This window comes from Physella acuta, unplaced genomic scaffold, assembly GCF_028476545.2.
Source record: "Physella acuta isolate Inbredline_101_S28 unplaced genomic scaffold, ASM2847654v3 ptg000773l, whole genome shotgun sequence".
NCBI classification, from domain to species: Eukaryota; Metazoa; Mollusca; class Gastropoda; family Physidae; genus Physella; species Physella acuta.
Genome location: NW_026732291.1, coordinates 219,153 through 363,331, shown reverse-complemented (window position 1 = coordinate 363,331; position 144,179 = coordinate 219,153). Strand labels below are relative to the sequence as shown.

General features: G+C 36.2%; 6 protein-coding genes, 2 long non-coding RNA genes and 1 pseudogene across 8 annotated transcripts; 6 read left to right on the top strand and 3 right to left on the bottom strand.

The window, feature by feature from the left end:
* Window positions 1-25,545: 25,545 nt before the first annotated feature.
* On the top strand, window positions 25,546-27,113 carry LOC131950575 (uncharacterized). The gene is made up of 3 exons (XM_059312795.1): window positions 25,546-25,602; window positions 25,980-26,045; window positions 26,206-27,113. The coding sequence occupies exons 1-3, from the start codon at window positions 25,551-25,553 to the stop codon at window positions 27,111-27,113; spliced, it is 1,026 nt and encodes a 341-aa protein (XP_059168778.1). The 5' UTR covers window positions 25,546-25,550.
* Window positions 27,114-49,470: 22,357 nt separating this feature from the next.
* On the top strand, window positions 49,471-50,285 carry LOC131950580 (uncharacterized; annotated as a pseudogene).
* A 1,632-nt stretch (window positions 50,286-51,917) lies between these two features.
* Window positions 51,918-53,575, bottom strand: LOC131950581 (uncharacterized). Its single transcript, XR_009388322.1, has 3 exons — window positions 53,494-53,575; window positions 53,093-53,207; window positions 51,918-52,071 (listed from the first exon to the last, which is right to left on the bottom strand). It is a non-coding gene; the product is annotated as an uncharacterized LOC131950581 (long non-coding RNA).
* Window positions 53,576-60,032: 6,457 nt separating this feature from the next.
* Window positions 60,033-63,190, bottom strand: LOC131950574 (ficolin-2-like). Its single transcript, XM_059312794.1, has 3 exons — window positions 63,178-63,190; window positions 61,430-61,555; window positions 60,033-60,691 (listed from the first exon to the last, which is right to left on the bottom strand). Exons 1-3 carry the CDS (start codon window positions 63,188-63,190, stop codon window positions 60,033-60,035), a joined length of 798 nt encoding a protein of 265 aa, XP_059168777.1.
* A 1,310-nt stretch (window positions 63,191-64,500) lies between these two features.
* LOC131950592 (uncharacterized) lies at window positions 64,501-65,746 on the bottom strand. Its single transcript, XM_059312811.1, has 3 exons — window positions 65,688-65,746; window positions 65,308-65,379; window positions 64,501-64,991 (listed from the first exon to the last, which is right to left on the bottom strand). Exons 1-3 carry the CDS (start codon window positions 65,722-65,724, stop codon window positions 64,687-64,689), a joined length of 414 nt encoding a protein of 137 aa, XP_059168794.1. The 5' UTR covers window positions 65,725-65,746; the 3' UTR covers window positions 64,501-64,686.
* Window positions 65,747-69,265: 3,519 nt separating this feature from the next.
* Window positions 69,266-73,387, top strand: LOC131950573 (techylectin-like protein). The gene is made up of 4 exons (XM_059312793.1): window positions 69,266-69,341; window positions 71,427-71,612; window positions 71,902-72,027; window positions 72,711-73,387. Exons 1-4 carry the CDS (start codon window positions 69,266-69,268, stop codon window positions 73,385-73,387), a joined length of 1,065 nt encoding a protein of 354 aa, XP_059168776.1.
* Window positions 73,388-84,148: 10,761 nt separating this feature from the next.
* Window positions 84,149-109,597, top strand: LOC131950572 (uncharacterized). The gene is made up of 3 exons (XM_059312792.1): window positions 84,149-84,197; window positions 108,702-109,133; window positions 109,494-109,597. Exons 1-3 carry the CDS (start codon window positions 84,167-84,169, stop codon window positions 109,595-109,597), a joined length of 567 nt encoding a protein of 188 aa, XP_059168775.1. The 5' UTR covers window positions 84,149-84,166.
* A 21,415-nt stretch (window positions 109,598-131,012) lies between these two features.
* LOC131950589 (uncharacterized) lies at window positions 131,013-134,028 on the top strand. The gene is made up of 6 exons (XR_009388323.1): window positions 131,013-131,072; window positions 131,547-131,625; window positions 131,882-132,001; window positions 132,239-132,312; window positions 132,597-132,717; window positions 133,479-134,028. It is a non-coding gene; the product is annotated as an uncharacterized LOC131950589 (long non-coding RNA).
* A 2,353-nt stretch (window positions 134,029-136,381) lies between these two features.
* LOC131950587 (uncharacterized) lies at window positions 136,382-140,420 on the top strand. Its single transcript, XM_059312808.1, has 4 exons — window positions 136,382-136,464; window positions 137,183-137,230; window positions 138,703-138,768; window positions 139,096-140,420. Exons 2-4 carry the CDS (start codon window positions 137,200-137,202, stop codon window positions 140,004-140,006), a joined length of 1,008 nt encoding a protein of 335 aa, XP_059168791.1. The 5' UTR covers window positions 136,382-136,464; window positions 137,183-137,199; the 3' UTR covers window positions 140,007-140,420.
* Window positions 140,421-144,179: the final 3,759 nt, after the last annotated feature.

Genomic DNA, 144,179 nt, shown 5'->3' with positions numbered 1-144,179 from the left:
ATGGAATAACTACTCATATACGTAAGGGTGTTGTATTTCTTAATAAATCTTATCTTAATTACATGACTTTATTTACTCTATAATACTTTTAAAGTTTAAAGGGTTCCTGTGTTTATCTAACCCTAATTGAATGCTTTCAGGTGTTGAAGTTTTGACAGCTGCTGTGTGTTTAAATGCCATTCTGCCTTAGCAAGAAAAGAGGTTGTATTTAAGGACAAGATAAAAGTGGTTGATCTGTGTAAATATTGTAAGCTATATTTAATTCTTTGAATTTTGATAAAAATGTTGATAAATGTTACATAATTCAATTTATTTTAACTTAAGTTAATTTTTGGTGTTATATTTTAAATTTTAAAAATATGCAAGTAGGCCTACACAGCTTATTTGATAACATAAATTGTATAACAAAATTCAGCAACTCTAATGATTTTTTTATCACCACACTATTATTAATAATAATGTAAAAAAATTATTGTATTATCAGTATGTAATATATATGTATTATAAAAATATGATGTTGAACTTTGGTGTATTTTTCAGAGTATGATTACAAGGTTTGATAGCTATCAGTTTGTTCTAACAACATTTGTTTGAGAACAGAAAGGTGTGTGTATTCAAAGTTCAAGCTGAATCATTTAAGAGTCTCCAGATTGTAAGTGTTGAAAAATTTAGAAACTTACTTTTTTTTAATTTCCTATAAATATAACTTTTTTTATAATTAATACAAATCTAAAAAAAGTTTATATAATTTTTAAGATTATCACTGGTATATAATGTTACTTATTTTATACTACAGCAGCATTGGACATGGGCAATTCCTACAGAAAGTCAAAAAGAAAACAGGAGACACGCAGTTCAGGTAAGAAAAAAGGTAATTTAAATTCACTTTAAAATTGTCAGGTGATTTATTTTACAATTTTGAAGACATCTATGTTATTGCTGTCAAGCTGTAAGTTAAAACTTTTGTCTACTGTTAAAAATATGTAATAATATTAATTAATCATAGCTTTATTTAAAAACATTAACATTAGGTACAGAGGCCTTTTTTGCATTGGCTGTTAAAAAGAAAAATTAACAACATATTAACCAAAAGGCAATTAAATATTAAAGACATAGTGAAAAATCAAAATGTGGAAATATGTCTGTAAAATTTACATGATTTTCTATTATTTAATTGGCATTTGCGTCATTATGTGTTACTGCAAGATAGAAATTTAATGTCTACATTATTTCAGTTGTGGCAAGCTGTGAAATTCAGAATAAGCAAATAACGACTGAAAAATCAGGTGTATTCCTTCCAGGTAAGATTTACTAAAGTATAAGGCAAATATAATGTAAACAATTAAATACATGTAGTGGTATAACATCTAGATCACTTTAGTGAAGTTTATTTAAATAAAAAAATGTAATATTATATATAGCATTTATTTTTCTAGAGACAAATTATTTATTCCTGCAGGAAATCATGAAGCTGAGATGTGCTATGGAGGAGAAGCTGATCTACACAAACGTGTTACTGGCTGTAAGAAGAATCCAGGTCACAAAGGTTTTATTCCTCTTAAAGATTTCAAAGCAAATTGTCTCCCCTCACGTTACCATGACGACCTCATGTCTGAGACAATCAAAACATTGGCAGCCCTAACTGTCCAGGTAAAGTCTGAATTCACCAGTCGAAAGAGACCAGAATTTTACCCAGGCACACGAGTTCCATATCCATGTTATAAGGACAGAGGAAGTCACGTGATGAGGTTAGGGACGGGGAGGGTGTGGCGTGTGGTCAAGTACACAGAGAGTGACATATGGGGAACTTGTCGTTGTGCCAAGTGTCAAGTCTCTGCCACACCCAGCAAAGTGTGGGGGGAGGTTTATGTGTTGACAGCCACACACGTGGTGTTTGATGACAGTGAGGCGAGACAGACCAGGTGTGTTGTAGGTTTTGATGACAATAAAAGTCCAGTGGTCAGTCTTGATGGCTGGGAGATGTGGTGGGGTGGGGCAAACATTGAGACAGACTGGTGTTGGTTGAAATATGTGACATGTGACTTAGAGTTGGTTGATGAACTGTACAAGATGTGGCGGCACTTTGATGGTCTATGTAGGAAAGTAGAGGACAAATACGGGAGATTTGTTGATGTGGACAAGTTGGTCGTTATAGTGTCACATCCTCATGGCTGTCCTAAACAGGTCTCTGTAGGAAAAAGAACACACAAACATGAGAGGGATGGCATGACCAGGTACTGGTACACAACATGTACATGTCCTGGCTCCAGTGGAGCGCCTGTCTACAGGCCGGGATATGACAGGTGGTCGTATCACCATCCGCACAGTGGATCAAACTCTGAAGGAAATTATAGTGGGGAGTTTGTGGGCTGATGTAATTGTTAGTTCTCTCCCCTTGTCTACACAATGTAAACAAACAAAATGGCGGAACCGTTCCCGTCATTAAACTGTTTGTGTTAAGACCTGCATGTCTTATCAATATTTTATTACGTTTAAATGATTAAAACAAATGTTTTGATCGATCTAAACCGTTCAACCGAAATAATTTGCATGTACATTGATGGGTTTTAGAGTTTTTTTGTTTCAAATGTTTTAAATAATTTCCTTGTAACTTTTGTCGGCAATTGTTGTCATATTTTAGCTGGCTATTACCTGTAAATAAAATGTAACCTAACTTTGTAAATGTCATATTCAGACTACTTGTATTTGTTTACAAAGTGTTTACACTAAAAGTCATTAAATGGAAAAACAAAATGCCTTTCTACTGTTGTTATTTAAATCTGTGTTGTCTGTTGATGTTTAAGTTGTTGTCAAACATCGCATGTTGTGATGTCGATGTTCACGCCAGTTTGTCATGGGTTGTAAGTTTAAACTTTACCACAAAGTCCATTTATGTATGCCTATACACCTGTAAGACTAATTTGAATGAGATAATTTTAAAAATGTGGAATTATAATCACTTAAAAATATTCGACACATTGCATGCTATATTTAGATACTTCGTCGCTTCTAGACCTGCTCTAATAGAAATGAAAAAGTAGTTTGATGCTGTCATTGACTGACATTTATGTAAACACTGCTGTCATTGACTGACATTTGTGTAAACAATGTTTTTCATTCTATTTGAGTTGAGATCCTTTAACAATTTATGACTGTGATATTATAAAACATCTTTTATAAAAGGTGATAGATCGGCAGTGATAGAACAACTTGTGTGACTTTATAACCCTGAACCAAAGTTTTCAAACATGAAAACTGTAAAGCAGGGCGTTAATAAGCAACTGGAGAAATGGGACGGCATGGTCGTGTAAAAGAGTTCGGGCATTTTGGCCCCAAGGACACGAGTTTGATTCCCATGTTCGATTACCTTTCTTGATGCACTGATCTGATGTGTACCTGGACATGTTTGGAGAAAAATAATTAGGCTGGGTGTTCCGTGTGGATTCAACGACGTAAACGTTCGCGGGTATAACACCAACACATGAACTCTACTTTCTCTGCTGAATTGACTTTATATGATATGCAAGTTAGCTTTACTTTAAACTTGCTGGTCAATTTAAATATAATATGTAACACAATGTTTAACACAACTGTTACACCAATTCTACTTATGTTCGAATATCGATCAGTGGCGTCGCTAGGTCCGGTGCAGCACTTTGTGGTTACACCCCCCCCCCCAAGTCGAAAAGTGTATATATAGATATATATATATAAATATATATGTATAGGCTATTAAGGATGTTTATCTTTAGTCTGTTTATAATACAGTTGGGTATCATCGTCCCTACCCCCTTGTAATAATAGTCGATTCGTACTTAAAAGAATATTTAACTTTAATTAATTATTAATGGAAATGGCAAAAAAGCATTTTTCTTAAGTACGTTTTGCCTTTTTTTTGCCTTGCTGACACCCCCCAAATGGTGTCATCCGGTGCGGTCCGCACCCCCGCCCCGCCCTCACTACGCCTCTGATATCGATAAATTGTCAGTTAAAGCAAGAGGATGAATTAGGGACAATATTTGTTGCATAACTTTACTCTCTGTATGAAATAATCATCTTTGGACTAAGCTAAGCTATAAATAATGCGAGCTTTAAATTACAATAAACCCATGTGTGGTCAAAGGGAAGTAACAATGAAAAAAAGATTGAATGACAAGTATTTACATAGTTGTTTCCCTGTTTCATTAAATTAATTTTTTTTTTATTTTTATTTTCTCGTATACGATAACCTATAGAGAAAGTACTGTAATCGTGCAAAAAAAATCCCACAGATTTTTACAACTTTCGACGATTTACACGTCCCTGAGTCGGAAAAACATAGTTTTGCAATCTTATCCGTATGTCTGTGTGTGTATATATATATATGTATTATATCAAATGTTTATTTCTGTATCAACTTTTTAGCGATTTCCGATAAAACGGAAGTGGAACTTATTCAACTTTCAATTTTTAAAAGCCTAAAAAAAATTATTTTCTGCCTTGTCACAAATTTTGAGTAATTTCTGTTGTCCGGAAGTAGTAATTTACGCTATTTCCGATTTCTCAAAAAACGCATGTGAATTTATAAAGTACTAATAATATTCCGCACTATTAAACAAATATTTGTTTTGGCGTTCACTTGGTGTGCAATGCTTTTTTCTACGAGATTCTATTCTATTTTTAAAAGTTTAAGTTATTAAAAATGGATAAAAAATCATGTCTATTTATCCCGAGTTGCCAGCCACCCCCAAAGTGTTATATTTAGGATAGTTTCAAACTTAAAGTTTTGGGTAGATCACTCAATAAAAAATTCTTGTCCACGAACCAGCTTGCAAATACAAGTTTAAAATATTTGAATGATAGTTCACATTCTATGGTAAGATTAAGTTAATTTTAGCATCAAAATCGGTTAGCTGCAGTCATTTCTTTAAAATCACTTTCCTAAGTTTTAGCTTACATTAGTTCCTAAAATGTAAGCAATACCTTTGTTGTTAGGAGAAAAAGGTTTGTAACAGAGCGAATTAAATATACAACAAAATAAGTACAACACATTGTTACCGCCGCAAAGTATACTGTACACGAAACAGATGAAATAGAGTTCCTCAACAACGACAGTTGTAGATTTGTTTTATTGAACATTTACTGCTAAAACTGTCAAATATTAAAATTTTTTAGATGAAATATTTTTGTGAGAATCAAAATGTGCCTGTCTAACTCAGATACAAGTTGGCATCATCTGTTCAGCAGAATCCGTCACAAGTCAGCATCTCCAGCAGTAGATAGAGCGCTCAACTGTTAGCCGTGTCATCCTCTACCTAGGTGGTGACTGTGAGCCCAAACATTAACCTTGCGGTGTGTCACCAGCAGTAGATTGGGCCATCCTTGTGTCACCAGCAGTAGATTGGGCCATCCTTGTGTCACCAGCAGTAGGTTGGGCCATCCTAGCAGTGTGTCACCAGCAGTAGATTGGGCCACCCTTGTGGTGTGTCACCAGCAGTAGATTGGGCCATCCTTGTGTCACCAGCAGTAGATTGGGCCATCCTTGTGTTGTGTCACCAGCAGTAGATTGGGCCATCCTTGTGTTGTGTCACCAGCAGTAGATTGGGCCATGCTTGTGTCACCAGCAGTAGATTGGGCCATCCTTGTGTCACCAGCAGTAGATTGGGCCATCCTTGTGTCACCAGCAGTAGATTGGGCCACCCTTGTGGTGTGTCACCAGCAGTAGATTGGGCCATCCTTGTGTCACCAGCAGTAGATTGGGCCATCCTTGTGTCACCAGCAGTAGATTGGGCCATCCTTGTGGTGTGTCACCAGCAGTAGATTGGGCCATCCTTGTGTTGTGTCACCAGCAGTAGATTGGGCCATTCTTGTGTCACCAGCAGTAGATTGTGCCATCCTTGTGTCACCAGCAGTAGATTGGGCCATCCTTGTGTCACCAGCAGTAGATTGGGCCATCCTAGCAGTGTGTCACCAGCAGTAGATTGGGCCATCCTTGTGGTGTGTCACCAGCAGTAGATTGGGTCATCCTTGTGTCACCAGCAGTAGATTGGGCCATCCTCGTGTCACCAGCAGTAGATTGGGCCATCCTTGTGTCACCAGCAGTAGATTGGGCCATCCTAGCAGTGTGCCACCAGCAGTAGATTGGGCCACCCTTGTGGTGTGTCACCAGCAGTAGATTGGGCCATCCTTGTGTCACAAGCAGTAGATTGGGCCATCTTCGCGGAGTGTCACCAGCAGTAGATTGGGCCACCCTTGTGGTGTGTCACCAGCGATAGATTGGGCCATGCTTGTGTCACCAGCAGTAGATTGGGCCATCCTTGTGTCACCAGCAGTAGATTGGGCCATCCTTGTGTCACCAGCAGTAGATTGGGCCACCCTTGTGGTGTGTCACCAGCAGTAGATTGGGCCATCCTTGTGTCACCAGCAGTAGATTGGGCCATCCTTGTGTCACCAGCAGTAGATTGGGCCATCCTTGTGGTGTGTCACCAGCAGTAGATTGGGCCATCCTTGTGTTGTGTCACCAGCAGTAGATTGGGCCATTCTTGTGTCACCAGCAGTAGATTGTGCCATCCTTGTGTCACCAGCAGTAGATTGGGCCATCCTTGTGTCACCAGCAGTAGATTGGGCCATCCTAGCAGTGTGTCACCAGCAGTAGATTGGGCCATCCTTGTGGTGTGTCACCAGCAGTAGATTGGGTCATCCTTGTGTCACCAGCAGTAGATTGGGCCATCCTCGTGTCACCAGCAGTAGATTGGGCCATCCTTGTGTCACCAGCAGTAGATTGGGCCATCCTAGCAGTGTGCCACCAGCAGTAGATTGGGCCACCCTTGTGGTGTGTCACCAGCAGTAGATTGGGCCATCCTTGTGTCACAAGGAGTAGATTGGGCCATCTTCGCGGAGTGTCACCAGCAGTAGATTGGGCCACCCTTGTGGTGTGTCACCAGCGATAGATTGGGCCATCCTTGTGTCACCAGCAGTAAATTAGGCCATCCTTGTGTCACCAGCAGTATATTGGGCCATCCTTGTGGTGTGTCACCAGCAGTAGATTGGGCCATCCTTGTGGTGTGTCACCAGCAGTAGATTGGGTCATCCTAGCAGTGTGTCGCCAGCAGGAGATTGGGCCATCCTTGTGGTGTGTCACCAGCAGTAGATTGGGTCATCCTAGCAGTGTGTCACCAGCAGTAGATTGGGCCACCCTTGTGGTGTGTCACCAGCAGTAGATTGGGCCATCCTTTTGTCACCAGTAGTAGATTGGGCCATCCTTGTGTCACCAGCAGTAGATTGGGCCATCCTTGTGTCACCAGCAGTAGATTGGGCCATCCTTGTGTCACCAGCAGTAGATTGGGCCATCCTTGTGGTGTGTCACCAGCAGTAGATTGGGCCATCCTTGTGTCACCAGCAGTAGATTGGGCCATCCTTGTGTCACCAGCAGTAGATTGGGCCATCCTTGTGTCACCAGCAGTAGATTGGGCCACCCTATTAGTCTGTCACCAGCAGTAGATTGGGCCATCCTTGTGGTGTGTCACCAGCAGTAGATTGGGCCATCCTTGTGTCACAAGCAGTAGATTGGGCCATCTTCGCGGAGTGTCACCAGCAGTAGATTGGGCCACCCTTGTGGTGTGTCACCAGCAGTAGATTCGGCCATCCTTGTGTCACCAGCAGTAAATTAGGCCATCCTTGTGTCACCAGCAGTATATCGGGCTATCCTTTTGTCACCAGTAGTAGATTGGGCCATCCTTGTGTCACCAGCAGTAGATTGGGCCATCCTTGTGTCACCAGCAGTAGATTGGGCCATCCTTGTGTCACTAGCAGTATATTGGGCCATCCTTGTGGTGTGTCACCAGCAGTAGATTGGGCCATCCTTGTGTCACCAGCAGTAGATTGGGCCATCCTTGTGTCACCAGCAGTAGGTTGGGCCATCCTAGCAGTGTGTCACCAGCAGTAGATTGGGCCACCCTTGTGGTGTGTCACCAGCAGTAGATTGGGCCATCCTTGTGTCACCAGCAGTAGATTGGGCCATCCTTGTGTTGTGTCACCAGCAGTAGATTGGGCCATCCTTGTGTTGTGTCACCAGCAGTAGATTGGGCCATGCTTGTGTCACCAGCAGTAGATTGGGCCATCCTTGTGTCACCAGCAGTAGATTGGGCCATCCTTGTGTCACCAGCAGTAGATTGGGCCACCCTTGTGGTGTGTCACCAGCAGTAGATTGGGCCATCCTTGTGTCACCAGCAGTAGATTGGGCCATCCTTGTGTCACCAGCAGTAGATTGGGCCATCCTTGTGGTGTGTCACCAGCAGTAGATTGGGCCATCCTTGTGTTGTGTCACCAGCAGTAGATTGGGCCATTCTTGTGTCACCAGCAGTAGATTGTGCCATCCTTGTGTCACCAGCAGTAGATTGGGCCATCCTTGTGTCACCAGCAGTAGATTGGGCCATCCTAGCAGTGTGTCACCAGCAGTAGATTGGGCCATCCTTGTGGTGTGTCACCAGCAGTAGATTGGGTCATCCTTGTGTCACCAGCAGTAGATTGGGCCATCCTCGTGTCACCAGCAGTAGATTGGGCCATCCTTGTGTCACCAGCAGTAGATTGGGCCATCCTAGCAGTGTGCCACCAGCAGTAGATTGGGCCACCCTTGTGGTGTGTCACCAGCAGTAGATTGGGCCATCCTTGTGTCACAAGCAGTAGATTGGGCCATCTTCGCGGAGTGTCACCAGCAGTAGATTGGGCCACTGCTGGTGTTGTCACCAGCGATAGATTGGGCCATGCTTGTGTCACCAGCAGTAGATTGGGCCATCCTTGTGTCACCAGCAGTAGATTGGGCCATCCTTGTGTCACCAGCAGTAGATTGGGCCACCCTTGTGGTGTGTCACCAGCAGTAGATTGGGCCATCCTTGTGTCACCAGCAGTAGATTGGGCCATCCTTGTGTCACCAGCAGTAGATTGGGCCATCCTTGTGGTGTGTCACCAGCAGTAGATTGGGCCATCCTTTTGTTGTGTCACCAGCAGTAGATTGGGCCATTCTTGTGTCACCAGCAGTAGATTGTGCCATCCTTGTGTCACCAGCAGTAGATTGGGCCATCCTTGTGTCACCAGCAGTAGATTGGGCCATCCTAGCAGTGTGTCACCAGCAGTAGATTGGGCCATCCTTGTGGTGTGTCACCAGCAGTAGATTGGGTCATCCTTGTGTCACCAGCAGTAGATTGGGCCATCCTCGTGTCACCAGCAGTAGATTGGGCCATCCTTGTGTCACCAGCAGTAGATTGGGCCATCCTAGCAGTGTGCCACCAGCAGTAGATTGGGCCACCCTTGTGGTGTGTCACCAGCAGTAGATTGGGCCATCCTTGTGTCACAAGGAGTAGATTGGGCCATCTTCGCGGAGTGTCACCAGCAGTAGATTGGGCCACCCTTGTGGTGTGTCACCAGCGATAGATTGGGCCATCCTTGTGTCACCAGCAGTAAATTAGGCCATCCTTGTGTCACCAGCAGTATATTGGGCCATCCTTGTGGTGTGTCACCAGCAGTAGATTGGGCCATCCTTGTGGTGTGTCACCAGCAGTAGATTGGGTCATCCTAGCAGTGTGTCGCCAGCAGGAGATTGGGCCATCCTTGTGGTGTGTCACCAGCAGTAGATTGGGTCATCCTAGCAGTGTGTCACCAGCAGTAGATTGGGCCACCCTTGTGGTGTGTCACCAGCAGTAGATTGGGCCATCCTTTTGTCACCAGTAGTAGATTGGGCCATCCTTGTGTCACCAGCAGTAGATTGGGCCATCCTTGTGTCACCAGCAGTAGATTGGGCCATCCTTGTGTCACCAGCAGTAGATTGGGCCATCCTTGTGGTGTGTCACCAGCAGTAGATTGGGCCATCCTTGTGTCACCAGCAGTAGATTGGGCCATCCTTGTGTCACCAGCAGTAGATTGGGCCATCCTTGTGTCACCAGCAGTAGATTGGGCCACCCTATTAGTCTGTCACCAGCAGTAGATTGGGCCATCCTTGTGGTGTGTCACCAGCAGTAGATTGGGCCATCCTTGTGTCACAAGCAGTAGATTGGGCCATCTTCGCGGAGTGTCACCAGCAGTAGATTGGGCCACCCTTGTGGTGTGTCACCAGCAGTAGATTCGGCCATCCTTGTGTCACCAGCAGTAAATTAGGCCATCCTTGTGTCACCAGCAGTATATCGGGCTATCCTTTTGTCACCAGTAGTAGATTGGGCCATCCTTGTGTCACCAGCAGTAGATTGGGCCATCCTTGTGTCACCAGCAGTAGATTGGGCCATCCTTGTGTCACTAGCAGTATATTGGGCCATCCTTGTGGTGTGTCACCAGCAGTAGATTGGGCCATCCTTTTGTCACCAGTAGTAGATTGGGCCATCCTTGTGTCACCAGCAGTAGATTGTGCCATCCTTGTGTCACCAGCAGTAGATCGGGCCATCCTTGTGTCACCAGCAGTATATTGGGCCATCCTTGTGGTGTGTCACCAGCAGTAGATTGGGCCATCCTTGTGGTGTGTCACCAGCAGTAGATTGGGTCATCCTTGTGTCACCAGCAGTAGATTGGGTCATCCTTGTGTCACCAGCAGTAGATTGGGCCATCCTTGTGTCACCGGCAGTAGATTGGGCCATCCTTGTGTCACCAGCAGTAGATTGGGCCATCCTTGTGGTGTGTCGCCAGCAGTAGATTGGGCCATGCTTGTGTCACCAGCAGTAGATTGGGCCATCCTTGTATCACCAGCAGTAGATTGGGCCATCCTTGTGGTGTGTCACCAGCAGTAGTTTTGGCCATCCTTGTGATGTGTCCCAATCAGTAGATGGGGGGCGGGCGTGTAGCGATGATGGAGGAACAGGTATATTTAATTAAATAGGATATCATCGTATAAGGCGGATTGTCTTTAATTACATTAGTACAGTTAGCGATGTATTGGTTAAAAAAGTAATATTTTGGTTAAAATCCAGGCGGTGTAAGACAATGCATATAATAGAGATAAAATCGCACTGTAGTTGTCAGAAGTTGTAAGTGGTACTAAGTTTACACTGATTAACTATAACATGCAAATCCTACTTGACTGATAAATATAAATAGTGGCCTATTTGTCCCTAAAATGAGGTAGCTATAAGATGCGTTAAAACAAATTTTCTTCAATGCAACACCCATAGCCTTTATCTACCCCCCCCCTCCCGCGGGGCGAAGGAGTGGTAATTTTTTAACGTACTGTTAAAAATCTTGATGGTAGGGTTTCGACCCCTGCTCTCCCTTCTCTCCCCTTCTCTCCCCTTCTCTCCCCTTCCCGATACACCCACCACTACTCCCATACCAATTGATGGTGAACATTGACTTTTCACTGAACTAAAACCAAAACACTTCATGCTTAACATAAACAAGTGTGTTAAAGCTATGGAAATATATTTTGCAGAAGAATACATACGTTCTTAAAAGCACGGTTAATGTGTTATAAGGGTAGCGATTACTAATGAGCAGGTATATTCAATTTTGAGTTTTTACTGTGACTTTATTTCTAACAAAACCTGACTATTTTCTGTGGGGTTTTTTCTTTGAATTTTTTCCCCGTTCAACTCGTTTACCCCGACCCCCCCCCCATCCCACAATCCACACGCGTCAACAAAAGTCGAATTTTTTTCGGACCTTCCCCCTTCCCCCGTGTTGTCTTTATAAATAAAAGAACACTTAGGGCTAGCGTGAATTTTTTTTCCATACGCCTGATCTCTTCCCCCCCCCCCCCCCTTGTACCTGCTGAATTTTTTTTCTAATACCATGTGTCAATTTTTCTCCAAAGCATAGCCTACAAGCCATCTATCCCTTATCAGGGCATACGGAAAATGTATGTAGAAATGGGAAGAACAAATAGTTATTATGAATTGTTGTCATCAACTCTTCGCAACAATAATTCAGTCACCTTTGCAACCTGCGGCTGTCTTTTAATTTGAATGTAAGTACATAATTTTTATTTCTGTAAAGATAAAAGTATACAGACTAAGCTGTTACAAATCCGTTTTGTTACCCAAATATAATAAATCATGGTAAATTATTTTATACTGTTTAGAGCTTTTGGCAAGACGTGACTTTAATGTGTGAAAATACTTTACGTTTTCAATGTGATGTTAGGGAAAGTGCTGATTGCCTATAGCACTAGACACATTATACTAATATTTTGCGGAATATTTATTAAACGGTTGTAAGAACTAATTTTAAATGTAACTAGTATACAATAATCCAACATATAAAACAAAATAATTGGTATTAGCAACGATTAGTGTTCGGTTAATGGCTATTTATATCTGTAAACGATTTTAAAATGGTAATGTGTATAACATTGTACACGTTATTAAACATTAAAATTTTCAGAAAGGTACATTAAGTCCAGTAACAGCCCACCTAAGTCTGTTTCCATCTGCAAGATTTCCTGGCACAGATAACATACCAGGTACGACACATTACTTGGTTGTTGAGTACAAAATAACTTTCTGTAACTTTGTTTGTTTTTGTTTTTGTTGTTGTTGTTGTTGTTTTTTTCTACATTTCAAATAATTGAATTGTGTTGTGGACCAGGAGGAACTGTTAACTTTCTGGCAAACGAATTTTTATTACTTAGAGATCAGAATTTCCAATCAGTCTTCATCTTTATTGTCGCGTTGGATAGAGGGTCGAGGGCTAAATGAACTACGTACAAGTTTAATTTTTTTGCTTTCTTTTCTGTAGATCCTGTGTTCAGTTCAACAAGTCATTTGATACTAAATTTAGATCACCGACCACAGACAAACCTTCATCACGCGAAAGGTGTGAATCTTACACGGGAGGGGATACAAGTTCTGTACTCTGGTTGGTTGAAGTGTACACACAGATATAGATTTAATCTTTGGTTGATTCATTTCTTTAAATATCAGACATGATAACACGTTGTTTTCTTTTGTTTGATCGTGCTACTGTGCTCACAAAACTCTATTTAAAAACTGATGTTTTCTCCCCTAGGTCTCTACTACATCCACAGCAACGTTAACTTTAATCCAAACACAACTCGTTACTCGGCAGACTTCACATATCAGGTACAACAGTTTAAAGCATCCGTATGATTTTTTTTAACAATTTAATATTAATTACTTTATTTCGTGGTCAAAGAAAAATGTTAAACGTAATTTGAAATTAGTAGCATGGATAGAATGTTCAGAAAAAACCTCTTTAATATTGGTTTATCATACAACCATAGACGCATTACAGAGCTGGGTAACCATTTCCGCAATGTATTGAAATTTTTAAATTATTTAATCATCGTAGCAATAGTTCACAATTCCTTGTTTATCGTTAATTAAATGTGTCCCATCTCCAGACGTGGTTCCAGTACGTCCACCGTCACTCAGCCCACAGCCCCGTGTTATCTGGTGTCTTGTTGGGAACTGTTCACACAACTTGTGCCAACTGCACACACAGCCAGGAAACTTCCTTCACAAGTGACTGTTTTATTTTATGGTTAAAGCATATTCTAAAACATCGATACTAAAACTTCAAAATACGGAGAGAAAATTTCCAATTAAAGGCAATGTTGGGCTATATAGTAAAGAGTAAGGATTCCTCTTTAGACCCAACGATCCATTGGGCAGATGAAGTGGAGTTCATATCTTTCTTGACCTCGGCATATAAAGGTGTTACGGGTCAGTTGTAGGTTAGATTAGAATAGGTTAGAATAGTCTAGAACTAGGGGAGAGCGCGTGTGAGTGGAGTTCACCCTACTGTGTAGTTACCCTTGTGTGTTTATGTCTTGTAATCCCAAGGTCGAATGAGGGTATAATAGGGCGAGTGAACGATTGTGGGGGGGGGGGCAGTCAGCGGGTTAGTAGCGGTTAGGACGAGGGCTGTTCTGGTATGCTTGAATGCATTGAGACGAATAAAAGTAGTGAAGTTATACACGGAGTGGTGTTGTTGATTTGAAATGAAACCAGAACGCAACAACTGGTGGCCAGTATGAATCAAGTAGAAGCATAAACTCGATGCTGTCCGTTTGCCTAATGCTGTCCTGACATTTGACTAATGCCGTCCTGAAGTTTGCTTGATGCTGTCCTGTCGTTTGCCTGGTGCTGTCCTGACGTTTGCCTGATGCTGTCCTGACGTTTGCCTGGTGCTGTCCTGACGTTTGCCTGATGCTGTCCTGACGTTTGCCTGATGCTGTCCTGACGTTTGCCTGATGCTGTCCTGACGTTTGCCTGATGCTGTCCTGACGTTTGCCTGATGCTGTCCTGTCGTTTGCCTGGTGCTGCCCTGACGTTTGTCTGATGCTATCCTGACGTTTGCCTGGTGCTGTCCTGACGTTTGCTTGATGCTGTCCTGACGTTTGCCTGATGCTGTCCTGACATTTGCCTGATGCTGTCCTGACGTTTGCCTGATGCTGTCCTGACATTTGCCTGATGCTGTCCTGACGTTTGCCTGATGCTGTCCTGACGTTTACCTGGTGCTGTCCTGACGTTTGCCTGGCGCTGTCCTGACGTTTGCCTTGTACTGTCCTGACGTTTACCTGGTGCTGCCCTGACGTTTGCCTGATGCTGTCCTGGCGTTTGCTGGATCCGGTGGGGATGCCGTTAGCCCGACGCAATAGCTGCTTGACGGAGTATGTAATAACATCGACTGTGAGTTGCAAAATTTTGTGATGTAGAATGTTTGAGATATGAGCAGGAGTCGTAAACCATTGTAGCCATAGAGCGCAGGTTGACTCACATTTTTGTGATGTAGAATGGTTGAGATATGGGTAGGAGTCATAAACCAGTGTAGCCATAGAGCGCAGGTTGACTCAAATTTTTGTGATGTAGAATGGTTGAGATATGGGTAGGAGTCATAAACCAGTGTAGCCATAGAGCGCAGGTTGACTCAAATTTTTGTGATGTTGAATGGTTGAGATATGGGTAGGAGTCATAAACCAGTGTAACCAGAGAGCGCACAGGGTAGACTCAAATGTTTTGTGATGTAGAGTGGTTGAGATATTAGTAGGAGTCATAAACCAGTGTAGCCATAGAGCGCAGGTTGACTCAAATTTTTTGTGATGTAGAATGGTTGAGATATTGCTAGGAGTCATAATCCAGTGTAGCCAGAGAGCGCACAGGGTAGACTCAAATTTGGTGTGGAAAGTTCTTAGATTCGGTACGATGCAACTGGGTGTGTATGATTTTTTTTTAATGTTAGTTACACGAATGATTTGTGCTAGCTCGAAATTGTAGCAGTCTGTATATTGTCATATATTTCATTGTATATACAATCTGTCATATACATTCTTCGGAATGTATATTTTTAGCTTGTGTACTAGTGTATGTGTATGAAAGGCTTGGTTTTTTTTTAGCTAGGATTTGTTAGTCAGTATTTGTAGTTATTACTACAAATACTTAGGTGGGGGGTAGTGTTACGGGTCAGTTGTAGGTTAGATTAGAATAGGTTAGAATAGTCTAGAACTAGGGGAGAGCGCGTGTGAGTGGAGTTCACCCTACTGTGTAGTTACCCTTGTGTGTTTATGCCTTGTAATCCCAAAGTCGAATGCGGGTATAATAGGGCGAGTGAACGATTGTGGGGGGCAGTCAGCGGGTTAGTAGCGGTTAGGACGAGGGCTGTTCTGGTACGCTTGAATGCATTGAGACGAATAAAAGTAGTGAAGTTATACACGGAGTGGTGTTGTTGATTTGAAATGAAACCAGAACGCAACAAAAGGGATAATGTGGTCAGCATTATGCCCAGCCTCCTTTATTTTCCCTAATGTGAGTTAGGTACCCATCAGAGTTGGGTGAACTCAAAAACGTTCCACTAACTTGAACCCGGATTCGAACTCGAAACTATCGGGTTAACAGTTTAGCGCTCCGCCGCTAGACCACGTCTTCCCATTGTTATACATCTACGTCCATTTCTGTGGTTAGTTGTTGACCATCTTTTCCCTTGTCTGCAGGCAGAGTTTAAAAAAACAAATTCATGTCAGTAAGATGATGTCCGTGTACCTGAAATTGAGTGTTAATATTTAATGGTTAAATAAACATCTATAATCTAACTTTTTGTACAATTTGCATAACTGAATAATGTATTCCTTTTTTTTAAATTTATACATCACGAAGAAAACAAATGATATGAAATAATATTAGAACATTTCTTATTCTTAATTCTACATTTTTCGCTTACGAAAGCAAAACAGATACATTATGAAAATATTAGCAAAAAAAAAACTCTAATACCATTTCTATAAACACATTGTTCGTTTGTTTAACACATATATACTGGATATCTGATCTGTTGTTGACCCGGATTTGAACATAATGACTATCAAGGTATAGGTGTAAAAATTGAGATAATTTAAAAAGTCATTCACTCCAGTCACGTGGCGTCCGTGTATCTGAATTTGGGTGTTAATGTGTGACTGTCGGTGTATACTTTGAGTGACTTTTAACTTTTTCTGGTATTAGGATGTTGATGTTATTTTTATGCTCTTCTGTGAGCAATGTTTCCCCGTGTGTCCAATGCCATGTGACCTCTGGGACTCTGGTAGTCGCGACTGTGACGACGGCATTCAAACCCCATGTTGCGGACTAGATATGTGAAGTTAATTGTATTTATATTACTTGTGTTTATATTATTCTACTAGTGCCGCATGTTGCGGAATATATATGGTCAAATGAATTATATTTATAACGAGCCGACCCGTGGCGTAGCAAATGCCGCTATTTAGTTGTTTCATTATTTACTTTTCAGTAATTCATAATTTGTGAATTCGACATTACCAATGCTGCGACTGAAAATATTTGTTTTAAACCACTATCAGTAGCTCGTCAAAGACGATAACTTTCCCCCCACCCCCTTTTCCCCCGTGAAAGCAGCCTCCTCTTAGTTACCTTTCATTAAGTTTCAAATCATTTAAATACTAAATTATCTGCCTTCACTTATTCGATCTGGCTCTACGCTTGTAAATATTTGGCGTGAACCACAGCTCAACAGACTGATAGGGGTGGGGGTGGTAGCGATACGCCTAGAGAAGAATGGGGTAGGCTGGGCGCGCTCATGTCGTTCTGGTGGTGTCCCGCATGGTCCCCACGTTGAGAATTATAGATATAGGCCTAGATACTTATTAGCAGTATTGTTATACGTGCAGTAACTTTCCACTGTAGTAGTTTAATAAGCCTCAGCACTCTTGTATACGATAAAGCATTCACGTGGTTGTGTATTCTAAGTGTAATCTGTTGTCTGTTTACATTTGTTTTAGGGCTATATGGACTTGTACTTGCACTTGACCTAACCACAAATGTAATTGTCGATTTGGACGCCCAATACAGTTATAGAATGTTCGTGTATAAGGTTATTTCTATGTGGATATATTAGCGACTTAAAGATTTTGTAACAGTGGTGTAAATGAAATTATTCAGTAAAACACAAGTTTCAAGTGGCATAGGATCAACATAAGCAAAGACCAACGTCTTAGTTTAAACTTATATTCAAAGTTCTTGAACAGGTTTTCAGCAGACGGTTTTAGTGGAGAGAGCTGTCGACTTAATAAAGTACTATTAGATAGTTAAAATATTTAATAGGTAGGGCCTAATTGTATGTGTTTTATACAAATTATTCTTGTTAAATGACAATATATATATATATATATATATATATATATATATATATATATATATATATATATATATATATATATATGTGTGTGTGTGTGTGTGTGTGTGTGTATTTATTTATTTATTTTGTATATATATAGGTAATATATAATAGTTAATTTGTTGAAGCTTGACGGTAAACACTAGTATTTATATAACGATACATGGTTGAGTGCAGCGATGAATTAGAATGCCTTATATAGCAGACTGAGGTGCCGGTTTAATAAACATGCATGTAGTCTATACCGAGATAGTTAGTAATATATACATAGATAGGTGTCTATACAGAGATAGTAGCTTATACTCAGATAGTTTGCCCTTGAGAGAAAATTATTTTTTCAGTCCAGTGGATGTACTAAAAGCTGCATGTAACGCTTCATTTGTTGTACACTCTAGCTTTATCATAGCGTTAACCCGTACTTTTTTCACTTATTCAATAGTCACACAGAGCAGTGTATGTGTTACTGATAAATCACCACCTTAACTTTTGTGATCACGTCCATCGGGTTTGTTGGCAAGCGTTCAGTCCCTGACGATGTGCTTGACCGACTCAACATCACGGTGGCCGCACCCGTTGACCCGCGGCCTGTCCATCGTGAGGAGCAACAGGAGAAGATTAGTGGACGTGGCTAGAATAGTAGACAGAATCATCGACAGAATCATTGATAGAATCGCAGACAGAATCGTCATCACTGACCTATTAATACGGGCGACGCACTATGTATGGGTCATCGGAGTCTTTTATTTTATTTTTTGTGCAATAAATATTAATTTTTAAAAGTTACAAAAATACATTTCTTTAAGCAATTATTTTATTTTGACATTCAATTTACTACATAAAACATTTCTTCTAAACCTATGTATGCTCACGAGCATTAGCTCAAAAAATTATCTAGAGACTTGAAATTTCAAGTCCAAATTGAAATAAAAAGACAGTATAGTGTGTAATCAGTTGAAAATTTCCGATTTAGATGATGTTGTAACTTCCGACAATTAGAGTAAAACTTAGATCAAGAAAAAAAATCATAATAATAATTTTTTTCTTCTTCTGTGCTTAATTAACTTAATTAAGTATAGGCTACGTGTCAACTTGTAATGCGCCATATTGGCCGATGACTTCGATATCGACCTTCTTTTCTCTTTGGATTTACTTCCATAGCAACCATTAGCTTTACCGACTCGACCAAGCCGACCTCTATAATAATATAATAGCTTTTATATAGTAATGGAAAGGAGAATAATGTTATATTTTAGAATGAACTTTTTGTTATTATACTTTACTAATTATTTCTCTATGTGACAGGCTGTCCATACAAAATTTAAATAAGCTAAAAAGCCAAACATGCTGTAGGTTTGTGTTTCTCTGACAACTCATTCAGAAAATATATGGTCGTATTAAGATGTATTTTCTTCAAACATAGCTTTATGAATCTACTTGAGGAATAATACTCTCAGTTACCCCAAGGTTAATGATTTTATATAGAATCAAGATAACCACGAGAAAGCTATTGCTAGTGTCCTGCATAGTGAGGAAATAAATCTGGTGTAAAAGCGGACTTGACGAAGTTAGAATAGCGTACGTCGTCAATCTTATGTGAGATACAAGCAACAAATTTCACAGCTAGTTTAAACGTAAAGGGGAAAGAGAATTTAACGTAGAAAAAAACACATGCCTTTTTCTTAAATACGGCAGGGCTGGGACCAGAGTTTCTTCCAGGCATCTCACATAAAGTATGTAAACATTTAGAGTAAACCATCGCTCACCAGACCATGTGGGGGGTGGGGGTGGTAGTGATAGAGAGGAAGAGAGGGGGCTGTAAGGGGCGCGCTTGCAGCTTGTTTTCTAACGGCTCCCAGAAGAGAATTATATATATATAGATAAGACACAAAACAAACACTCCGTCAAACGATACCTTTACTATTATTTGGGAAGAGACCCACGCTTTTCTTTATAGTTATTTAAATAGTAGTCTATAATTTATTTTCTACTTTTTACTGCATTATTATATAAAAGGTTGTTATTAAAACGTTTTTTATGAAATTTGTTTTAGTACTTTACATGTTTTATTTTTCAATAGAGTTTCATGACTAAAAACCATTGCGCGCCTTTTGAATGTGATGACGCGTGTCTAAAACCGCGGAGTAGTTGGATAAGACTGCCTACTAATATGGTCAACATTTTAATTAAATCATAAATAATTAATTAGGCAACCAATTAAGTCAAATTGAATGTCATGATGCATTGTCTTTGTGTCTTGACTCACGTACCATCTACGAACCGTATCTGTCAGAAGTGCCAACAATTTCGCTCGGCCGTTTCAATCTAGACTGACGACAAACTGATGAGGAAGTGAGTTAACTAAAAGCTTGTAATAAAAAGTTGCATTGTAAAGAAAACTCAATAGTGTTTTCCAACCATAGATTGTTATATATTCAATTTAAAAAAAAAGAATGGAGTTTTAAACTAAAACATAAATATAATATTTTAAAAAATAAGGATAGAGATTTAAACTAAAACATAAATATAATATTTTTAAAAAAATATTTTAAAACTGTTTATTTATTTTAGTAACTTATTTTAGTTATAATGTTTACTGTTTCTGCACCTTTTATGAATTGTAATCAGGTACCTGCTAAACGGTAATGTCCTAGACATATTAAATAAGATCGTGAAAACCCCAAAAACCCGGACTTTACGTGGTGCTAAATATAACACTTTATGAGGAATCGCCATTTCAGTTCAACATAGCCCTATACGAACTGTTGCTGGTGGTATGTACTTATTATTTCTCCACCTAGTTTTATTAATGTAGTGGATTTGATTGTAAATTATTGCTGACTTAACAAAAAAAGGCCCTATTCAATTAGATAAACTGAAATTTATTTGTTTTTAATTGCTTAAATCATACATAAATTGTCCATTACTAAATAAATATGAAGTAAATAGAATTGAGATTTATTAACTAAGCAGTTGACATAGTGGATAGTGTTTTATTACTGATTTTTGCGACGCTTGTTATGATTTTCTTTCGTGGATACAAATGTAGTTTCTATAAGGTGGATTATAAGTTTATGTAGTTATTGAAAGGGAAAGGAAAGTTCTAAATCCAATTTATTAATGACATTTTATAACTACTAAAACACTAACATCGAGGTATGTTACCTCATAGTACAGGTTTATGTGTTATAAGAATATAAGTATGCATATTATTAAAATGACGAAACATATATAAAAATAAATGTATGTATAATTTTTTCCTATAGGAATAATATCAGTCAAACTTATATATTTTATATTGACAAAGTAAAGAAAAATTGAACACATATCATGAAACTTTGACCTATCTGCACACACTAAAAATATCACATGTGTTTATGTTTCTTCCTGGACACATACATTTTCACACTGACGAAAAAAAAATTAATACGCAAAGAAAAAAATAAATACATTGGAACGTATTCGGGCGTGGACAATATAAGAAGTTATTAATCATACGATTAGACATAATATATAAGTTCGGGAAAACCACAGATTAACGAACTTACGTGGTACTAATAATAGCACTCTGTGACCGATCGCCATTTTAATTCAACATAGGCCTAAGCACACTGTAGCTGACTGTATGATTGTAATTATTATATCTCTTTCTATTTCTATTAATTTAATTAGTTGTATTTAAAATATTTCCTAACTTTACAATAAATAGACCACATTAAATACGTTAAACTAAATATTATTCTTTGATTGATTCTTAATAAATTAAGTCAAACAAAAATTATCCATCTATTATATACATTGGTCGTACGTAGTTAACAGTTTAACATATCGTCTTAATATTTAGCTAGACTCTAGCACTTGCCCGTAGTCAACTAAACTGCAGTTTCAATTGGGTGGGTGTCGTGTGGGTAGCTACTGATTTTTGCGACGCTTAAAAAATGTAACTCGTTCATGAATTTTTTATTTCCTTTTTTTTTTAGATAAGAAATCTAATTTACATGGTGTGGATTAAAAGTGTTTGCAGTTAGCCTATTAGAGGAGATAAGGACGTTCTGACGCAAATTTATTTTAGACAGTTTTTTTTAATTATGCCGTTATGTTGCAAACTGATCTGCAACGAGTGACCCCTACATAAACTCATTCAGTGGCGTAGCCAGGATCGTCTCAAGTGGGGGGGGGGTCCAATATTTACCCGGGGACAAACTTTCGATTTGCACCCCCCCCCTTAGACTTTTGATTTGCACCCCACCCCTCATACTTTGTATATATACCGAGGGGTCTATGGGGGGTTATGACCCCCCTAACCCCCATGCCTACGCCACTGAACTCATTGATTCTATTGATCAAGTTTGCTGCTGTATGTAAAATATAATTAGGGCCTAGATCTAGATCTAGTTAGAAAATCGCAGAAAATGGGACTCTTTAGATCTAGTATTTATGTATGTCAATGTGAACCATGTCCAAATTCAAAATAATTAATAATTAAACGATCTACTATTATAGATGTTATAGATTGACGAGGAGCCACATTGGTGTTAACAGCCTTTATTCACAGACAGCCATGATGCCAAGAGAGAGCGAGGAAGTGGCCAGAGACAACTATATATAGATAACAACATGTAAGGGACATCACTCAAGATAACAATATAAATATAATACCAATACAATTATCTCAATCTATTACATCCCTTTACCCTTAGAACACAATAACACATCTCTCAATAGAACAATTGATAGTATCCTAAAATCACCAATTATATTGTAACATGAACACTATGGTAGATTACATCCTTACAAACAATGCACAATATGCCACAACATAATCAAGATACAAAACAATAATGTCAAAGTCCTCTTGACCTTTAAAATCATAGGTCTAACTTATTTGGGACTTTGATTGTCCTGCTTGACCTTCTCAGTGGCTTTTGATTTGGTGACTCAAGATTCTGACCATCTGGATTCTCTATCTCAGGAGGTCTAGGATTTAAATCATTAACTCCAGAATTTACATTTTCTGACTCCAGACAACTTGGTTCACTCATATCAACAGAACTTGGTTGTGGAACAAACTGAGTTGGTGTGAACTGATCAGACTTGGTGGGATTGACAGATTCACACTTATTATCTGCACAAGTTATTTTCAACTGGTCTGCATGTCTACGGACAATAAGTCCATCATTTGTTTTTACTTTATAAGACACAGGTCCTGTACATTGAACAATTTGACCTGGTATCCATTTTTCCTTTCTCCCATAATTTCTCAGATACACATTATCATTAACTGCAAATTCTCTTTCAATGGATGATTTGTCATGATTTACTTTTTGTGTATGTTGATGTTGGGAAACAGACCTTTGAACAGTTGGATGTAGTAGGTCAAGATGAGTTTTAATTTTCCTACCACATAGCAATTCACATGGTGCAACATCTGTTGTTATATGAGGAGTTGTGCGGTATTTGGCTAATAACCTGTTTACTCTTTCATTGTCACATTTAGCTTCTTCTGTTTGATGTTACCCTTTTAGTTTCTGTAAGTGCTAATGATGTTAGCAAAGTTGTTTGATGATCACATTCCTTCTTACTAATGTATTCTCTTTAAAACATTTGAAATTGCCATATCACCATAATCATTTATTAAGTTACAAGTACTTTGTTTAGGCAACTCTGACTGATAATGGACTGCATCTTCTCCATCTTTTATATTATCTTCACAAAGGGTTTTAATTTCTTATTCTATATGGCCTTAAGTCATCCTTCACAGACTCTTCAGGCCAACCATTCATACAGTGCTCATATACTTTTATTAAGCACTCATCTTTTTGTGTTTCTCTTTTAATATCATTCACATTTATATTGGAGTTATCCATGATAGTGAATAGAACAATACATCTTCTGGTACATAGCTCAGGCTTTGGTTTTTTAAAGGTAATCTACTAAGACTATCTGCACTATTCTCAGATCCAGGTTTGTATTTCAATTCATAATTGTATGCAGTTAGTGTGATAGCCCATCTTTGAATTCCTGGTGAGGCATGCTCAGGTAGGGTTTTGTTTTCTCCAAATAAACCTAGCAATGGTTTATGATCTGTAAAGATGGTGAACTTCCTACCAAACAGAAACTTATGAAATTTCTTAACACCAAAAATGATGCCTAAGCCTTCCCTATCTAACTGAGAATAATTTTTCTCAGCCTGGTTCAAAGATCTACTGGCAAAAGCAATGGGTCTGTCACCCTTCTCATCCATGTGGGACAAGACTGCTCCTACACCATCTGGTGAAGCATCACATGTTAATATAAGTCTTTTCCCTGGGTCATAGTGAGTTAGTAAGGTGTCAGAAGACAAAGCCTCTTTTGCTGTATTAAAAGCAGCTTCTTGTTGTTTACCCCAGTGCCAAGTTGCATTTTTCTGTAGCAGCTTGTACAGTGGTGATAGTTTACCAGACAGATTTCCTATGAACTTTGCATAGTAATTTATTAAGCCCAAAAAAGCTCTTAGTTGTTGGGTATTTTCAGGTTTGGGTGCTTCTTTAATGGCTTTTGTTTTCTCAGGTTGAGGTCTGATGCCTTGTTTGCTCAATATATAACCAAGAAAACTAATTTCTGTCAACATGAATTGACATTTATCTTTGTTTATCTTTAAACCTTTTTCACCAACAATTTTCAATACTTTATCAAGTGTTTTAAGATGTTCAGTGTCATTCTTACCAGTTATGTACACATTGTCAAAGTACACACAAACATTTGGAATATCCTTAAAAATACTGTCCATGACAGCTTGGAAAATTCCAGGGCTAGATGATATGCCAAAACATAGTCTTTCATATTGGTAGAGTCCTTTATGTGTGTTTATTGTCGTATAGACTTTTGAATCTGGATGCAGTTCTAGTTGAGTGTAAGCATGACTAAAGTCTAATTCAGTGAATTTGTCTCCTCCTGCCAAATTCAAAGAGATTTCCTCAATGTTAGGTATAGGGTACCTATTTAGCTCTATTTGCTTATTCAGTGTAGTTTTATAATCTCCACAAATTCTTATAGAACCATCCTTCTTTAACACTGGCACAATGGGCGACGCCCAATCAGAATAGTCTACCTTCTTTATGATGCCATTAGATTCCAATCTACTTAGCTCATTTTCAATTTTATTCCTCATTGCATAAGGTGGAACTCTAGCTTTGCAGTATCTTGGATTTGTGTCTTTAATGCTTATCTTCACTGTTCTATCATTTAGTAATCCAGAGTTACCAAAAACACATTTATTTTCAGATATAACTCTATCTAGTGAAGTAAGACTAGATTCTTTTACATTCTTCAATGAACAAATACTCTCCCAATTTAACTTAAGATCACTTAACCAGTTCCTACCTAGTAATGGCGGTCCATTTCCTTCAACCACAAGAAGAGGAAGTTTAACACTTTGACCATTATAACTTACATGAACCATACACTCTCCTATTACCGGAACGTTGTCACCAGTGTATGTTGTTAGACACTTGTGACACGGCTGTAGAGACACTGATCCTCCTGTGACAGCGTCAAAATCTTTCTTTGTTATGACTGTTAGAGATGCTCCAGTGTCAAGTTGGAAGCTGATGCTCTTACCGTTGATATAAACTTGTACATTGATGGGAGCATGACTTATTGATTTCACAGAGAATAGGTTGAACTTTGGTGTATTTTTCAGAGCATGATTACAAGGTTTGATAGCTTTCAGTTTATTCTAACAACATTTGTTTGAGAACAGAAAGGTGTGTAGTGTAGTCAAGGCTCAAGCTGAACCATTTCAGAGTCTCCAGATTGTAAGTGTTGAAAAATTTAGAAACTTACTTTTTTTTTGATTTTCTATAAATATAACTTTTTTTTATAATTAATACAAATCTATAAAAGTTTTTATAATTTTTAAGATTAATACTGGTATATAATGATGATTATTTTATATTACAACAGCATTGGCCATGGACAATTCCTACAGAAAGGCAAATAGAAAACAGGAGTCGCCAAGTTCAGGTAAGAAAAAAGTCGATTTAAATTCACTTTAAAATGGTCAGGTGATTTATTCTACAATTCTGAAATCATCTATGTTATTGCTTATCGAGTTGTAAGTTAAAACTTTTGTCTACTGTTAAAAATATGTAATAATATTAATTAATCATAGCTTTATTTAAAAACATTAACATTAGGTACAGAGGCCTTTTTTGCATTGGCTGTTAAAAAGAAAAATTAACAACATATTAACCAAAGGGCAATTAAATATTAAAGACGTAGTGAAAAATCAAAATGTGGAAATATGTCTGTAAAATTTACATGATTTTCTATTATTTAATTGGCATGTGTGTCATTATGTGTTACTGCAAGATAGAAATTTAATGTCTACATTATTTCAGTTGTGGCAAGCTGTGAAATTCAGAATAAGCAAATAATGACTGAAGAATCAGGTGTATTCCTTCCAGGTAAGATTTACTAAAGTATAAGGCAAACATAATGTAAACAATTAAATATATGTAGTGGTATAACATCTAGATGACTTTAGTCAAGTTTATTTAAATTTAAAAATTTAATATTATATATAGCATTTATTTTTCTAGAGACATAAATTATTTGTTCCTTCAGGAAATCATGAAGCTGAGATGTGCTATGGAGGAGAAGCTGATCTACACAAACATGTTGCTGGCTGTATGAAGAATCCAGGTCACAAAGGTTTTATACCTCTTAAAGATTTCAACGCAAATTATCTCCCCTCACGTTACCATGACGACCTCATGTCTGTGACAATCAAAACATTGGCAGCCCTAACTGTCCAGGTAAAGACTAAATTCACCAGTCTAAAGAGACCAGAGTTTTACCCAGGCACTCAAGTTCCATATCCATGTTATAAGGACAGAGGAAGTCACGTGATGAGGTTAGGGACGGGGAGGGTGTATCGTGTGTACAAGTACACAGAGAGTGACAACAAGGGCACTTGTAAATGTGGCAAGTGTCAACACTCGGACACACCCAGCAAAGTGTGGGGTGAGGTTGTTGTGTTGACAGCCGCACACGTGGTGTTTGATGAGAGTGAGGCGAGACAGACCAGGTGTGTTGTAGGTTTTGATGACAATAAAAGTCCTGGGGTCAGTCTTGATGGCTGGGGGGTGATAGAGGCATACATTAAGGGAGACTGGTGTAAGTTTACATGTGTGTCATGTGACTTAAAGTTGGTTGATGAACTGGACAAGATGTGTGGGCGCTTTAATGGTCTAAGTAGGAAAGCAAGGGACAAATACAGGAGATTTGATGTTGTGGACAAGTTGACCGTTATAGTGTCACATCCTCATGGCTGTCCTAAACAGGTCTCTGTAGGACAATGGACACACGAACATGAGAGGAGGGGAGGTTGGTACAAGTACACGTACACAACATGTACATGTCCTGGCTCCAGTGGGGCGTCTGTGTACATGCCGGGATACGGCGGGTGGTTGTTGTATCTCCATCCCCACAGTGGATCAAACTCTGAAGGAAATTATAGTGGGGAGTATTGAGACTGATGTAACTGTTGGGTCTCTCCCCTTGTCTTCACAATATAAACAAACAAAATGGCGGAACTTTTCCCGTCATTAAACTGTGTTAAGACCTGCATGTCTTATCAACATTTTATTACATTTAAATGATTAAAACAAATGTTTTGATTGATGTAAACCGTTTAACTGTATTAATTTGCATGTACATTGATCGATTTTAGAGTTTATTTGTTTCAAATGGTTTAATTAATTTCCTTATAACTTTTGTCGGCAATTGTTGTCATATTTAGGCTGGCTATTACCTGTAAATAAAATGTTACCTATCTTTGTAAATGTCATATTCAGACTATTTGTATTTGTTTACAACGTGTTTACACTAAAAGTCATTAAATGGAAAAACAATATGTCTTTCTACTTTTATTTTAATCTTTGTTGTCTGTTGATGTTAAAGTTGTTGTCAAACAGTGCATGTTGTGATATCGATGTTCGCGCCAGGCCGTCATGAGTTGTAAGTTTAAACTTTACCACAAAGTCCATTTGTTTATGCCTATACACCTGTAAGACTAATTTGAATGAGATAATTAGACAAATTTGGAATTCTAATCATTTAAAAATATTTGACACATCGCATTCTATATTTAGATACTTCGTCGCTTCTAGACCTGCTCCAATAGAAATGTAAAGTAAAATCGTAGTTTGATGCTGTCATTGACTGACATGTGTGTAAACATTGTTGTCATTCTAATTGACTAGAAATCCTTGAATAAACTGATATTGTAAAACATCTTTTATAAAAGTTGATAGATCGGCAGTGATAGAACAACTAGTGTGACTTTAAAACATTGAAACAAAGTTATCAAACATGAAAACTGTAAAGCAGGGCGTTAATAAGCAACTGGAGAAATGGGACGACATGGTCGAGTAAAAGAGTTCGCACTTTTTGTCTCCAAGGACACGAGTTTGATTCCCAGGTTCGATTACCTTTCTTGATGCACAGATCTGATGAGTACCTGGACATGTTTGGAGAAACATAATTCGGCTGGGTGTGTGGACTCAACGACCTACTTAGTCATTGGTATAACACCAACACATGAACTCTACTTTCTCTGCTGAATTGACTAAATGCAAGTTAGCTTTACTTTAAAGTTGCTGGTCAATTTAAATATAATATGTAATACAATGTTTAACACAACTGCTACACCAATTCTACTTATGTTCGAATATCGATCAGTGGCGTCGCAAGGTCCGGTGCAGCACTTTGTGGTTACCCCCCCCCCCCCAAGTCGAAAAGTATATATATATATATATATATATATATATATATATATATATATATATATATATATATTATATACATATATATGTATAGGCTATTAACTATGTTTATCTTTAGTCTGTTTATAATACAATACAGTTAGGTATCATCATCCCTACCCCCTTGAAATAATAGTCGATTCGTACATAAAAGACTATTTAACTTTGATTAATTATTAATGGAACTGGCAAAAAAGCATTTTTCTTAAGTACGTTTTGCCTTTTCTTTTTTGCCTCGGTGACACCCCCTAAATGGTGTCATCCGGTGCGGTCCGCACCCCCGCCCCGCCCTCACTACGCCTCTGATATCGATACCTTGTCAGTTAAAGCAAGAGGATGAATTAGGGACAACATCGGTCTCATCACTTTACTCTCGGTATGAAATATTCATCTTTGGACTAAGCTAAGCTATAAATAATGCGAGCTCTAAATTACAATAAACCCATTTGTGGTCAAAGGGAAGTAACAATGAAAAAAAGATTGAATGACTAGTATTTACATAGTTGTTTCCCTGTTTCATTAAATTAGATTTTTTAAAATTTTTATTTTCTCGTATACGCTAACCTATAGAGAAAGAACTGTAATCGTGCAAAAAAAAAACCCACAGATATTTACAAATTTTGACGATTTACCCGTCCCTGAGTCGGAAAATCATAGTTTTGCAATCTTATCCGTATGTGTGTGTATATATATGTATTATATCAAATGTTTAGTTCTGTATCCACTTTTTAGCGATTTCCGATAAAACGGAAGTGGAACTTATTCAACTTTCAATTTTTAAAAGCCTAAAAAAAATATTTTCTGCCTTGTCACAAATTTTGAGTAATTTCCGTTGTCCGGAAGTAGTAATTTACGCTATTTCCGATTTCTCAAAAAACGCATGTGAATTTATAAAGTACTTATAATATTCCGCACTATTATACACATATTTGTTTTGGCGTTCACTTGGCGCGCAATGCTTTTTTTCTACGAGGTTCTATTCTATTTTTAAAAGTTTAAGTAATTAAAAATGGATTAAAAATCATGTCTATATCCCGACTTGCCATACCCACAGTGTTATAGTTAGGGTAGTTTTAAAGTTAAAGTTTTGGGGAGATTACTCAATAAAACAAATTGGTCCAAGAACCAGCTTGCAAAATACAAGTTTAGAATATTTGAATGATAGTCCACATTCTATGGTAAGATTAAGTCAAATTTAGCATCAAGATCGGTTGGTTGCAGTCATTTCTTTAAAATCATTTTCCTATGTTTTAGTCTACATCAGTTCCTGAAATGTTAGCAGTTTCTTTGTTGTTAGGAGAAAAAGGTTTATAGTAGAGCAAATTAAATTGACAACAAGATAAGTACCGTCACAGAGTATTCTGTACATGAAACAGATGAAGTAGAGTTCCTCAACAACGACAGTTGTAGATTTCTTTTATCGAACGTTTACTGCTATAACTGTCAAATATTGTGAGAATCAAAATATGCCTGTCTAACTCATATACAAGTTGGCGTCATCTGTTCAGCAGAATCCGTCACAAGTCAGGATCTCCAGCAGTAGATAGAGCGCTCAACTGTTAGCTGTGTCATCCTCTACCTAGGTGGTGACTGTGAGCCCCAAACATTACCCTTGCGGTGTGTCACCAGCAGTAGATTGGGCAATTCTTGTGGTGTGTCACCAGCAGTAGATTGGGCCATCCTTGTGGTGTGTCACCAGCAGTAGATTGGGCCATCCTTGCGGTGTATCACATATGTGTAAAATATCCAAACTATATATATATATATATATATATATATATATATATATATATATATATATATAAATATATATATATATATATATATATATATGTATTCGTTTTTCCGTCTATGTGTCTGTCTATTATCTTTTTATACACAACTACACTTTTCATCCGATCGCAATGAAACTTTGAAAAGTTTATGAGAATACTCCTGGGAAGGTTTCTGCGATAAAATAAAACGTTTGGATGGCCACGCCCATGTAGCAGTGTCCCAGTAGTTGCCAGAGTTACCCAGTGGCTATCTCAGTACTTGGGATCTGTTCAGTAGGCCTCTTGCACGGGGGGCAGTGGTACTACTTGACTCAAGGGTCTAATAGCACCAGGCGCATTCGCTGTCATCACAGTGGTCGGGTTACCATGAGCTTCCTCACACGTGACCACTATGTCACCCTCACACATGAGCACTATGTCACCCTCACACGTGAGCAATATGGCACCCTCACACGTGAGCACTATGTCACCCTCACACATGAGCACTATGTCACCCTCACACGTGAGCACTATGGCACCCCCACACGTGAGCACTATGTCACCCTCACACATGAGCACTATGTCACCCTCACACGTGAGCACTATGTCACCCTCACACGTGAGCACTATGGCACCCCCACACGTGAGCACTATGTCACCCTCACACATGAGCACTATGTCACCCTCACACATGAGTACTATGTCACCCCCACACGTGAGCACTATGTCACCCTCACACGTGAGCACTATGGCACCCTCACACGTGAGCACTATGTCACCCTCACACGTGAGCACTATGAAACCCTGACACTTGAGCACTATGGCACCCTCACACGTGAGCACTATCGCACCCTCACACGTGAGCACTATGGAACCCTGACACTTGAGCACTATGGCACCCTCACACGTGAGCACTATGGCACCCCCACACGTGAGCACTATGGCACCCTCACACGTGAGCACTATGGCACCCCCACACGTGAGCACTATGGCACCCTCACACGTGAGCACTATGGCACCCCCACACGTGACCACTATGGCACCCCCACACGTGACCACTATGTCACCCTCACACTTGACCACTATGTCACCCTCACACGTGAGCACTATGGCACCCTCACACGTGAGCACTATGGCACCCTCACGCGTGAGCATTATGGCACCCTCACACGTGAGCACTATGGCACCCCCACACTTGAGCACTATGGCACCCTCACACGTGAGCACTATGGCACCCCCACACGTGACCACTATGGCACCCCCACACGTGACCACTATGTCACCCTCACACGTGAGCACTATGGCACTCTCACACGTGAGCACTATGGCATTCTCACACGTGAGCACTATGGCACCCTCACACGTGACCAATATGGCACCCTCAGCTCAAAAGCCAATACGGTATAAGGACAGCCGCTGGAGTGTGACGTCAACAATACGCAATGTGAACGGTTGCCAACCAATCAAAGCTTCTTCTTAAAATTTTAAAACCTTGTCGTACCACTTTATGTAGATACAGTATTAGTGGGTCGTCCATAAATTACTCACACTCGTAGGGGGGAAGGGGGTCCGTAATTTTGTGACGGTGTGTGATGAGGGTGAAGATGGGGGGGAGGGTTCAGATGGTGAGACATAACACTTTTGCATTATAAAAAAGCCATGTTAAAAACTAATTTTAGACGTTATTTCGTGTTTTAGGAAACTGTTTCAATAAATTGTAATAGGAATAGATTAAAATACTCTATATAGACAGAGTTCAGACAAGATTTTGGTAAAATATCGATGTTTTAAGAAAAATTCAACTGCAATTATGAGGGGGGGAGGGGTTGTAGGCTGAGGTGTGACGTCATTTAAGTGGTGCAGTTTGGCTTTTTGTGACGATGTGTGACGGAGGGGAGGGGGAGGGAGGTAAAAATAGTCCAAAAAAGAGCGACGTCATTTATAGATGACCCCTTATTCGATCGAGGGCCACCTTTTACTTTTTTTTTCTATCAATACATAATAGACACAAGTGAACTCCTTAAACGTTCCAGCTCTGCACCCTCTTTCCTTTGACGATTTCCACCACCCATCCCCCCCACCCCACCCCCCCTAACAATCTGCCGATTTTGTAAAACGTTTCAAATGTAATTTTCTATTAGATGTCTGGAATGTTTCTAATGGTAACACTGATAAAAATACGTAAGGGTATTAAAGACGTGCTACATCATCGTCATGTTTCGTGTGCTTGTTGTTTATTGAGGCTTATATAATACCAGATGTGATATGTCATGGTTTGTTGATCATGTGTTTAATACACTGATGTTAGGTGAACATGGTTTCCGCACATAGAGAAACTTGACTGTGATGGATAGCTGACGTTACGCGGGGATAGGTTTTAGGGGGCATGGCATGGTGCTGACTCTACAACAATTCCACGGACAAAACATCAACATTGTGTAAGAACTGATGACAAACAGCAAATAACCAAATAAACTATTCTTACAATTTGAATCCTATCGTGATTTCTAGACCTTGGTGTAAAAATCCTACAAACACATGTATAGACGATTATGAAAGTAGGTACTATTTAACATTAAATTGTGTGCTTTATGTGGCAATCAATGAGCGTGGTATCTACATTTTTTTAAAAATGTGTAAGCTAATTATGTAATATCTACACATACAGCTATTTACAGAAGTGCAGAAAAACGCACACTTGCTAGCCCTAATAATCACAAGATTGCGTTACGGGTACCCTACCCTACAATGAACTTGCCCCTAATCATCCCCCTCTCTCCAAAATCTAACACCAAGTGGTCTGATGACAATGGGGGAGAGGCACAACCTGACGATAACTCACTGTTGCTTGACTCTACATCCGGCTGCTCTCTGCCAGAACAACAAGCATTGTGCCAGGCAGCATTGGCCGTGTATTACACGCACAAAGAGAGATGGATTTAAAGGGAAAAGTAAAAAATATTCGGAATAAAGTAAACAAATTGTCTTATTCTTTTATTATACGTTACTAAACATCTGCTATTGCCTCTTTTTTTTTCTTGCTATGCAGTTTGGAGTGACAGAGAACACCACTGAAAGCTAGTAAATCAGAAGTGAATGTATCATGCTGGTTTAAAATGGTATCATGGATTAGGTAATTTGTTTAGAGTTAAGATTATTTTTGCGAACTGCAAATCAGTCTCTTTCAGGCATCTCTTCCGGGGGTTATTGCTCTCTCCCCCCCCCCCCCCCCGAACGAAAAAGAAAATATATACTTTAACCAGTGCCCCACCCTCATGAAAATAAATGTCGGAAAGAAACCTTTTATAATTTGAAGAATTTTATTAGTTATGATCCTTTATTAGTTGCCATTTGGTATTAATACTATATCATTTTATTCAATCATTTATCCATTTAATATGTGTGAGTTGGTTTCGTGTACAGTAGTGTTGCCATAACACGATATTTATTTATAGGTCTGAGAGCTATGAAGAAGAGATAGAATTGATCTAGCTTTATAATTCCAAACATGATATCGGTATTTTAACTCTGAGCTGGTGACTGATCGTGAAATATTTCCATGTGTTTTAAACAGTTTGACATATTTGCTGTCTATAGTTTCGATTACTGTTTGTACAATTGTACTGATCATTACTGTGGTGAAAATCAACAGTCAAACGAAAGCAGTTGTAAGTTATGCTTGTTTCAGTTTCAAAATAGTGTCCATAAAATAAAGCACTTGAAAACCATTGGATTTGAAAAACAAACGGTTAAATTATATTTAAGAAGCAAAATAATCAGTTGGAGTATAAAACAATTAAAAATAATCAAAATTATATGAAATTAAAACCAACGTAAAGTTGTTTTCCGGGGTCAAACCTTTTATGAAATCATGTCTACAATCATTTATATTCAAATTATCAAATACACTTTTTAATTATTTGATTTATACAGACAACTAACGAATTTCAGTTAAATTTTACTTTGGTTAATTAACCTGCGGATCTTTCATTGAAACGGAGGTCTATTAATTTGAATGTAAGTACATAATTTTTATTTCTGTAAAGATAAAAGCTGTTACTAATCCGTTTTGTTATTCGAATTCATAAATCATTGTAAATTATTTTACAGTGTGTAAAAGCTAGATCTTTTGGCCAGACGTGACTTTAATTTGTGAAAATACTTTACATTTTCAATGTGATTTTAGGGAAAGTACTGACTGCCTATAGCACTAGACACATCATTCAAATATATTGCGAAAGGTATAGAAATGACAGGAAATATTTACTAAGCGATTTTTAAGAATTAATTTCAAATGTAAATATGATACAATAATCCAACATATAATCATCGTAGCAATAGTTCACAATTCCTTGTTTATCGTTAATTAAATGTGTCCCATCCCCAGACGTGGTTCCAGTACGTCCACCGTCAGTCAGCCCACAGCCCCGTGTTATCTGGTGTCTTGTTGAGAACTGTTCACACAACTTGTGCCAACTGTACACACAGCCAGGAAACTTCCTATACAGGTGACTGTTTTATTTTATGGTTAAAGCATAATCTAAAACATCAATACTAAAACTTCAAAATACGGAGAGAAAATTGCCATCTAAAGGCATTGTTGGGCTATACAGTAAAGAGCAAAGATTTCTCTTTAGACCAAACGATCCATTGGGCAGATGAAGTGGAGTTCATATGTTTCTTTACCTCGGCATATAAAGGGATAATGTGGTCAGCATTATGCCCAGCTGCCTTTACTTTCCCATCAGAGTTGGGTGAACTCAAGAACGTTCCACTAACTTGAACCCGGATTCGAACTCGAAACTATCGGGTTAACAGTTTAGCGCTCCACCGCTAGGCCACGCCGTCCCACTATTATACATCTACTTCCATTTCTGTGGTTAGTTGTTGACCATCTTTTCCTTTGTCTGCAGGCAGAGTTTAAATAAAAACAAATTCATGTCAGTCACGTGATGTCCGTGTACCTGAAATTCAGTGTTAATGTTTAATGGTTAAATAAACAATTATAATCTAACTTTTTTTACAATTTGCATAACTGAATAATGTATTACTTTTTTTTATTTATACATCACAAACAAAACAATTGGAATGAAATAATATTAGAACATTTTTTATTCTAAATCCAACTTTTTTCGCTTACGAAAGCAAAATAGATACATTAAGAAAGTATTAGAAAAAAACTCTATTACCATTTCCTTAAACATATTGCTCGTTTGTTTAACACAGATATATTGGATATCTGATCTGTTGTTGACCCGGATTTGAACACCGAACGCCAGCTTGTGTTGAGTACATCATTCAACTTAGCCACCGGGCCAACAAGACTTCAACGACTATCAAGGTATAGGTGTGTAAACTGAGAAAATTTAAAAAGTCATTCACGTCAGTCACGTGACGTCCGCCTATCTGAATGTGTGACTGTCTGTCTGAATTCGGGTGTTAATGTGTGACTGTTGGTCTAAATTCGGGTGTTAATGTGTGACTGTTGGTCTAAATTCGGGTGTTAATGTGTGACTGTCTGTCTGAATTCGGGTGTTAATGTGTGACTGTTGGTCTAAATTCGGGTGTTAATGTGTGACTGTCTGTCTGAATTCGGGTGTTAATGTGTGACTGTCGGTCTAAATTCGGGTGTTAATGTGTGACTGTCGGTCTAAATTCGGGTGTTAATGTGTGACTGTCGGTCTAAATTCGGGTGTTAATGTGTGACTGTTAGTCTAAATTCGGGTGTTAATGTGTGAATGTCTGTCTAAATTCGGGTGTTAATGTGTGACTGTCGGTCTAAATTCGGGTGTTAATGTGTGAATGTCTGTCTAAATTCGGGTGTTAATGTGTGACTGTCGGTCTAAATTCGGGTGTTAATGTGTGAATGTCTGTCTAAATTCGGGTGTTAATGTGTGAATGTCTGTCTAAATTCGGGTGTTAATGTGTGACTGTCGGTCTAAATTCGGGTGTTAATGTGTGAATGTCTGTCTAAATTCGGGTGTTAATGTGTGACTGTCGGTCTAAATTCGGGTGTTAATGTGTGAATGTCTGTCTAAATTCGGGTGTTAATGTGTGACTGTCGGTCTAAATTCGGGTGTTAATGTGTGACTGTCGGTCTAAATTCGGGTGTTAATGTGTGACTGTTGGTCTAAATTCGGGTGTTAATGTGTGAATGTCTGTCTAAATTCGGGTGTTTATGTGTGACTGTTGGTCTAAATTCGGGTGTTAATGTGTGACTGTTGGTCTAAATTCGGGTGTTAATGTGTGACTGTCTGTCTGAATTCGGGTGTTAATGTGTGACTGTCTGTCTGAATTCGGGTGTTAATGTGTGACTGTTGGTCTAAATTCGGGTGTTAATGTGTGACTGTTGGTCTAAATTCGGGTGTTAATGTGTGACTGTCTGTCTGAATTCGGGTGTTAATGTGTGACTGTTGGTCTAAATTCGGGTGTTAATGTGTGACTGTCTGTCTGAATTCGGGTGTTAATGTGTGACTGTTGGTCTAAATTCGGGTGTTAATGTGTGACTGTCTGTCTGAATTCGGGTGTTAATGTGTGACTGTTGGTCTGAATCATCAAAATTATGACATTAGTCCCAATAACAGCCTGTTGCCTGGATTAAATCAATGAGTCTGTTCAGATGTTTTTGTATTAGAGCTTACTTTTTTGTCATGATAATGTTTCCTGTTTAAAATACGTACCACAGTACATTCACTTTACAGAAATATCTCTGTAAAAACAAACTACGTATTATTACACTATTCTGTCGAAATAGACTAACTTAAGAAGACGAAAAAAATATTTTATATTGTGCTATGTTTTCCCCAAACTAATGTAGTAATTTTGTTATGATGAAGTAGAGTAGGGCACAAGGTCACACGCATGCAATATTTGAGTTGATAAATCTTTGACTACAACAGCACTCCTGTAGTATTGTAACCGGTGGTTCCAATAGCGCCCATGGGTCGTCGAAGGGTTTTCTACCTTATCATTGCTGAGGTCAATAAAAGTACACTTAAATTTTTACTACAGCACGCCCTGAGGAGTCGGGGGAGGGGGGGTAGCACAGACTTACTCGCGTCCAACAATTAAGATCCAACAGAAATATATAGCCAACCTTGACTAGTATATATATATATATATATATATATATATATATATATATATATATATATATATATATATATATATAATTCTCTTCATGGTGACCTTGCGAGACACCACTAAGACGTAAGCTCAACAGATCATATCACTACCACCCCACCCCTACCAGTCTGGTGTGCTGTTTACCATCGTGTCCAATTAGTGACGACTATTAGGTGCAGATAATTGAGTTTTAAGCACTATGAAACTATGGGGAGGTAATAACACGTTCTGCTTGGTTTTTTTTGTTTTTTACTTTCTCGTATATACGAAGTATAGAGAAAGTATTGTAATCGTGAATTATCGTGCAAAGAAAAAACGAGATTTTTGCAAATCTCGACGTTTTAGTGCTCCCAGAGTCGGAAAAACATAATTTTGCAATCTTCTCCGTATGTCTGTGTGTATGTGTGTGTGTGTGTGTCTCTGTGTGTGTCTATGTGTCTGTAAACAAGATAACTTGAGCAGAGGCGTATCCAGGTTTTCGTTGTAGGGGGAGCGAAAAGAGCAAAAAAAGGCGCCAAATTTTTAACACGTTCTATATATATGTATTATATATATATATATATATATATATATATATATATATATATATATATATATATATATATATATATATATATATATATATATATATATATATATATATATATTTATATATATTTATATATATATATATATATATATATATATGTAAGCAAAATTTCTTACATAATAGTTCCTGGGAAATTATTTAAGACAAGTGAAATAGGGGAAATAATCACTGTCTTAATATAAATATGTAGGCCTATATATCTACACATTTAATTATAAATGTCAAAACAAATAAATAATTACTTTAGAATATAATGAAATTATTTAAGACTATTCGTGATTACAAAATGTTTTTGTCTATAATCAGAATTTAATATATCTTTTTCATAAATGCTAAAGTATTACAGCATAATAAAAGTTTGTAAAATCAGAGATGGTATAAAAGCACGCTTTTCGATACAATAGAAAAACATTCGGAATAACAGCCTACATATAGCTAAATATCGGTCATTCAGTTTAGATCAAATATTTTAATTAACTACTGCTTCTTGGTGTTCTTTAAAGATAATTTTTTTTAACATAGTGATAGGTATGGGGTTAGATCACTGTATTGATCACACACCTTTTTACTGGTAATTGCAAAAACAATATTCACAGAGTTTTCTGGCGGCATGGTACTTTGGTACATCATTACGCGTTCTCTACATGTACTTAACAGATCAGTTCGGGGTGGGTTGGGGGGGGGGGGGTTCAACTTCACTCACCACTGTCCGTTCCCTTTAGGTCAATTATCCAACCCAGTGTATACCTAGGTGTGACATTAATGTCGCTCTACACAATTGTGGTGGTGAGGTGTGTGTGTGGAGGGGGGAGGGGGGAGATAACCAACTCAGAGTGAACATAGCGTCAGTTTTTAGATGACTGTTCTAAACATACATATATATTACACAATTATATATTACACAAATATATTTTACAGAAATATGATGACTTTTTTTTTACAGAGGGGTCCATGGGGAACGGGGGTTTGTAACTGTTTCATATAATTTGTAATCGTAATCACTATCGCCCAAACTGTTTCTGTAATTTTTTTTAATTAATCACACGATTCAAACTGTATATATAAAGTAATTATGTGTGAAGTTTTATGTATGACATTTTCTAATTCAATTATTCGTAAGCAAATACATTATACAGTTGCCTTAAACTTAACACCCCTCTTGCCAAGTGGTACTACCGTAGAGGTTTTTTAAACATTGCAATGCATCGTAATGGTTATTTTTAGAATGGCAAACTGATGCAGCTGTTAATACGTGAAGTAAAAGTAGACACTACTAGACTAGTACAATAATGCTTAATTGCTGCATGAAAAGAAATCTTGTGATTTAAATAGATGTGCCGACCAAAAATATTTTTTTTAACAAATATCATTGTTTAAAACTTTGAATTTAAAAAGTTTCCAAAAAGGCGCCACTTTGCTAAAAAAGGCCAGAGGGGGAGCGGCCGCTCCCCCTGCTCCCCCCCTGCGTACGCTACTGAACTTGAGTACCGTTTTAGCTAGGTTAATGAAATTTTATATATAAGTATTGTATCAAAATCGTAGATCCGTATCAACTTTTGAGCGATTTCCGATAACCGGAAATGGTACTTTTTCTACTTTGAATTTTCAAAAGCCTATACCTTGAGTACTATTTTAGATAGATAAATGAAATTTCAGATGTAAGTAAAAAATCTAATTTTCTGCCTTCTGTCAAATTTTGAGTACTTCCCGTTGATCGGAAGTAGTAATTTCCGATTTCCTCAAAAAAACGCATGTGAATGTATTAAGTACTAATAATATCCCGCGCTTTTATGCACATTTTATTTGGCGTTCAGTTGGTGTGCAATTCTTTTTTCTACGAGATTCACTTCTATTATAAAAAGTTTGAGTAATTAAAAATGGATTAAAAATATTGTCTATGTCACGAGTTATCATTCCCCGTAGTGTTATATTAGATTATTCGAGAAAGTTTAGGGGAGATCACTCCCGATTTATTTCATTGTACTGTGTTAACTGTCGTCACGGATGGTTGCTTTCACGGGGAGGGGTGAGGGCGAGAGGAGTTGAAAATGAGAGTAAGGATAATAGTCCTTGACGAGCTACTGATAGTGTTTTAAAGAAAAATATTTTCAGTCGCAGCATTGGTAGTGTCGAATTTACAAAATATGAAAATAGGAAATAAAACAACTAAATAGCGGCGTATGCTACGTAGCGGGTCAGCTGGTTGTAAATAAAAAGTGTAAAGTACTAAAAAAAATTGTATAAAAAAGTTTTAATAACAAGCTTTTATGTAATAATTCACTAAAAAGTAGAAAATAAATTATACACTACTATTTTAAATAACCATAAAGAAAAGCGTGGGTCTCTTCCAAAACATTAGTAAAGGTATCCAATAGATACTAAAGTGACCCATACATTTTTTGTTATTTAAATAGAAGTGTAGAATTAATTTTCTCATTTTTAGTACACTATTACATAAAAACTTGTTATTTAAAGTTTTTAAAAATTTACAAGCTTTTATTCAACTCACTGTCTCTGTCTGTCCGTCGTCAGTCTAGATCGAAACGCCCGAGCAAAATTACCGGCGCTTCTAACTGAGATACGTTTCGTAGTTGTTACATGGGTCAAGACATAAACAATGCAACATGACATTAAATTTGACTTAACTTGTTGCCTAATTTTTTAATGAATTAATTAAAATGTCCAAATCAGTAGGCGGTCTCATCAAACTATTTCGCACTATTATACACGCGTCATCACGTTCATTACTTGCGCAATGGTTTTTAGTTAAGCTACTCTATTGTAAATTTTAAAAATTTAGTACTGAAAAAAAATTTCATAAAAAAAACGTTTTAATAACAAGCTTTTGTTAAATAATACACTAAAAAGTAGAAAAAATCCAATTATTATATTATAGTAATTAAATTAAATCCCTTGTTTGGGGCGGAAAAGGGCGGAATGCTCTCTGTCTGGGCGCGGGCTCCCGGGAAAACATGTTGTTAAAACGTTTTTATGCAAGTGTTATATCAAATGTGTAGTTCTGTTTAAACTTTTCAGAAATTTCCAATAACCGGAAGTGGAACTTATTCTACTTTTAATTTTACGATTTAGACAGACAGGCAGAGACAGTGAGTTAAAAAAAAAAAAAGCTTGTAGGAATTTTTTTTCATAAAAAACGTTTTAATAGCAAGCATTTATGTGACAATGCACTAAAAAGGAGAAGAAAAAAAACATGCACTACTATTTAAATAAATATAAAGAAAAGCGTGGGTCATTTAAATAGCTATTGGATACCTTACTAATATTTAGGAAGAGACCCACGCTTTTCTTTATAGTTTTGAATAGTGCATACTTTTTAGCGCAATTTCCATTCTGGAGAATTGCGTTTATTAACTCGTCTTTTCTGGGAATGTATGAATGGATGGATGGATGGATGGATGGATGGATGGATGGATGTGTGTCCGCAGCTTTAAGTCGTATCTCCTCCTCAACGGAGCAATATCGATGACTAGTTCCAAAAGTAATTATGTTAAGCAAGTTACGAGGATGAACATAGGCCATAAAAATTCCGGGTTTCTTTCATGGATTTCCCGGAAAAGCCAAAAAACCTCGAAAAAAAGCAGTTTTTGGCCCATATCTCGGCAACCAGACCACTTAGCGACTTGAAACATTTACCAATCGATTCCTGCCATAACTTAGAACAATATTGCCGAAGAAAGTTTTTAAAAATATCCTTTCGTTCGGTCACAAAAATTTTTTTTAATTAATTAAAATTTGGACCGAATTAGTAGGCATTTTTTCCAACCACACCACACGCGTCATCACGTTCATTAGCTGCGCCATCACGCTCAATGGTGCGTCATCACGTTCAGTAGCTAGGCGCGCAATGGTTTTTAGTCATGTAACTCTATTGTAAATAAAACATGTATTTTAACCAATGGTTTTACTAACCCTGCTCTTGATTTACGTTACGACAGAGCTATTTTTAGATAACATAAGGAAATTGCGCTAAAATTGTCACTAGACTTTTTAATTACCTTGTTTTCTCCTTTTTAGTGCATTATTACATAAAAGCTTGTTATTAAAGCGTTTTTATGAAAAAAAAAACTAATTTTCACTTTTTATTTACAATAGAGTTGCATGACTAAAAATCATTGCGCACCTATTGAACGTGTCGACGCATGTATAATAGTGCAGAATATTTGGGTACGGCTGCTACTAATTTGGTCAAAATGTTATTTAATTCATTAAAAAAATCAATTAGGCAACCAATCAAGTCAAATTTAATGCCGTGTTGCATTGTCTTTATGTCTTGTTAACGTACCAACTACAAACTGTATCCGTCAGTTCGAAGTGCCCGTAATTGCGCTCGAGCGTTTCGATCTAGACTGATAACAGACTGACGACAGACTGTTGATAGACAGAGGAAGCAAGTTAAATAAAAGCTTGTAAAAAGTAGCATTGCGTCTCGTAGGTTCGCTTTCAGATGTCTTGTTTTTAATCAACTGTATTTTGCCATTACAAGAACAATCAAACCGCAAGGGCGATGAACACAATGTCAAGGTCGGCGAGTAGGCACTTCCGTGTGCTAGAGTATCTACTATTTTTTAGAATTAGTTTGTGGAACAATGGTAGAGGAGCCTCTTAAGTCGCTTTGTTTGGCCAGATCATGTGCTACACATGCGAAAGGTCAGGCAGTGGCTTCTTACTAGAGTGAGTTCCCATTGCCCACATACTACTTCTAAAGTTTTTAGATATATCACGGACAGAAGAACTCAACCTTGCATGTGTTTAGGACAAAAGCACATGCGTATTGTCTTGTTTGCGATATATATATAATATATATATATCCTTTTTACTAGAGATTTTGAGACACAGAAATTTTTTGATCAGGACGGAGAATATAATAAGGATTTCAACATTGAATATTATTTGTCTTACGGTAAGACAAGGTGTTCCCCAGTATAGGAAGTTTCCTGGCTGTGTGTACAGATGGCACACGTTGTGTGTACATCTCTTACCAAGACACCAGATAACACCGGCTGATTTCTAAGTGACGGGCGACGTACTGGAACAGGTCTGAAATGGAATAAATCTCACTTTACGATAAACACATTTTTTTACGACTCAGCTCGTACACAATGCCTCTTTACTTAGCCTTGTCTGAAGTAAACATGGCGCTTTTAAAATTCTACCCACCAGGATAAATCACATCCCTTGTTGTGTCACGGTCACACCTCTCTCGTGTTGGTGGGCGGTCTCGGGTCGTTGATCTAAAGTTAGGATTAAACTACTAGTCACACTGAATATTGAATCTGAAAAGACAAACTTTTAATTGCGAATTGTGTAAGTGTATAAAGGCATAAAATATAATATTAACAGAATTTATAATTTTCATGCCGATGTTTAAGAATAATTTATGTAGAATTATTAGTTAGGTTATTTAGAGCGGTATCTTCTACCGCTCCCTCAAAACGAAATGGAATTTTTATAGAAAATATATACTTTTAACAGTGTCCACCACCACCCACCCGCATAAATTGTGTTGCATGCTATCACAATAAATCTGACAACACATTTTTTTTTATTTAAAGTTAACCAAATATTTCTCTGACAATAAGCTGTCTAGATTTTTTAGTCTATGCTATATCCAAATCATGTACTGGTATGTTATCTGTGGCAGGAATTTTTGCAGATATTAACAAAGATGTGCTGTTACTGGACTTAATTGGTGATCGTTCTGTAAATTTGCAACGTTTAATAATTCGTACAATATTATCTTAAGGAGTATTAAAACACACATCACTTAAAAATAAACCTTATAAAATACCAGATAGATTAAAATTTGAAATAAACCGGTAGTGATCTCCCCTAAACTTTCTCGAATATTCTTATATAAAACAACAGGGGATGGTAACTGGGGATATAGTTATGATTTTTAATCCATTTTAAATATTTAAACTTTTAAAAATAGAATAGAATCTCATAAAAAAAACCATTGCGCACCAAGCGAACGCCGAATAAAAACGCGTATAATAGTGCGCAATATTATTAGTACTTTAAAAATTTACATTAGTTTTTAGAGAAATCGGAAGTAGCGTAAATTACTACTTCCAGTCAACGGAAATTACTCAAAATTTAACAGAAGGTAGAGAATTAGATCTTTTACTTACATGTGAAATTTCATTTATCTATCTGAAATAGTACTCAAGTTATAGGCTTTTAAAAAATTCAAAGTAGGAAAAGTACCACTTCCGGTTATCGGAAATCGCTCAAAAGTTGATACGGATCTACGATTTTGATAAAATACTTATATATGAAATTTCATCAACCTAGCTGTAACGGTACTCAAGTTATCGTGTTTACACACGGACAGACACACACACAGACACACACACAGACACACACACACACAGACATACGGACAAGATTGCAAAATTATGTTTTTCCGTATCAGTGAGGTGTAAAACGTCGAGATTTGTAAAAATCTCGATTTTTTTTTTTTGCACGATTACAATACTTTCTCTATACTACGTATATACGAGAAAGTAAAAAGATCGCATTTTTAAAACAACAGTGACATTTATCGAAATACTTTTGGATGTATAGGTAAGCTAAACAGGTTTTCTATAAACAATCAACCCCAGGCCATACACAAATAAGTTGTTTCAGTGTGAGCACTGTAGCACCAGCAGGAGACTACCGCCAAAACGTGGTTGTTGTTAAGGTTGAAATCAACCTTCATCAATTACTACTGAAACTCTATTGACGCGTGGAATATTATTCTTAAAATATTTAAACTTTTAATTCTACAGCCAAGCGAATGAATACATAGCCTTTTTACGTTCTGGTATTCGAAGTATAGAGGAAGTATTGTAATCGTGCAAAAAATTGAAATCGATATTTTCACAAGTCTCGACGTTTTACACAAATCACGTAATCTGGTAACATGAAATGAACACATTTTTTATTTGGTTCTGAAACTTTAATTTCAAAATGTGTTCATAACTGTCATAACAGTAAAGTTCAGATAAACATGGAAGCTGCTTTTGATCGTACACAAATATTTTGAAGCATCGTGGAAGGAAATGAGAAAATTGATTACCTTCTTCACTGAAAAAGATTCGATTGTTTTGGCGGTTATATTATGAGTCTTGTGTTATTCGACGAGAACTTAAATTAAATGTCATAATAATGATATAACAAAATGCACGAAATGTTATTCGTTAGGGGATAGTAATAGTGAGAAGGAATTAAAGAGGCAGTAATTATAAAAGAAAAAATAACTTTATGTCCACTAGACGAACTGTCACTGACCCAGGTCAATCGTGAACTGGATATGGTGCAGCGAATTCCCTTAATGGACACAAGCGAGAAAAGTCTCAAAGGTATTTGAGAGGTGCATAAATTAATTTAAAAATCTTGCACGGCGTAGTTACAATTAATATGGTTATAAAATCCTGTCTGTCTGGTTTTTTTCGGACTTTACTAAAAATTGGACGTATTTGATGTTTTTAATATTTTCGGTAACTAAATAAAAATTTAAAAAAAAGCAAAAACAATTTGGTTTTCACTGTAATGGCGACATAAACAATGGCATCCTGCTATTGGATAGGCCGGCATAAATTTTATTGTACACATTGTAAGCTAAAGATAGAAAACTAGGTCATGGGGTTTTTAATTTGCATTGTTATTTAAAAACTTGATCTGCAAAGTTTTGTAAACAAATAGTTATCGATCACTAAGTTACTGTACAGCCAATCAATATTTGTCTTACGAAAGTGAAACATCCGGTTATAACTTAGGCTTGATGAAAATAAATAGAAATGTAGCCTTAAACTCAACAAATTATTTTCAAGTTCTCTGGATTTGCAACTTTTATAGCATTTATTCTAAAAATATAAAATTTCTAAATTAATTTTAGGCTTAAGTTTTTATTTTTTATTTTTTTTTACGGTCTAGATCTAAAAAGCACGTTTTTTATTCCATGTCAACAACACTATGGAAGGAATCTCGTCAACTCGCTTGTGTCCATTTAGGATAGGTTTTTCATGTACAATACTCTATTAGTATTTATTAGGATTTTAGTGTTTTGGTATAATGCTGCTGTTGTCGCCCATTAACTCTTTTGGAATGTGTGTGTGGGGGGGGGGGGGAGGGGTGTGGATGCAATTCCTAAAGAAAATGACTGGCATACAACGTGTGCTACTAGTTATAACAATCTAAGCAGACAATTTTCTAAAAGCCTTGTTTGTTTTATGTTTATGTTTGCCATGGCCTATAGGAATCTATGGGCGCTAACGTGTAATGACACAGAGGTTAGCCCAACTGTGAAGAGTTGTTTAACAGGCGTGTAACAAATGTTGTTTTCTGTTGTTGTTTTTTTTAATTTTCGCAACGGTTTATTAATCAAGTTGGTATTTTTGTTCTTTGTTTTAACATTTTATTCTTCAAAGTTTGTAATAAAATTATATTTTATAAAATTATTTTCATTAAAAAAGTGTATAGATCTAGTTTTAAAAAGTATGTTTTGTTGTGTAACAACTAAATTAAAACTTTAACGACCTTCATGTGTCATAGATCCCATAGTTTAGTATAAAAACATGTTTCTGCACACTGCAAAAGTGAAAAATAAGCATGAAACCGTTCCTCTCCGTTTTTAATTATACTGTTGGATGGGATTTCCTTCAACTCAATTAAGTATTACTTGTCAACCTGTTTAGCGCCATATATGCCGTTGACTCCGAATTCAGTTTCCTTTTGTTTGTCCATCCAAGAACGAAACTACAAAGTAGTAGTTGTTAGATTTGGAGTTTTCTCTCCTAGATGGGTGGCTACCCCCAGCTGCCGAGCCTTGTCTGCCCATGGTGAAATTGTTGAACGCGAACCAAAATATTCTAGTGTTCTACACATAGTCATATTAGATGGTATGGTCGAATGGCAGAGAATCCGATATCTAACCCAAAGCCTCGAGTTCATATTCGGCTTCAAGTCCGTGAAACATTCTTGATTTTATGCTTGATACAGTATTTACAATGTTTAATGTTGGTTGCAGCATGTTTCATATAGAAATTGAGAATATTTAGAGCTGGTTCTACAAGTTTCGTACACAATGTTGTCATATTATCACCAAGTCTTGACTAAATAGCATGTTTTAACCAAACATGACGAAGAAAGACAAAATAAATTTTGAGCACGAGGTAACAAGTTAAAGTTTGTAATATCGATTATAATGTAAATATGAAGCCAGCTGAAAATTTACGCACCGCAAGACAATTACTTTCCTTAACAAAGCTGCACCTTTAATAACCTCGAGTGTATGCAGTTTGTTGCCGTTTGAAAAGTCGCCATATAAACATTCTAGAATTCTACTATTTTTAATAATGCCTCAAATAATACTACTTTTAGTAGTATTCCTTTCGACAGTCCGTAAGATCAATGCTTTTAATATTCGAAGTCACTTGAAATTTTCAGTTTTCCGTGAAATTCGATTTGTAACTATAGCTATAGATCTAGATCTATATTGTATTTTTTATAAAACAGTTTATATTGATATTTATATATAGATTCTCTCTCTATATATATATCAATATAAACTATGTTTTATAAAATAAAGACAATATAGATCTATAGACATAGTTATTATCTATATATATAGATCTATAGATATAGTTATTATCTCTCTCTCTATATATATATAGGAGATGCTTCGGCCGGATGTGAAGGCTTGGCCAAATGGGTTGGCTGGTGTGAAGACCTGAAAAAATAATCATTAAAAAAGTTTAAAAAAACCCACGTTTTCTGATTGAACTAAAAAGTAGAAAATAAATGCTATACATCACAATAATGCAAACGATCACTCTACTATAAGCTATGAAAAACGTGGGGCGCCGAAGTAAAAGTTATATTACTATTGATTAGATAATACTATTGACTTTTATTAGGGAGCTTGTAGAGAGTCAACAGTATTAGAAACTGTAAGAAAATCACGGCGCCCCACGTTTTTGATCGCTTATAGTAGAGTGATAGCATTTATTTTCTACTTTTTAGTTCAATCAGAAAACGTGGGTTTTTAAAACGTTTTTAATGATTATTATTTTCTACTTTTAGTCATTGTCTGTTTGTTTGCATTGAAATCTTGCTATCGATTTTATCTTTTCACTTTTTTTTTGGGTAAACGAAGACAACTCGTAAAAAGACAACTCGTAAAAAACACGTTGTGTGAATACGTTACTGACTAGAACACATAGATTTGAACCCGTGTCGAGCGGGTTAGCAATCGTGTGCCCAACCACTCGACCATATCGTCTCCCCCATACTGGCCACCAGTTGTGACAACTACTCAGTAAGCAAAAAGAGGGAGAGTACCGAACCTTCTTTTCATCAAATTACAGTTACTGGGTTATGTCCCTTTTTTCCCCACGTTTTTGTACAATTATATAGGGGTATAAAATGATCAATAAAATGTTTCCATGGATCAATTTAGTAATAATAACAGTTGAATATTCTATTGTCATCCGAAACAAAGCTTCCCTAAAAATTTCAGCGCGCTAGCTAACTGGGAAGTGCACGAAATTTCGATCGCAAGATTTGATTGGAAAAACAAACAAACAAACAAACAAACAGAGGCGAAAGCAAGTTAAAGAAAACGTGGGAATATGCCACAATGGCGACTGTGAAGCAGTGTAAATATCATATTTTTTATTATATATATCCACTCGCACACCCAACCTATCATCCAATGAACAGCCCATCCAACCACCCAGTCATATACATTTTTATTGTTAACTCGCAACGACTATAAATTATGTTTTTTTATCTGCAGTGACGAAGCAACAGTCACAAAGAGGTACACTGCAGGACCCAATTATCCTCGACTTCTTTTAACATTGCTGGCATGTGCGTGCTGTACTTTCTTAGTGACTTGGTGTAAGCTATTAGCTCCTATTATTTAAATAATTTTAAATTTTACTAGACTACCCGTCATCTGTTGGATAACTGTGGGTTTCAGGGGCCATCCATAAAAAAACATCACGTCTGTCACTTATCGTCACAAAAAACCAGCGCAAACTCCGCTACACAGACACACACATGCCTACGCACACCGTAGAATTTCTAGTGAACGTTTTGCGTTTCGGTTTTACATTTAGTTACGATTAACATGATAATGTTTTTAAATTTTCACAGCAGTTAAAAAATCATGGCGCAAAGTGGCAGAAATCGGGCAACGGTCTTTTAAATTTGTTATAACATCCATCAAGCTAAGAATGCTGAGACGAGATCAAGTCCCTGATGGCACACAAGCCGATGGAGATGGACAAGCAAATAACAATAATCAACAAGGTGAACCAGCGGCCACTCAACCTGATAACATTGCCAGAGTACAGCCCCAAGTACGTGTGGCTACCGCAGAAACAATGGCACGCCCCCAACGTCAAGCCGCTACACGTGCGCGTGAAAACATAAGCCAGATGTTCACGAGACGGAGGCACCATGATGTTGTCAACCCTTAACCGTTTCCTTTCAACCACTCAGCTTTCACTGTTCTAATTCTTTGTCCACTCTTCAACCATCCAGCCTTAATGTTTTATCTACACCATCAGTTTTATTAGTTGTAGCGTTCTCAACACATCTAGACAAAATGTCATTTAGCGGATCTTTTGGCGGAGGCCGTGCTGGCGGCGTAAGTTCAACAACAATGATGGCTGAGTCTTCAAATGTGGGAAAGATTTATAGGTCGTGGTGGATGTAAAATCAGATATCTAGAACAAGACACTAATGCCAGAATCAAAATATCCATAGATGAGGATGAGGATGGAATGAAATCTGTTGAAATCAGTGGAACAACGGAAGAGATTGAAAATGCCAAGAGATTAATTGAAGAATGCCTTAGCTGTGGTTATAATAATGGTGGTGGAGGTAGACTTGGTGGATATCGCGGGGGGCGTGGCCGTGGTGGAGGAGGATAGGGCAGAAGAGAACGTGATAGCGGCGATGGAAGGTGGAAGCCGTGGTGGTGGTGGTGGCGGCGGTGGTGGTAGAGGCTTTGGAGGTGATGGTGGTGGCGAATCTGAAACAATTTATGTGGAGTCATCTGAAGTAGGCAGAATCATCGGTCGTGGTGGAAGCAGAATACGAGACATAGAATCAGACGACGAGACATAGAATCAGACGACGAGACATAGAATCAGACGACGAAACATAGAATCAGGCGACGAGACATAGAATCAGACGACGAGACATAGAATCAGACGGCGAGACATGGAAGCTGACAGTGGTTGTCGGAAAAAGGTGTCACGTGATGGCGACTCATCTGGTAGAAGTTCTGTTGAGTTATCTGGGAGCAAAACCGCTATTTCTGAAGCAAAAAGGCTTATTCAAGATGCTGGAGTAGAAATTGTTAATGGAAACGATCGTGGCCGTGGTTGGTGATTTATGCAACTATTTTCAGCAGATAAAAGCATCATGGACTCACAAGATTTTCATCAAACGTGCAATGTCAATATTTTTATTTTTTACTTTTTTTTTTAAGTATATTTACCAAGTCATGCATCACTTATCATCCAGACCAGCTTAAATTATTTTTAAATTCTCGGAATATGCTCACTTCCACACAAAAATAAACAGCAAATAAGTAAAATTATTGTTATTAAATAATTTTGGATTGTGTTGTGTTTTGTTTTCTTCCTTTTTTTTACTTTCTCGTATATACGTAGTATAGAGAAAGTATTGTAATCGTGCAAAAAAAAAAAAAATCGAGATTTTTACAAATCTCGACGTTTTACACCTCACTGATACGGAAAAACATAATTTTGCAATCTTGTCCGTATGTCTGTGTGTATGTGTGTGTCTGTGTGTGTGTCTGTGTGTGTGTCTGTCCGTGTGTAAACACGATAACTTGAGTACCGTTACAGCTAGGTTGATGAAATTTCATATATAAGTATTTTATCAAAATCGTAGATCCGTATCAACTTTTGAGCGATTTCCGATAACCGGAAGTGGTACTTTTCCTACTTTGAATTTTTTAAAAGCCTATAACTTGAGTACTATTTCAGATAGATAAATGAAATTTCACATGTAAGTAAAAGATCTAATTCTCTACCTTCTGTTAAATTTTGAGTAATTTCCGTTGACTGGAAGTAGTAATTTACGCTACTTCCGATTTCTCTAAAAACTAATGTAAATTTTTAAAGTACTAATAATATTGCGCACTATTATACGCGTTTTTATTCGGCGTTCGCTTGGTGCGCAATGGTTTTTTTTATGAGATTCTATTCTATTTTTAAAAGTTTAAATATTTAAAATGGATTAAAAATCATAACTATATCCCCAGTTACCATCCCCTGTTGTTTTATATAAGAATATTCGAGAAAGTTTAGGGGAGATCACTACCGGTTTATTTATGTAAATTTTAACACTTCTGAGTATTGATGTGTAATTGATGGTTCCCAAACATCTTTAAGTTTTTAAAATGTAACTTATTTTATCGCTAGCAATATTTTTTTAAAGATTTTTTTTCAATTTAGTATGATTACATATACTTTTCAGGACTATTACAAGTATGTAAAGCATTTACAGCCAGCAACTTAAGGAAGGTTTTTAAATGTTTTAAGCTTTTAAATGTGGAAGCTTGAACATTTTTCTGTAAGGCAGATTGTGCTATGTACTGGTGTTGTTTTCATTTTTCATAAGATCATTTATCTAAGATTACAATGACAAGTTCACAATAGACTTTTGAAAGTTGTTTTGTACTGATTTTATGGGGTTTTTTTCGTTTCTAGGCTTGGGAAACATAAGTCTTTTAGTTTAATAAATTGTGACCCACATTATAGATCATTTTGTGAATAAGACAACAAAAACCAATAATTAAATCAAAAATCTTTTGATCGTAAAATTTTATTTTCAAACATTAAAATCTAAATTTGAGGCCACATATAAATGATATATGGTTAGAATGATTTAAATTTGATATCACTTATCAAAGCTATGTGATCAGAAGGAAACACATCACTAGGCAGGGCGACGTTTTGAGTGACATCATCATGGCTTGGCATGGGGACTACTTGCGTGACCTGGAGCTTGTCAGAGTCTATAAAAATATAGTCCAGAGTTGCCTGGAAGCCTTGTGTGAAGTTTGTGTAGGCTGGCGTACCACAAGCACTCACTATATTCATTGGGTGCTGCAGTTCTAGGGTAGACAACTTTTCTTCCTTGCCAGCTAGATGACAAAGGGAGACAATTGGGAGTTATGTAGCTTTATGTTGATCATAATTTGTAAAGCTATTTATTTTTAAAAGAGTGAAATAAAAGTACTTCATGAATTAGTATAAAAAACAAACACAGTTAGAGGTAAAATAATTGGAATATTAAAATTCAGTGTAAAATATAAAAGTCATTTTAAACTGATTTTAAACCATAATAAACCGGGAGTGATCTCCCCTAAACTTTCTCGAATATTCTAATATAACACTACGTGGGATCTAAACTCGGAATATAGACATGATTTTTGTTTACTTTAAAGTTTTAAAAATAGAATAAAATCTAGTAGAAAAAAAAAGTGCGCACCAAGCGAGCACCAAAACCAAATGTGCGTAATAGTGCGCAATATTATTAGTACTTTATAAATTTACATGCGTTTTTTTGAGAAATCGGAAATAGCGTAAATTAGTACTTCCGGTCAACGGAAATTACTCAAAATTTGATAGAAGGTAGAGAATTAGATCTATTACTTACATGTGAAATTTCATTTATCTATCTTAATTAGTATAGGCTTTTGAAAAATTAATAGTCGAAAAAGTACCACTTCCGGTTATCGGAAATCGCTCAAAAGTTGATACGGATCTACGATTTTGATATAATACTTATATATGAAATTTCATCAACCTAGCTGTAACGGTACTCAAGTAATCGTGTTTACACACATACAGACACACACACACACAGACATACGGACAAGATTGCAAAATTATGTTTTTCCGTATCAGTGAGGTGTAAAACGTCGAGATTTGTAAAAATCTTGATTTTTTTTTTTGCACGATTACAAGACTTTCTCTATACTTCGTATAATCGAGAAAGTAAAAATGGGTGAGCGATGATATTTCTGGCTTCCATGTTTATCTAAACTTTAGATTTCCTTCCTTGTCTGATACCAAAATTATGAACAAGTCTGTTAAAATTATCTATAAATCTGCTTACACCTGTGGAAGGTCTACTGTCTCACTTGTCATTCACTCCCTTACCTGAACTCCAGTCCGCATGATCAGCTGGAATAAACTGTGACGTCATTAACTGAAAGACACCCAAGTGAGGTGCGCTGTTGAAGTCTCCACAAAACACCAGAGAAATATCTTTATTCTGTCTGTACAACAAAGAAAAAAACACTTGAATTTATTAGTGGACATTGTAACATGTTTTAAAATGTATCATCTAACAATAAATGAAACATGTTAATGACCTCTGCCAATGACCTACTATATGCTACAAACTACATGTGGCTCGTATTAACTTGAGACCTATCAGTGGAATACAGCCTAATAATGACCTACAATAACCTGTGACTGAACTTATGAGTCATAAGTCATAATATGACATAACTATGAACTAACAATGACCAGCTATCTATGACCTACCAAAGACCTACCTCTTGTGTATAAGCATTGTAAATACTCTGTAGATGTCGGAGTGCAGCTGCCACATGGATCAGGCGGATGTTGCAGGCAGTTGGGTGAAAGTACAGGTGAGTGTTGGCAAGGCTAACAAATTTACCTGACTTTTCAACACTTTCAACCACAGTTACCTGAAATCAAATCATTTTATAATTATTATTTTTTTATATGTAACAAAAAAATTAGAGGAAATTCTAATTAGCTGCAAAGTTCATAAGCTTACACAGTATGGTGAGATGTGATTAATTTGTGTTAATCAACGGTAAATTTGTCAAATTATGGGGAATACAGCTGGAAAGAAAACAAAACTTGAGTTTACAAGTGAAGGTAAACAATATTTTATTAGAAATTTTGTGTAGTTTGTTTACAGTTTGTGTGGTTTATATGGGTAGTTTGTGTAGTAATTATGTGCAGTTGATGCAGTATCGTGTGGAGTATATAGTGATAATTTCTATATTTTATGTAGTCATTTATGTAGTTTAAGAAATGAATTCGTCTAGTTTATGTCGGTGGTGTGTGTAATTTATGGAAGTAGTTTGTACAGTTGATGTTGTTAATTTAAGCCTTTTTAAGTTATGGATCTGTCAGTATATATTCCTAAAAACATGAAATAGTGATAGAGTTATGAAGAATTTACTTCGCATAAAATAAAAATAAAGGAATATTTTTAAAATAGCGTTTGTAAACATGTGAGGCTTGTGATATAGGGCAATAAAAAAATTTGATTTTTTTTTTTTAAATTTAAAGTTAATATGTTTTTGAAGGATGAATTTTTAAAAATCTGAATTAACCTGTTTTTGAAGAATTTCAATGTCAAGAGAGAACGAGCAAGATGGAAGAAGCAAACGTTAAAGAAAATATTACACCAGGTAACTAATTGTGTGATACATTTATCAGTTTTTTTTCCTCACTTGCATATTTTATAACCATCACATTAGTTATTTTCCTTAATTCGAATATCTGATAATCTTTTGAAGAAACCATTAAAATGGGATTGTAATTTTCTATTCTAATACTTTTATAAGTGTAAATGGCAAATAATTCAGTACGAAGCAGTATATTTCGTTTAATTTGGTGTTACTTTAAACAGTTGAAGTAATCCAAAATCTATAAAGAGATGGCATTTTTCAGCGCCAATTTAAAAAAACAAAAAAAAATCTTATAACAGCATTGTTGAAAGCTGTTTGTTCTTACCATGCAATAAATGTGTGAGAACAGCCAAACAATATTAGTATATTTGATTAAAATCTAAGTGAAAATCCACTATAAACTCGTAATGTCTCAAACTTGTTCGTAACAGGAGTCTAATTAGTCTAACGACAGACACCCCTGAGTCAACACAAAGATAGAAATCATACACTAATATTTGATATGTTACTTATGTTGTATGTATAGGACGTCCGCTTTGTTCTGGTGTGAGACTAGCATAAGAGTGTGGTGTAGGGCACACAATAGCTCTACTCACACTGTTAAACTCTCTTTTATCTGCCATATAGAGCATCAAGTTTTGAAATGAGCAACATTACGTTTTTTACGTTTTAAGAAAGTGGTAAAATTGTAGTTTAAATACCTTGATTTAGCATTGTTAGTAAACTCCTTTTGTAACACTCCAGGAAATCATGAAGCTGAGATCTGCTATGGAGGCGAAGCTGACTTACACAAGCACTATACCAGCTGTAAGAAGAATCCAGGTCGTGTCAACTTTATACCTGTTAATGATTTTAACTTGGATCATCTCCCCTTAATTTACCGTGACTGCCCTAACGGTCTTAATAAAGGTCAAATACGCCAGTCGAAAAAGGCCAAAGTCAGTTCAAAACTTTAGTGGACAATATCCATGTTATAACTTGAGAGGACGTGACGTGTTGAGGACAGGAACGGGAATGGTGGTTTGGGTACAAAAGTACACAGAGGGTGACAAAAAGGGCACTTGTCCATGTGGCAAGTGTAAACACTCGGACACACCCAGCAAGGTGTGGGGGGTGGTTAATGTGCAGACAGCCAGACACGTGGTGTTTGATGCCAGTGAGGTGAGACAGACCATGTGTGTTGTAGGTTTTGATGACAATAACAGTCCTGGGGTCAGTCTTGATGACTGGGATGCGATGTTCCATAATATAAACATTGAGGGGGGCTGGTACAACTTTAAGTGTGTGTCGTGTGACTTGGAGCTGATTGAAAAACTTGACACAACCAGACGACACTTTCAAGATCTGTTTTTGAAAGTCAGGTAAAACTGTGAGGGAAGCGGAGTACGTAAAGTACAACAAGTACACGTACACAACCTGTACATGTCCTGGCTCCAGTGGTGCGGTTGTCTTTAGACCGGGATATGTTGGCTATTCGTACCACCCACACAGTGGATCAAACCCACAGGAAAATTATAGTGGGGAAGCTCAGTTTTGACATTTATTTGAATTTGGTCTGCACGTAGAAATCAAACTTTTTAATTCATTTGACATCAATTTGTTACAGAAATATTGTTTGAAAGTGTTATAAGAAACTAATTCAAATGTCATGTCTCATTTAACTTTCTATTACTTCCAATTTGAATCTTTTACTGTCTCGTATATTAACTGTGCCAAGACAAATAAAGGAACAATTAAAGTTCAGAGATAAGAAAGATTAATCCAAAATATTTCATTTTTATGCAATAAAAACTAATGACACATAAGCTGAAAAAAAGTGATTGATGAACATATTTATTGATGTTTTGGTAGATGATAAAGATTGTAAAAAGACATAAAACATAGTAGTGGGTTCAATTAACTGTGTAAGTGATTTTATATAGTTTATTTTGACGAATTTTTAAAAATATTAATTTTAAATATAATTGTTCGCGTAAGATGAAAAGAAATCTGATACGCTTTCTTGAAGTCATGGTGTACATGACATATGTCGACATTTAGAAGGGTCATTGACGTTTTTCTACGGACAAAAATGTATTGACATCAAATCAATTTACGTCAATCACCTGACGACTTATCCAATATATGGCTCCTAGCTTAAAATCGATAATGCACTTAAAACCTGAACAGTTCAGATATCGATTTAAAAGTAATGTTATAGCTCGTCGTGTGCTAATATAAATCAAGTGTAGAAAGCTACACTGAAAAAAAAGATCACAAATTTATGAACTCATTGGTGTAGTCTACCTTTAAATTTATTTATTTATTTTCATCGTTTATGTAATGGATGTTTTAGTCAGGGGCGTAGCGAGGGGGGGGGGGGGGGTGCGGACCGCACCGGGTGACACCATTTAGGGGGGTGACACCAAGGCAAAAAATAGCAAAATATATAGAGAAAAACTTGACGGGGGTGCTAATCGAAAGTTTGAGGGGGGGGGGGTGCAAATCGAAAACTTGAAAGTTAGTCACCGGGAAGGGTCGCAACGCCTCTGGGGGGGTGACACCATTAAGTGCCGCACCGGGTGACACCCTACCTCGCTACGCCACTGGTTTTAGTAGCTAGAACAATACTGTAAAACACTTTAGTAATTTAGTCAGCTCGTAAGGAGTCTTTGTATATAATGTTTCATTTGCTAAGAAATTAATACATGTCATATAACAAGAATAAATTTTATATAATACTTGAGATTCTATATTCCATATTTTACAAGTTAATAGTAATTTATTAAGTCGACAGACCTCTCCACTAAAAACGTCTGCTAAAAAACCTGATCAAAATCAGTGCATGAAAGTTTAACTTAAACGTTGGCCTGTGGTTATGTTGAAGCTATGCCACTTGCATCTGTGGTATTATTGTATGATTGCATAATTGTTACAAAATCTTAATGACGCTTATATTTCCTCATACAAGTCACCTCTATACTGTAACACTGTGTCACGAACGTTGTATACCTCTTTTATTGCTTTTGCTACTTACGCTGACAAACAACATAAAAGTGAGCGAGTAATGGCCGGAACTTTGCTTCATAGGATCGCCAAGGGACATAAATATCAAAGCAAAATCAAACGGAAAATTTTCTTAAATGTAATTCTAAAATAAACGACAGTGCTTCTACGAAGGTTAGAGAATACACGAATTGTACGTTTAAATATCAGAAGAAGGTATTACTTGATCGCGGAGTTCATGTTTACATTTGTTTATAAAACAGTTTTGGCATTTCTATTTACAGACTAAAATAGCCAATGGTTTTTTAAATGCATGCGTATGTCAGATTTATTCTGATATAAAAGGTAAAGTAAAATAATAAAAATATGGGAAGCATTTTTACTGCTCAAATATTGTTAACTTAATGTTAAGCAGGGACAAAGAGCTGGAGTGTTTAATTGTAATTGTTTTAAAAATCTGAGCACATTCTATTATTTTAAACTTAGTACATTCTGAAATCTAAAAAAAAAAGAACATTAGAAAAGAATAAATTTGTTATTATTGTATTTAATAGGTGCACTGTCTTAAACAAAAACATTTACACCTGAATAAATTAAATATGCCTTTATTTTATAACATTCATACTTAAAGATACATTTGAACAGAAAAAAAAGTAGGATAAAAGAATTATTTAACTAATGTAACAAAAATTTAAAAAACTAGTTAATAGATTAAAATTTAGTTAAAACTAAAATTAATATGTCTCCTATTTTAGTTTGAATTTACTATAATGGAACTAATTTTTTTCATCTTTTTATAGATGTAAAAATAACTAAAACTGCATTGAGAATTGACCTAATTATTAGTTTTATTTTGCAAATTATTTTAATAATTACTAGACCACCCGTTATTCTCGAATAACCATAAATGACGTCACGTTTGTTTGACAATTTTATCGTTCCCCTTCCCTTCCCACTGTCACTCATATACACAATAAACCGGTGGTGATCTCCCCTAAACTTTCTCGAATATTCTTATATAAAACAACAGGGGATGGTAACTGGGGCTATAGTTATGATTTTTAATCCATTTTAAATACTTAAACTTTTAAAAATAGAATAGAATCTCATTAAAAAACAATTGCGCTCCAAGCGAACGCTGAGTAAAGATTTGTATAATAGTGCGCAATATTATTAGTACTTTATAAATTTACATGCGTTTTTGGAAAAATCGGAAATAGCGTAAATTAGTACTTCCGGTCAACGGAAATTACTCAAAATTTGATAGAAGGTAGAGAATTAGATTTTTTACTTACGTGTGAAATTTCATTTATCTATCTGAAATAGTACTCAAGTTGTAGGCTTTTGAAAAATTCAAAGTAGAAAAAGTACCACTCCCGGTTATTGGAAATCGCTCAAAAGTTGATACGGATCTACGATTTTGATAAAATACTTATATATGAAATTTCATCAACCTAGCTGTAACGGTACTCAAGTAATCGTGTTTACACACAGACAGACAGACAGACACACAGACATACGGACAAGATTGCAAAATTATGTTTTTCCGTATCAGTGAGGTGTGAAACGTCGAGATTTACAAAAATCTCGATTTTTTTTTGCACGATTACAAGACTTTCTCTATACTTCGTATATACGAGAAAGTAAAAATTAACATTTATATGAAGTGTCTCGAGTCCGTACCACCCGCATGGTAACTGTTGCTATATCATCTAGGCCAGCAAATTTATTGGGGTAATTTACTTAGCATCGTATAATATTAATAAAGTTAAATTACGCAAATTGCATTTAATATTTAATTATATCCTAATGTAGTCAATTCCATTGCAAAATAAGGATAGATTATATAAAATAATTATGGCCTGAAATAGTTTTGTATATAAACTCATTATTGGTCTAGATCTAGAATTAGAACTAGGTCTACAATTTACCACTGGCTCAAGTCTAGTTTATCTGTAGCTATAGATAAATTCCTTGTATTCTCGAATTAGATGATCTGTGAAGCTAAAACATTTAAGAATTAAAAAGTTTAATAAATAAACTCAATAATTTATTGTGTTTTTATAATGCGTTAAACTTTTGAATGGGCAACATGGTCTTCCATGGAAGCCGCCATCTTCCATTGTTTGTTGTGAGAACTAAGTAAACGTAAAGCGTCAATATAAAGTATTTGTTGTGAACTTTTTTAAATAAAGTGGTATTTCTACCTATGAATATATCAATAAATTATTTAACGTCTTTAAATTAATTTGCGTTATACGTTTTGCTATTTAAAAAAAGATGATTCTCTAAATACGTATTTTACAGTTCTACAGATATCGCAGATAATCTGTTGTAACTAAACAGAGAAACAGTGTGTCCTCCAGACTATTTTCTACGCGGGGGGGGGGGGGGGAGTGTTGAATTTTTTTTTTGGGGGGGGGGGCTAAAATTTAAGGTGGGGGGAGGTGCATACTATTAAAAGTATATATTTTGTATATAAATTTTATTTCGTTGGGGGGAAACTGGGGGTACGGTAGACTTTCTTCGGGGGCACTGGGTCCCCAAAGAGATGCCTTGAAGAAACTACTGACTGACGTTGTCTAATTTTCATATCACAACTATTGACGTGTTCTAATTTTTTTTTGCAACTACTGACGTGGTCTAATTTTCATTCACATTTACTGACGTGGTCTAATTTTCATTTCACAACAACTGACACTGTCGTAGTTTCCAGTGATACTTTGCCAAATTAAACCCTTGCTGTTGACTTTACCGTTCAGATGGATGGTGTGGCAGGCGTTGTACCACCACACCCCGTGGTACATGACAGCGCAGTTGTTGTTACCAACATTGTCGTTATCCACATCATATGTGGTAAATTCTTGGTTGTTGTTCACGGTGAAGGAATCTTTTTTTGTCCCCAAGTAGCCTTTGACAGATATCTTGTACATTTTTTTTTCAGATGAGAGTGTAAAGTTAGAGTAATACGCGAAATAGCTGGTCCCTTTGTAAATCATATCAATTCGTAGCTCGTGAGGATATATAAGGTTAAGACAGTAGATGTTCTCATTGCTCAGGTAAAAGTCTCCAATCTTGTAATCTCCAAACCCGTACTTGTACTCCGTCCAGTTTCTGTAGAAGTCAATTGATCCATTGACTCGACGCTGGAAAATTGTCCAGCCACCTCCATCTGTCACTGTGTCACACATGACGACAAGACCATACGACAGTTGGATCAGTTGTCTTGGAAGTGTCGAGTTTTTCAAATCTCGACAAGACTTGAAGACGTTTGGGCTTTCAGCTACAAGAATTTCTTTCTGGAAAACATTCACCATTCCTAGAGAAATTAAAATATACTAGTGTTACTTAATGATGGGTTTAAATATTGTATACATATCTTACTTTTTCATTGAATTTTTTCTTCTCTTAGTAGTTACTATTACGGTTACTTTACAAGGGTTCTTATTTTCATTTGCAATATTTTGTTTACGTTTTCAAATGAGCTACTGCAATTGTTTTTTTTTCTAGGATAATTAAAATATATTACAAGAATGAAAGTCTTTGAAGTTTACAGAAATTGGTTTAAAAGTTAACAGATTGTGCCTTAAAAAGTTTATAGAACGAATTATTTAATAATTTAAAACCGCGTTAAAAATATATACAACAAATTTGCAAGTCTACACAAAAACATTTGAAAAAATTATAGAAAGTATATTGAAAATTTATAGCATGTGTTTTAAAAGTTTAGAAAAAGTATTTGACAGGCTTATGGAACATGTTTTAAAAAATTATAGCACATATTTTAAAAGTTAATAGAACATTTTTTTTTAAATATAGAAAATGTTTTTGTAAAATGTATAGAAAAAAAATGTTTATAAAACGTGTTTTAAAGGATTATAGAATAAATTGTAATGTTTATAGAATGTATAAAAATACTATAAAACATATTTTAATGTTTATAGAACGTAATAAAAATATTCTAGAACAAATTTTAATATTTATAGAACGTATTCAAATATTCTAGAACATATTTTCAAATATTGAAGACGCAGACAAGCAGCCGTGTTACACGAACCCATCCTGCCATTCCCTACTGACGTCACCAACTCTTGTACATTGCAGTACATTCCCTTGCTGTAGAGTCTGGTGGTGCTGACAGCTTCTGGTGTATTAAGGGCAGCCGTTGGCAGAAGCCAGTAGCCTGCAGACGACAATACTCATATGCTTACTAATAAACTATAAACTTGATTTTAAAAAAGCTTAAAGGACATGTTATTGTAAATTGCTGAAACTTAAATGGCAAACAATTTACTGAAGAAAGTTAAGAAGAGGTTGTGAATAGAAAAGCTAAAGAGCAAATAAAATTATTATTCCATTCCTTATATTTTTATGTTTATATTAGTTCAGTTTCGGATTTACGTGTAAGCTAAATAAGCTTATGCTTCCCAAAAGTACTTTCTAGAAAATGTTATGAACATTTAGTAGCCTATGTTGATATTTAATTTCTTTTTCAGATTGTAGTGGTATCCGAGTTTTCCTTGCATTACAGTTATAAAGAAACTTTTTTGTTGGCTAATTTTATTTATAAACAGAGCTAATATTTAGCACCAACTTGATATAAAATGCTTTATATAATCCATATAGCTTATGGTCTAACAAGTCTAACTCTAGTCTTGACAGATTTGCTGTTCCTTTGTTAGTGTGTTGCCCCTTCAAATGGTATGAATATTATTCTGGTCTTGTTACAAGGGCAGTATACACTATTATCCACTCAATCTGATTTGTATCAAATAGGTTTAAAGCATTATATAATCGTTTGTAATTACCTATAGTGATTATAGTATTTAACGTCATTTTAAAAATATCAATATGCATATAATTAGAAAATAAATCACTCTAGTTAATGTGAAAATAACAAATTTAATTTTTTAGAAATTAAATGAGAACGACACCGAAATGAAGCAAGTTTAAATAAAAGTATTTGACGGTTAAATCCGACAGCCTATAAACATTTGACCCACACAACACGAAGCTAAATGTTCATAGAGTTTATACTTCTGTTTTGATATTTGGCAAGTCTGGAACTTCAGTTGGTTCGGCTCCGTCCCGAACCTACTTTTTTTTTAATAAAACAAATACTAGACTTGTATTCTGACGTGTAATAGAAAGATTTGATACCACTTGGGATAAATAGGGATGCAATGCCACTGGTTTCAGTTGAAGAATTATCAGAATGCGGATCAGAAAACGAATGTCGAGTTTCTATGTCCCATTCGGAAGACAGTCCACGAACGAATCCTTGCTACCCTCCAAATCTGATCTGCTATGGTGTATATTTCTGATGTATTCCCTATACCAACCTACGAGTTTTTGTATCGTTTCCTGACCATCATTGTATTTCCAGTTTCGTTTTATTATTTCAACGTTTCCCCCAAATGTTTAGTAGTTTGGACCATTTCATTTTTTAAGATCTTTTTTTTTCTTAAATCTCGCTTTACAATTCAACCAATCAAATGCTCACTAGAGCCCCAACTTACCCAGTCTTGCCGTCTCCCAGACTTACCTTGGTTTGCCGTCTCCCCATCTAACCCATTCTTGCCGTCTCCCCGACTTACCTAAGCTTGCCGTCTGCCCGACTTACCTAGGCTTGCCGTCTGCCCGACTTACCTAGGCTTGCCGTCTGCCCGACTAACCTAGGTTTGCCGTCTGCCCGACTAACCTAGGCTTGCCGTCTGCCCGACTAACCTAGGCTTGCCGTCTGCCCGACTTACCTAGGCTTGCCGTCTGCCCGACTAACCTAAGCTTGCCGTCTGCCCGACTTACCTAGGCTTGCCATCTGCCCGACTTACCTAGGCTTGCCGTCTGCCCGACTAACCTAGGCTTGCCGTCTGCCCGACTAACCTAAGCTTGCCGTCTGTCCGACTTACCTAGGCTTGCCGTCTGCCCGACTTACCTAGGCTTGCCGTCTGCCCGACTTACCTAGGCTAGCCGTCTGCCCGACTAACCTAGGCTTGCCGTCTGCCCGACTCACCTAGGCTTGCCGTCTACCCGACTTACCCAGTCTTGCTGTCCACCCGTCTTACCCAGACTTGTCGTCTGGTAGAAGAAAGACTTTGTTTTATTTGTTCGTGTTTAGTGTTCGCTTTTCTTTGCAAACTTTATCAAAATCAGAGATCTCAAAAAAAAAGGTTTCTAGTAGAGTGTCACATTGATCATTGAAATAGTCAAAGAATAATCTACTGAAACGTTTGTCCCGATCTTGTCGATAGTGATGATTGTTTAAGCAAAATAAGTCAAAATTTCGTTAAGTTTCAGCGACGTCCTAATAGTTCTACTTCTTAGAGTGTTATTTAATTAATTTATTTTTTACAAAAACTTTAACATTATCAATGATAAAAGAATTTTAAAAAAGGATTCCGATTGAGTGTTCGTAAAATTTATTGTAATAAACATAACATTGTGTTAACAATCAAATACAACAAAAATGAGGCCTTACTAAATGCACTTACATTAAGACAATTATATGTGGTTGGGCCAAATTTTAAGTCAATAGATAAAATATTTATATTTGTAAATTAACAATAACTGAAGACTTTAATCAAATGTTTGATAACTATAAATAGATAATAACATACACAACTTGACACAAACATTTTGAATTATGAAATGACTGGCTAATTTGTTTGTTTCCATTGTGTAGATAATCGAGAGAAAAAACTTCGGTAAAGCGAGATTAACAAAAATCCCCACTGAAATTTCCTTCATCGCTTGATCCACTGTGGGGGTTATACCTCCAGTCGAATCCAGGAATGTAAACAGCCGCTCCACTGGAGCCTGGACATGCACAATTTGTGTACATGTATTTAGTGGACATGTGGCAAGCATTTCTTCCCTGGTCTGTACATTGTCCTACAGAGACCTGTTTAGGACATCCATGAGGATGTGACACTATGACGGTCAACTGTTCAACATCATCACTTCTCTGTAACTTGTCCCTTACTTTTTCACGAAGATCCTCAAATTGCCGACACATCTTACCCAGTTTATCAACAAACTCTAAGTCACATGACACACACGAAAACTTACACCAGTCTCCTTTAACGTTTGTCTGTCCTAAATTCCAGCCGTCAACACTGACCCCAAGACTTTCATCATCATCAAAACCTACAACACACACTGTCCGTCTCACCTCACTGTTATCAAACACCACGTGTGTGGCTGTCAACACACGAATCTCCCCCCACACTTTCCTCTGTCTGCCTGCCTGTCGACACGTGCCACATGGACATGGACCCATGCAATCAATTTCTGTGAACTTGGCCACATCGTAGATTAATCCGTCCCTGTCCTCAAATATTCTTTCCCTTTGTTTTTATAAAACGGATAATTACCCGCAAAGCATTTAGCAGACTTTGGTCTCTCTAGACTGGTGAACCTAACCTTTATCATAACCGTTAGTGCAGAGTAAGCTTTGATTGCCTCCAACATGATGACGTCACGGCACCGTGAGGGGAGATGATCGAAGTTAAAATCATTAACAGGTATAAAGTTGACATAACCAGGATTCTTCTTATACCTCTTGTAGTGTTTGCGTAGGTCAGCTTCACCTCCAGTGCAAAGTTCAGCATCGTGTTTTCCTAGAAAGTCAAAACGAGAAAACATTTTAAATAATTATCGTGCCAGACATTGCGAGATCATTTTTAGAACTTAAAAATCTCCAGATATATTTTCTTATGAAAAACAAATGAAAAATGTGAAGGCTCTATATTACAAAGTTCTTATATGCACTGAAAATAAGAAAGATGGCGAAACAAACTTGTTTTGTTTAGTAGAGCACATGTCACTAATGAAATCTCTCAATATTTTAAAGACAGTGTGCAATAAATCAAAACATGTGAATCAGAACGAAATTCAATATACTTCACATTTTCAAATGAAGATTGTGACATTTACCTGCCATAAAGTCCCCTGCAAGACTTCTTTGCTTTTTGATGGCATCATCACTGTCTTCAAAAACATAGTCCACTGAATGTGCGAAAGTAAATGCAATAAACAACGGTTAGTTAAATTGTGTCAGCTTTTAATAAAATTTGGTACTAGAGCTAATGTATACATCTGATCAGTATATTTCTATGTCATGTGTCATATTCTTTAGCTACTCTTAAATATATTAGAATTTTCATTAGCAATGATTAGCTGATGAAAGTTATAATTCAAGAACTAGCTACTTTGCTAGAGATAAATATGAGTCACCTAGAGATAAAATCGATCCTACAATAATGTTCTTTAACAGATGTTATCTGTCATTAAGAATTTTCTTTGGTAAATGTTACCTTTAGAAAGAACTAGCCTTGCAAGTATATTGCCCATGATTCTTACTGCTGAAATAAATTTTTACTTAATAATTTCCTTGAATGAACCAATTATAGATATATACTAAATTGACAAAAGTTATGTTTTTATCATGGCAAGAATATTTTAAAAAGTCTAATCTCATTAGGTGCATCTTGAACTTCAAGGCAGTTCACAAGTTGCTGTGTTACGTTATAATCTTACACACTAACTAGGCAGACTTTTACAATGATTCACATCAACTAGGCAGACTTTTGTAATAGAACATGTCAATCAACCTATGGTTATTAACATTTTGACTATTTCAAATATGTTGTTCGGAACATAATTAGCATAAATATCTGCTTGAAACGTATTCACAAAAACTTACGTCAGCAGCTATTCAGCTGGTCTAACACTAAATGATATACTCCTGAAACTTTGACTTCTTATACAAAGTAAACTAGGACGCGAGTGGGCTGTAAAATCTCTCAGGGAACTATTTTATTTACACAAGGTACCAGGATATTCATTTTAGAGACTGGAATAACACGGAAGTAAATTAAAATATTATGTTACGTTCGAACACTTAACAATGACATGAACAATCCCGCCTGACCCAATTTGGGCATAAAATACCTGCACACTGTCAATGTAAACAACCCACGTTTACCCAGCCCCTACCCTTTGCTATCAGGTGCAATGTTAATACCACTTCTTTATTTATAGTTTACAACCTACCTGCGGGGAAAACCCACAAAATCAAACCCACTCACAAATACAATGATACAGGCGCTCTAAAATATTTATAAACTAACCTGAAGATGTAAAGTGACTTTTCTCTAATTTTCAAACTTATTTGAATATATTGTTAAATATAAACTATAATCAATGACTATAAATGGTTTGAAAATAAGCTCATTCTTCCTTTAATAAGATATCAAATTCAAGAATCAATGGGTAAAAGCAGAAATATTTGTGTTGTGACGTATATTGTCTATAACGAAAATGTGTAGGCACGGAGAGAGTGTGTGTGAGATCAGCCTCCCATTGAAAGCGGTTTGCTAGCGGAACAAAGTTTGTGAACGAGGCAGTGCGTGAAGCAATGTGGTGTGGCGTCAACATCATGTAGCTACCCTTTTAGTTTTTCTTCTTGTGATATGTTCTTGTGTGTGACGATAATTATACATCCATGATATAGATTCTTGTTGTGGTCTGTATTTATTTATAATTGTTACATCTGGCTCAAACTAGCCCAAAATACCTAAGAAGGTGAGTGTAACAGATTGGGGGCCCCTGCAACATTCAGAACTCACACAACACGAGTTTGAGCTTTGACCCCTTGGCAAAGAACGTAAAAAATGTCGGAGTAAAAGCGGACTGGTGGCATTAGAAAAACGATAGATGCCCAGCTAGAAATAAATTTAAAACAAATGGAAATTGAGGCCAAGAGGGAACTTGAAAGAATTAAAACAGAGAAGGAATTTGAACTGAAGGAAAGAGAGTTGAAGAAAAAATAAATAGATAAAGATATCAGACAAATAATGGCTGAAAAGAAATTACAGGTAGCAAGGGAGAGAGAAAAACCACGAACATGAACGAGAAATAAAAGAAATAAAAACCAAGTTACAAGCAGAAGAACCAAAACTAGAAATATTGAAACGGCAGAATTTAAAGTACACATTGACGAAGGGAATATTCTTAATATCGACAAACAAATGAATGAAGAGCTCATTAACATAATGTACGAAGATTTGAAACCAACACAGCCCCGATACTTGAAAGTTTGGCGACAGGATCCAACTTAACCAACACCCCCCCCCCCCCCAACACACATGCATACACACACACATACATACATACATACACACAGCTAAAGAGTCACGAGAAACTGGGCAATCTTCTGACTCTAAATAAGACTCTCGAAAATTCCAATATCCACTAATGGCTTCCGACAATATGGCGCACAACAAATTATTATTCTTAAATACCAAAAATGCATAGTTTTGCTAGGGCGGCCCAGTGTTCTGATTGTGCTGCAGGCGTTAAATGTGAGGAAAGATCCTAGTGGTAGGCGGGAGCCTTAAGAATAGCGGGAACGTCGTGTTCTATGGGAATCATATCGTTCATAGAGTTTTAATTCAAAAGAGAGCGTAAAGTGTGGTGAGAGACAACACAGACACCCACGTCACCAACCTAACTACACCCTATACAACACAGACACCCACGTCACAGGCCCCCACTTGGACCCTGTTACCCACCAGGTAGTTGAAAGCGACGAGCCATAAACGAAAGACCCGGTAGAAAAAAGGTTTAAATCTTGTAAATGTTTGTTTTCACATCCTGCTGCGATCTGCCAGGGTCATCAAACAATGGCAGAGCCCCCCCCCCCCCTCCCCTCCCCACCCGAAGAGTTGCCTGGCAAAAGATCTGTCACCTGCTTTTAAATTTTACTTTTTAAAATTATAATTATATCGTTTTTCTTATGTTATAGCATATGATAAAAAGAGCTACATTTTTATTTATAACAATTCCAATATATTGTTAAATGGCAAAAAATAATACTTCGTCAAGTGGTTGTTTCATTATATCTTAGATAAACGACGTCAGGACCTACACTTCGTCAAGTGGTGGTAGCAATTGATTACAGACATACGTTTCTGGACATGCTACTAGTTGAGGGACCTTCACGATTATATCGGCAGAGAAACACGTTCATTAATGAATGTTTTTTTTTTATTTTCATCGATAACAGCGCCAGAATTTTAATTTTAGTGATTACATTAACTTAATAGCGCCACATTGTTAAGTAATGAGCTTTCTACATTTAAAAAATTAATATTTTAGTTTGGTTGTCTTTTTAAATAATTTTATTTTGTTTGGTCGCTTTTTGGTTTCCTTTATTTAAATCTAAATCACGAGTTGTAGGGGGGGGGGGATTAGGCGAGGGGGAGATTTAATCCAGGATGTTTTTGAGCAAACTTAGTAAAAAGCCTTTAATTTAAAAGGAAGTTTATTCTCATACAATACATATTGATTTCTAGTAAAACACAAACTATAAACAGTATATATCAAAATGTTTAATTATTTTGACGAACTCGTGTAACGGACACCTATCTACCAGCCAGATAGATGGTGAACGCCCCCCGGATTCTTTCTTGGGGTTATATGCAAATGACCTAAAGCCTAAATGAATGAACACTAACTCAACAACTCACTAGGGCTCGATTTCGATGTCTAGGGAAAACTAGTGAAACTATTGAAGTTAACAACTCATTCAATCTGCATACAACCTTTAATAAGCGAACACAGTTGTGGCAGAACACAAGGTTAAACAAGATAAAATATTTAGTTTAGAAAATAACATAACCCAACTTACAAAGCGTAAGAAAAAAATACTATCACAGATTCTAACACTGTATAAAAATAGCCACAGGTCACACAACACTGCTATAGCATCAAGAATCACTTGGCGACCAGTAATATAATAGTAGAACACTTAAACAACTTAGGAATGCATAGCACACTCAGGACTTAAGTTCTCTCACGTTCAAATGGTCAGAATGGATTGCCGGACAAGATGGACGGCCTGGTCAAGATGGACTGCCTCGTGCTGCCTGTGTGCGATCTAGTTAAAGACTTAGGCAACAGGGGAGGTTATCCTCAACTCATGTGGCCATTGGTTGGGATGGTCATCTGATCTGAATCAATCAATCAGATCTTGATGGAAAATTTCTTAGTCTTAGACACTCTTAATAAGACAGTGGAAAAAACCCGGTTGTTGCACCATCAATCCATATATGGTATTATAACACTGTCGAACTAAAAATAAAACATGACTAGACCTAAGTAGGTCACACTCGCACAATGTCTTTCCTTCTGACCGTCCGTCTGTCCGTCTGTGGTAAATTGACTTTATTGTACTAGTTTGTTTATCTAACTGTCCCCAGTGGTAACCGAATTTCGTGTAACACTTTAGAACACATCCAGTATTTCTGTTGATAAATAACAACCTAATCAGAAGGGTAGCCGTGTGACATTTCTCACCTGTCTTACATCACAAGGATGAAATGTTCAACCAGTCAACTCCGTGTTGAGTACATTTTTTATCTTCTGGCGTGTTTAACCGTCAAACCGTGTTCATTTCAGTGGCTTTCTAACATCTCATTTTACAGTTAGATTCAAATTTACTAATTACAGATTAATAAATTTCCTGAATATAGGTTAATTGATTTTTTTGTGAATTATGTTCGTCATCAGGAATCTCAAAACATCACATCTCCAAATATCACATCAATCGATTTTAGAACGCTTTAAAACAGTTTAATAAAAACTCATTTTAAGTGGTAGATGTATACAAGTATGTTGACGGGAAATTAATAATAAGCATACAGTTTAAAATGAACATGCTTTAATGGGACAAACGTACAGAAAAAAAGTAGATCAAATATTTTTAAAGACAGAACTATACCGTTATTCACATTTTCGAAACTTTTTAGTGGCTTTGCAAAAGTTTAAACTGTTACGTCCCTTGTATTATTTATATCATGGTTATGTCCCTTATGTGTTCACTGTTTATTCCGCGATGTGTAGTTGATGTGTACAAATAGTCGTCTGAATAAAGAATAAAGTACTAAGGTTAACTCAGAGAACTGTGTCTGTTTAAATAATGTAACATAAACAATAGATGTTGTCTATAGCAACAGTACAACAGGCGTTCAAACGCTTCTTCGCTGTCGCAATTAAAATTACAATTAAAATTGAAAACAGCTGACTAAGCAAATGTTTACACTTTTTAGAAATTTTTGTATTTACATCCGATCGCAGTCAGACAAAAAAAACTTTAAACGTCCCTGGTATCTGAATACAGAGCAGATTTGATCTGAATGTCAAAAGTTGAGAGAAAAGATGATTGACAGCTGGTGTGAATACTTAGATAAATCAAAGCGAATGAAAAAGTTGAACAAAGCACTTATTTTTCTTTAGGTTTGTTTGATCAAAGGTCAAAATTCAAACAGTAAATTCTTGACACATTCATTTACCAATTTATTCTTAGGCCAGCAGTATGTTGGAATGATAGTATGAAAATCCGTTTATACTCAACTATAAACCAAACATTCTATAAGTTGATTTCAGTTTTTCTAATCATTTGTAATGGCTTATCTAATTCTCATGGATATTTTTATCATCCTTTTTGTGATATTGCAAAGTAATTATTTAAATATCTGTGTAGCCTATGGGTGTATATGTGTAATTAAATAGCATATAAATATGATATTTCGTGTGACTGTGTTGTTTTGTCTTGTGGTGTGGTGAGAGTATGTCGAAGTAAAGCGTCTTTGGTATGTTAATTTAATGTTGTATGATGTTAGCTAGCATTTTAAATGTACATTTATTTGATTCCATTTTGTTTGTGAATTATGTGTATAAATTATGGTCGCTGCTTCGTAACTTCATATTTTATTATAGTTCACTCGACACCAAATATTAATAGGCAAATATTTTAACGTATTCCGTGTGATATGCTGAATTTTGTGGCGTGTTTTAGTATCATAAGTTTAATTTACTCAACTTTTCCCACTCCCAGAACTCATTCAATACAAACCCATTGTTACATAAAAAGCACACATCTATGAAACGCGTGCCCGAGTGTTTCTGTTTAAATTAGTGTTTAGCTTTTGTTGGTTAAAAAAACAACATCACATTCATGAGTTAAAAATGACACGTGTGTTGTTCAACAGTTGTGACGTGTGATCTCGTCATTGGCCGCTATACGTCACGTGACTCTACTCAAACTGTGCTACTGCCTCTAGACAACAAAACCTTCACAACTCCCAGTAGTTTTGTGTGTGCCGCCAAATGTGCCGAACACCCAGACGAATGCTACAACTATATGTACGACAATACGAGCAAAATCTGTACACAAGGTAAATCATCAACTCAATTATGTTAGATATATAAGGAATAAAATACTTCTTTTATATAACTTTCGCTTTCTTATTGACATTTTCTTTTTATTTACTTCATTAAGATTAGCAATTTAAATTTCAACTATTTCCTATAACATGGTTTTACGTTAGTTTTTCATATTTGTTAAGTTTATTTAACATGTTTGTTAAGTTATTTAAGTATGTGTTAAGTTATTTTATCATATTTGTTGAAATAATTTGCCGTGTTTGCTAGGTTTAAAAGCCTATTATGAACTGTCGTCTGCAGGCTCCTGGCTTCTGCCAACGGCTGCCCTCAATATAACACAAGCTGCCAGCACCACCAGACTCTACAGCAAGGGAATGTACTGCAATGTACAAGAGTTGGTGACGTCAGTAGGGAATGGCAGGATGGGTTCGTGTAACACGGCTGCTTGTCTAGGTCTTCAATATTTGAAAATATGTTCTAGAATATTTTAATAAATTCTATAAATATTAAAATATGTTCTATAGTATTTTAAAACGTTTTAGAAACATTAAAATGTGTTCTATAATCCTTTAAAACATGTTTTATAAACTTCTAAAGTTTGTTCTATACATTTTTCACATACATTCTGTATTTTAAAGCATTTCCTGTAAACTTTTAACATTTTGTTCTATAATTTTTTTAAACACGTTCCATAAGACTGTCAAACACTTTCTCTAAAATTTTAAAACACATTCCATTTTTTTTCATCATACATTCTATAAACTTTTCAAATGTTTTCTATAAACTTGCAAAAAATTTTCTATACATTTTTAACGCAGTTTTACATTTTTTTAACTAATACATTCTATAAACTTTTTACGCACAATCTGTTAACTTTTATAACAATTTCTATAAACTTCAAAGACGTTCATTCTTGTAATACATATATATTAATTATCCTAGAAAAAAAAACAATTGCAGTAGCTCGTTTTGAAAACGAAAACAAAATATTGCAAATAAAAATATATAGTAACTACTAAGAGAAGAAAAAAGTCAATGCAAAAAGAACGATTTGCGTACAAAATTCAAACCCATCATTACGTAACACTAGTATATTTTAATTGCTCTAGGAATGGTGAATGCTGTCCAGAAAGAAATTCTTGTAGCTGAAAGTCCAAACGTCTTCAAGTCTTGTCGAGATGTGAAGAACTCGACACTACCAAGACAACTGATCCAACTGTCGTCTGGTCTTGTCGTCATGTGCGACACTGTGACAGATGGAGGCGGCTGGACAATTTTCCAGCGTCGCGTCTATGGATCAATCGACTTCTACAGAAACTGGACGGAGTACAAGTACGGGTTTGGGGACTACAAGATTGGAGACTTTTACCTGGGCAATGAGAACACCTACTGTCTTAACGTTATGTATCCTCACGAGCTACGCATTGACATGACTTACAAAGGGACCAGCTATTATGCGTATTACTCAAACTTTACACTCTCATCTGAAATACAAATGTACAAGCTATCTGTCAACGGCTACATGGGGTCAACCAAAGATTCCTTCACCGCGAACAACAACAACAACCAAAAATTCTCCACGTACGATGTGGACAACGACAACGGTGGTAACTTTAGCTGCGCCATCTTGCACCGCGGGGCGTGGTGGTACAACAGATGCCACACCGTCCATCTGAACGGTGTGTGGAAAAGTCAGGTCAACAGCAAGGGTTTAATGTGGCAAAGTATCACTGGAAACTTTGACAGTGTCGGTAGTTGTGAAATGAAAATTAGACCACGTCAGTAGTTGTGAAATTAAATTAGACCACGTTAGTAGTTGTGAAATTAAAATTAGACTACGTTAGTAGCTGTGAAATGAAAATTAGACCACGCCAGTAGTTGAGAAATGAAAATAAGACCACTTCAGTATTTGTGAAAGAAAATTAGACTACTTCAGCAGTTGTGAAGGAAAATAAGACCACTTCAGTAGTTGTGAAATGAAAACTAAAATATCTATAAATTAAAACAAAAGTGGTAACCACCACCATCGTAATTAAATACATATTATTATTATTATTAAAACACTAATTCTCTCTTATTTTAATTTTTGTTATTTTTTATATTCATAAAAATGTAGATGAAACCATTTTGATTAGTTTAACTAATATATGATACTTAATATGATACAGTTATAGTTACTTAGTTAGTTGTTTATTTTGTTAAATTACTTAACTGATTTTAACTAGTGGTTTTGTAATACTAAAATACTAATTTTATCAGATCATCAAATGTGTCTTTTTTTATAGTGTTTTAAAATGAAATAAATATTTGATATATTCAGGTGTAAAATTATGTTTCTTAGGGTCCAGTTTCGTATATATTCAGCACAATGATAACATTCTTAGACAAATTTACCATTTTCTATTGATCTTATTTATTTAAGAATAAACTAAGTGTTTTTAAAATGTGTGATAACATTATAAAATAAATTACTACTAAACATTCCAGCTTTTTGTCTTTGCTTGATACTGTAGTCTACATTAAATGAGAAGTTAAAAATTCTTCCAATATTTTTATCCTTTTGTTCATTTCAAACTCTATATTGCATTCGTTTTATTAAACGAACAATTCTCATATTCTCTAACCATCGTTAGTGCACTGTAGTATAATGTAGGATTAAATTTTAAGAAAGTTGTCCGTTTGATGTTACTTAAATTTGTGTGTCACTTGGGGATCCACATAGGCAAACTTCCGGCAGTCACACGCCAACTTTTATGTTGTTTGTCAATGTAAGTAGATAAAGAACAAAAATCAAGTTTTTTGTGCGAACACTTTCAAAGTGTTTGTTGTAGTTTATTTCTTGATAGAGATGTCAATCATACTTCATTACTTTACTGTCATTTAAGTGCACCTAGTTTAAAGTATAAAGAAGAAATACGACAATAGATGTTTCAAACAAAATTCTGAATTTAAAGCTTTATTTTTTTTGAGATCAAAATAAATCTTTTAACACATTTGTTAAATGGTGATTTTCGGGCATAATTTTGTATAAGCTTTGATAGAAAACGGGTAAAGGAAAAAAATCTTTAATCATAATTAATGTATTTTTTTATCTTTTATCTTTTAAAAATATTGATATTTTATAAAAAAAATGTCTGCTTTTATTTTTTAAATTCTATGCTATTGTCAGTAGCACAATAGACAACCCGTGCATCCAAATAATTAAAGATTTTGTTTTCCTGAGGTAAAGAAAAAAAATCAATATAACTATAACACATATCATGGGTTACCTGTCATGGGAGATAATTTAAGACATATTTGGTTGCGGCTCCTTTGGGTGAGCAAAGTTTCCCCGTGTTTCCCATGTCATGCGACCTCTGGGACTCTGGGGAGTTGCAACTGTGTCAACTGGCACTCAAACCCCAGTCTGCGGATGACCAGGACAGTTCAGTTGCTGACATGGGCATAGGTTAACCAGTTTATATAAAGACCTAATCAAGGTATTGTAATTTTATATTACTTGATTTATTGTCATACTTGTGTCGCATGTTGCGGACTATATATGTGAAGTTAATTATCTTTATAATACTTGTTGGTTGTATGCTGTCATACTATCCATAACACATTCTATTGCATTATTTTATGACGAGGCTGCTAGTTTGGTGAGACTCGACACCCGTGTATTTATTTTATAGCCTTCACGTGATTGTGTATTCAAATATGTAATCTATTGTTTGTTTAAATTTGATTTAGAGCTAAATGGACTTGTACTTGCAATTTATCTACCTACCTAGCTATGTACTTGCAACTGTACTATTCTGTGCAATGCTGTGTATGCAATAACTAAGAATCCAGAAACAAGCAGCAATGTTGTGTTTGTTGCCTGTCAGGGTCAGCCCGAAAACACACTACACCTTAGTGGGAGATCATTATACCACATCTCCACTGTGGTAGTGTTACATAACTTTTGAGAAAAATACTTTATCAAAAGTGACATCTATAACAAATTCAAATTTATTAGCTTAAGTTCATGTATTTATGGTGAGGTGAGTGTCGAATGTCTGGATCACAATCGACTTATGATGTTTAGTCACTACCTAACATCAGATGAATATTATTTTAACGGTTGCCATCGATGAGCACTAGGTGTTGGTTCCAATTAGACACTCAGCTTACAAGGGGAATCTACCAGTCTTAAGTATTTGTATAGTATCAGACTGATATAATATAAGAGTTACCTTTCTTGAGTGTTTTGCTACTGTTTATGTTTCTTGCCTTGTATGTTATGCGAGCTGACCCGCGACGTAGCATACGCCGCCATCTAGTTGTTTTTATTTTCTGCTTATTAGCATTTCATAATTTGTGAATTCAACACTACCCCACTCCCTTCCTCTGATTACAATCGTAGAGCCAGGTCAAATTGGTGACGAATATTAGGGACAGATAATTTAGTTTTTAAACGATTTGAAACTAAGGAAGGTAACTAAGGGGTGGCTGCTTTCCCGAGGGGGGAGTGGTAGGGGTGGGGGAGGAAAGGGGGATAATCGTCTTTCACGAGCTACTGATAGTGTTTTATAGCATACGAGCCGGCCCGCGGCATAACATACGCCGCTATTTTGTTGTTTCTAATTTTCAATAATTCATAATTTGTGAATTCGACAGTACCAACGCTGACACTGAAAATATTTCTTTAAAACACTATAAGTAGCTCGTTAAGGAATATAACCACCCCCCCTTCCTTCCCCCCCCCCCTACGTTTAAAATCGTTGGCTCTGCTTGTAAACATTTAGAGTGAACACAGCTCACTAAAACCATGTAGGGGTGGGGAGGTAGGGAGAGCGTTTGCAGCTTGTTTTCTAACGGCTCGAAGAGGAGAATTATATATATAGATATTTTCAATCGCTGCATTGGTAGTGTCGAATTTACAAATTATGAATTACTGAAATGTAGAAAATAAAACACCTAAATAGCGGCGCGTGGGTCGGATCGTTACTTTTAAATCAATATCTGGATAGTTCAGGTTTTAATTGCATTATTGATTTTCAGCTACAATCAATATATTGAATTAGTTGTTCTTGGGTTGACGTAAATTGATTTAATGCCAATACATAACTTGGCTACGACATTTTTTAAGAATAGACAGGAAGGTTTCAGGAAAACACGTCGGCAAAATATTCCATTTGAATTAATATACCCTGATTGTGTAATAAGAAACGTGTTACATGTAATAGATAATAAATAATGTTCCCACAATTTACCGAATCGTCCCCTCACCCCCACCCTCACGCCCTATATAGTTTGAGCTATATTTATTGGATTCAAATTTATTCAAATTTATTCAAATTTATTCAAACAAAGGTTACAATTGTAGGCTCAAAGGCCTTTTTTCACATTGGCCGTTTAAACAAATAAAGCAATTCAATAACACATAGCAGTAACACATAGCACTGAAAACGTGGAATAAAGAAACAATGGTACATAGCTATCATACATAATGAGATAAAAAAGAGAATATAATAGATGAATGAGAAATGTTACAATGAGTCAGTTAGGTCATTAAATAATTTTAGTTTTAATTTAGATTTGAATATATTTTCAGATCTAGATAGCTTTATTTTATTAGGAAGATTGTTCCACAAATTAGAACCAGAGTAGGCGAAGCTATGTTTTTGGAAAAAGGTTGAATAAGGGAATGGTAAATTAAGACGACGATTTAATTTTATGTTAAAAGAAAATAGATCTGATAAGTAAGAGGGGGCTGTTTCGTGGAATATTTTATATAAGAAAATTGATTTAGTATATATTATCTTTTTATTTAATGGAAGTATTTTAGTAGTAAGAAAAGAATCCAGACTACTAGACAAGCCAGAAACCAGTTTTATAGCCCTTTTTTGTAAAGAAAGAAGAGGACGCTGCTTAGATATAAAGCTGCCGCTCCACACTACAGAAGCATAATCCAACCTGGATTGAATAAAAGCCTCATAAAAAACCAGCCTGCTCCTATAGTTGAGAAAGTTCTTTATCCTTGCTAATTGAAAGGTTGTCTTTAATAAGGACATTCTTAGAAAATGAATATGGTCAGACCAAGTGAGGTTGTGATCTATAAACAATCCTAGGCATTTGTAACTGTCTACCTGTTCAATGTTTGAATTGTCTATAGTAATGTTTAATGCGGTGGATGGAAGACGAAGGCGTTTCTGATGAGTTGTAATAAACATTGACTTGGTTTTATCGGGGTGAAGTCTCATTTTGTTAAATTTTGTCCAAGTAGCAAGCTGATTGGCACATGTTTGAAGTTTGTAACTGAGTGACTCAGCACTGTCTGCAAAGACATGCAAAGAAGTATCATCAGCGAACATCTCGCACTGACCAGCGTCAATATGTAATGGAAGATCATTAATGTATAAAGAAAAAAGTAAAGGACCTAAGATTGAGCCCTGTGGAACCCCTATATTAACATATTTCTGTGAAGAGATGGTATTGAGGTGAAACACGCGTTGAGATCGGTTAGATAAAAAGGAGTGAAGTAACCTAACTGTAAAGTCGTGGAATTTGTATGGAATTAGTTTTTTAAGAAGTATGGTGTGATCAATAGAATCAAAGGCTTTTCTGAAATCGACAAACAGCGAGCCACAGAGTAGGTTTTTGTTAATATTTTTAAGCCAGTTTTCATTCATCTTAATCAGAGCAGTGTGACAAGAATGAAACTTTCTAAACCCAGACTGATTACTATGGAAAAGCTTGAGCTTTTCTAGGTAATTTGAAATGCATTTGTTTATATGTATTTCTAGTGGCTTGGAGAGGGAAGAAAGTATAGAAATTGGCCTGTAGTTATTAGCATCTTGGATGTTACCTTTTTTGTGTAGTGGTATAACCTTAGCATGCTTAAAATGTGTCGGGTAATAATGCTTGGCAATACAGAGGTTATAGACATAGGTTAAAACTTCGGAAATTATTGGAGCTGAAATCTTCAATACATTATTAGAAATATCATCAAACGAAGTTGTTGAAGACGGTTTAAGAGATTTTAGGCTAACATATACTTCATGAACAGTGAGAAGCGGAATGATCAGCTCTGTCCTACCACGGTGAGCAGAATTACAAAAATTTTTAAGCTCCTCACTGATTGTGTAATCAGCATCTGTGTTGAGCGCTACAGATGATATAAAATGATTGTTAAAGTCATCAGCAGATATCTGGCAATGTCCAGCTGTATTACATGTGCGTTTTTTTTTCTAATTATTTGATTTATAGCAGTCCAGATAGATTTGGAATTAGGTTTGCCTGACAGCAGCTTATTAAAATACTCCTTCTTCGACCTACGCACGAGCAGTTTGACATAATTTCGCTGCCTACAGAAGTCCTCAGAAGTTCCATAACGTTTAAGCCAGTCTCTTTTATTAATTGCAGATTCGATATTGTTGTTAAACCAAGAAGGTTTGTATGTAGTCTTAACCCTTTTAGAGATTTTAGGAATATGTTTGTCATATATAGTATAGAAAATACGCAGCCATTCAGAAATGGCAAGATCGGGACAATTATAAGTGTATACATTGCAGAAGGGGGCAGCCAATAAATCCGAAAGAAAAAGATTTTCATTAAATTTTCTAAAAGAGCGATAACTTATAGTTATGTGTTGCCGCGAGGGTACACATAATCTTTTTGTCGAAAAAGTACAACAAACAGGGAAGTGGTCACTAACACCACAAGAGGGGACACAGACCTCTATTAGGTTGCAGTCAGGTGATGCGTATATGTGGTCAATTATTGTACTTGATTTATCATTTACCCTGGTAGCCGTGTGCACAAATTGTTTTAGATTCAAAGAATCAATAATATCTTGCCAATATCCTTGAGGTTTTAATAAATTTATACTAAAATCTCCCAATATGATATATTCATTGTTAGTAGATCAAACGGTATCCATCATGGAGCAAAAACGATCATACCAATCCATGTTTTCACAGGGATTTCTATAAAGGAAGCAAATTAAAATTGCCGGATGGTGTTTGCTTTTTTCGAGTTCAATCCAAATACATTCTATATTGTCCGTTGACAGATCCTTCCTGTACTTGAAACGAATTGAGGAGTGGACATAGACACAAAGGCCAGTTTCTTTGTGTAAGGATGGGTCTCGGCGTATTAGGTTATAATCAGAGATGGATATCTCATCATCATTTATAAAAGATTGTAATCGAGTTTCAGAGAAACCAAAGATATGGAAAGGATTGTTGGAATTGTTTAAAATTTTTAGAACTTCATGGTGTTTATTAAATATGTGGAAAATATTTAAATGGCCCAATTTTAGCCCACTTTGTGAGGGCCAGGATGATGAAAATAGACAATGCATAAAGATAATAAAATATCAATGAATAAGAGATGTTATAAACAAAAATCAATATAATGAACTAATTAAACAGAATCAATATAATTGTCTTACAATTACACGCTTTGTCATCAACAAACACTCGCTGCTCTTCACACTGCCTTATTATCTATCTCTCTTTCTCTCTCTTTCTCTCTCTCTCTCTCTCTCTCTCTCTCTCTCTCTCTCTCTCTCTCTCTCTCTCTCTCTCTCTCTCTCTCTCTCTCTCTCTCTCTCTCTCTCACTCTCTCTCTCTCTCTCTCAAAATAAATACCTATATATAAATATATATATATAAATATACACATATATATATAAATATTGCTATATAAATGTACAATAGTATCAGTATGTATTATAATTAAAATAGTACAGTGAGCTAAACTAGTAAATAGTAAAAAAAATGGCGTCAACTTGTTTACTTCCGGAATTGATGTCAACTTTCTTTCATAGTTCTTAGTGTTTTTATTCACTATTTAATCCAAAAAAATCTAAGGGAAGTACTACTCATCCATTAGGGTTGAGAATGTAGTTTAGTACTAATTTACTAGCCGGTTCTTATTGTGATATTTTAAGTTTTTATTTTATTGTCTCATCCATTGTTAAAATGTAAACCGGATATCTATATTCTCAGTTGTTGTAGATCTACTGATGATTCGTTTTCTTTTTCATCTATTTCTACTGATGTCAGCATGATATTTTTTTTAACTCCAATTAGCCATTTTATGAAGATTTACTATCAGCGCGGAGCTTTCAAAAAACGCCCACCAACACAACAAAAACACCCATGTAACAGCCGACAGTCTTTACTTAGAAAAGAAACAAATTGTATTGAAACCACGTTCAATCCTAAGAAAATCACGCTTGATGTGTTAGATAAATGCCGCCTTTATGACTTGCTTTATTAAAAGGACTTGTGCCAGTAAGTGAGGCGTGTTAGTGCTGTGTTGGGAAATTGACAGATTACACGTTGTCTGCCAACTTGGCTAACTGACAGAGATCTTATTCATTCGTTTTCACGTCAGATTTAAAGTTGACCAAATCGTCAGAATTCCCGTGCAAGCTATGTTTAGACTACCACATAGTCTTGGTTCAGTGCCATGTTGCTAACGTTATGACGTATGTTTCTTTATAAAATAAATATCACCGCGCTGTGACAAGAGTTGAGTTAAAGTATCAACATTTTTTATCAATTTTCAACAATTTTAAAGAGAGCAGATACAGTAAGTTTTTTTATCTCATGCTCAGAGTTCTAGAGAAGAGATGACATTTTACATTCTATTAGAAGTCTAATATTTATATTAAGTAACAGCCGTTAACAATGTTAATGATCTCCTTGTTATTTGTTTATGGCTTCAAGTCTGACGTTCTTGTGACAAAAGATCTAATCTAAACACTTTTATTACATGTGTAGTAAGTATTTAGGTTGATTTCTGTGTCGTTACACTTTAGCGACCATAGATTCCTGATGATTAGGGCACAAAAACAAACTCGGCTTTTAAAAAATTGTCAGCTTAGATTGTTATAACAGCGCAAATTGTATGCCAGTCATTTTCTTTTGGAAACTCATCCACACCCCCCCCCTTCTCATCCTCAATTGCAAATGTATGCAAAAAAATCTGATTTATAACAGTCGATTTATAATAGAGCATCAGCAAAAACATATTGTATTGATGTTTAAGCTACTAACTCAAATTTTTGCACATCTACACCAATGTTAAAGCTCATAAATATTTAAGTCCTGTAGCTCAAGCGAAATGGGCTGATTACCAAGAAGTTGGAGGTAATATTTCCCAAATGGAAAATACAGCACGTCAAACTCACTGCTAAATGATAAAATATGTATTTCAGTAGACGTTCATTTTACACTTAACTCACATGGGTACATTTTTATTTAATAATGTGGGAAAACAACAGCATTATATCAAAACACTAAAATGCTAATAAAGACTATTAAGTTAAGTATTATATATGAAATACCTATCCTAATTTAAGGGAGTTTGCTGATCTCTCTACTCAGTGGATTTAAATGCACTAACTGCTCACAACATGCATGGCATCAGTGTTTTCTTCTTGTCCCTCTACGGGTGGTGGCCTCCATTAGCCCCCCCCCCCCTCAATCCCCCTTTAAAAACATGATAATGTGTGTTTTAACCTCGTTCTAATTATCGATTAATCGATTATCTAGCTAATAAAAGTTCATTGCCGGCTGCTTAAGTCGCCGTGTTGGATATTCCATGAGCAACAAGGAACAAAATTATTCATATAGCTGTAACATGGCATTTGTTGGGTAATGAGAGTTGGTGTAAACGTATTGTTAGCTTTTACTACCTTTTTAATGAAGCATTTATATATTTCTATATTTCTATATTTCTATATTTATTCATTAATTCATTAATTCATGCGTTCGTTCGTTCGTTCTTTCGTTAGTTCGTTCGTTCGTTCGTTCGTTCGTTCGTTCGTTCTTTTGTTCGTTCGTTCGTTCGTTCGTTCGTTCGTTCGTTCGTTCGTTCGTTCGTTCGTTCGTTCGTTCGTTCGCTCGTTCGTTCGTTCGTTCGTGCGTGCGTTCATTCGTTCGTTCGTTCGTTAGTTCGTTCGTTCGTTCGTTCGTTTATTTAAGTATTTATTTATTTATTTATTTAATTATTTATTTATTTATTTATTTATTTATACTAGAAGCTTGTCTCACTTAATTCTAAATTAAATCATTTCATTGCAAAGTATATCCTTCACAAGAGAACAAATCACACACAGAACTCATTTCTGACTTGCAATAATCAAATTTTAAAATTTCTTATTTACGCCAAAAAAAAATTATGAATTGTAATAGTGCTCCCTCTTATTTCGCAAGTTGGTCAGAATACTATGGATCAAGGAAACTTGATATGTGTAATGGTTTCCTTTTTATCGCTTAGTCATTTGTCAGGATGCTGAAATTTAATACATCTTAAGAGTAGAATTTTTAGTTTTAATTCTCTTAGTAAAAATCTATTTGTATCAATTTTATCGGCACCCCGATTCGACTACTTAAAGGAGAGAATAAGTGGTTTAAAGATATGCCTATTTTTCATACTTTAATAGAATGTGTGTAGAAAAAAAATATTTTTAACAGTGTCCCACCTCCGCTGGAATTTTAGTCCGTCTGGCCATCCCCCCCCCCCCCCCCTTGAAAATTTCAAGTAGTTCGTGCTAAATAGATCGCTACGCCTTTGCATGTAGTCAATGTAATCTAATCAAAGTTGTAAATTATTAGGTGCTTTTAAATAATTGCGATTTCACATTTTTGCACCCCCCCCCTACGGCCAGCGCCCTAGGCGACCACCTATTTCGCCTTATAGGTAGCGCCGGCCCTTCGAGTGACCCCCTATATAAACTCATTGATTCTATGGATCAATTTTGCTGCAGTATTTGAAATATAATTAGGCAGATTTATAAGCTCTTTTTTTTTTTAATAATTCTTGTAAAACAGCCTTATTTCAGTAACTTAAGGACTAAATGTTAACTGTTAAATTATTGTATCGATACTTCAAAAAATGGTTTTACCGCAGACGATCATTTCGCGTCATTTCATTAGCAAACTGGTAGGGTTGGCGTACATTACTTAGAGTTAGCTCTAACGTATTAATTAATTAGATAGATGTAAAATGATTAAGAATTTACACTTCACTACATTTATAGATTCTAGTTATAGAGCTTCTAGATCTTGTTGGTCAGCTGTGTATCTAGTTGACTAGAAATCTATATCTAAACTTAACTAATCCTAGAGATAGAGATCCTAGAAATAGAGCTAGATCTAGATCTAGAATCTAGATCTAGGTTAGACTACTCTAGACTCCTAGCCTATAGTACTGATGTTATCTCTCTACAATCTCAAGTTTAAACAAAACTACTTTTAAAGCTAGATCTAGATCTTAATTAACACTTGAGTCTATGTCTAAATTCTAGAACTTTGAGACAACTACCTAGTTAATAATAAACTGTCTAGACTAGATTTAGGTCTAGATCTAGTCAAAGTGCTCTACTCTACTAGACTAGGCCTACAAGAATCTAGAATTTACACTTTAAAAGACTTTACTTTAAAAGACTAAACTTGAACAGTGTAAGGAATCTAATTTATATTCAAGATTAATCAAGATCTGCATTCTATAAGAGAGTGACTATTTTTACTTCTTTAAACTTAGACGCGGATTTGAACTCTGTGAAATTCAGAATAAACAAATAATGACTGACGAATCAGGTGTATTCCTTCCAGGTAAGATTTACTAACGTATAAGGCAAACATAATGTAAACAATTAAATATATGTAGTGGTTTAACATCTAGATGACTTTAGTGAAGTTTATTTAAATAAAATAATTTAATATTATATATAGCATTTATTTTTCTAGAGACATAATATATTTGTTTCAGCTGGAAATCATGAAGCTGAAATGTGCTATGGAGGAGAAGCTGATCTACACAAACATGTGGCAGACTGTAAGAAGAATCCAGGTCACAAAGATTTTATACCTCTTAAAGATTTCAACGCAAGTTGTCTCCCCTCACGTTACCATGGCGACGAGCTCATGTCTGAGACAATCAAAGCATTGGCAGCCCTAACTGTCCAGGTAAAGACTAAATTCACCAGTCTAGAGAGACCAGAGTTTTACCCAGGCTCTAAAGTTCGATATCCATTTTATAATGACAGAGGAAGTCACGTGATGAGGTTAGGAACGGGGAGGGTGGAGAGGGTGTACAAGTACCCAGAGAGTGACAAAACTTGTCGTTGTGCCAAGTGTCAAGTCTCTGCCACACCAAGCAAAGTACGCGGGGAGGTTCGTGTGGTGACTGCCAGACACGTGGTGTTTGATGACAGTGAGGCGAGACAGACCAAGTGTGTTTTAGGTTTTGATGACAATAAAAGTCCTGTGGTCAGTCTTGATGGCTGGGGGGTGTGGGGTGAGGAAGAAATTAAGGGAGACTTGCGTGTGTTGAGTTATTTCACGTGTGACTTAGAGTTGGTTAATGAACTGTGCAAGATGTGTCGTCACTTTAGAGATCTATGTAGTAAAGTAGAGGACAAATACAGGAGATTTGGTTATGTGGACAAGTTGACCGTTATAGTGTCACATCCTCATGGCTGTCCTAAACAGGTCTCTGTAGGACAATGGACACACAAACATAAGAGGGATGGCATTTACTCCAGCTACACCAGGTACTGGTACACAACATGTACATGTCCTGGCTCCAGTGGAGCGCCTGTCTACAGGCCGGGATATGGAAGGTGGCTGTATCAACATCCCCACAGTGGATCAAACTATACAGGAAATTATAGTGGGGTGTATGTTGGCTGATGTAACTGTTAGTTCTCTCCCCTTGTCTGCACGATGTAAACAAACAAAATGGCGGAACTTTTCCCGTCTTTAAACTGTGTTACGACTTGCATGTCTTATCAACATTTTATTACATTTAAATGATTAAAACAAATGTTTTGATTGATGTAAACCTTTTAACCGAATTAATTTACATGTATATTGATGGATTTTTAAGGTTTTTTGGTTTCAAAAGGCCGACATGGACAAAAGGCCGACAAGACGAAAGGCCGACAAGACATAAGGCAGACAGGACATAAGGCCGACAGCCATAAGGCAGACAGCCAAAAGGCCGACAAGACATAAGGCAGACAGGACATAAGGCCGACAGCCATAAGGCAGACAAGTATAAAAAATACTACTATCGCAAAATATATGTTACTGCATAGCTGCTATCTTGACAACCATCAAAATACGGCATGAAATAAAGTGAAACGTTCAAGAGAAGAGACTATTCTAGTTGCTACCCATATAAGGTGTACCATCCGATCCAAGCGACTGAAGATAACGTGAGTGTCTTAAACACAAAGGATCAACGCCTAATTTTTGCGAAATGCGGTCACTACTGTCTTTTATTGCTCCTTCTATGTCAACGAGGTGAGACAATCATCAAAGAACCAAGTCAAAAGCCGTCGCATCATCGCCCACATGCAACAAGGTGGAACGTCAAGAGACAATGCTAGTTGCGATCCTTATAAGGTGAACAATGGGGTCCATGCGACTGGAGATGACGGGAGTGGACAAAGGATAACCAGAAAGATGGTGTTACCACCATATTTCTCAAAGAAATCAAAGAAACCGACTTAAGTAGACAGATCACGTGCTTTGACTGAACTACATGTTAAATACCGACAAATCGTTGAATTATATTTTAGTTTCATCCATTGCGAATTGCGTGAAAAAAGTGTATACTATATTCGTTGGATCCATTAATTATGTTGTGATATTGATAGAAGTGTACCAAAATTGGTAAGTTTTTTGTTTTGTTTTTTGTTAATGTTAAAAAGAAACATTTGATATTAATAAACAAAATACAAGTATGCCTACATATTGTATAAACAGAAAATATGTTATATTTATATATGTAGGTGGGGCAAGTCGACACATGACATAAGACAAAATGTAACAAAGCTACTACAGGGCAGTCTAGTCACCAAACTTTTATTAAACGGAAATAAATTGGTAGTGGTGTCTTTTACTACATCAGCAACAGCTTATAAAATTCCTTGTTAAAATTCTCTGGGGTATTGGCACGAACAGTTACATCATGGGGCGGGGGCGCGAACTGCACCTGGAGGCACCATGTTTTTGTGCCCTTGGATTTGTTCATTTTTTTTTCAACTACACTTGAATTTTTACGTGGCATGGCATAAAATTTGTATTACTAGGCCCTATTTTTTTCTATTTTGTAATATACATTTATCATTATTAAACATGTGCGTAATTGTAGTTTGTTGTTTTATAAAACTTGTCGGCCTTTTGTCTTTTCGGCCTTTTGGCAGTCGGCCTTTTGGCAGTCGGCCTTTTGTCTTGTCGGCCTTTTGTCTTGTCGGCCTTTTGGCTGTCGGCCTTTTGGTTGTCGGCCTTTTGTCTTGTCGGCCTTTTGTCTTGTCGGCCTGTTGGTTGTCGGCCTTTTGTCTTGTCGGCCTTTTGTCTTGTCGGCCTTTTGGATGTCGGCCTTTTGGGTGTCGGCCTTTTGTCTTGTCAGACTTTTGTCTTGTCGGCCTTTTATCCATGTCGGCCTTTTGTCCGTGTCGGCCTTTTGTCCATGTCGGCCTTTTGTCCGGATCCCAATTAAATGTAACCTACCTATCAAATGTCATATTTAAACTGTTTTGTATTTGTTTACAAAATGTTTACACTTAAAGACATTAAATAGTAAAATAAAACATCTTTCTACTGTTGTTATTTAAATCTTTGTTGTCTGTTGAAGTTTAAGTTGTTGTCAAACAGCGCATGTTGTGATGTCGATGTTGGTGCCAGGATGTCGTGCTACTGAGCTCACATAACTCTAGCTATAAACTTATGGTTACTTCGGTTGCTTTAAGGTCATCCATAAATGACGGCACGCTAGTTTTTATGATTTTTACCTCCCCCCCCCCTCCGTCACACATCGTCACAAAAAGCCAGACTCCCCCCCCCCTCCAAAAAAAGACGTCACACCTCAGTCTACGACACCCCCCTCAAAAATTTCTATATTTTTCTTAAAACATCGATATTTTTCCAAAATTATGTATGTACTCTGTCAACATAGAGTATTTTGATCAATTCCTTTTACAATTTATTAAAACCGTTTTGTAAAAAGCGAAATAACGGCTAAAACTCGTTTTCTAACATTGTTTTTGTATAATGCAAAAGTGTGACGTCACACATATCAGGTACAACAGTTTAAATCATCCTTATGATTTTTTAACAAATTTAATATTAATTATTTTTATTTCATGGTTGTAGAAAAATGTTGGATGTAGTTTTAAATTAGTAACTTAAATAAAATGTTCAGAAAAACCTCTTTAATGTTGGTATAGCATACAACCCTAGACGCATTACAGAGCTCGATAACCATTTTCGCAAATTATTGGGTTTTTTTTAAATTATTTAATCATCGTAGCAATAATTCTCAGCCCATAGCCCCGTGTTATCTGGTGTCTTGTTGAGAACACAGCCAGGAAACTGCTTCTTCAGGTGAGCTTATTGTCTTACTGTAAGAAAAATAATTTTTAATGTTGCAATCGTTTTGTATTCCCTCCGTCTCGATCGAAAAAAATGCTGGGAGTCTCAAAATCTGATACAAAGCAAATTTAATCCACCACAGAATGTTTCACATTTCTCTAGTAAAATATAAGTAAATCAAAGACGTTATTTTTGACAAACCGAAATGTAGTCGTCCCAGCAGCATAAGGTCATTAACAAAAATGTAAGTAAATAAAATAAATATTACATTTTTTTTTAAAATAGCGATTCTGTATACCAACATAACTCCACATTAATCTATGTGTAAAACGTTGAACCATCAAAAATTGTTTGCTGTATAAATTGGTATACTCAATTGATATTTTATATTCAAATGTTTCTCTGAGGTGTAGTATCCGACTTTGATTGCCAACAATAACCACACCGTAATAGATGCTGCCTGTGTAAAATTCAGTCTAAGTTTCTAAATAAGTGAAGATCCTGACTGTTTCTATAAAACTAATACTATCTAGTTTCATTGTTAATTTAAATATGTTGTTAAAATTATAGACATGCATGCATTAATTAAACATCAGGTGGGACGTTTTACCTTGGACAAGGCGACGTCATCACAGTAGAAGTTTCAAGGGTTGATCGACTTTCATCCTGAACAAACATATCTGGGTCTGATCTTCCTAAAAAGGTGTGTTTGTGCTCTGATGTATTTAGACTTTGCATGAAATAATGACTAAATAATCAGAAAGGATCGTGAATTTTTTTAATGTATTCACGAGAAAATTTGTTGCACCTCAAACAAGCCAACCTATTTTTTAATCTACCAAATTAAATAATGTTGGTGTGGACATTATTTACTGACTAAGTTAAGAATTCCAATATCAACTTCCTCAATTTAATTAATAGCAGATTATACTTTGAAGCTTACATTTATTGATTTATCGACTAACTGAATGGCTGATCGATCGATCGATTGATCGATTGATCGATTGATCGATTGATTGATTGATTCAGTGATTCATTGATTGATTCATTGATTGATTCATTGATTGATTCATTGATTGATTCATTGATTGTACTTATTTTATCTGACCATTTTGTCTTTTAGAGCGTGAAAATTTGTGAATAAAATGTAAGTAGAAATCAACATGTTACAATATAGTTATCAGTTATTTTATTCTGTTAATTGCAGGTGACCTTGTCAAATGGAGCAAACATCCTAATATATAAAAGCCCATGTGCGCACTTCTCTCTCTCTCTCTCTCTGTCCGCTAAATATTTTCGTCGGACATCACATCAGAATCTTCAGCGATGTATAGAGAACTTGATACGGAATTGTGTTGAAAAAAATATGGTAGATGTTTTAAATGTATAACCACAATTTTATTTAAAGAAGAAAAATAAAAAATAAAAGCGTATTCGAATGTAGAAAAACAATTTTAATTATGCAACCGGAAAAGCGTTTATAGGTGGGACAAGAGCGCATTTAACAATGACCCCCCTTAATGTTTACACTAAAAAAAGAGCACGAAACAAATGTAAGGGGCTGGGGAGTTATTTAATTATTATTTTATTACAAAAAGGTGAATGTCACTTTTTGTGTTCCTTTGAGGATTTTTGTGGTTTTTAGATAAGTAGTCCGCTATTATGGCGCTGATATGATTTTTATTTTAAAATGATTGATAGCCTGGTTATTGTGTCTTGCTTATATTTTGATGTTATTATTTATGCAAACTTTGTTTTGGAGTGTGGCTCCACTTTGCTTTATATCCTGAATGTAAGTTATTGTTGTATTAGGGACTATTTCCTTGTGCGTAATATTGGTTTTTTTGTTCGTGAATGTGGTGTGTGGACAGGGAGGGACATTCAGCGGCAATGTCGAGGCCTGTGTGTTGAAGTGTTTCTGTAACACTTTTATATGGTGTATGGTAACGTAGGGTTATTTCTATAGTGTTTTATTATGTTTTCCATATTTTTGTTTGCTTATTTTGTATACAAAGTGACTATATACTAGATCTATTTAGTCACTTCGACTTTGAGAAGTCTCAATGTTTGTTTATCCAGACCACGTGGTAGTATGATGGCCTGGGTTTAGTCATGGATTATTGTAGATTTTACTTTCATTTATGAGAGCCACTTGTTTAGGCTGACAATTGTGTCAGCTTACTGCCTTGTGTATAACTTTTTTTACATTTTGAATTGATTTGTCTATTTTTCCTCTTTCTAGGACGGTGGTCCGAAATTGGGTGTTTTGTTTCGTTGAGTTCTGTTTGTTTTGTATGTCTTGAGTGTTTTGTTTTGTCTAGATCTAGATTCTAGTTTTTTATAATAACTTTTGGTTCCATATTTTGTAAAATAAATTATATATTATTGTTAAAGCTTTTTGTTTTCATTATTTATACTAAGGTTAGGTTATTAACCAGTCTGGGTTTATCCGGGCTTGCACTGACCGGACAGTAGTTAGAAAAGCCTAGAAGGGTAGATTTTAGGTACCCTCCCCTAGCAGGGCTTACACTAATGACGTCATCTTCCGAGTTTAAAATAAAATAAAGAAATGAACTATTTCATTCAAATATGATTTAGAGCTGCGTACGTTATGAAATGTATACAATTACGATTTTTTTCTCGGCCTAAACTTTTATAAGTTTTTACTTTAAATGTGTCGGACTTTTAGCTAATTAGTTATTTCTTTGATTTGCCATTAATATCGTTCAGCGCGTAGTAATGCGTATTGCGTTTTAACCAATAACTATTTTACAAAATATTTTTCTCAATCAAGTTTAACATTTTAAAATATATAGGCCCATAATTCAAGTGAAACTGGTACCGATGGCTAGTTTGGAAAGAAAAGGCTTGAGTCGGCTGGTAATGATAAACACAATTTCATATTTCAGTAATTTTAAAAATGTTTCTTTAGGTTAATTGTTGCGATTTATAATGCAAGATTTCCTATACATGACTCTCCAACACACATCTATTTTTCTGTTTTTTTCAGGCTCTTTTATTAAATCTTAAAGTTTACTATCAAATTGTGTTTAAAAAACACTGTTTGTAAGTAGGTAAATTGAGTTAATTATATTTATTATAAAACTATTTTTAACCATATTTTTAGATGTAGCTGAATATCAAGATAAGACAATGTTTGACAAAACAAACATTAAAGGAGACTTTCAACCAGGTGAGTAATTGCTAATTTGATACAGGTGTTATCAAGTTCATGTATGTGGAGTGTTTGAAATGTTGGCTTCTTATATAAATTTCATGGGTTCCAATCCCATTGACATACTGGTTGAGTATGTAAAAAAAAATTTCTTTGGTCAACTCAGCCTTGGTTGGTATAAAGACTGGGGAAAATAATGAATAAAGGGTATCTTGTTGGTCGTACAAACACGTTGTAAATATCAGAAACTTGTTTACTCTAGTTCATCCACCCTTCAGATAATCAGAATTTAATCTGAAATATATGTTGTTATTTTTTATTTATTTATTTTTATTAAAATCTTTTACTACGCTAACAGCTTCAAAAACCTATATTTATTTAATATTATTTCAACTACTTTAACAAAATGCTCTCCCCTTGCGATTCTCCAGGACATCGTGAATGTGAGATCTGCTATGGAGGTGAAGCTGACTTACACAAACACTATACCAGCTGTAAGAAGAATCCAGGTCATGTCAACTTTATACCTGTTAATGATTTTAACTTGGATAATCTCCCCTCACGTTACCGTGACGTCATCATGTTGGAGGTAATCAAAGCTTTGTCTGCCCTAACGGTCCTGATAAAGGTCAAGTACACCAGTCTAGAGAGACCAAAGTCTGTTCCATGCTTCAGTGGTCAGTATCCATTTTATGAAACCAGAGGAAGTGACGTGTTGAAGACAGGGACGGGGAGGGTGTATGATGTGATCAAGTACACAGAGAGTGACAACAAGGGCACTTGTCCATGTGGCAAGTGTCAACACTCGGACACACCCAGCAAAGTGTGGGGGGAGGTTCGTGTAGCGACAGCCACACACGTGGTGTTTGATGAGAGTGAGGCGAGACAGACCAGGTGTGTTGTAGGTTTTGATAACAATAAAAGTCCTGGGGTCAGTCTTGATGGCTGGGGGGTGGTGAGAAAAGACATTGGGGGAGACTGGTGTTGGTTTACATGTGTGTCATGTGACTTAGGCATGGTTGATAAACTTGACAAGATGTGGCGCAACTTTGATGATCTACGAGAGAAAGTCAAGGATAAATACATGAGATTTATTGATAGTGACAAGTTGACCGTTATAGTGTCACATCCTCATGGCTGTCCTAAACAGGTCTCTGTAGGACAATGGACAAGCGAACATAAGAGGGAAGGTTGGTACAAGTACACGTACACAACATGTACATGTCCTGGCTCCAGTGGAGCGTTTGTCTATATGTTGAGATATGGCAGGCTGTGGGGCCATCAACACAGTGGATCAAACTGGGAAGAATTATAGTGGAGAATTAGTGACCCATCTGTAACTGTTGGTTATCTCGCCTTGTCTAATGTAACTGTTGGTTCTCTCCCCTTGTCTAATGTAAACAAACAAAATGGCGGCTCCCTTCATTAAACGTGGGAGTGTCAAGACTTGAATAATGTCTTTATCAGCAACCTTGTATTCTAGTGGAGATAAGTAATATTTTTTTATAATTTTATGTAATCGTTTTAAGGTTATTTAACATATGATGAAATATTGAGTATTTAAGCTTTAACAATCAAAATAAATTAAATGTCTTCTAAATTATATGCATATTATTACTTTGCTTGACTTACAATCCTTACATTATTTTAAAATCAAATATTCTGATACTTCAAATACACCATTAGAGACCACATATAATTATCTAGCTTACTCAGATACCTAGGAGAAAAAGAATTTAAAAATTATCCTACAAGTTAATATAAAGACCAAGAGCCCCAGTTTGTTTCCTAGCCGGCATAACACAAAAGGTACAAAATTTACGTTTCCCTGTGTTCCGATGTTCCCTATTTTTAAAATGCTGTCATGGTAATTATGTCAACATAGGTTATTTTACTCACCAAAAAAAATAGGCTACGTGTTAATAAAATAGAACTAGATCTATTTATCTATTAAATTGGTGAAGGAAATTATACATTACAAATTTTGCTCTACATGTTAATCGTATAGTGTTGTGTACTTTCCGTAGTTTAAACCTGTGACTTATGACGTCATAGTTGTTTGGTTTTGGTTTTTTTTTTTTGTCTTTTTTTTTGTTTGTTTTTTTGTTCTTGTAACAACCATTAACACTTTTTTTCGGTTGCATGATTAAAAATGTGTTTCTACATTCGAATATGGTTTTCTTTTTTTCTCCTTCTTTAAATAAAATTTAGTTTATACATTTAATATATCCAACACATTATTTTCAACTTAAGTTTGTATTTTTAAGTTCTCCACATGTTGCTGAAGATACTTATCTCATAGCCTCGGGAAATATGTTGCCGACAGAAAGAGAGAGAGAGAGGTTCTCACATGCAGAGGCGTAGCTAAAGGGGTGGGGGGCTGGGCGGCCGCCGAACCTAGGGGCGCCAAAAGGGGTAGAAAAAATTAAAAGCTCATTTTAAGCTGCAGTTTTGAATTATAAACAGGCAAAGTTAAGAGATGTAACGGCTACAAGACTTTACATACTGATTCAACTGTTTTCTACCTAGATTGTGAGACTGTAAAACATATACCCTTAAGAAACAGTGACCGGCAAAAAACGCTTTCCAGTTTTTTCTATACGGGGGCGGGAGACGCTTTATCGCCAAATAAAATCGGAAGGATTTATACTGGATTATACTGGATTGTATGTGTCCAGCTCACGAGCTCACGCGTCGAATAACCTTATCATTTACGGGCCATTCACAAATGACGTCATGTTTTTATACGACTTAAAAAAACCGGACCCTCACCCCAAAATGACGTCATTTATTAATTGTAATTGACTGTAAATAATGTTCAGTTGATTCATTTACTAATAAGTAACCTTTTCTAAATAATTGTAAAAGTAATCAGATCTTCCTTGTTTTGTGAATTAGATTCATCAAATACTGTGCAAGTAAATTAAAATCTGCTCATTAGTGCTGGCAAGTGTCTGAGGTGTTGAATGCACGGTTAGGAATTTCACAAACGATACATTTTTCTATTCGATACTTGCGAGTTTAAGAAACATGGGGTGTAATAGGAGTCCGCTCGGAAAGAAACCTGAAAGGAACAACACTGCGTCAGTGTAGGCTACGCCAGCATCGTCAGAATTTTGGCATGGTTTTTTCAAAACCTATTATAAAACTTACTCAGGGGAGATAATTCAAAGTATACAAGTTTACTATCACATTTCTAGTGAAGACAAAAACTAGTAAACCTACATAAGCCAAAGTTCTAGTACTTTATTCTTTTTAATTATGTGTAGGATACAGAATAGAACAGGATAAACGTTCTGCCAATATCACAAACAAATATTTATTCTACATTAAAAAAAATATTTTGGGCCCGTAACCAATGACACAAAGTACAGTACATTATGAAAGACCACTACAAATCTAGCAGCTTTTTGAGCTATGGATTTTGTTGTTTTTCTTCAAAGAATTTTGCCTGTACGGTGTGTGTTTGATTGTAGGGGAAATAGAACTGGTGTTGCTCAATGAAGAAATTTAAATTGATAAATAAAATAAATTACATTTCGTGGTTTGACGATATTGCAGTTGAGCATAGGTTTACTATTACAATTTAGATATAGACCTTGCTATGTTTATGCAAAGATATAGCCTGCTTTGCAATGTAACTAGTGTAGTTACAAGATCTACATTAGAAAAAGTTTGATTTAAAAGTTAGTGAGACAGTCTACTAATATAGCCTCCCCCCCTCTCTCTCTCTCTCTCTCTCCCTCTCTCTCTCTCTCTCTCTCTCTCTCTCTCTCTCTCTCTATATATATATATATATATATATATATATATATATATAGCTACTTGTGAATTAATAAATAAAACGTCACAAGGGCTGAAAATAGTTTGGTATTCGTCTGACAAAGAAAAATTTTAAAAATCCCTTTAATTCTAGACTTTACGACGTGTGATGATGACTGAAATGAAACTAAACAAAAGTTAGCGTTGACCAGGTGTAAAGAATAAAATAACCTTAAAGGGATACTGTTAGAGAATCGTCAAAATGGTTTTTATTTTATTCCGTTAAACGAGGTCTATAATTTTAATGTCAAGTTCCTTTGTTGCCCCTGAGTGGTAAATGTTTATTTTTAGACTAGTATAGATCGAGATAAAACAACGCTCCTTTCTTTAGACAGCCAATAGGCTTAACTGGACAACAAAGTTTTTACGGGAAAACCTTGACTCATTCAAGGTTTTACCGAAAAATCTTTGCACCCAGTGATTCACAAAGTAGGTAATAGGGCCTACAGGTGGGCGTTTAAATGATCGTGGGGGAGCGATAGAAGACATTTGGGGGACGTGTGTGGTTAAAACAATGGAGGTGGTGAAAGTTTTAAGAAGGAATCAGTTGTCGGCCTCCCGAGAATTTTTTTATTGGTTGTGTCAAAATTACATCATTACTTTTATTTATCTGGGAACTTGATCGATTACAAAAAGGTTGTAGATTATACAAGCAACCTTAGTACAGTCTTGAACTCAGACCTATAATTTATAGTACATCAATGTGATGCTTAATAGGCCATCATGCATGATTACTTAAATTTCAAGGTCTTCCTTGACTAATTAATTTTAAATTCTATCCACTATAAATTCTACAAAAGCGATAAAAAATAAAACTTTTATAAAAGTTTATAAAATTACTTTCTATAATTTTTTTACAAAAATGTACGAAGAAATTATATGTAGGAGGATGGGAATGTTTACAAACATTAGAAGACGACTCATTAATCGATTAATTAGTTCAATTTTCGATTTGAAAATATTTCGATGATAATATTGAAGGATTTCAAAATCATTCGTTAAATATCTTAGCCAAAAGTGAGGAACGGGAGTTTGATTTCAAAGACAGCTACCTGCAGTTATCAGAAGTTAAAGGGTGGGGGGAGAGAGAGCGAGAGAATTTTCTAGCAAAAGGAGTAGTTGGATAAGACTGCCTACTAATTTGGTCAACATCTATATGTTGGCTGGTACCAAATTGTTGATTCTTAAGTAAGCATGTTGGCTTGTACTATATTGTTTATTTTTAAGTGAAATGGTAACTTGGGTGCTTATTAAAGGGGTTTAGGTGACTAGGACTAGTTACAGAAACCCAAGGGGTTAATCTAAGATATTGGGGATGAGCAGGCCGGGGAAATCTAAATTTTAATTAAAATGTTATCGGCTCACTCTGGTCGTTAAGGGCTGCGAGCTCTATGCAGGTGCATGAGTGGCACGTAATGATGGGAAGACACCCGAGGTGATTTATGTCTAAAGTTGAGTCCGGGCATGCCGCTGGACGTCACGGTTGGATCATGACTCATGATCTGCAGGTGGACGTCAGAAACGATTCCGATGACCTTAGGGACTTATTATCGCCTGGGCCGGATAGTTAGACGCGAGCAGCGTAGGGACCTGTGGTGGTCAGTTGTTAGGTGTGAAACGCGGCGGGAGTGCCGTGTGGCCGTACGTTAGCTCAAGCGGTGTATGACACGATCGTTAGCCCTGAGACAACGGGAAGATCTATAGCGGTCAATTATCGGGTGTGAAACGCATGGGTGCATAGTGACCGGTGTTATCTCGAACGCCGAGGGATGGTGTGGAGCCCAACTCGCGACCCTATAGCTCTAGGGAGATGATAAGGGGGGTGAGACTAACCTATATATGAGGAAGGGCGACTATGTTGAGGTCTCTCTCTGTCTGACAGACACATAGGCTAGACACGATGGTCTAGGCCTCGGATGGTGGCAGCCTTTAGGGCTGGCCACTAAGGCTGGCTTATTGGCCTAGCCGATGTTTTGTTGCTGTACATATGTGTTTCGTTCCAGATATTACATGTGTGACCTGGTGTTTATACATGTGGCCGATGTGGTACCAGTGGCTAAATGTTTATTCCAGTGGCTGGAAATCTTCCTGCCGTGTAGATATGTTCTTCGTTCCAATGGCCATTATCTTTGTGGCCCAATGTTTGTACCAGTGGCCCAATGTTGTATTCCGGTGGCTGGAAATCTCCCTGCCGCTTGAGTGTCAAGCCAGATTGTTGTGAGTACTGATGAGTATTCATAGAAGGATTCAAACCGTGTTTGCTTAGTGGAATCAGAACTAGTGATGATAACATTTTCCCGTGTGATTCTGGGATTACATAACAGTGCAAGTAGTAAAGTTAGAACTAGAGACGATGACATTTACGTTTTTGATTTTGAGATTACATAGCAGTACAAGTGAAATTAGGACTAGAAAGAATAACTTTGACAAGTGTGATTCTGAGATTACATAAGCAGTGCAAGTATTTAAGTTAGGACTAGAGGATATGACATGTGTGAATTCTGAGTTGTGTAAATGTAGATTTGCTATTCACACTTATATATGTGTTTTCTATGAATTAATGTCAGTTACCACGGTGACTAATTCTGCATTGAAATGTAAGTTTGATTATTTTTGTCTTTTTGACTTGTATTAGAAATTCAAGTGATGTTTTCTTGAATATGAAAGACTGGCCAGGTCTTATTTGTATTGTGTCTTTGCTTTTAACATATAAACCTTTGTGACGTCAAACAAAGATAAATAAATGCATATTATGTGTGTTTACTATGTTTTATTTTCAGTTTAATATTGGTGTTGTTTAGATTTTAATTAGTTTGCTCAGGTCTTATTAGACCCCTTTGTCACCACGCAAAGGTGCACGGATGAGTGAATACCATCACCTCTTCGGTTTAAATCCCCCTAACATTTTTGGTGTAGAAGTGGGATATAAGATATCTATATCACGAAGAACCCCTAACATTTGGTAGCAACGAGTGGGATCCGTGCTTGAGCAAACTAAATTAAGATTTTTAAAAATTGGTTTTTAAATATGTTGAGTATATAATGGTTTACCTCAGCATAATGTTTTATGTTATTGCTTTTTTATTTGCATTTTTAACTTTTGGAACGTGTAAAATACGTTTAAATTACTGTAAGAATTTTTGTGTGATTACTGTTATTTTTGTGTGTTCCTGATGAACACATTGTGCTAATGTAACACATTTTATTAGCACTGACAGTACTATTTTTAGACCATTTTTAAAGAATAATTTGGGTAGCCAGTTAACATGCAACCTTTGTAAGTTTTAATGGTGTTGAACGTATTATTGGCAACTATGGTATTCGTTGAATAGTAATTATTGTAGATGAAACATGCTGTTACGTAATTTTATTACTGGGAAGACTTGGCTGATATTGGTATTGGATGTACATTATCAGGCCTTGTGGTATAAAATTATGTGTGACTGACTGGTATTTATCTTTATTGATGGTCATTTATTTGTAGTCGTAAGGCGTGATTTGTCCATTTTGGTTAACTACCCTTTAAAGATAAGTACGTGTTTATACCTGATTTCAGTAGATGTTCATTTTTGAGACATTTCAGTATGCTCATTGATGTTTTTTGCCTTCAGTGGCCTTTACTGTAAATTAGAGGTATGTGTTGTGTCAGTAGGTGAACAGTAAGGTAGAATGTTTATCTCAATTAGTTGCCATGGTTAAGTTGATTGCGGGGACGCAATCATTTTTGCGGGGGAAGCATGTTGGCTGGTACCAAATTGTTGATTCTTAAGTAAGCATGTTGGCTTGTACTATATTGTTTATTTTTAAGTGAAATGGTAACTTGGGTGCTTATTAAAGGGGTTTAGGTGACTAGGACTAGTTACAGAAACCCAAGGGGTTAATCTAAGATATTGGGGATGAGCAGGCCGGGGAAATCTAAATTTTAATTAAAATGTTATCGGCTCACTCTGGTCGTTAAGGGCTGCGAGCTCTATGCAGGTGCATGAGTGGCACGTAATGATGGGAAGACACCCGAGGTGATTTATGTCTAAAGTTGAGTCCGGGCATGCCGCTGGACGTCACGGTTGGATCATGACTCATGATCTGCAGGTGGACGTCAGAAACGATTCCGATGACCTTAGGGACTTATTATCGCCTGGGCCGGATAGTTAGACGCGAGCAGCGTAGGGACCTGTGGTGGTCAGTTGTTAGGTGTGAAACGCGGCGGAAGTGCCGTGTGGCCGTACGTTAGCTCAAGCGGTGTATGACACGATCGTTAGCCCTGAGACAACGGGAAGATCTATAGCGGTCAATTATCGGGTGTGAAACGCATGGGTGCATAGTGACCGGTGTTATCTCGAACGCCGAGGGATGGTGTGGAGCCCAACTCGCGACCCTGTAGCTCTAGGGAGATGATAAGGGGGGTGAGACTAACCTATATATGAGGAAGGGCGACTATGTTGAGGTCTCTCTCTGTCTGACAGACACATAGGCTAGACACGATGGTCTAGGCCTCGGATGGTGGCAGCCTTTAGGGCTGGCCACTAAGGCTGGCTTATTGGCCTAGCCGATGTTTTGTTGCTGTACATATGTGTTTCGTTCCAGATATTACATGTGTGACCTGGTGTTTATACATGTGGCCGATGTGGTACCAGTGGCTAAATGTTTATTCCAGTGGCTGGAAATCTTCCTGCCGTGTAGATATGTTCTTCGTTCCAATGGCCATTATCTTTGTGGCCCAATGTTTGTACCAGTGGCCCAATGTTGTATTCCGGTGGCTGGAAATCTCCCTGCCGCTTGAGTGTCAAGCCAGATTGTTGTGAGTACTGATGAGTATTCATAGAAGGATTCAAACCGTGTTTGCTTAGTGGAATCAGAACTAGTGATGATAACATTTTCCCGTGTGATTCTGGGATTACATAACAGTGCAAGTAGTAAAGTTAGAACTAGAGACGATGACATTTACGTTTTTGATTTTGAGATTACATAGCAGTACAAGTGAAATTAGGACTAGAAAGAATAACTTTGACAAGTGTGATTCTGAGATTACATAAGCAGTGCAAGTATTTAAGTTAGGACTAGAGGATATGACATGTGTGAATTCTGAGTTGTGTAAATGTAGATTTGCTATTCACACTTATATATGTGTTTTCTATGAATTAATGTCAGTTACCACGGTGACTAATTCTGCATTGAAATGTAAGTTTGATTATTTTTGTCTTTTTGACTTGTATTAGAAATTCAAGTGATGTTTTCTTGAATATGAAAGACTGGCCAGGTCTTATTTGTATTGTGTCTTTGCTTTTAACATATAAACCTTTGTGACGTCAAACAAAGATAAATAAATGCATATTATGTGTGTTTACTATGTTTTATTTTCAGTTTAATATTGGTGTTGTTTAGATTTTAATTAGTTTGCTCAGGTCTTATTAGACCCCTTTGTCACCACGCAAAGGTGCACGGATGAGTGAATACCATCACCTCTTCGGTTTAAATCCCCCTAACATTTTTGGTGTAGAAGTGGGATATAAGATATCTATATCACGAAGAACCCCTAACATATATATAAAATTATCTTCTTGGAGACGCTAGAAAACAAGCTGTAAGTGCGCTCCCTACCACCCCCACCCCTATATGGTCTGGTGAGCTGTGGTTCACGCTAAATGTTTACAAATGTATAGACGGGTTTAGTGACGGGGCAGATAATTTCGTTTGAAACGATTTTAAACTTAGGGGAGGTAACTAAGAGGAAGCTGCTTTCACGGGGGGGGGGGGGGGGGTGTAGGGTAGGGGTTGGGGGAAAGGAGGGTGGGGGTAGTATCGTTCTTAACGACCTACTGATAGTGTTTTAAAGCAAATATTTTCAGTGGCAGCATTGGTACCGTCGAATTAACAAATTATATATTACTGAAAAGTAGAAAATAAAACAACTAAATAGCGGCGTATGATATGCCGCGGGTCGGCTCGTTTTAATTAATTCATAAGAAATTAATCAGGCAACTAATTAATGCAAATTGAATGTCATGATGCATTGTCTTCATGTCTTGATCCATCTACCATCTAGGAATCGTATCTGTCAGTTAGAAGTGCCTGTAATTTCGCTCGGCCCTTTCGATCTAGACTGACGACAAACTGACGAGGAAGTGAGTTAAATAAAAGCTTGTAAAAAAATTCATAAAAAACGTTTTAATAACAAGCTTTTATGTACTAATGCACTAAAAATTAGAAAATAAATTATAAACTACTATTTTAATAACTATAAAGAAAAGCGTGGGCCGCTTTAGTATCTAATGGATACCTTTACTAATATTTAGGAAGAGACCCATGCTTTTCTTATATGTTCTGTTATAAAAAAGAATGGAGCTTTAAACTTAAACATAAATAAAATATTTTTAAAAATATTTAAAACTGTTTATTCATTTTAGTAACTTATTTGAGGTATAATGTTTGCTATGTCTGCACCTTTATGAATTGTAATCAGTGTGTCTTTGAGACTTTTTTCTCCGGGGTGGCACTTGAATTTTTCGGGGGAGCGGGGGCGGTATATATTTTCTATATAAATTATATAAATTTCATTTCGTTCGGGGGGGGGGGCGGAAGAGAAGCCTGGAAGAAACTCTGTAATCAGGTACCTGCTAAACGGTAATGTCCTAGACATATTAAATAAGATCTGGAAAACCTCATAAACCCGAAATTTATGTGGTACTAGAAATAACTTGATGAGCAATCGCCATTCCAATTAATCATTGCCCTAGACGAACTGTTGCTGATGGTAAGTGCTTATTATTTCTCTACTTAGTTTTATTAATGTAGTGGATTTTATTGTAAATTATTGCTGACTTTAAAAAAAATAGGCCTTATTCAAGTAGATAAACTGAAATTTATTTGTTTTTAATTATTTACATCATACATAAATTGTCTATTACTAAATATGAAGCAATTAGAATTGGGATTTATTAGCTAAGCACTTAACATAGTGGGTAGTGTTTTTTTTTTACTGATTTTTGCGACGCTTGTTATGATTTTTGTTCGTGGATACAAATGTAGTTTCTATGAGGTGAATTATAAGTTTATGTAGTTATTGTAAGGGAAAGGAAAGTTCTAACTCCAATTTATTAATGAAATTTTTTAACTACTAAAAACACTAACATCAAGTTATATTACGTCATAGTATGGGTTTTTGTGTTATAAGAATATAAGTATGCATATTATTAAAATGACGAAACATATAGAAAAATATATGTGTGTATAATCTCGTTAAACGCTAACTAAGCTTGTCAATGGAGGCGAGTGAGTTGACAAAAATCCTTCCATCATGTTGTTGACATGGAATAAAAACGTGCTTTTTTAGATTTAGACCGTAAAAAAAAATTAAAAACTTAAGCCTAAAATTAATTTAGAAATTTTATATTTTTTGAATAAATGCTTTAAAAGTTGCAAATCCAGAGAACTTGAAACTAATTTGTTGAGTTTAAGACTACATTTCTATTTATTTTCATCAAGCCTAAGTTATAACCGGATGTTTCACTTTTGTAAGATTGGCTGTACAGTAACTCCGTGATCGATAATCACTTGTTTACAAAACTTTGCAGGTACAGTTTTTAAATAATACGCAAATTTAAACCCCATGACCTTGTTTTTCTTTTATTAGCTTACAATGTGTACAATAAAATTTATGGCAGCCTATCGAATAGCAGGATGCCATTGTTTATGTCGCCATTACACGTTTTTTTTTTTTTTTAATTTAGTAACGGAAATTTTAAAACATCAAATACATCCAATCTTTAGTAAAGTCCGAAAAAACAGACAGACAGGATTTGGTAAAATCTTAGTTTAGCGTCGTAAATTCCAACGTAGCTAGTAATGAGTGATGAAGGTAACTAATGAATATTTCTTTCATTTGGCCATATTTATGTCATATTTTACATAATATAACAGATAATTGAATAACAAATCACAATCCAAGACCAAACCAGTCATAAATATCCTGGAATAAACTTTAAACTACCCCGTTCGAGACAACAATGAGTAAATACAAGCAGCGGCCATGTTTCAAAAACAATAATAGAGTAGTTTCCCTTGAAAAATAGTCTATTCGCATGTCTTTTGTGTTGATTTTGTGGTTTAATATGATTGTTTAGTATTGTTTTAATATATGCCTGGGGGTCGCCAATAAATGACTTCACACTCGTAGGGGGGAAGGGGGGTCCGTAATTTTGTGACGGTGTGTGATGAGGAGGAGGGAGGGGGGGGGGGGGGTTCAGATGGTGCCACGTCACACTTTTGCATTATAAAAAAGCAATGTTAGAAAACGAATTTTAGACGTTATTTTGCGTTTTAGAAAACTGTTTTAATACATTGTAGTAACAATTGATTAAAATACTCTATTTTGACAGAGTTCAGACAAGATTTTGGGAAAAATATAGCTGTTTAAAAAAAATTCAACTGCAATTTTAGGGAGGTTGTAGGCTGAGGTGTGACGTCATTTTAGGGGGGGGGGGGGTCTGGCTTTTTGTGACGACGTGTGACGGAGGGGAGGGGGGAGGTAAAAATCGTCCAAAAAAGCGTGACGTCATTTATGGATGACCCCCCTGTATAGTAATTTTTTCTTTTTCAATATAGTTGACATGGTTAATGACTAATAGACCTTTTCAGACTTAATAGTGTGCATCCAAGACCACAACAATTGTTGGGAGGTCGAACTTTGAACACTTTATTTGCAGTAATCAAATCAATATGAGATCGCTCATGAATGACGTCGCTCTTAAGATAGTAATGACAGCGTGCATTATTACAGAACAAACATATGAACATATTGTTTCAGATAGAAATTGTGATTTGTGGTGGGGAGAGGTTGAGTAGAACTCAGCGATGTGATTTTGGAGACGGGTCAGGTTTTTTTTTTCTCGTGAAAACAGGGGATGTTTGTGGGAGAAAGACCAGCTGTAGAAGTATGACGCGTCATTCATTGGTGATCCATTTTCTCAGTGGGAACGATAGAACTATTAAGAAGGGTCAAGAAATGTAAAAAGCTTGCTGAGTCGCATTTCTTGAACCCCACCTTTTTCTTCCCCCACTTAGTACATCGTCACCGAGTTAACGCTCGCACGTGACGTCATGTACCGGTACCGCCGACCGTTAGGCTAATTTTATATTTAAAAAAAAACAACAAGCACTGCCTTTTTGAGGCTTATGCGACGTTTAATTTGATTACATAAGTTGATGTTCATTAAACAGCCCCTAACACACCTATCACTCGTCCATTTAAACGTCCTAGTTATTTCTGCAAGCTTGCTGTCTTGAGACATTCGGCCCTTTAAAAAGGTATTAAGCTCTCACCGTATAGAACTAGACTACCCATATTAAGCTCCAAAAGAAGCTTGGTGAAAACAGGATGGCCGTCCGATTTTGAAGCTGCTCTGCGCTTTATAAAAAGCACACTAAACGATAAAAAGACACTTATATTAAAGTAAATTATAGTTCTGAATCTTGATACATTAAAAGTGATATTCGGAAATTAAGAGCCAGACAGTCAACATGATATTTCAATTTAAGTCCAAGAAAATAAATGTCTTCAAACGATGGAATATTACTAAATTTTCGCGCAGTTTAGCGAAATTGAATTTAAGTATTTACGTCATCTTACAAAGCGCGATAGCCTACTGGTGCTCTAATGCGGCCCATGCTAATGACCGTATTCCTAACGCCCCGCATTAGACGCGGCTTATTCGTCGGCAGGCATTTGGTGGCAAGCCTTTTTGACGGGGATAATGAGTTAAGTTAAGGCCGTTTTGCCAAATGTCTTAAACTAGCAGGCTTGCAACATTTGTGATGATTCGTTTTAAGCAAGGTATACGTATACTAATGCTTATTTATCGTTATTTTGATTGAACAAAGCATTATAGAGGTTCTCCATCAACCACCTAGGTATTTTTCCCCGTTCACCTCCTTCCATGAGACCGACACGTCATAAATTGCGGAGCCGCCTGAGTTGACGTCACAAATCTTCACTCACTCCCGTAGCAAATCATATGTGACATCATTTATGGACAACCCCATATCACTCACTTGGGTACTTGATATTGACATTTTGACAACAAAGGATAACCAAAATGTGTCTGGCAGGTGGAGACTTACGATCGACCATAATGACAACACGCACTTAAGGGGTGGAGTGGCTGATTATTTTAGATGATGTTTTAAGAGGGAAGCTGGTGGATAATACATTTTGTCTCTCTGTATATATAAATGATGACAAACATTTATTGTTGTCAAAATTATGGCTAGAGATCTTAGATAAGGCAGAGCGAAGCGTAATTTTTTACATTAGGGGTCATCCATAAATGACGTCACGCTTTTTTGACGATTTTTACCTTCCCCCCTCCCCTCCGTCACACGTCGTCACAAAAAGCCAGACCCCCCCCCCCTAAAATGACGTCACACCTCAACCTACAACCCCCCTCAAAATTGCAGTTGAATTTTTTCAAAACATCGATATTTTTTCCAAAATCTTGTCTAAACTATTACAATTTATTAAAACAGTTATCTAAAACGCGAAATAACGTCTAAAATTAGTTTTCTAACATTGCTTTTTTTATAATGCAAACATGTGACGTCGCAACATCTGAAAACTCCCCCCCCCCTCCCCCTCATCACACATCGTCACAAAATTACGGACCCCCCTCCCCCCTACGAGTGTGACGTCATTTATGGATGACCCCTTATGACTTGTTGTGACATTGACAACAAAAATATGACGGAGGTTGGGGTTTAATTAAGGTAAAGAGAAGTAAAAAATGTCATAAGTTACGATAGAATCACTAATTGATGAAAAGAAAAACCTGAAATAAAAATAGTGAACATTCAAATAATAAGAAAAAACGCAAACTATATAGAAAGAGTCTAGTAATAGTAAGATCAAATAAACATTTGTAAAAAAAAAACATGATTTAAAACATGGATACAAGCTGCATCTCACAATGCTTCTAGAATTAATAAAGTTGTTTGTTAGGAAATTCAGTTTTTAAAGAGCAGAATTAAAAAAAATGCTTTGTAATACGGACTATACAACAAGACAATCATATTTAAATACATTTTCATACGAATAGAAATGAAAGGGAAGCTACTCTAAATAACATTTTCTTAAGATGGCTGCTGTTTTTAATAGCAAATTTACTATCTCGAACAGGGTTGATAAAAATTAATTTCGGGATATTTAAATTGATTTAACCATAAATGGTGATCTATTATTCAATTATTTATAATATTTTATAAAAATATACGAAAATATACTCATATTTAATGACATATTCATTAATGCACTCTCTCCTACATTACTAGTTTTGGCCGAATTTACGACGCTAAACTAAGATTTTACCCAGGATTTTATAACCATATTAATTGTAACTACGCTGTCCTTACATTACAAACTGGTAGGGTAGGCCTACTTAGAGTTAGCACTAACGTATTAAATTAGGCCTATACTTTTTTACTATTAATCAATTAGATAGCTAGATCTAGATCTATATAGAGATTCTAGATCTAGATCTTGTTGGTCAGCTGTGAATCTAGTTGACTAGATCTAGATCTAGATCTATATCTAGATCTAAACTAAAATCTAAACTAAAATAGTCTAAATCTTGGTAATTTACTCAGTAGAGATCTAGAATCTAGATCTAGATGTTTAGACCAGACCTAGATCTAGATACTGTACTAGATAGTCTAGACTATATTCTACATATAGATATAGAATTTATAAATAAAATTTATAGATCTACTAGATCTAGCAGATAGATCTAGTTAAAGTAGACACTAATACTAGTGAGTAGTATAGATCTAGAGATAGTCTAGTCTAGAGTAGTCTAGAGAATACTAGAGATAGAGATCCTAGATCTAGGTTAGACTACTCCAGGCTCCTAGCCTAGAGTAATGATGTTATCTCTCTCTACAATCTGAAGTTTAAACAAAACTTCTTTAAAACTAGATCTAGATCTTAATCAACACTTCTAAATTCTAGATCTTTGACTTTGAGACAACTACATTAATAAATTGTCTAGACTATATTTAGATCTAGATCTAAAATCTAGTCATAGTGCTCTATAGTCTATAGGCCTACTAGAATCTAGAATTTACACTTTAAAAGACTTAACTTTAAATAGTGTAAGTTGTAAAAAATCTAATTTCTATTGAACATTAATCAAGATCTGCATTCTATAAGAAAGTGACTATTCGTAGTTTTACTTCTTTTGTCTTAGACTTAGATGCGGATTTAATTTAAACTCAAAACTTTTGAGTTAGCAGCCTAGCATTCAGGTTGTGGCTAAATATCTTTCATTCATTGATATATAATGGAATAACTACTCGTATAAGTAAAGGTGTTATATTTCTTAATACAATCTTAACTTAATTACATGACTTTATTTACTTTATAATACTTTTAAAAAATTTTCTAACCTTAATTGTATGCTTTCAGATGTTGAAGTTTTTTACGGCTGCTGTGTGTTCAAATGCCATTCTGTCCTAGCAAGAAAAGAGATTGTATTTAAGGACAACTTTAAGTGGTTGAGCTGTGTAAATATTGTAAGCTATATTTAATTCTTTGAATTGTGATTAAAATCCTGATAAATGTTAAATAGTTCAATTTATTTTAACTTAAGCTCATTTTTGGTGCTATTTTTTAAATTTTAAAAACACGCGAGTACACAGCTTATTTGATAACCTACATTTTATAACAAAAATCAGCAATTCTATGATTTTTTTTTTTTTTATCTTATTAATAATAATGTAAAAAGTTTATTGTATTATCCTTATGTAATATATATGTATTATAAAAAATATTATGTTAAACTTTGGTGTATTTTTTTCTGATCTGATAGCTATAGGTTTGTTGTAACAACATTTATCTGAGAACAGAAAGGTGTGTAGTGTATTCAAGGTTCAAGCTGAATCATTTAAGAGTCTCCAGATTGTAAGTGTTGAAAATTTTAGAAACTTACTTTTCTTTTTAATTTCCTATACATAACTTTTGTATAATTAATACAAATCTAAAAATGTTTATATAATTTTTAAGATTATTACTGGTATATAATGATGATTATTTTATATTGGCCAGGGGCAATTCCTACAGACAGCATATAGAAAACAGGAGTCGCCAAGATCAGGTAAAAAATTAGTTGATTGAAATTCACTTTAAAATTGTCAGGTGATTTATTTTACAATTCTGAAATCATCTATGTTATTTCTTGTCAAACTGTACTGTTAAAACATGTGTCTACTGTTTACAAAATTTAATAATATTAATCATAGCTTTATTTAAAATCTTTAACAGTAGGTACAGAGGCCTTTTTTCACATTGGCTGTTTAAAAAAATATCAATAATGTATTAACTAAAGGGCGATTAAATATTAAAGATGTAGTGAGAAATCAAACTGTGGAAATATATCTGTAAAATTTACATGATTTACTATTATTTATTTGGCATTTGTGTCATTATGTGTTACTGCAAGATAGAAATTTAATGTCTACATTATTTCAGTTGTGACAAGCTGTGAAATTCAGAACAAGCAAATAATGAGTGACGAATCAGGTGTATTCCTTCCATGTAAGATTTACTAAAGTATAAGGCAAACATAATGTAAACAATTAAATATATGTAGTGGTTTAACATCTAGATGACTTAAGTGAAGTTTATTTAAATTAAAAAATTTAATATTATATATAGCATTTATTTTTCTAGAGACATAAATTATTTGTTTCAGCAGGAAATCATGAAGCTGAGATGTGCTATGGAGGAGAAGCTGATCTACACAAACATGTTACTGGCTGTAAGAAGAATCCAGGTCACAAAGATTTTATACCTCTTAAAGATTTCAATGCAAGTTGTCTCCCCTTACGTTACCATGGCAAACTCATGTCTGAGACAATCAAAACATTGGCAGCCATAACTGTCCAGGTAAAGACTAAATTCACCAGTCTAGAGAGACCAGAGTTTTACCCAGGCACTCAAGTTCCATATCCATGTTATAATGATAGAGGAAGTCACGTGATGAGGTTAGGGACTGGGAGGGTGTATTGTGTGAACAAGTACAGAAGGGAAACTTGTCGTTGTGCCAAGTGTCAAGTCTCAGCCACACCCAGCAAAGTGTGGGGGGAGGTTTATGTGGTGACAGCCACACACGTGGTGTTTGATGACAGTGAGGCGAGACAGACCAGGTGTGTTTTAGGTTTTGATGACAATAAAATTCCTGGGGTCAGTCTTGATGGCTGGAGGGTGATGTGTGGGGCAGACATTGAGGGAGACTGGTGTAAGTTGAGTTACGTGACATGTGACTTAAAGTTTGTTGAGGAACTTTACAAGATGTGTCAGTACTTTGATGGTCTATGTAAGGAAGTAAGGTACAAATACGGGGGATTTGATGATGAGAACAAGTTGACCGTTATAGTGTCACATCCTCATGGCTGTCCTAAACAGGTCTCTGTAGGACAATGGACACACAAACATGCTAGGTATGGCTACATGACCAGGTACTGGTACACAACATGTACATGTCCAGGCTCCAGTGGAGCGTGTGTCTACAGGCCGGAGTATGACAGGTTTTCGTGTTACCATCCCCACAGTGGATCAAACTCTGAAGGAAATTATAGTGGGGAGTGGTGAGACTGATGTAACTGTTGGTTCTCTCCCCTTGTCTACACAATGTAAACAAACAAAATGGTGGAACCTTTACTGTCATTAAACTGTTTGTGTTAAGACCTGCATGTGTTGTAAACATTTTATTACATTTAAATGATTAAAACAAATGTTTTGATTGATGTAAACCGTTTTAACCAAATTAATTTGCATATACATTGATGAATTTTAGAGTTTTTTTGTTTCGAATGTTGTAAATAATTTGCTTATAAGTTTTGTCGGCAAATTGTTGTCCTACACCTACAGAGTTTCTTACAGCCCCCCCCCCCCCCCCCGAAAAATGTTTACCTCCCCCCCCCCCCCCCCCCGAACGAAATGAAATTTATATAATTTATATAGAAATATATACTTTTAACAGTGTCCGCCCCCCCCCCCCCCCCCCGCCGAAGAAAGTCTACCGCCCCCCCCCCCGAAAATTGTGAGTGCCCCCATTTCCCCCCCCCCCCCCCCCCCCCCGGAGAAAAAAGTCTGGAATAAACACTGTACACCTATTCATTGGCTGGCTATTACCTGTAAATTGTAAATAAAATATAACCTATCTTAATTAATGTCATTTTCGTACTGTTTGTTTTTGTTTACAAAATGTTCACACTAGACAACTTTAAATGGTAAAATAAAATATCTTTCTACTGTTGTTATTTTAATCTTTGTTGATGTTTAAGTTGTTGTTAAAAAGCACATGTTCAATGTTGTGATGTCGATGTTCTCGCCAGGCTGTCATGGGTTGTAAGTTTAAACTTTACAACAAAGTCAAATTCTTTATACCTATACACCTGTAAGATTAATTTGAATAAGATAATAAGAAAAAGGTGAAATTCTAATCACTTTAAAAAATTTGACACATCGCATGCTATATTTAGATACTTCGTAGCTTCTAGACATGCTCCAATAGAAATGAAAAAATAGTTTGATGCTGTCATTGACTGACATTTGTGTTAACATTGTTGTCATTGACTGACATTTATGTTAACATTGTTGTCATTGACTGACATTTATGTTAACATTGTTGTCATTGACTGACATTTGTGTTAACATTGTTTTTCATTCTATTTGAGTTGAGATCCTTTAACAATCATTGACTGTGATATTATAATACAACTTTTGTAGAAGTTGATAAATCGGCTATAATAGAACAACTAGTGTGACTTTAAAACATTGAATCAAAGTTATCAAACATGAAAACTGTAAAGCAGGGCGTTAATAAGCAACTGGAGAAATGGGACGACGTGGTCGAGTAAAAGAGTAAGCACATTTTGTCCCCAAGGACACGAGTTTGATTCCCATGTTCGATTACCTTTCTTGATGCACAGATCTAAAGTGTACCTGGACATGTTTGGAGAAACATAATTCGGCTGGGTGTTCCGTGTGGACTCAATGTCGTACTAAGTCATGGGTTTAACACCAACACATGAACTTTCTCTGCCGAATCGACTGCATGATATGCAAGTTGGCTTTACTTTAAAGTTGCTGGTCAATTTAAATAAAATATGTAACACAATGTTTAACACAACTGTTACACCAATTCAACTTATGTTGGAACATCGATCGGTGGCGTCGCTAGGTCCGGTGTCACCTGGTGCAGCACTTTGTGGTCTCACCCCACCCCCACCCCCCCTCCCCAAGTCACAAGTGTATATATAAATATATATGATATATGTATAGGCTATTAACGATGTTTATCTTTAGTCTGTTTATAATACAGTTGGGTATCATCATCCCTACCCTCTTGTAATAATAGTCGATTCGTACTTAAAAGACTATTTAACTTTAATTAATTATTAATGGAACTGGCAAAAAAAGCGTTTTTCTTAAGTACGTTTTGCCTTTTTGCTTACATTGGTGACACCCCCCAAATAGTTTCACCCGGTGCGGTCCGCATCCCCGCCCCGCCCTCGCTACGCCTCTGATATCGATACCTTGTCAGTTAAAGCAAGAAGATAAATTAGGGACAATATCGGTTTCATAACTTTACTCTCTGTATGAAATAATCATCTTTGGACTAAGCTAAGCTATAAATAATGCGAGCTCTAAATTACAATAAACCGTTTTGTGGTCAAAGGGAAGTAACAATGAAAAAAAATTGAATGACAAGTATTTACATAGTTGTTTCCCTGTTTCATTAAATTTATGTTTTAATTTTTATTTTCTCGTATACGATAACCTATAGAGAAAGTACTGTAATCGTGCAAAAGAAATCACAGATTTTTACATAGTTTTGCAATCTTATTCGAATGTTTGTGTGTGTATATATATATATGTATATATTATATCAAATGTTTAGTTCTGTATCAACTATTTAGCGATTTCCGATAAAACGGAAGTGGAACTTATTCAACTTTCAATTTTTAAAAGCCTATAACTTGAGTACTGTTTAAAATAGTTAAATGAAAGTTTACATGTAAGTAAAACAAATTATTTTCTGCCTTGTCACACATTTTGAGTAATTTCCGTTGACTGGAAGTAGTAATTTACGCTATTTCAGTTTTCTCAAAAAAACGCATGTGAATGTATAAAGTACTAATATTATTATACACATATTTGTTTTGGCGTTCACTTGGTGCGCAATGCCTTTTTTCTACGAGATTCTATTCTATTTTTAAAAGTTTAAGTAATTATAAATGGATTAAAAATCATGTCTATCTACCCCGAGTTGCCATCCCCACAGTGTTATAGTTAGGATAGTTTTAAAGTTAAAGTTTTGGGAAGATCAATCAATAAAAAAATTCTTGTCCACGAACCAGCTTGCAAAATACTAGTTTAAAATATTTGAATTATAGTCCACATTCTATGGTAAGATTAAGTCAATTTTAGCATCAAGATCGGTTAGTTGCAGTAATTTCTTCAAAATTACTTCCCTATGTTTTAGCCTACATCAGCTCCTGAAATGTAAGCAGTTCCTTTGTTGTTAGAAGAAAAAAAAGTTTATAAGAGAGTGAATTAAATTGACAACAAGATAAGTACAACAGAATGTTACGTCACAGAGTATACTGTACATGTAACAGATGAAGTAGAGTTCCTCAACAGCGACACTTGTAGATTTGTTTTGTTGAACGTTCATGGCAAAACTGTCAAATATTGAAACGTTCTAGATGAAATATTTTTGTGAGAATCAAAATGTGCCTGTCTAACTCAGAATCAAGTTGACATCAACTGTTCAGCATAATGCGTCACAAGTCAGCATCTCCAGCAGTAGATAGAGCGCTCAACAGTTAGCCGTGTCATCCTCTACCTAGGTGGTGACTGTGAGCCCCAAACATTACCCTTGCGGTGTGTCACCAGCAGTAGATTGGGCCATCCTTGTGATGTGTCACCAGCAGTAGATTGGGCCATCCTTGTGTCACCAGCAGTAGATTGGGCAACCCTTGTGGTGTGTCACCAGCAGTAGGTTGGGCCATCCTTGTGTCACCAGCAGTAGATTGGGCCATCCTTGTGGTGTGTCACCAGCAGTAGATTGGGCCATCCTTGTGTCACCAGCAGTAGATTGGGCCATCCTTGTGGTGTGTCACCAGCAGTAGATTGGGCCATCCTTGTGTCATCAGCAGTAGGTTGGGCCATCCTTGTGGTGTATCACCAGCAGTAGATTGGGCCATCCTTGTGTCACCAGCAGTAGGTTGGGCCATCCTTGTGGTGTGTCACCAGCAGTAGATTGGGCCATCCTTGCGGTGTGTCAGTAGATTGGGCCATCACTTCGTTGTGTCCCAATCAGTAGATTGGGCCATCCTCGTGTCACCGGCAGTAGATTGGGCCATCCTTGCGGTGTGTCAGTAGATTGGGCCATCCCTGCGGTGTGTCACATATGTGTAAAACCTCCAAACTACGGCCCGCGGGCCAGATGAGGCCCACGAGGTCCTCTCATCCGGCCCGCGGCGATCTTTTGTCTTTTTTTTTTAATGTAAGTAATTCAAGTATATAATCTTAATCTTAAAATCATGTCTATATTCAGAGTTGTTTAATACAAAAATATTCGAGAAAGTTTGGAGAGATCACTCCCGGTTTTTTTTTTCAAAACACTATCTGGCCAGAAATGAGTATCCTATGTTCGTATTTATGTTTGTATATACATATATATATATATATATATATATATATATATATATATATATATATATATATATATATATATATATATATATATATTCGTTTTTCCGTCTATGTGTCTGTCTTTTATCTTTTTGTACACAACTACACTTTTCATCCGATCGTAATGAAACTTTGAAAAGTTTATGAGAATACTCCTGGGAAAGTTTCTGCAATAAAATAAAACGTTTGGATGGCCACACCCATGTAGCAGGGTCTCAGTAGTTGCCAGAGTTACCCAGTGGCTATCTCAGCACTTGGGATCTGTTCAGTAGGCCTTTTGCATGGTGGGACAGGGGTATTACTTGACTCAATGGTCCTACAGTACCAGGTGCATAAGTTGTCATCACAGTGGTCGGGTTACCAGAAGAACCATCACACGTGAGCACTGTGGCACCCCCACACGTGAGCACTATGGCACCCTCACACGTGAGCACTATGACACCCTCACACGTGAGCACTATGGCACCCTCACACGTGAGCACTATGGCACTCTCACACGTGAGCATATGGCACCCCCACACGTGAGCACTATGTCACCCTCACACGTGAGCATATGGCACCCCTAGCTAAAAAGCCGATACGGTATAAGGACAGCCGTTGGAACATGACGTCAACAATGCGCAACGTGAACGGTTAATGCAAACAGAGAAAAGGCCCACGGCGAAGAGCTGATGACAACAAATCATAATAATTGTTTATTCTTCCGTTTCCACATTCTCCGCATGCCAACCAAAGTTTCTTCTTAAAATTTTAAAACCGTGATGTACCACTTTATGTAGATACAGTATTAAGGGTCGTCCATAAATGACGTCACACTCGTAGGGGGGAAGGGGGTCCGTAATTTTGTGACGGTCTGTGATAAGGGGGAAGATGGGGGGGGGGGGGGTTCAGATGGTGAGACATAACACTTTTGCATTATAAAAAAGCCATGTTAAAAACTAATTTTAGACGTTATTTCGGGTTTTAGGAAACTGTTTCAATAAATTGTAATAGGAATAGATTAAAATACTCTATATAGACAGAGTTCAGACAAGATTTTGGGGAAATATCGATGTTTTAAGAAAAATTCAACTGCAATTATGAGGGGGAGGGGGGGTTGTAGGCTGAGGTGTGACGTCATTTAAGGGGTGCGGTTTGGCTTTTTGTAACGAGGTGTGACGGAGGGGAGGGGGAGGGAGGTAAAAATAGTCCAAAAAAGAGTGACGTCACTTATAGATGACCCCTTATTCGATCGAGGGCCACCTTTTACTTTTTTTGTATCAATACATAATAGACGCAAGCGAACTGCTAAAACGTTCCAGCTCTGCACCCTCTTTCCTTTGACGATTTCCACCCCCCATCCCACCCCCCCCCCCCACCCCCAACAATCTGCCGATTTTGTAAAACTTTTCAAATGAAATTTTCTATTAGATGTCTGGAATGCTTCTAATGGTAACACTGATAAAAAATACGTAAGTGTATTGAAGACGTGCTACTTCATCGTCATGTTTTGTGTGCTTGTTGTTTGTTGAGGCTTATATAATACCACTGGTGATGTCATGTCATGGTCTGTTGATCATATGGTTTATACACGGATGTCAGGTGAACAGGTTTTCCCCACATAGAGAAACTTGACTGTGATGGATAGCTGACATTACTCGGGGATAGGTTTTATCGGGGCATGGCATGGTACTGACTCTACAACATTTCCACGGACAAAACAATAACATTGTGTGAAAACTGACGTCAAACAGCATATAACCAAATAAACAATTCTTACAATTTGAATCAGATCATGATTTCTAGTCCTTGGTGTAAGAATCCTACAAACACGTCTATAAACGATTATTAAGGTAGGTACTGTTTAACATTAAATTGTGTTCTTTATTTGGCAATCAATGAGCGTGGTATCTACATCCTTTTTTTAAATATGTGTAAGCTAATTATGTAATATCTACACATACGGCTTTTTACAGAAGTACAGAAAAACACGCACTTGCTAACCCTAATAATCACGAGATCGCGCTACTGGTACCCTACAATGAACTTGCCCCCTAATCACCCCCCCCCCTCCAAAATCTAACACCAGGTGGTGTGATGGCAATGGGGAAAGGCACAACCTGACGATAACTCACTGTTGATGAAATTAGTTACATTGCTTGCCTCTACAGAACAAAGAGAGATAAATTTAAAGGGAAAAGTAAAAGCAATTTGGAATGGACTAAACAAATTATCTTATCCTTTTATTATACGTTACTATACATCTGCTATTCCCTTTTTTTCTTGCTATGCAGTTTGGAGAGACAGAGAACACCACTGAAAGTTAGTAAATCAGATGTGAATGTATCAAGCTGGTTTAAAATGGTATCATGGATTAGGTAATTTGCTTAGAACTAAGATTATTTTTGCGAACTGTAAATCAGCCTCTTTCAGGCATCTCTTCCGGGCGTTATTGCTCTCTCTTCTTCCCCTCCCCCCGGACGAAAAAGAAAATATACACTTTAACCAGTGTCCGCCCCTTATTCCACTCACAAAAATTTAAAGTGAATGAGAATGAATGTCTAAAGAAACCTTTTAGAATCTGAAGAATGTTATTGGTTATGATCTTTTATTAGTTGCCATTTGGTATTAATACTATATCATTTTATTCAGTCATTTATCACTTCAATATGTGTGAGTTGGTTGCCACAACACGATAGTTTTATATAGGTCTGAGAGCTATGAAGAAGAGATAGAGTTGATCTAACTTTATGATTCCAAAAATGTTATCGGTATTTTAACTCTGAGTTGGTGAATGATCGTGAAATATTTCCATATGTTTTTAACAGTTTGACAACTTTGCTGTCAATAGTTTCGATTACTGTTTGTACAATTGTACTGATCATTACTGTTATGATAGATTATAAATATCTATCATGGTGTCTCCACCTCTCCCCCCTTCCTGCTACCCCACAGGTAACGGTACACACCTGGACCTGAGTCCAGCGGTATTGTAAGGCTGACCGGGGCTCGACCTCAGACTGCGGTCACGAGGGCGGAGCCTAAGTCATGTGACCTGTAGGGTAGGGACGCTACAGTCCGGTCACTCTACCTTCTCCCCTCTTCGGAGGTACACGTTTTTTTTTGTGCTTAGGCACTAGCCATTATTACATTATAATTATTTTGGTGCTACGGCACTTGTTCTCCTCGGAGAAATTAAACGTACGTTTGGCAACGTGTGTAGAGGACTGTGTGGCTTCTTTGGAAGGTAATTAACACTTACTTTTATTAGCTGTAATGTTATAATATTAATTAATAAGTATGGAATGAGTATAAAACAATGTATGAATGAAAGCATATTTCCTAGTAATGTTTATTGTAGGCCTTATGTAAGGCTAATGTAAATGTATTATCTTGGTAACAATTGTAAACTTGTATGTGTCTGAATGAATGTGTATATCACACAGATGTTAGGAAGTTGTCACATGTATTTTACAGCCGGCCAGCTTGGGGCTAAAACCACTTAGACAGTACCGAGGTCTGTGTGAGCAAGTGTGACCACGCCGCCCTGCAGACCAGTCGCTCATTCCAGGCTACTCTAAGTTGTATCTTATGCCAATAATTAATGTATTAATAAAAGCTAAATGATTGTGAAACTGAGTTAATTACTCAATAATAATTTTAACCCTTTTCACTGAGCCAAATATCGGCAATCAGTCAATAATAATAACACAGCATTAATAAACGCAATATTAACTATTAAGGGACCTCTTGTCCAACGAGACAAACCCTAGACCAAACAAGTCATTCTGTAGCTGCGGCTATATCTATTTATGTGCGGTATGACTCGCTAGAGCATATTTGCCACAATTACTGTGGTGAAAATCAACAGTCAAACGAAAGCAGTTGTAAGTTATGCTTGTTTCAGTTTCAAAATAGTGTCCTTAAAATAAAGTACTTGAAAACCATTGAATTTGAAAAAAAAACAGTTTAATTATATTTAAAAAGCTAAATAATCAGTTGTAGTATAAAACAATTAAATATAATCCAAATTATATGAATTTATACCCAAAGTAAAGTTGTTTTCCGGGGGTCAAACATTTTATGAAATCATGTCTACAATCATTTATATTCAAATGATCATGAACCTATGTAACAATACAGTTTTTAATTATTTGATTCATACAGACAACTAACGAATTTCAGTTAAATTTTACTTTGGTTAATTAACCTGCGGATCTTTCATTGAAACGGAGGTCTATTAATTTGAATGTAAGTACATAATTTTTATTTCTGTAAAGATAAAAGCTGTTACTAATCCGTTTTGTTATTCGAATTCATAAATCATTGTAAATTATTTTACAGTGTGTAAAAGCTAGACCTTTTGGCCAGACGTGACTTTAATTTGTGAAAATACTTTACATTTTCAATGTGATTTTAGGGAAAGTACTGACTGCCTATAGCACTAGACACATTATTCAAATATATTGCGAAAGGTATAGAAATGACAGGAAATATTTACTAAGCGATTTTTAAGAATTAATTTCAAATGTAAATATGATACAATAATCCAACATATAATCATCGTAGCAATAGTTCACAATTCCTTGTTTATCGTTGATTAAATGTGTCCCATCCCCAGACGTGGTTCCAGTACGTCCACCGTCACTCAGCCCACAGCCTAGTGTTATCTGGTGTCTTGTTGAGAACTGTTCACACAACTTGTGCCAACTGTACACACAGCCAGGAAACTTCCTACACAAATGACTGTTTTATTTTATGGTCAAAGCATAATCTAAAACATCTATACTAAACTTCAAAATACGGAGAGAAAATTGCTATCTAAAGGCATTGTTGGGCTATACAGTAAAGAGCAAAGATTTCTCTTTAGACCAAACGACCCATTGGGCAGATGAAGTGGAGTTCATATGTTTCTTGACCTCGGCATATAAAGGGATAATGTGGTCAGCATTATGTCCAGCCGCCTTTACTTTCCCTAATGTGAGTTAGGTACCCTTCAGAATTGGGTGAACTTAAGAACGTTCCACTAACTTGAACCCGGATTCTAACTCGAAACTATCGGGTTAGCAGTCTAGCGCTCCACTGCTAGGCCACGCCTTCCCATTGTTATACATCTACGTCCATTTCTGTGGTTAGTTGTTGACCATCTTTTCCTTTGTCTGCAGGTAGAGTTAAAAAAAACAAATTTATGTCAGTCACACGATATCCGTGTACCTAAAATTGAGTAGTAATGTTTAATGGTTAAATAAACAATTATAAACTAACTTTTTTTTAGAATTTGCATAACTGAATAATGTATTACTTTTTTTAATTTATACATCACGAAGAAAACAATTGGAATGAAATAATATTAGAACATTTCTTATTCTAAATCCTACTATTTTCGCTTACGAAAGCAAAACAGATACATTGTGAAAATATTAGAAAAAAACTCTATTACCATTTCCTTAAACATATTGTTCGTTTGTTTAACACAGATATACTGGATATCTGATCTGTTGTTGACCCGGATTTGAACACCGAACGCCAGCTTGTGTTGAGTACATCATTCAACTTAGCCACCGGGCCAACAAGACTTCAACGACTATCATGGTATAGGTGTGCAAACTGAGATAATTTAAAAAGTCATTCACGTCAGTCACGTGACGTCCGCCTATCTGAATGTGTGACTGTCTGTCTGAATTCGGGTGTTAATGTGTGACTGTCTGTCTGAATTCGGGTGTTAATGTGTGACTGTTGGTCTAAATTCGGGTGTTAATGTGTGACTGTCTGTCTGAATTCGGGTGTTAATGTGTGACTGTTGGTCTGAATCATCAAAATTATGACATTAGTCCCAATAATAGCCTGTTGCCTGGATTAAATCAATGAGTCTGTTCAGATGTTTTTGTATTAGAGCTTACTTTTTTGTCATGATAATGTTTCCTGTTTAAAATACGTACCACAGTACATTCACTTTACAGAAATATCTCTGTAAAAACAAACTACGTATTATTACACTATTCTGTCAAAATAGACTAACTTAAATAAGAAGACGAAAAAAATATTTTATATTGTGCTATGTTTTCCCCAAACTAATGTAGTAATTTTTGTTATGATGAAGTAGAGTACGACACACGGTCACACGCGTGCAATATTTAAGTTGATAAGTCTTTGACTACAGCAGCACTCCTGCAGTATTGTAACCTGTGGCTTCCAATAGCGCCCATGGGTCGTCAGAGGGTTTTCTACCTTATCATTGCTGAGGTCAATAACGTACACTTAAATTTTTACTACAGCACGCCCTGGTGTGTCTGGGGGGGGGGGGGATAGCGCAAACATACCCGCGTCCAACAATTAAGATCCAAGAGAAATATAGTGCCAACCTTGTTTACATTTAAATAACGCAGCTCTAGAAAGTATTCCACATGTCTAAAAATACGCGATGGGGAACGCGTTAATAAAACACGTATAAAATGTTGCGTCAGTTTTATTTATGAGACTCGATTTTAATAGTTTATGATTCTTTTATTTACAACTGTATGTGGCCAGCTCACACGTGGGAAAAAAACATTTTTGTGAACTAGAAGGAAATACAAGAAAAGAGCTTAAAAACATAAACATTAAAATTTAAAGCTTAAACTTTTTCCATTTTAAAATGAATTAAACTTTCAATTGTTAAAAGGTACGAGTGTGTTTAAATTTTCTTTCTGCTTGGTACGCTGGTGAATATTTTTTTTTAATTGGACGAACTTGATGTTATCAAGCAACAATATTTTACGATCATCAAAACTCTTAAAGGGCTCTTTTTCGTTTTTAGTAGAGAAATTGTTTCAGAAAGGTGTTATACAACTTAGTTATAACACGACGTTCCTTGCTTTAGACAGCCAATTGGCCTATCTGGATGACAAAGCTTTTCGGGAAAACCTTGAATGATTTTAACCCAGTGGTTCCAAACGTGGGCGATACGGCCTACCGAAGAATAACAAAAATAGGGGCGGCGAAAGTTTTAAGAATGAACCGGTTGTCGCCCTCTTGAGACCTCATTATTGGCCACGCAAACTTGTGTTAAAATTGCATCATTACTTTTATATATCTGGGAAATTGATCGATTACAAAAGGTCGTCGATTACACGACAAAATCTTAGGCCAATTTTCAACTCAGAGATAGAATTCATAGTAAACAAAGATTATGCTTTACAGGCCAACATGACTGATTACAAATATTATCTAGGTCTACTAATTTAAATGTTTTTCTTGACTAATTGATTTTCAATTCTATGAATTCTACACAACCAATAAAAAATAAAACTTATAAAAGACTCTTTATTTTATTTTTTTATTTTTTTTTTGCTAAAATTCTGTAGAATCAGTGCAGTTTGCTAATATATTCAGAATACAAACATTAGAAAACGACTCGTTTATCGATTGTCAGCACTGTTTACTTCAATTTACGATTTGAAAATATTGTGATATAGCGATATAAAGAAATATAGAGCGAAAAAACAATTCTTAGCCAAAAAGGAGAAACGAAAATTTGATTTCATAGCCAGCTACCTGCAGTTAAGCGGACGGGGGTGAGAATTTTCCTGTAAAAGGGGGAACTACGTTGAAACGTTTGGGAAACACTGGCTTCACCTGAAAACATTCGTTACACGGCGAGACACGTTATCCATCCGGTGCACGTTTGCAACACGATGCTTTGTTGACTGCTGTGGCAAATCTGTAAGTAAATTTAAAAAAACCAATAATTCGTTCTATAATCATGTGTGTATTCTACATTGCTAGGTTTTTGGTAAATTGGATGTAAGTATGAAAAACACATTTTTTACCAACACCTGTTGTAAAAAAAATAATTCACTAGCAAAGTTTTCCAATCGCTTGTTCAGTATCATTAATAGTTTATTTTAATGGATCGTTTTGGTTAGGTAATTTTGTCTCAGTGTTGTGATTTCCGTTAGAGATTACTAATATACAGCCGTTTATATATATATATATATATATATATATATATATATATATATATATATATATATATATATATATATATATATATATGTATGTGTGTGTGTGTGTGTGTGTCTGTGTATCTGTGTGTCTGTGTGTCTGTGTGTCCGTGTGTCTGTGTGTGTTGCATTTTACTAAATTTAACAGATAATTGAATAATAGATCACAATAAATGGCCATAGCAATCAGAAATGTCACTGACTTAACTTTTAACAACAGTGTTTAAACTTAAACTAAACAAAAGAGCAGACGCATTTTTTTTAAATTTTAGAGTAGTTTCCCTTGACAATTATCTATTTGCGTGTTTGTTGTGTTTATTTATTTCTTTAAAATAATAACCTTTTTTTTTCGTTTACAATAGTCCCTGTTCTTGTTTTACATTTTTTATTACTAAAATAATAGCTATTATTTCACATCCAATACCAAAAGAACTGTTGTGAAGTCCAACTTTAAAACCATGTTTGCAGTGATTAAATTAAGCCAGGTTGTACATAAACGATGTCATTCTTTTATATCGATATGTTCTTTTACAGACAATCAAAGTATAATATTAGACAACTAACTATGAACAATAAAAAAGGAATTCTAAAAAGGAAAGCAAATGAAGGTATGTATCTATTTGGCGCAGCCGTGACTAGTTAGAGGGTATACGATTATCACAGACAAAATGACAAACAGGGCGCTTGCTGGGAGTTACTAAATGCTACAAGGCTAGCCTAGAGTTAGAAAATATGTGCTATTCTAGTGTAGGCAGGTTAACATGGGAATGTTTAAGTAGCTCGCGCTAAACCAAATATTTTTTTTATTTAATCGACTAGTGTTGTGAACGGATATACGCTATTACAACCCGCCTGTCCATCTCGGAGATATCTTTTCCCCCTTACCCGTCTTTACCCCTACATCAATTACATCCTGTCAGTCACCCTAGGGTTAATTACCCCCAACCCTTTTATAAGACGTATTATACTTATCGCTATCCCTAACCCTACCCAGAGGCGTAGCGAGGGGGGGGGGCGTACCGCACCATTTAAGAGGGTGACACCAAGGCAAAAAATAGCAAAATATTTAGAGAAAAATGATAATTCCACTTAGTTAAGTGATTAATTCGAGTGTTAAATAGTCTTCTTTTAAGAGGTGCAAATCGAAAGTTTTAAGGGGGTTTGCTAATCAAAAATTGAAAGTTTGTACCCGGGAAGGGTCGCTACGCCTCTGGAGGGTGACACCATGAAGTGCCGAACCGGGTGGCACCCGACCTCGCTACGCCACTTACCTTACCCATACCCTTACAATTACCCTTACCCTATTCCTTTCCCTAATCATCTTGCTAACTATAACCCTGTCTCTAACCCAAATTATAACCCTCATATCCCTAACCTAACCTATCTTTAATATATCCCTATCCATCACTATGTCTAAATTACAGGGCGTAGGGGGGGGGAATTAACAGAAGGTAATTTCCTACTGCTTTTTTTTTTGGCGGAGGTAATTGACTGTGGAGGTGGCAGGGAAAAATTACGGGAGTGTACAATAAAATGGGGGAGGGGTTGGATAATGCTCCTCTTGTATACACAGTTCTGCACCACCTTACATGAACGATGTAAACACTGAAAATCGGTTCATTACTCTTTAATCTTTATCTGCCCTTTGTATATATCGATATGTTTTAATAAACCGGGAGTGATCTCCCCTAAAGTTTCTCGAATTTTCTAATATAACACTACGTGGGATGGCAACTCGGAATATAGACATGATTTTTGTTTAGTGAAACTTTTAAAAATAGAATAAAATCTAGTAGAAAAAAAATTGCGCACCAAGCGAACGCCAAAACAAAATGTGCATAATAGTGCGAAATATTATTAGTTCTTTATAAATTTACATGCTTTTTTTTTTAGAAATCGGAAATAGCGTAAATTATTACTTCCGGTTAACGAAAATTACTCAAAATTTGAGAGAAGGTAGAGATTTAGATCTTTTACTTACATGTCAAATTTCATTTATCTATTTGAAATAGTACTCAAGTTATAGGCTTTTCAAAGTAGAAAAAGTACCACTTCCGGTTATTGGAAATCGCTCAAAAGTTGATACGGATCTACGATTTTGATAAAATACTTATATATGAAATTTCATCAACCTAGCTTTAACGGTACTCAAGTTATCGTGTTTACACACAGACACACAGACAGGCAGACAGACAGACAGACAGACAGACAGACAGACAGACAGACAGACAGACAGACAGACAGACAGACAGACAGACAGACAGACAGACAGACAGACAGACAGACAGACAGACACACACACACACACACACACACACACACACACATACGGACAAGATTGCAAAATTATGTTTTTCCGTATCAGTGAGGTGTAAAACGCCGAGATTTGTAAAAAAAAATCTCGATTTTTTTTTATTTTTTTTTCACGATTACAAGACTTTCTCAATACTTCGTATATACGAGAAAGTAAAAAGGAAATAAAGTAACAAGTCAAACACTATCATTACAGGGCCCGATGACCCAAAATGTTCACGAAAAATTGTGGGCAATACAGGAGAGTTCTATCGAGGTAAGTGACTGATTCAGATTTGCGTAGGGTTTACGGTCAGCGCGGCATAGAATTCATGCTAATATATTGGTCGGAAGCGTTGCATACTGTGATGATTGGATAGCTAATTGTAATAAATGTCTTCGTTAATTACAATATGACAGTAAGACACATTTCTACGGGGATTTATATGGTGCAGTAAGCGAACACCTGTTGAACAAATGCATTTTATATTTTAATTAATACATTATAATTTGCAAATAAGGGACATGACACTTTAATTCAAATTTTAAAAAATAGATTAGTTACTCATGAAATGTTTTACACAGTTTAGCAACCAAAGCTTCCAAAGTTTTGTTATCAAATTTTCAGTGCCTTTAAAACCTTGCTTCTAGAAAGTTTTTTTTATATTCGTTTCTTTTTTTAAAAGTCAATCTATAAACTTAGAAATGTGTATATGTATATCTTGTTAGTTTATTGTTGTTGTTTTTTTCGTCTGTACCGCTTAATCTGCACTATGTGTAAAAATGTAAAATAGTTAATTACGTAGAGAAAATAGCAAAAAAGAAAACAAGTATAAAAATCAATTAGTTTAAAAAAACGAGTATAAAAACACAATAAATAATTGAGTCTCTTTATATTAAACTATTTTAGTCCTTGAATATTTTATATAAATCTTTGCTTTTTTAGCTTCACAGATAATGTGATTCGAGAATACAATGAATTTATCTGGAGGTACCGATATACTAGACTTAAGCCATGTTTCGTTTGTCAGTGAACAAGTAGAGAATCCATTTTGAATCTAAATCTACAATCTAGGCTAATCTAGAGCAATAACACAATGAATAATTGAATTTCTTTACTAAAATATTTTAGGCCTTAATTATTTTATACAAATCTTTGTTTTTTTAGCAATGGAATTTGCCTAATTATGATATAATTTAATTTAGAATAATATTCGCGTAATTTTACTTTCTTAAGCTGACTAGCTGGCCGAGGTGATAGTGATGTACGTGATACGGGTTCTAAACACAACATTTTGATGTTAAGTATTTTTGTTTTGAATTTCGATCACAGAAAATACTCAATGGGAAATCACAACACACGCGAATGGTTCTAATTCATTATTATTATTTTGACGTAAGCATTAACAATTTATTCATTTATTATTCATATGAGGTTTAAGTTCAGAAAATATAGAAAGAAATCGACGTTTTTAAAAGACAAAACGTGTAAGTTAAGGTGTGACATCTTTTTAGATGTGAATGGTAAAATTACCCTTTGGACTTGGCAGGTGAAGGAGAGTTCATCTATTTCTGTGACTTCAGCATATGAAGGGATAGTGTGGTCAGCCCTATGCTTAGCCGAAATCGGTGTTTAAAAGACAAAAGCATGTTGTTTGATGTGTGACGTCTTTTTAAATGTGGGATCTGGTTTTTCTGTGACGTTGTGTGACTGTGGGAGATAAGGCGAAAGATAAAAGTCTTCAATCAAACGTGACGTCATTTATGGATAACCCCCTAAACCCACATTAATCCAAGGATAACTGGTAATCTAGTCTCTACTAAAACAATATCGTTAACAATATCTTTTAACATAAAAATAAGCATGTAATGTAATATAAAATTCGATTTCTTCAGGGAACCATGAATCGGAGGTATGCTACGAAGGAGAAGCTGATATACACAAGCATTTTACAGATTGTAGGAAGAATCCAGGTCACAAGAGTTTTAAACATGTTAAAAATTTATACATCAATCATCTGCCTCTGCCTTATCGTTATAGGGAATTTATTGAAATAATTAGACTAATTGGTGGATTAACCGTCCAGGTTAAGACAAAATACATCAGTCCAGCAAGACCAGAGTTTTACCCCGGTACTAGCGATCCATATCCGTTTTATAACAACAGGGGTTGTAAGTTACTGAGACTAGGTACTGGCTTCGTGTACCAGGTAATCAAGTATACTGAGACTAGGTACTGGCTTCGTGTACCAGGTAATCAAGTATACCGAGAAGGAAGGTCTGGGGCCATGCTCGTGTACCATCAAATGTCTCAACAACGCAGACAAAAGTAAAGTGTGGTTCAAGATACACGTGTTGACAGCAAGACACGTTGTGTTTGATGACCAGGAGGTCAAGTATGTCAGTTGTGTCTTTGGATTTGACGACGAGAAAAGCCCTACTGTGAGTCTTGACACGTGGGATATCAAGGACACTGACACTCGGTGTGACAGGTGTTGGATGACCTGTGTCACGTGTAATTTAAAGCTGGGTGACGAACTCGTCTCGATGTGTAAGCAATTTAAAAGTTCGCGTTCTGTGGTAGAAGACAGATGTAAACAACTAAATAAAGTGGACAAGTTGACCATCATCGTGTCACACCCTCACGGGTGTCCCAAGCAAATGTCTATTGGAGAATGGACGGAGAAGAGAACGAGGCAAGGGTTGACATCCTATACCTACAATACGTGCACCTGTCCAGGAAGCAGTGGGGCGTTCGTGTACAGGCCGGGAGATGAGGGGTTGTGGCCTCATTGCCATAGCGGATCAAGAGAAACGTCGAGTTCAGAGAACAAAAATTATAGTTGTGAATGGTACGAATAAGGTAATAACAGTCGTAGCTAGTCACTTAACTTGATGAGATTATAAGAGTCGTGGCTAGTCACTTAACTTGATGAGATTATAAGAGTTGAGGCTAGTCACTTGAGTTTAGTCTACAGAGACAGGAGAAGCTAATAAAATGAGATCAGTTACAATGACGTAATAAAACATAAAATGTTCATTATGTTAATTGAAATGCTGTTTGAGTAAAGAATCCGGAGGGCGTGACCCGTCAGTAAAAAAAAACGAAAGACAACCTTAAAGAAAGACAGCTTAAATTGGTACCTTACTGGTCGGGTTAACTAAAAGCGGCCAGACATTGAACTGGTCACACCATTCCTTCATGTTTCCAACTCACACAAACTTCAGAACTCTACTACATCTGCCCAATTGACCGCCTGGTTTGAAAGGGTAACTATGATTTTTTTATCAAAGAATCTTTCATACACTTTTAGTTAAGATAGTCTGATGTTGCATAATTTAGCAGCAAATTTATTAGACGAATAAGTAGACATGTTGATCCTCATTTAAACGTTGGTTATTATAGAGATGGATGAAACTCTTTGACGTGTACAACAAGGGTTGATGGTGTCTAAGAATGTGCTAAAATATATTAGATGTTATATGTTAGACAACAAATATGCATTTAAATTTGCAAGACATACTTGTAAATTATAATCTTTTTTTGTATTAAAGATAATAAACATTTAAAACTTAAATGATTCTTCAAGTTGTTGTTTTTCCAATGTTTCGTTTTATCTTTTAGAAAATGTTGAATGTAAAAATATTACAGAAGCTTCATTCAATTTTTATTTATCGTGCTATTTCTTAACGATGATTCACTTCAAGGTATGCATGTTTACACCAGGCTTTTGTTTGAAATTTATGTTTTAAATAGAAATCTTACGAGTACTAACGTTGCTGAGTATTTTTAGACATGCTACAGAATGTTGATACAGCGGTGTATTCGTAGCTTGGTAGATTGGCCCTCAGCACAATAGAAAATCATGTTAAGTATTGGATATTATTGTACGGGGTATAATCACACCATAACAGAACGTCAACATAAATAAAGATTTGAATATTCTGTGCTGTCCCTACCCAATAAGCCACTTAGCCTCTATTAACCCAGGTCATTGTCAATGTCATAATCCAACAATTTAATTCAAGTTGGTAATTGTTTAGGGAGTTATCCATTCGACCAACCAGTCACTAGGAAATTTTTCACTGCCCGGAATATTTGCTCTTGAGAGCATTTACAAGGATAGTTGGCAGCAACGACAGTTTGTATTTAATGTATGGCAAATTATTGGTAAGACGTAAATTATGTTCTATTTGGCTGAGTAAATTTCTAATGTAAGGTGCTAAAGCAGAAAGTACTCGTCAATATTTCCTCAAAGCTACATTATCGAATAAAACATGCGACTAGATGGATTAAATCATTTCCGCTCAGTTTGTTTCAGTCATCGGAAATTTCAAGTGCCCACCGGAGAACAATGTCTGAAATAAATAAAGAATATAGGTTTTTGAGTTTGTTTGTTTGTCTTTTTGTGCATTACTATACTTGTCATCCGATCGCTATGCAAGGGAAGGGAACATATTGAAAATACACCTGTGGAGATTTCTGCTGGGAAAAAAATATTTTCAATTTCGTAGGGGCGGCGCCCGGGCAGGGTGCGATTTGGCGCCCCCGGCTTTTCCGCGAGCGCAATGGCATATATGTCAGCTTTAAAGAGTGCGATTGGCTACGAATAGAATGGGTTACAATATTCGTTTACTAAATTGAATCAGGTGCGTCCGCCGGTTCCCCGGCACGGTGCGATTTGGCGCGCCCGGCTTTTCCCTGAGCGCTATGGCATATACGTTAATTTTAAACAGTGCGATAAACTATGAATAAGACGGGGTAGTATAGTCACTCACTAACTTGAATAAAACGCATACGACGGCGCACCGGCAGGGTGCAATTTGGCATCCCGGGCTATACTGTGAGTACTATAGCGCCTTCGTTCTTTTCTAATAGCACCCTCAAAACTGACACAATGTCAGACGACATTTGATGATTAAACCAAGCAATGGGCCGTATGCCCTGTGGTAGTGTAATCGGGGGCTGCCGAGAGCGCCCCTCTACGACCCTGACACCTGGACGGTTGCAAGAGTGTGTTCTTTTTTTCTATTACGCACAGTGATTAACATACACTCCAGGTTTTCATACAGCACGCCTTGTGCTGGGTGGTAGTGTGGGCAAACCCGTGCCCCGACAAATGTGACAGAAGAAATATAGTGAAGGCATTGTTTACATTTAAATAACTCAGTTTTAGAAAACAAAGTTTGGTAACGCAATGATGAAACCCTCTTAAAATATTGCGTCAGACTTTCTTCTGAAACCACGGCAAAACATAGGGACGGCACCCTATAATTTATAATTTTGTCAAAATACATCAGTCGATGTATCAATCTCCTACGGAGGTTTTATGTTAAATAACGTTGTATACCGTGCAGGTGGGGGGAGGATAACAGCGACACGAGCTAGAGAAAAAAATAGTATGTCAAAATAAATATCTGCAAGCATTTTTGTGCTGTGTATAAGAGTATTTAGATAACCAAATAAAGATAGAAGCCAAACCAGACTTAATTTCATATAACATAATCTATGCATTAGTGATGTGTCATTCCAGAAGGTTATCAAGCAAAGCAAATGTATTAAACGCTTCAGTGCTTTTCCTGCTTGAATCAAGTTATGTGTACAGTGCTCAGTGAAAGGATCATACAAACACATCTCTAGGATTTATGAAGGTTATGTATAGCTCAATGCTTTATTTTGCAGTTTAAGTGTTCTTCAGTGTAGCATAAATGTATCACTACATTGAAATAAGCAGTGTGTGTTTTTCATATTGTTGAAAGAAATGTCAAACTAGGATTTCTTTTCGAGAGCCTGAATTAGTTATTCGCCAAAAACGATATGATATGTGATGCTTATGTTTTTTTCAGCAATTTATCAGAATTAAACCTGTTTCAGAAAAAAAGTATCAATATATTTTGGAAAGTATGTTTTGGAAATAATTTTTTTTTATAACAAATTACTAAAAACATCTCTATTATATAATACGTTATTATAAATTTGTTTATTTTTTTATTTGCTAGGAGACGAGAGACTCGGAAAATAGAAATTTCAGGTTTAAAATGGTATCATGGATTAGGTACTTACATTTTGTTAAATGTTCACTATATCGGTATAATTTGCTTGTTTTTATTATTGTTTCTCTGAGTAACACAATATCATTTCATTTAACCTTCTATCAAAAAGTATGTATTGCTTGCATATCGTGATTTATTTATTTTTTATCATTTGTGAGCATTATATCGAGGATAGCAGCTACAATACCGACAACTGTTGTAGTGTATTTATATATACCCGAGAGAATGTTTGTGCGCATGTGCGAAATGTCTGCTTGTTTTGAAAGATTTTATCTCAGTACAACAATCCAGCCATCGAGTATGATATGATAATCTGAGATTATTTTATTTTTTTTATCTAGCCTCTAATTTGATCACTGCATATGAAATGTTTTCGATATGTTTGAAACAGCTTGGCAACTTGGATGTCTACCGTTTCAAGTCTTGTCTCAATAATTTCACTAGTGATTACTGTGGTGATAACCAGCCTTGAAAGGAAAGGAACTGTTAGTTTTATTTTTATTTCATTATAAATGTACAAACATGACACTGTGAACAAAGCCTATTTTAAACTATTTAAAACAATCCACTTCTTAAATAAATTGTATTTTTTGTAAATATAAATAATAGTTCGCGTTTAAAAAAATCAACTTAATCTAATACTATGAACAGTTACATAGTCATAAAAGTCTTGTTTTAATTTCATTATAAATGTTCAAACATGACACGGTTAACAAAGCCTATTTTAGACTATGTAAAACGATCTACTTCTTAAATAAATTGGGTTTTTTTTGTAAATATAAATAATAGTTCGCGTTTAAAAAGATCAACTTAATCTAATACTTTGAACAGTTACATTTGAAGTCATAAAAAGTCTAAGTTTTTACCGATATTAAATTATCTAGGAAAACAATAATTATCTACAAATATACACGCTTAAATGAAGATGTAGTAATAAAAGATTAACATACCTGAATATTAATATCGTAAATATTACTAATTTTTTTCAGTTACATTTTAGTGTGGTAAATCACCTTGCGGATTTTTCTTTGAAACGATCGTCAACCGGTTTGATTGTAAGTACAACATTTTAATTTCTGTCAACTGATAGAAGTAGCCCTATATAGACTTGGTTATATTTAATTAGTTATGCTGCTTGAATCTAAAACGTTACTGTATAGTTATGTTAATACTACAAATGCTGATCTCCTTGCTGGAACTTAGCATTTTATCGGTACTTTATTTTTCATGAGGGGTAACGTTGACTATTGCATTAGATTATATCCATATTACATATGTTATGAGAAAGCATTAATAAAAAGAAATTTTAATTACTAATTTAAAATGTAAGTAGAGTAAGTAATGAAAAATAAAAAGGGAAAAACATTTCGTAATGGCAACGTGTAATGTTCATTAGACGGGCAATGCTAGTGTTAAAACATAAATTTTTTTGGAGAAAGTCAAGCCTAATTCATGTAACTCTAGTCTAATTCATGTAACTTGTCTAATCTGTAAGATTGCACAAAGTATTAGAACACTTTACTTTTTAGAACGACACATCAAGTCCAGTGACAGCCCACCTAAGTCTGTTACCATCTGCAAGATTTCCTGGCACAGATAACACACCAGGTACGACACATTACCTGCTTGTTGATTACAAAATAACTTTCTGTAACTTTTTTTTTCTACACTTCAAATACATGAATTGTGATGTGCACCAGGAAAAATTTTTAAATTACTGCCAGAAGAATTTTTATCAGAATATCCATTCATTCTCCATCTTTATTGTAGTGTTGGGAGAGGGTCAATGGCTAAAATTAGTGCCAAACGCTATAATGATAATGAATTACGTACCAGTTAATTATTTGCTTTCTTTTATTTTTAGATCCAGTGTTCAGTTCAACAAGTCATTCGATACTAAATTTAGACCACCGACCACAGACAAACTTTCATCACACGAGAGGTGTGAATCTTACACGGGAGGGGATACAAGTTCTGTTCTCTGGTTGGTTGAAGTGTACACACAGATATTGATTTAATATTTGGTTAATTCATTTCTTTAAACATCAGGCATCATGACACGTTGTTTTCTTTTGTTTGATCGTGCTCCTGTGCTAACAAAACTCTAGCTATAAAATTATGTTTATTTTGTTTGTTTTAGTTTGATCGTGCTCCTGAGCTAACAAAACTCTAGCTATAAACTGATGTTTACTCAGCTATGAACTTATTTTTTCTCCGCTAGGCCTCTACTACATCTACAGCAACGTCAACTTTAATCCAAACACAACTCGTTACTCGGCAGACTTCACATATCAGGTAAAACACTTTAAAGCATCCGTATGATTTCCAATAAATTTAATATTAATTACTTTATTTCATGGTTATAGAAAAATGTTGGACGTAATTTGAAATTAGTAACTTAAATAAAATGTTCAGAAAAACCTCTTTAATAGTGGTTTAGCATACAACCATAGACGCATTACAGAGCTGGATAACCATTTTCGCAATGTATTGAGTTTTTTTTTAATTATTTATTTAATCATCGTTGCAATAGTTCACAATTCCTTGTTTATCGTTGATTAAATGTGTCCCATCTCCAGACGTGGTTCCAGTACGTCCACCGTCACTCAGCCCACAGCCCTGTGTTATCTGGTGTCTTGTTGAGAACTGTTCACACAACTTGTGCCAACTGTACACACAGCCAGGAAACTTCCTACACAGGTGACTGTTTTATTTTATGGTTAAACAATATTCTGGGATTGAAATCCATCAATACTAAAACTTCAAAATACGGAGAGAAAATTGCCATTGGGCAGATGAAGTGGAGTTCATATGTTGCTTGACTTCGGCATATAAAGGGATAATGTGGTAAGCACTATGCCCAGCCACCTTTACTTTCCTTAACGTTAGTTAGGTACCCATCAGAGTTGGGTGAGCTCCCATTCGCCAGGCAGGCCTCAACACGGCAAGAACGTACCACTAACTTGAACCTGGATTCGAACTCAAAACTATCGGGTTAGCAGTGTAGCGCTCCACCGCTAGACCACGCCGACCCATTGTTGTACATCTACGTCAATTTCTGTGGTTAGTTGTTGACCATATTTTCGTTTGTTACTCTCGTTGTTTTTTTTACAAAGTAGGCTACTCTTTTGGACGAGAAATTTCTATCTCACACGCGTTTCAGAAATGAATATTAGATATTATTTACAGGGTTAAACAATACAACATACTCTGAACTATTTTGTGTTCATTTACGTTTATTTAATCTCCTAGTTCAAAGTATTTTTGATATCGATCCAATATGCTGTTCTTTAAACTAATTTTAACTAAATTATTTTTATTTTAAAGTAATATAATTGATTAACCTAGAGAACGTCCTGTCTTAGTTCAATAATGATTTTGGTTAGTTATTGACTAAACAGGAGTTAGCTTCACACAACAGGTTAAACTATTGCTGAACGTATGAAATAAATGTCAATTAGGTGGTGTCTTTTACCTCCAACAATACGACATCATCCAAGTTTGTGTGTCAGGACAAGGACTTATTGACTTTCAACCTGGGCTGACATACCTAGGTCTGATTCTTTTAAACAATAAGTAATGGTGAGTTTACGTTTTATTTTATTTACGGTTTTAAAATAAATTAAGTTCTGTTAATTTCATCTAATCCTAAACAATATATTGCTTACTACTTCACTTTGAAATGTATAGAATAAAATAAAGAATACAGTGAAGCATGTACCAATCACAATATAAGATTTATATTATCACTAAAAATCTAGCTGTGTTTAGATGCGTGTTTTTAAAGCTGACATAACTGGGATAAAAAAAAACTGGTTTGACAAATCTGCAACAAATTCATTCGATATAAAAGGACAAATTCATGCTTGGTTTTATGTCCTTCAGCCTGTGAATAAATAAAAGGAATGTTATGTGTGTCACATCTCCAGCCTACACTCGTGTAGCATACCTAGACAACCTTTACGTGTAAACAATGTACGTCCTTACAGAGTCGGCGGTGTGCATCACCTGTGTTAAGATATTCCTGGGGTGCTTTTTAATGGGGAGGGGATTTACCTTCAAGTAAAGAACCAGTGTACATAACGCCATTTTTCTCTAGCCTTTTATGTAGTTGACGGTTATTCAAGCCGTTTTAAAGTGTAAAAATATGTTACCATCATACTCTATTAGAGACATGTATTTTAATAATAATTAGGTTATTTTGGTGTGTATCGTATTTATCATATTCGGGCAAGTGTCAATTCCGACATTTGTCCAGTTCGGGCAAGTGTCCATTCGGGAAATCGGCCTTCGGGCAAACAACATTTGGCCAAGTCTCTTTCGGGAAAACATCAGGCTCCCGTAATAAAGTAATGCATCTTAGAACCAGCTTTTTATTAATATTTCCACACCATTTGCACTCCCCTAGATTCACCCCCCCCCCCCCCCCTTAACTCCCGTAGTCTTTAAGCTACGACTTTAACTCTCACTATCAAAAAGTGTGACACATTAGACACTCGACGACAGGGGCATCTACTACACAACCTAATATCCTAGCGTGGACTAGCGGTGGAGTTATTCAAATACTAATTACATATTATTCAACCTAAACGCAAAATTTACAACGTTACGGGCGATTCAATTTAAATAATCCGAAATAAAAATACCTAGCTTAGCTTTCTTTTTTACTTATATTTATTCAAAAGGCGATATTTTAATATAAAAAATGTGTAACAAAAACATTCCATAGTCCCATGGAAGCTAGAAATTACTTTTGGAACCGATTGTTTTATACAAATCCTAGCCCCAACTCTAAAGTACCACAAATACCTAATGTATAATCTGTTGACACCGTTCAGTCAAGTGTACAGTGCTGTTAAGAATAAATGCCTTGGATAGAAAATAAAAAAGACCTGAATAGGTCTCCAACTCGTGCTATTTTTAGACACAGCCGCCATGTAATGTTGATTACGTCTTGATGGCGAATGTTGCTGAATGCCTCGCGATTTCAGGCCCTGACTAAAACCCACTGCTACATGACTGATACATACAACATTAAATAAAAACATACACGGTAGGCTGTTTTTCAATTCCATGTTCGAAAGTACGAATAAGAAATTATATTCTAATACGTGTTTTGCTCTTTTTTATTTAGTAACAGAGAATTTAATATGGAATAACAATTCATGATAACAAATTATCCCTTTGTTGTATCTTTGTTGCTGTTTAAATGTATTGCACTTAATTGATAGTACACAAATTATAAACTAATATTAAACTATTAGACCTAGGTCTAAGTAAATGACAGTTTAAAACAAACGTTGTAAATAATGGTAATTATGTAGATCTGGTAGCACCTGTGTTGTTGTTGGAATAGATCACGTATATTCTTGATTTACATTACTATAGCTTGGCAAATTCAATTTGCGTTTTAAAATTAACCTAAAGAACATCTAAGCATTTTTCGTATTATAATATTACATAATGTATTACATACTTATTTTTTTAGCGTTATACTAAGGGAGAAGATCAGTGTTTCTTCAAGACTTTATTCCTTGATATTTTCAAGGGCGGGTTGGACAACATTTTACGAGGGGGCGGACACTGGTTAAAATTATGTTTTCTATATGAATTCCATTTTGTTCAGTGGGCGGGGGGGGGTAGACTGTAACAAACTCTGGAGTAGATTCCAGAACAAAAAGTTAGTTTAAGACTAAACAAAACAATCATTTCTGTACAGCTTTCTTTCTTTATATATATATATATATATATATATATATATATATATATATATATATATATATATATGTTACAGAGTGCAGTCACTAGTGCTAGCTTTTCCCTGGCACACATATTAGTTAAATAAATACACTCTGAAGTGCAGGTTTACATTAATCGCTTTATTAATCGTATTAATAGAAATGTTACACATAGAAATGCATCAATGTTCTACATAAGAATAAAACACAATGAACCAACAGATCTCCACTGTCACAAGTCCTCACAAATAAATACACGTAACTACAGTTCAGGCTTCAAATCTTTTTCCCCCATCCTCTTCTGTCGTGCAGCCCCTTTTATATAGCCTCCCACCTCAACAGTCGCCTTGTACTAGTTATTAGATCACTTTTGCTTCTATTTTAGTCACACCAGCTCTATCCGTTGCATCATAGCTATAAATAACTCAGTTCAGTTCTGGCCTTGACCATGTCTTTGTTGACAGACTGTATTCCGTTATCAATTGTGTCTTTAGTAACTTGTCTTTAGTAACTATGGTCTAGTTACATATATATATATATATATATATATATATATATATATATATATATATATATATAAGCACATGTGTTTCCATTTTTTATCTGGTTGGAAATCTTGGTAATAATAACAACAGCGGCTATGTTGACATATAACCCATTCATAGAGTTTCGCCAATTCATGAATGTTTTATATTTTAATCCCAATAAAGTAAGAATTCATCATTTTCTAAAATAGTTTTTATGTACTCGGTTAAAAATGTTAAGTGCAAATCTTCAAAAAAATTTATTGTGAATTTTAAAATTGCGGGCCCGATGAAAAGACTAAATTTTAGACCCTGAACCCAAATGTGATAATTCATTTTCAATGAGTATTGGCATTGGGGCAGGCGAAGTGGAGTTCATCTGCTTTTATGACCTCAGCATATGAATCGAACATGTGGCCAGCACATTTCTCAGCCGCCCTAACACGAGTCAGGTACCCATTAGAGCTGGGTCAACTCAGGGACGTTGTGTGGACTCGAGCCCGGGTTCCGAACTGTAGACTTTCGTGTTAACGTTGGAACGATTTTTCAGAACATATACTTTATTTTATTGATAATCAGTTACGTCATTATAATATAAACTATGGGAAAAAATTAAGTTTAAAAGTGAAAAGGAAGCATCAATACACTGTATAAGAAATTGTGTAAAATTTGAGTGATTCCAAATGGGTAGCGATCCATTCTGGCGCATGAGGCGAACTATCAATTTTTTATTTCTATTATACCCCATTTGGCGCCCCTAGAGTTGGCGCCAGGGACAACCACTCCACCCGCCCTCGTCTAGCTACACTTCTGAATGGTTCTATTTATTAATTATTTTTTTGTTTAATTTCATGAATGTTTGTAACAGGTTAAACAATATTGTGATATAACTTTTATTTATAGCAGTTAACCTTGATGAAATGGGGAATACAGGTGGAAAGAACAAAATGTGTGAGTCGGCGTTTCCTTTTTGTGTCTTAACACTAAGCCTTTTTTACTTTCTCGTATACGAAATATGGAGGAATTATAGTAATCCCTGAGTCGGAAAAACATAGTTTTGCAATTCTGTCCGTATTTCTGTGTGTATGTGTGTGTATGTCTGTGTGTATGTCTATGAACACGATAACTTGAGTACCGTTTCAGCTAGGTTGATGAAATTTCATACACAAGTATTATATCATATTAGTTGTTCTGTCTCCACTTTTCAGCGATTTCCGCTAACCGGATGTGGAACTTATTCTACTTTTGGGTTTTCAAAAGCTTTTAACTTGAGTACTGTTTAGGATAGATAAATAAAATGTCACATATACGAAAAAGATCTGTAAAATTTTGGGTAGTTTCCGTTGACCGGAAGTAGTACTTTACGCTATTTCTGATTTCTAAAAAAACACACATGAATTTATAAAGTACTAGTATTCCGTACTATTATACTCATATCGTTTGAAGTTCACTTGGTGTGCAATTCTTTTTACTTTCTCGTATATACGAAGTATAGTGAAAGTATTGTAATCGTGCAAAAAAACCGAGATTTTTACAAATCTTGACGTTTTACACCTCACTTATACGGAAAAACATAATTTAGCAATCTTGTCCGTATGTCTGTGTGTCTGTGTGTGTGTATGTGTGTCTGTTTTTAAACACGATTACTTGAGTACCGTTACAGCTAGGTTGATGAACTTTCATATGTAAGTATTTTATCAAAATCGTAGATCCGTTTCAACTTTTGAGCTATTTCCGATAAACGGAAGTGGTACTTTTTCTACTTTGAATTTTTCAAAACCTATAACTTGAGTACTATTTAGGATAGATAAATGAAATTTCACATCTAAGTAAAAGATATAATTCTCTACCTTCTGTCAAATTTTGAGTAATTTCCGTTGACCGGAAGTGCTAATTTACGCTATTTCCTATTTCTCAAAAAACGCATGTAAATTTATAAAGTACTCATAATATTGCGCACTATTAGGCACATTTTGTTTTGGCGTTTGCTTGGTGCCATTCCTTTTTTTTCTACTAGATTTTATTCTTTTGTTAAAAGTTTAAGTAATTAAAAATCATGTCTATATTCCAAGTTATATAAGAATATTCGAAAAAGTTTAGGGGAGATCACTCCCAGTTTATTTCTACCAGATTCTTTTTTATTTTAAAAAGTTTAAGTAGATCTTATTAAAAATGGATTTAAAAAACATGCCTATATCCCGAGAATATTCGAGAAAGTTTAGGAGATCACTCCCAGTTTATTGGTTCTGTTTCTCGAGATCTTCAGTAGACTTTTGATAGTGAAATAAGTCTAATTTGTTATTTGTATGTTAAAGTTTACTGAACAAATGTTTGTTCGAAATGTAATGTTTGTCAACAGGCAAACTAAATGTCAGTGAGAAAAATAATTATTTTATCTCTATATATCTTTTCTTTTTTTTCAGATGGAACAGGAAGTCAAGTACGTACAAAGCTCGGAAAAGCGGAAGTTAAGGGAAACTTTCAACCAGGTGAGTAACTCTATGATAGAGGAAGTCTCAAGTACACGCTTGTGGAGTGTTTGAGCATAAGCTCGTAACGTAAAGTTTGTGGGTTCCATTTCCACCGACACAGTGGTTGGGCACACAAACTCTTCAGGAGTTCAAGAAACCGATGTACTCTACTCCGTCTATACTATACATAACCAATAGTATATAGTGTTTTTTACTATTTATAAAGTCGCATTAAATCGCATTAAACCAAATAACTTACATTACCCACCCTTGCATAAATTTAGCTAATTTTAGTTTTTAAATTACTTTGACAAATATACCATCTATTAATTGTGCCTTATTCAGGACATCATGAAACCGAATACTGCTATGGAGGTGAAGCTGACTTACACAAGCACTATACCAGCTGTAAGAAGAATCCGGGTCATGTCAACTTTATACCTGTTAATGACTTTAACTTAAGTCATCTCCCCTCACGTTACCATGACGTCATCATGTTGGAGGTAATCAAAGCTTTGTCTGCCCTAACGGTCCTGATAAAGGTCAAGTATACCAGTCTAGGGAGGCCAAAGTCTGTTCCATGCTTCAGTGGCCAGTATCCATTTTATAACACCAGAGGAAGTGACGTGTTGAGGACAGGGACGGGGACGGTCTATGAAGTGCGCAAACACACAGAGGATGGCGAAAAGAGAACTTGTCGTTGTAGCAAGTGTCGACACTCTGACACACCCAGCAAAGTGTGGGGGAAGATTACTGTTTTAACGGCCACACAAGTAGTATTTGATGCCAGTGAGGCGAGAAAGACCAGGTGTGTTGTAGGTTTTGATGACAATAAAAGTCCTGGGGTCAGTCTTAAAGGCTGGAGGATGGCGTGTGCAGACATTGAGAGAGACGACTGTACTCTAAAATGTGTGTCATGTGACATGGAGTTGGTTGACAATCTGTACAATATGTGTGAGCTCTTTAAGGCTCTACGTGGGCAAGTAAGGGACAAATACTGGAGATATCTTGATGTGGACAAGTTGACCGTTATAGTATCACATCCTCATGGCTGTCCTAAACAGGTCTCTATAGGACGATGGACACAAAAACATAAGGGGAAAACTTTGTCCAAGTACACGTACACAACATGTACATGTCCAGGCTCCAGTGGAGCGCATGTCTACATTGCAGCATATGGGACGTGGTGGTGTCCTAAGTATTCCCACTGTGGATCGAACTCTCAAGGAAACTATAGTGGAGAGGGTGTTTTGTAGTATTGATCTTCCAGTCACTCTAACAGCAGCTTTGTCTACTGGTGAAGACTAGAAATAATTTACCTTATTGAGACATCTTTGTTTTTTGTTTGTTTTGTTTTGTTTTTTTGTTGTTTTTATACACGTTTTCAAAAATCTAAGCAAGTGTTTAATGCAGTTTCAAAAAGGGAAAAGAAACAGTTATATAGGTTTTAACACGCACACACATGTGTATATGTTTGTGTATGTGTGTGTGTGAAGACAGACAGACAGACAGAGACATAGACAGAAAGACAGAGACAGGCAGAAAGAAAGAGATACCGATATACACAGCGAACAGCGAAATATGTATTTAATGCCCCATTTGCTTTCGCTACGTGATTTTGAATAAGATTTATAAATTATAAATTGTGTTTAAACACAAAATAAAAGAGAATGTACTGAAATACACTGGTCTTCTAAAATCTATTTATCTTTTATGTCAGCTGACTTGAACTCACGCAAGATGCTGGTGGGTGTGTAGGGTGGTGGAGATTGGAGGAGTAATTTCACTGTCACTCACTAACTCGCTATACTTCAAACAACTCAACGTTTCTTATGATTTTAATTCACATAATTGTTGCGCTGTTAATACTGTACTTGAGCCCTCAATTAACACAGCTTAATTACGCTGCACTAAGTTAAATTAGCTTCAAATGGTAGAATAAATTCTTCAGGGAGGGGCTGGGTTGGGCAAATATTTTAGGGAGGGGGTGGGTTGGGCAAATATTTTAGGGAGGGACTGGGTTGGGCAAATATTTAGGGAGGGGGTGGGTTGGGCAAAGATTTTAGGGAGGGGCTGGGTTGGGCAAATATTTTAGGGAGGGACTGGGTTTGGGCAAATATTTTAGGGAGGGACCGGGTTTGGGCAAATATTTTAGGGAGGGGTGGGTTGGGCAAATATTTAAGGGAGGGGGTGGATAGGGTGGATGAGAGGGTGTTACGTCCCTTACATGTAGTGTCCTCTGCTTGTACGCTCAAAGGACAGCTACCTTTTTTGTATAACGTTGTATTGTGCTAAAAGACCCTAGACTGAGTAGGGTGAATTCAATGGAACTGATAATTTGATTTGAGGTTGAGACAACTACGACAGCATAAATATCATTGCTTTAGTGCAGAATATGGCTGACGTTCTGCTGTAGTCGTCCTACAAATGCTAAAATATTACACAACTGATGACCGCATTGGGCAGACCCATCTGTCATAGGCACTAGCACAGCGCCCGCGCTAGATGTAGCACGTTCCGTGTGTAGAGTCGCATTGGTCTGGATATTCCTCGATCATTGCATGATCTGGAGCACGCAAGCCATGACATTGAAGGAAATTTCGGATGAACAGGGGCTGCCAATCGTGAACTGATTCCTTCAGCGCACCTCATTTGTTTGTTTGTTTGTTTGTTTGTTTGTTTGTTTGTTTGTTTGTTTGTTTGTTTGTTTGTTTGTTTGTTTGTTTGTTTGTTTGTTTGTTTGTTTGTTTGTTTGTTTGTTTGTTTGTTTGTTTGTTTGTTTGTTTGTTTGTTTGTTTGTTTGTTTGTTTGTTTGTTTGTTTGTTTGTTTGTTTGTTTGTTTGTTTGTTTGTTTGTTTGTTTGTTTGTTTGTTTGTTTGTTTGTTTGTTTGTTTGTTTGTTTGTTTTGTTGTTTTTTGCTTTTCTTTTTGCCTTTGAAGCAGCTTGTTCGTCAGCGCTGAGCTTACTTCTGCCTATAGGGCTTGTAAGTCTAAGGTCTCGAAATCTACTAGCTGGCAAGTACGAGAACGAGAAGTTTTGACCTACTTACAAGCCCTATAGTGGTGAAATAAAAAGACCCACCTCATCTAACATTCGATTTCTTTCTAGCTTGAGCCTCATGTGAATAACAAATAAATTATTGAACCAAACGACACAAAAAATGCAATGATATAGAATCAACTCGGCTTTGATTTATTACTCACTGACCTTATATAAATAAGTAGATAGTCCAAGGGAAATAACAATAAAAAATTATAAACCAATAAGTACGTCAAGATTGTCTCTCTTTTGTCTCCAATGTACGTTATCTTTAAATGCATTTGATAAAGCAAAAATTTAAAACTTGTTAAGTTCAGCCTTGGAATTTTTAAACGCTTAAAATTAATGGAATTATTGCTGTTTGGGGGACATAACAACAAGAATAATAAAACGCATCTAGTTGGGAGAGCGGGTGATAGTTCATCTGTTTCCAACTGTACGGTTATGTTCAAACTGAGTTACTCGTTTATTCATTTTGATTGTAAATTTAAACAAAAATAGTTGTAATTCAATATTAAAACATTGAAAATATTTAAATAAAAAATGGCACCTCTCACACGATAACAGTGAAACTTGGGGGGGGGGGGGGGGTTAATGGGAAAACTCCTGGTAAGGTTTCTGCGAAAAAATAAAATGTTAATTTCACAAGGGCCCCGGAGACTCCTTATAAGCGATAATGAGTTAAAATTTCTTAGGGACAGCATCCGGGCATGGTGCGATTTTACTCAACATGAGATATATAAAAATAAAAGTCACATTCGGTTTGGCGCCCAAAGTTAACAAGCGGGTATCTTAGCACCTGGTATCGTTGATTGGGCGTCCGGTTCAGGGGTAGTACTTCATTCAACAATAAAACCGCACCTGGCGCATCAGACGACATCCCGGCGGTTAAGAGACCCCGAGCGCTATGGGCTCCCCCGTGAGCACTACGGTTGAGTTTTGTCAGACAAGGTGCCCTTCTAAACATAGCGATTGATAATCCACGTTATCAGCCGCTCCTGATGAGTCTCGACAGTTTTTCGAATGGCTAAACAATATGGATAAGCGGAGCTACTATAATCGTTTACTAAATCAAATCAGGCTCGTCCTCCAGCGCCCCGGTCTCTCCCATTAGCACAATTTAGACGATGTGCTATTATAACCATTAACTAAATCGAACTAACCCTAACCCCTGTGGTCGGCGACCTGCAGCACCCCGAGCAACAGCGTGAGCACTATGGCACCTACATTCGTTTTAAAGAGCACCCAACAATAGGGACACTGTTGTACACGACATCCAATGATTACACGGTGACAGAGTCCGCAATTGTAATCTTTATGTTTTTACTTTCTTGTATATACGAAGTATAGAGAAAGTCTTGTAATCGTGCAAAAAAAATCGAGATTTTTACAAATCTCGACGTTTTACACCTCACTGATACGGAAAAACATAATTTTGCAAACTTGTCCGTATGTCTATGTGTCTGTGTGTGTCTGTGTGTCTGTGTGTAAACACGATAACTTGAGCACCGTTACAGCTAGGTTGATGAAATTTCATATATAAGTATTTTATCAAAATCGGAGATCCGCATCAACTTTTGAGCGATTTCCGATAAACGGAAGTGGTATTTTTTCTACTTTGAATTTTTCAAAAGCCTATAACTTGAGTACTATTTCAGATAGATAAATGAAATTTGATATGTAAGTAAAAGATCTAATTTTCTACTTTCTGTCAAATTTTGAGTAATTTCCGTTGACCGGAAGTACTTATTTACGCTATTTCCGATATCTCAAAAACGCATGTAAATTTATAAAGTACTAATAATATTGCGCACTATTAAGCACATCTTTATTTGGCGTTCACTTGGTGTGCAATTCTATTTTCTACGAGATTATATTCTGTTTAAAAAGTTTGAGTATTTAAAATGGATTAAAATCATGTCTATATCCCGAGTTGCCTTCACCTGTAGTATTATATTAGAATATTCGAGAAAGTTTAGGGGAGATCACTCCCGGTTTATTTTTGGAAGGGTTCTAAGAGAGACATAGTTTAATTAATGAGAATTCAATTCATTAAAATAACAGCGCCGACCACCATAAAATAGACCTTACGACACATAAACAGCAATAAAATAAATTTAAGTCGTTATATAAACAAATAATTTAATTTATAATAAGACAATGCGATGCACTGAAAAGCACTGCATGGTGCGGTGTTTACTTCTATAGTACCAAAATCCATTCCGATGACTGAAGGAAGGAAGGACTGACACACTACCAGCCCGCTTGCATTATATACTAGATGTATTCCTGTGCACCGCCACGGTAAATCTTTTTTAAATGTGCCAACTTGGGAACAGAACAAAACTAAACACAGCACAAACGAACGCAAAAAAAACAAAAAACAAACA

Coding starts and splice junctions, on each gene's coding strand:
- LOC131950592 (XM_059312811.1), bottom strand. CDS start 65,724: ATGGGCAATATACTTGCAAGGCTAGTTCTTTCTAAAG. Junction 65,380..65,687: donor AAGGCTAGTTCTTTCTAAAG/GTAACATTTACC, acceptor TCGCACATTCAG/TGGACTATGTTTTTGAAGAC. Junction 64,992..65,307: donor TGCAGGGGACTTTATGGCAG/GTAAATGTCACA, acceptor TTGACTTTCTAG/GAAAACACGATGCTGAACTT.
- LOC131950572 (XM_059312792.1), top strand. CDS start 84,167: ATGACTGACGAATCAGGTGTATTCCTTCCAG. Junction 84,198..108,701: donor ATCAGGTGTATTCCTTCCAG/GTAAGATTTACT, acceptor TTGTTTCAGCAG/GAAATCATGAAGCTGAGATG. Junction 109,134..109,493: donor ACACGTGGTGTTTGATGACA/GTGAGGCGAGAC, acceptor GTACATGTCCAG/GCTCCAGTGGAGCGTGTGTC.
- LOC131950575 (XM_059312795.1), top strand. CDS start 25,551: ATGGACAATTCCTACAGAAAGGCAAATAGAAAACAGGAGTCGCCAAGT. Junction 25,603..25,979: donor ACAGGAGTCGCCAAGTTCAG/GTAAGAAAAAAG, acceptor ACATTATTTCAG/TTGTGGCAAGCTGTGAAATT. Junction 26,046..26,205: donor ATCAGGTGTATTCCTTCCAG/GTAAGATTTACT, acceptor TTGTTCCTTCAG/GAAATCATGAAGCTGAGATG.
- LOC131950574 (XM_059312794.1), bottom strand. Junction 60,692..61,429: donor AGTAGGGAATGGCAGGATGG/GTTCGTGTAACA, acceptor TAATTTCTCTAG/GAATGGTGAATGTTTTCCAG.
- LOC131950587 (XM_059312808.1), top strand. CDS start 137,200: ATGGGGAATACAGGTGGAAAGAACAAAATGT. Junction 137,231..138,702: donor AGGTGGAAAGAACAAAATGT/GTGAGTCGGCGT, acceptor CTTTTTTTTCAG/ATGGAACAGGAAGTCAAGTA. Junction 138,769..139,095: donor TAAGGGAAACTTTCAACCAG/GTGAGTAACTCT, acceptor TGCCTTATTCAG/GACATCATGAAACCGAATAC.
- LOC131950573 (XM_059312793.1), top strand. CDS start 69,266: ATGGACGGCCTGGTCAAGATGGACTGCCTCGTGCTGCCTGTGTGCGAT. Junction 71,613..71,901: donor GAGCAAAATCTGTACACAAG/GTAAATCATCAA, acceptor TGTCGTCTGCAG/GCTCCTGGCTTCTGCCAACG. Junction 72,028..72,710: donor AGTAGGGAATGGCAGGATGG/GTTCGTGTAACA, acceptor TAATTGCTCTAG/GAATGGTGAATGCTGTCCAG.